Source organism: Macrosteles quadrilineatus, unplaced genomic scaffold (assembly GCF_028750875.1).
Source record: "Macrosteles quadrilineatus isolate MER2022 unplaced genomic scaffold, UCM_ALF_1.0 Scaffold_8__2_contigs__length_117827958, whole genome shotgun sequence".
In the NCBI taxonomy this organism is placed as follows: domain Eukaryota; kingdom Metazoa; phylum Arthropoda; class Insecta; order Hemiptera; family Cicadellidae; genus Macrosteles; species Macrosteles quadrilineatus.
The window spans coordinates 113520076-113628829 of NW_026542601.1; the positions used below are offsets into that span (position 1 = coordinate 113520076).

A 108754-nucleotide genomic window follows, 5' to 3' on the forward strand; every position below is an offset into this window, starting at 1 on the left:
TTGCAAATACCTCAATCTAATCGTCATAAACAGTTCCCACACTCCCGACTGCTCGCCTTGACTACTACCTTCACCACTTCCTACGTCGCGGACCTGTTTCCCTCCCTTCCCATATCATTAACTACTTCCTCACCACTTCCTACGTCGCGGGCCTTTTTCCTTCCCTTCCTATAGCATTTTAAGAATTGCAGATACTTTGATCTAATCGTCATAAACAGATCCCAGACTTCGCACTGCTACCCTTGACTACAATGTATCGAGTAATCTTCAGTATAATCTTTGCTAGATATTAACATGTGATGTGTTACCTTTTGTACTGTATTTGTAATTTGTTGTATACTGTGGGTAGTTGGCTTATTATGAACACATGCTACAATTTCAAGTGTGTTGTTTACTTTTTACTTGTTATTTAATTCAGCCAACATGGTTACCTAGCAACCCATAAGACTAATGTTAAAAAAAATTGATTTTCAGTTGCATTTTTCTACGTAATTAAATTTTTTTTGGCAGTTCTAACTGCAGTAAATTCGTTTTTATGCCAGAAATAAACTATTTACAACATTTGAAGAAAATCGTCGGAGCCGTTTTCGAGATCTTGGTGCAAGCATACATACATACATACAAGCAAACCTTGCTCGTATTAGAGTATAGGATAATAAAAAGTGTTCCAATAGTTACATGAATAACGAAACCCGGTTCTTATAAAAAAAAGTTGACCCATAAATTGAACTAGGTATATGTTGCTCGAAATCGAGCAATCGCAAAGAAGTACATAAAGGAGTTATTTAAAAACAAATAACTTGTTTAAGAACAAATATAATATAAGTTATAAATTCCGATGAGTTTAAAAGAGTCAACCCAAAGATTACGTAACTAATAATAATACTCACAATGTACTTACCAGTTCAACATAATCAACATTTCTTGTAAATATTTTATCATGTTTCAAAAGCTGATCTGGCTTTTAGCATGGTGGAAGGAAAAAACATAGGTGTGCTATTCCCGTCATATTCTGACGTCACTTGGATTGCAAACAAAAGATCACCTGATTATAACTGTCAAATTAGTATATGTATTTGTTTTGATTTGGTTGTTATTGTTTTTATAATGTGTGTTTTTATAAAAAAAACATTAACAATCAAATCAAAACAAATACATACTAATTTGACAGTTACAATCAGGTGATCTTTTGTTTGCAATACAAGGACGGGAATAGCACACCTATGTTTTTTCCTTCCACCATGGGCTTTTAGTGTGTTGTAGAAATGTTTCCCACTTATAGTCGCAATAGGTTCTCCATGTTGGTCTTTGTCAATGATAATGTAGTTTGCGTGGTACCACCCATTGTCGCCAGTACGTTTACAAATTTCAGTCTTTATTTTAATAGCACCAAATAACCATTAACTACCTGATTTTCTGCATAACCTCTCTGTCACAATTTTACAATTAACATATGTTCTTCTTCTCACTTTAAATTTCTGACAACAGCTGGAGTTTCATAACAATGTTTGTTTCCCATGTTAATCTTATGGAGAAATACAAAACTTTAAAGGGCCCCAGGTCCTCACTCTCTAATTATTTCCCTAAAAAGAAAGTTTCTTGCACAACTTCACATTATGCTCTTTCCAATGACACCAAAAACATGTCAATCGGTTCAGTAATTTCAAAAGTAATTGTCACAAAAAACCTGCTTGCGTATTTAATAAGTATAGATAACCCTTAGAGTGCCAGGCGAGAAATAAAAGTAACGCTCAAAAAATGCCGATGATTATTCCCGAAGGTCGCGCTTAAAATGCCGAGCGCGATCTGGCGATTTTTAGGTTAAAATTTCGTAAAAATCGAATTTTCGATATTTCGACCAACGAAAATCGATGTATCGCATCTAGTAACTTTCGACTCAATGTTAATATATGGGTTAAAAGAATCCGAGTATCCATTCGGTTGTTATGACAACTGTTCGATCATTACGAAACGTCCGGTCAGCCGGACGTTGGCACTTTTGGCTCGTTCTAAAAACGTCTGGTCGGCCGGACGTTGGCACTTTTGGCTCGTTTTAAAAACGTCCGGTTCCCTGGACGTTGGCACTCAAAGGGTTAAAAAAATTAGGTACATCAATCTCCTTAAAACCAAATCACAAATCCTTCAATCACTCAAAAGTCACAATAAATCATTAATAAAAACACAAACATTAGCTGTTATAAACTCTAGAATATTGTTATGCCTTTTTAATAGTGTGTCATCAAAATATATAAAAAACAACATTTCATTTCATATAATTTTATTCATTTCAGTACATCAATACAGGAATAGCGATCTATACTATATAAAGTTGGAAATGATTAATTTACCAAGTATCGAAATATAAGAAGGTTTCTACTGACTTATACAATCCCCGCCCATAGAACAGGCACCCTGCTAGTTAAATATCAAGATATCTCTTGTTACCCAAGACAAGGTAAGTTAGTGAAAGTAATCATTTTAACAAACATAATAAACAGTATTTTTTTTACCAGGCAGAAGTACAAACAAATATTAAAAATGTAAGAAAAAATCTTCATAAAAACAATAAAATTATCTTAATTTAATAATCTAAATGAGAAAAAAATGTAAATACTGATGTTCAAAATAAATGTTAAACTAATCAACATAATGGATCCAAACTGATTTGTCTCCACTTCTTCAGCCTCCTCTCCCCCAACCTCCATGCCTCCATCGCCATCCACCCTGTGATCAGGCCTGGATAGTGGATATAACAGAACAAAAATTAATAATTAAAACAGTATTCTGAACAAAGAGTCTTTTTATGCATACTTCTATCATTATTTAATGTAGGCTACTCAGTGGCGTACTGAGGGGGGGGGGGGAGGGCGGTTTGCACCAGGCCCCACACCAACATAGGCCTCCAAATCAGGGCCGTATTCCCCTAACAGTGGACACTGCGATTGCCAAGGGCTTCGGCCTGGGAAGGGGACTCACTTGGGGCCTCAAAAGAATGCTTTTTCTCTTGGAAAATAAATTTTCCCACAATCTGTTAGAATTAGGGGGTACAATAATCCAAGTTTGTCTTGTATTCTCATGATAGCCGAAAGCGTCTGCAAAGATTGCGTGATCGAAATTTACGACTACCAGCGATCGCGGGTGACGATAATCAGGCCTCGCAACCGCGAAAGATGTTCACGATTGCACCGAGGATGCCCACAATTTTAACCATTGGCAACCTTGGGAGATGAAGATGATGACCCTGCAATCACGATTTGGTCATTACCGAGGACAATATCGTTTAATTTTGCCACAATTGCAGTAACCGTTTGGATCAATACATAAGTGCCGACCCATATAACCCATTTTGTATAGGACAAAATATAACGTACAGAGTGTGGCAAAATTATCTGACAGTTTTCTTTGCTGCCCTGTCGGGCGAGTAACTGGCGGAAGGTGGTGGGGATAGGGGCGCTTCAAGGCCTACGAGCGGACATTTTTAGTTGCCATGGAGCTGGTCATCACTGAAACAGAAGAGTATTTTGAAGGCTTTTCAAGTTTGTAGGGTACTATTTATTTGGACATAATTTGAACGAGGTTGGAGAAACTTTAAGATAAGTGTATAGAGCTGAATAAAAGGAGATTATAGCAAAATAAATCAAATTTATCACAACAAATTGTGTTATTCTATATTCTTCTAAGGTCTTATTGAACCACGCTTGTACTAAATACCTTATTGATGTATGAGAATTTTTTGTTTCAACTGCTTCTGTTGACAGGGGCTTTTCCATTTGTCTTAAAATTATTGTTGTTTCAGTACTTACCAAATGTAAAAACTATGACATATTCAGAAAAATTATAGTTATGGTGTCAAAAAATATAGCCTACATTTCCTAAAAAACAAAAGCAAATTTTTGGGCACCTCTCGAGTTAAAATGCTGGTTAAATACTAGTAATTCAGGAGGGTTAAGCGACATAGGCTTGGGGGCAATGGACACGGCCCTGGTTTTATAAGTATTAAATTTAAGTAAATGGCAAAACTTACCATTAGTTAGTTCTCTTCAATCTTAGTCTTTACTTCGCCCCATCCTCGATCTCCTCTTCCTCTGGCACCTCTCCCCTGTATTCTCCAATGTCGGAGGATATTAATTACAACGCCCCCATTTTACTGGTAGGCTTCAGTTCTGTACAGAAATATTGCAAAAAATAGTGTTATACAAATAATTTTAGTCCAACAAATAATACAAGTGTGTACACTCCTTTCTATATTTGCGATATTCAAATAGGTACAGCTAATAGGAAAATGTTTGAGCAAATCTGGGTCAAGTTAGTACAAATATTAGAATTTGTAACAATAATTTGGTTTAGACAAAATAAATTGGTTTAACTTGTTCGCTACCACAATTATATGGAATTTACGTTCGCATAGACCACCGACGCATATTTGCGTCAGCTGATCACATTGAAATAGACTAACGACGCACACTTGCGTCGGTGTTCAATGTTATTAATCAGCGTATTTCTTAGCAACGGTCTATTTTAAAGCCCTGATTTTATCGTATCGGTCTAGAGGGATATCTGCCGCAAATGTGCGTCGCTTGGTCTGTGGATATGACGATTGGTTACGTCACACAACAGTTGGCAACATTGTTGTTTACATTGTGCATTCCGCGACATCTCAGAACAGATGTAAACGTTATAACCTTTGCAGTTTTGGCGAGTGGTGGAGTTTCTTTATTTGTTTGTGTAAAAGCTTGAAACAACCAAATTTACAACGACGCTTAAACGTGTGTCGCCTGGTCTATTGAAACGAAAATGTAGGTAATCTTTTTATCTAGATTTCATTAAATAAACTGACCGACGCATATATGCAGCGTTTTGAAAGTTGCTCCAAACGATAAATAAAAACAATATTTATTGCTTACTTATTCACTTAAGGTTAATATGAAGTCAATTCGTCCATTTAAACGATATTTCTCTTTTGGTCTGTTGGCAATGTTATTCCTATATCACTTGGTCTGTAAGCAACGTCATGATCATTCCTTTTGGTCTGTAGCGTAGGAGTGACCGGACCAACGCATATGTGCGTCGCTCGGTAGCGAACGTGTTAAACATTAATTATTTGTTATTTCCCAATTTGCAAAAATGCAAGCTCTAGCCTAATTAAGACATTTCCAAACAACATGTTTCAAGATGTATCCAAATACATTTTAAGTAGGGGCCTAGTTTTAATTTTTTATAAAAAAAACTATAAATTTGCATAAAGATTATAATTAATTATCCTTATGTTCCACCAAAAACTATTAATGTAGTTATTAATGTTAGTATTAATATAGTTTATTTGTGTAGGTAACTAGTGGGCGAAGTGGCACTTTGCTACACATAAGAGAAATGTTTACGCACAAGCCGTAGGCGAGTGTGGAAAGTTTCTCGAGTGCAGCAAAGGCAGTTTGCACTTGTGTTACACATTATATTTTCCCTAAAGTTACCATAAAACATATAAATAATTAGTTGTTCAAACTCTGTTCAACACTAAATGAAATGATTCAGTTTGGATCAGTTTCTATGGTTGTCGATAATATGGAACCCACCCAAATATGGACAGTAAGTTTAGGCCTAGGACATAAAAATGTTCTTTCTATTTATGATAACCCAACCTAACATAACCGCCGCAAAGCGCTGTATAGCCTATCTGTAGCCTCCGGATAATACTTACCAAAGTACCAATTTGAACATTGAATAACTTAGTTAACAAACATAGCCTAGAATCTATCACAAAGGGGAAAGAATGTTCACCTCACTTAAGTTATGGTTAGACCAAGTAACATTATCACGGCAGTATGGTAATTGCCTCCAGGGTCCACAACTCTGGTCTCTCTTTCTCTCTCATCTGCAGTGATGTCGATGGCAATGTCGTCCAGAAAGGTTAGTCCTCTTAACTTATTGGTTCAAGACAATATTTAAAATAGAGACCAATTTGGGTTCAGGTCAAATTACAGCCTTTGCTCCAGGATCATCTATAAAATTAACATTGATGTCATAGCAATGAATTATATAATCCAAGTCTAGTCTTACACCAAATACAAACAGCTCTAGAATATTTGACAGCACATAATTTTACGTCCTACACTCATTCCTATGAATATATTTCTTTAATACTTTCTTACTTATTACTTGGCGACCATACAAAGTATAGTCTGATTTTTACTGGAGTGCGGCTGGAGCTCAGCCCTACCTGTGAGGGACCCGACTCACGCACGCACACTCACCACCGTCCTAATTGCCTGAAAGCCCCGATCCCCTATTCACTAAGTAGAAATATAAGATCTGTTGTATGATACCTCAAAATTGCAATTCATTTGATTTTAGATATACAGTAAAATGGTTAGTGTTAATAAATTTGTTGTTTAATTCAATGAAAAATGAGTCCAAACACGAAATGATTATGACAAGTAGCTAGCTAATAAAAACGTGTTAAAATATTCGTAGCTTTTACACTTTGTAAGCAAAATATATATTGTTTGGTAGGTATCATTTGACTAAGCATTTTGAGCTGAAGTCAAAATCGTTACCACATTTTATAACAAACGTAAAATTAAAAAAAATTATAGTTCAATTTCCGTGAGCCAGCGATGACTCGTGCGGCAGGACAATGGTCTGTCCTAATCCCTTGCGTCTGTGTGTGTGAGGCCTGCGTGTGTGAGAGTATGGTCGACCCTTCAGCCAGCCGCTTTCCGTCAACAATCACACTATAGGTACCGTATTTTAAGCCAAGTATGAATGGAAATGAGTGTAGGATCAGGATGAGTGGCGCGATCTTGTAGTCTTGTTAGTGACTAAGGCCGACATTCCTTGGACACAGCTGTTAATTAATAGCCCATACAGCTAATGGCAACTAAGGGACCTACGGTTTATAGTGGAATCCGAACCACATTATTGCCTTGGTATATACGAATTGGTCTAATTATCAGGATAGTACTGCGGATAGTCGTAGTACTCACTCGTGCGGACGTTAATCCACACCAGGGAGTATCGCATCCACAGTGCATGCCTATAAATATCCACAATTCGTGACCTCCTAGTAGTTGGATTACAGGACGACGCCACCCGTCCCAGTCATATTGATTATTTCATTCAATAAACTTAGGCCTAATATCAATTCTGGGTAATGTTAGGGTAAAACTTAACCTAACTAACGGAATGAAATATTCAAAATATTAAATAGTCTTGTATTAATATCTTTCATTTGAATGAATGTAGGACATAAACTAAAGTGCAGCCAAATATTTTTACATAAACAAATTTATAAAGTTGACACTGGGTCAGTGGGAAAAAGAGACAATCCTAATAGCCTAGGGATAGTGCCTATTCAAACATTTGCTACAATATTGCTTGATGATCCAGAATTAGCCTACGAATAAGCTGTATCTTAGGTTCTTGTTGGTGACTTACCTAAGTTAGTGTCTGGTAGGACTACTTAATGTTATTAAGTTATGACGTTGATTACTTTTTTTACCAAATAAAAATTAACTTATTTCACATTATTCTTTAAAAACTATTGTTTGTAACACTCGAGTCATCTATTTTCTTGTAAACAAGGAAAGAAATAAAAAAGATAAATATTTACAATATAAAAGTTTTAAGTCAATAAATGGCCAGCTTGAAGATGTCCGTCGGAATTCGGAATCGGAATCAAATATTGCGACTCGTGAGTTGAGGAACTGAACGATGAATTAGAACAACTCCTTTTCAAGAGTAGCTCCGAAGAACGGGTGCTTGTCGATATACTGGGACTATTTCAGTGTCGACAAAATGAAACTATTTCATTGTCGACAATATGGGATGTCGACAATTTGTGGTGTCGATCATTTGCGACGTCGGTTATTTGGGATGTCGGTTAAGTGGGAATATTCCAGTGTCGACAAACTGGGAATAATTCAGTTTCGATCAATTTCTACGGTTGTCGATATTATGGAACCCACCCGCGCCTATGTGTGTAGCGGCCGCGGGACCGCCTACAGTTGTGACGTCACACAAGTAGCAGCACGGCCTGTATATCTAGTGCGGCCTTGCCTTAGTCCCTCCCGTGTGCCCATTCCGTTAGCGGTCCTGGTCCTGCTCCTAAGTTAGGTTAGGTCGATTGGTTGTTTGTTGATGTTCTAGTTGACTGTGTGTAGTAGGCCTACGTAGTTTTAAATTTTTACCAGTGTGTTTTATATAATCCCTTCTTATAAACAAAATGTCACCACTTACATCAATTCATTGGTTTAGGAAAGGCCTGAGAATACACGATAACCCTGCCCTGATGTCTGCTTTGGAAAAGGTAACCTAGCTTAGCTATAATTGACACTTATTTTTCATTCACCTATTTTACTAGTATTTCTTATTTAACTTATTTTTTAGCCTTGCCTAGATATAAAAATCAGAAAAAAACGTCCATGCTGATAGGTAAGTTAAAAAAAATCCCCAAATGTACCAAATGCTGTTGTTGTGTGGTATTGGATGATTAACTTGATTGTTGTTCTGTTGTATGTACCTAAGTTGTGTTAACATTAATAAGCATCATAACTTAGTAGATTTAAATTAAGTTAATACCTATTATTATTTATTATTTGAAATAATTTCTTGAGCTTAAGTGAATGAATGTTGTTTATACATTATTGTAAAATGGTAACGCCATAAATAAATACTGTAACCTACATCCCCGCTAAGTAATCCATCACCTACGGGACCGTCAGACCATGGTCGGAACAAAAGGCTGGTCTATCCGAGGTTCATATTCAATGGCTGAACCAATTACTTAATTGACATTTATTTATTGTAACTTAGTTTATTTACCATTATTTTTGTCCCAGTTTTAAAGCGTAGGCCTATCGATGCTAGTTCCGGTGTGGTAACGAAGGCAACAAGTCAAGAAATATCACATCATTGTCATAATCAGTAGTTGGACATCGTCATATTCAATCACAACTGAGACACTCACATTTGACGAAAAAGACAAATAGGTAGTTCTTGCAGATGAAATACAGGCCTGTACTCCTCTATTATTTATTTGCCTTCCCAGTTCAGTGGCAAGCCACAACAGTAAGTTAAGTGACATTTATTGATCACACGTCATCGCGGAAGACGATGATAATGCCCCTGTGACTGCGGGGGACTTTTATTTTCTTAACGATCACTGGAGACGATGATGATGTTTTCTTTACCTTATGATATAGCCTACTCAGGAGATTGCCAGGATCACAGATAAGCCTCTAACAACGATAATGTTTTTGTGATTGCTGGAGTTGATGGATGTCCCTGCGAGTAGGCCTATGGTAGATGATTCATATTTGGCTGCGATCGCGGAATTTTTTGATTTCGTCGACACATAAGTTGGTGTTAACGTTCCTATGACTGTGAGAGACGTTTTGCCATGATTGACCATATTTTTGGAGGTTAAATGTTTCCGTGATTGCAGGGGATAAACAAGATTTTTGCTGCGTTGCAGGAAACGGTGATGATCTCCTTATGACCATGGCAAATAGTCACAACATTACAGCGGATGACTTAAACTTAAATTTTCTCAGCAGGTGTTGGCTAGGTCTGGGCTACTTCAAAAATTGACTGCTACTTTCTTAACTCACTCAAATGCTTACCCTGTCCTGTCAATTATTGATAAGAAGAGATCTTATTACAGTATATAGGCCTAGTAACTGATTCTTCTTTATTTTTTTTTTTATGATAGAACGATGGAGATTTTTATCAGCTTCGTCCAGTTTTCATCTTGGACTCTTACTACTGGAAACATCGAAGAATCGGCTCAAATCGTTGGCGATTCATGCATCAATCTCTTGAAAATTTAGATGAAAATCTTCGCAAAATTGGCTCAAGGTATGATATGTTTTTATTTAGTCAAAGACTTAACTGGTGCATTGTTATTGTCTATAGGTATGAAAATGAATTTCTATAGTTTTTAAATTTTTAATTTTTACGAAGAAATATTTAAGCCTATGTCAAACGTTTACAGTTAGACCCATCCACCCATTTTGTAATAACACTATTATGTGGTAGCCTACATTAGGTTTGAAGCTTCAAAGAACACGCTTCTGTTTGGCTTCATAACAACAAATTTATAGCCTAGGCCTACCTAGTAGGCCTTTAGGGCTAACATTGTAAATACCTAAGATGCTAACTAACGTGATTACCTAACATAATATGCTAATTTATGAGTTTTGCATCTTGGTGATGAAGTGGTGTAATACACAGTAAGCCTAATGATAATTTAGTACTCTAAATTTATTGTTTTTCTTTTTTTTTTAGCTTGATTGCTTGATAAAATGTTCGATAAAAAAAAGTAATCTAGCCATTTCACTCCTATAATGTTTGGGACATTTGTTTAGAAAATAATACAGTAGCCTATTGTTAACTAAGATATGCCCTAATTGGAAACAAGCTAAAAAATAACTATATATGTATGGTTAAACCCACGGGTGGGTTTAACCATACATATATGAACTGTGGACGTGAAGGTATGTACCTTAATTTTTAGTCTATTCAACAGTTCAGGGGCTACACTATGAATTAAAAAAAAAAATAACTGTCATAAAATTATGTCATGAACTGCTCAACAAAAAATCAATATTAAATAAGTAAAAATAATGATAGGCCTAATGAAATAATAATTTTATTCTACCATAATTACATAGCACATAAAAATAAAAATAAATACTCGGAATTATGTTGCCACAGCATCCAGTTGTTGTGACAACGTCCAATAAAATAAAAACATAAAATAAATTCTATTGTTGTCTAAATTAATACTTGGTTTTGAATTAGTTTTTCTAGGGGTCTCAAGATATATATGATCAAAATAACAAAAGATTCATGTGATTTTGAAACCAGCCCACTTTATTTTCAGCATACTCACTCACTCACTCCCATGGCCATTTATACCCACGGCAGGATTTAGCCGCACCAACAACCGCTCTCTTTCTATATTCTGCCTCTTCACTTCTCTGATGTCCTTGGTGACACTATCCCACCATCTCTCCTTGGGCCTTCCTAATGGTCGTTTCCCTTCTGGCTTTCCTATGCTTGCTTCTTTTAATAGTAAACCCCCCCCCCCCATGTCCCCCCGTATTGTGTGTCCTGCCCACCTTATTCTCATTATTGCTTTCACGTGTGTTACATCATACTTTTTACAGATTATTCATCTGTTTAGTTTCATTTGTACATTATAATACACATAGGCCCTAACTTCAAACAATCTACTGGCACTGTCATTATTGTACTGAAAATTACACGATATGATCAGTTGGCGATTCCTTTAATAGTTCACTTCTTAAATTTACTAGTCCCTCTACAGTACGGTGGGTATATATTATGTTTATTGATCCAAAATAATGTATAAAATATTCTCAACTTTACAGGCTCTATGTTTTGGAAGGTGTTCCAGAAGAAGTGTTTACTGAGTTATTCAAAAAGTGGAATGTTAAAAGATTGACATTTGAAGTGGACATTGAACCTTATCCGCAAAAACGAGATGCAGCTGTTACCAAATTAGCAAAGAAACATGGCGTTGAAGTGATCACATCTACTTCTCATACTATCTATAATCCTGAGGCGTAAGTTGGGACAAGAATTTAACTAGGCCTACATATGTTTTACTATGCTCTGTTCACAACATTTAGGTGGTTTGAGGGGAAGCTATTGTATCCCCTCTACCACACTCTTGGTAACTTGGAAACAACAGTCGACAGCTGATATTTAAATACATTAACTAAAAAAAGTGGTAGCGGAACCCGGGAACATTTCCCTTTAAGCTGCCTAAATTTTTTGAGCGGACTTTAATAAGAAGAATAAGAACACAATATTGTTAGGAACCGGTTTTGTTAGTCTATAAAATGTAACTTTTTGCAATTACATTTCAAATATGACTCTTCTTAACAGCTTAACTATTTTTTTGTGTATATGAAAATGGTTTTGGAACCAGTATTAAATGTCAATGAGAAATAAAAATATTGAATCTATATACTTAAGCTAGGCATTCTATCAATAATTTATTTGTGTTGTTTTGAAGCCATATACTCAGGACTAAGCTTTTCAGTTAGATGTTTGTGTAAAGAGTAATTAATTATTCTAATACCAGTTACAAAATGGTTCTCTCAGTTTTAAAATGATTTTTATTATGTATTCAGTGGAAACTCAATAACAAAACCCTCGATAACAAGTGGCTTTTGATTACCATTTTCAAATATCCTTGATCAAATACCCTCTACTGTATTTTAATCATATAAGCAAGGTTTAACAACATTAGAATATTCATCAAATGTAACATAACGTAACACTAAAATAATGTGTTTCCAGTGTAATCGCAAAGAACTTGGGTAAAACCCCGCTAACAATGCAGAAGTGGATATCAGTCGCGGAGAGTATGCCGGCCCCACCAAGGCCTGTGGAGGCCCCCGTCTCAGTACCTACTGCTGCTCGGGCCCCGCTGGACGAGGGAAAGTACCTCCTTCCCTCTTTGGAGAAGCTGGGCGTTGACCACAGTACGATGGGCCCTTGCTTGTACCCTGGTGGTGAAACGGAGGCTCTCCGTAGAATGGAAGAACATCTGAAAAAAACGGTAGAGTAGGCTTTTAATATTTGTTGGTTAGTGTTGATTTTATTGCTAAGTGTAGCTTGCCGAGGCTTACAAGGTATGTGTTTGATGTACAGTAGACTCCCTCTTATCCGGACTCCTCGAAACCGATGCCAGTCCGGATAACGGGTATTCCGGTTGAACCGATGTCCCCAAAAACTCGTTAAAACGGACCGTTTAAATGCATACTGCATACAGTATTTGACTAAATTGAAATTTTACCTTTGTCATCCAGCTCCTGATATTATTACATATCACACATGCTTCGCAGCGCGCGTTAGGAAGGCTGAGAGGGCTGTACAGGTTTAGAAGTCTGCTGCCAGAATCTGCGAAGCTGCGCCTCATGCAGTCACTAGTCCTGTCGGTGTTTACATATTGTCTCCCTGCTTATGGAAACAGCATCTCTGGAGTAGACATGACCCGAATGCAGAAACTGCAAAATTCAGCTATTCGCTTCATATTTTGCCTCAAAAAATTTGAACATGTCTCTCCCTATAGAGCTGTAGCGGGGATGACAACAGTAGACACTGTTTGCAGGATCATGACGTGCTGCATGGTGCACAAGGCTCTTGTCTTACAGGAGCCACAGTACCTTCTTGAGAGGCTCTCTTTCCGGGAGGAGGTCTCTCAGCGCAGTACCCGCCATGGTGGTCTCCAGCTTCACTTTCCAAGAGTGAGGCTTGAGTTTGGGAGACGAAGCTTCTCGTACTTCGGTCCAAAACTGTACAACGACCTCCCCTCTGGCCTCAAAAAGTATTCTTTATCATCATTTAGAGTTAAGATCAAAGAATTGTGCACTGATGGTTAATTACTGTTACTCATATTGTCTTGTTTCTGTTTTGTTATTGCTCTATTTATTTGTTGTTAGTTTTATATTGTTTTTGACGAAAGTTGTTCTGAGAAGCAGTATTTGTACTGAGAAACGCTTAATAAATAAAGGCATTTTTATTTATTATTTATTTATTATTTATTATCAACTTGTTACGGCCGTTTCAGCATCACTGTGCCATCGTCGGACTGTTCATTTCTAGCTGACTCAGAGACTTGAGTCAGCTACTTGCTCAAGTTCGGGAATGTACTATCCTCAACAGGCCTGTTTTCAAAACCCCGTTTTGACAAATATGTGTGTGTTTCGTGTGTATGTTTTTGTGTTTTAACGACGCCTTTTGGCTGAACAGTCCGACGATGGCACAGTGATGCTGAAACGGCCGTAACAAGTTAATAATAATATCAGGAGCTGGATGACAAAGGTAAAATTTCAATTTAGTTATAGAACCAGCTCAGGGGCTAGAAAATATGGATTATAATACAGTATTTGACTTGAAATTTATGAGAGCATTGTATTTAGACACCTGATCACTGATTTCAAATCTTTCCCATGAGAACGGTTGTTTTAGTACCGCCCACTTCCTGCCGATCTAGTCCGGTTAAACCGATGTGCTGATAAAAATAGTCCTGTTAAAGAGATGAAATTTCTGCCAAGTGTAGTCTGGTTAAACCGATGTCCGGTTAAATGGTGTCCAGATAAGAAGGAGTCTACTGTATTGTGCAATTCGAAACTAATATATTTCGCTGAGGGATTTTTCTTATTAACATTTTACAATTGCTATTTGAGTTTTTAACAATATTTGTTGAAAATGTTGCAGTTTTTCGGTGCTTATGTGGGATTTTATATAAACTAGGCTATTGCATAAAATGATTTTTAACAATAAGCTACCGGTAATTATTAGCCTAATAATTAAAAATTAAATAAAAAAATTATAAACTAAATACACTCCTATTTTAAACTGTTGTTCTTGTAACTACCATCTAGGCCTACTTCTGAAGAAGCCTCTGAAAGAGGCGAAATATTAAGTATTATTATGTGTGTGATTTTATGTGTTCTTTGACTCGTCTGCAACCTTTCATCAGGTGAGTTAGCTGTGTCCTCTCCATCCTATATATTTATTTAAACTAAATACACAGTAATTTGTCTACACCAAATTCAAAGACAGCTTGAGCATAGTCAAATTGTTATTATTTTATTGCATGATCTTTTGGCACTAAAACAATTGTATTCTACTAACCTTTAACATTTCTCTTATGGATATTTATGCCTTCATTGGTACATGGTTATTCCATGGTGTTTGTAATTTATTTCATTGTTTTATAATTTTACAAACTATGGTAGAGGCTATGATTGTATTTCAGCAATTTTTAATTTAAATGTCATGTTTGATTTCAAGGAGTACATTTGTAAGTTTGAGAAGCCTAATACATCGCCGAACAGCCTGAAGCCAAGCACTACAGTTCTGAGTCCTTACTTCCGCTTTGGATGTCTCTCTTCTCGCCTGTTTTACTACAAACTCAAAGAGGTTTGGCATAAGTTATTACATTACTATCTAATAATTTCTTACAGAGCATTTCTTTTCTATATTTATTTGGTTTACAATTTTTCTTCGCCCCATCAAACCTAAATATAATTGTGTAATGTTGAATTTATTTGACTTGCTTGTTAGGTACTATTTTGTTGTTATTTTACATACAAATCCTTATATATAATACGTGAAGGCGATTTCTACGAAACACTACTCCTCCGTTAATAATGGACGGATTTTTACAAAAGATGTGTCAGTATGAAGCATTTTTTGTGTAGACGCCCCCTTTCACCAATTCCTGTGATAAAAGTCCTCGGGCTTTGCCCCGCAGGCCATCATAATCCCCATGTATTTCTTATGAAGAAAAGATTTTGTTTACTTAAACAGACGAATAACTATAATTTGTATTAACAGCTGTTCATAGTAAACACATTATACACACAAGAGCGTTCGTTTTCAGTTTCGATAACTGGAGTGGAGCGATTGATTACGTTATCTTTGAGTGACTCTTTTAAGTCATCGGAAATTATGACTGTTAATTAGTTTTAAAGTAACGCCTGTACTACTTGGTAATTGCTCGAATTCGAGCAACAAGTGCACTAGTTTTATAGTAAACTGTGTTGTGATATGATGGTTTTTTGAAATTTTGACCTGAAAAACTATTTTAAGTTCAATAAGTCTTAAAAATAAATGAAAGGACGTGTGGCTGTTTTTCGGACTGTACATGTCCAATTTTAAGATTTTAGTCACCCAGGGCCGGTTTAACCCATACGCGAACTAAGCGGCCGCATATGGCGCCACGAAAAATTGGCGCCGTGGCGCCAACGGAACAATTTTTTTTAGTGAATAACGTAATTTTGTTTATTTTTGCTCAGAGTTCAAGTATTCAAAGCACCACAATAAAGGCATTTATTCTGTTTGTATCAACAGCATATGAAAAATGTGTATATTTGTACAGCACTACAACTCAAGGACTGAATGCCATTTGTAGTTTCGATTTGTAGTGAGCTGACGCTCGGCAGTCGGCAGCGTACTACAGCGCGGCGCCTGTGGGTTTCATTTCATGACTCATGTTCTGAACCACATTCTGATGTTCTGAACCAGATTGATACCAACTCTGCAATTAAAGAATTTGCCAAGATCAAAGCTAGGAAAATTAGTTTTTAACTGCTAAAAGCTTTTGAACTGTTCAAATTGATAATTTTGTATTCTTTTGTCAAGGTAATAAATTTGGTTTTTCATGTTTTCTTCATGTTTAATGTGTTCAATTAAAAATTCCTCTCTTGTCATCTATCTACACATGTTTTTCATTGTAATAGGCTATCTTATATCGTATCCAAGTTATCCTGTAATAGTATATTACGTTACTAGTCCTGAAAATAAGTGTTTACCGGACGAGTGTGGTCGTTCCCATGCGAGACGGTCGAGTACGGGATTACCATACGAGTCCCGTTAACACATTTTGGACAAGTTACGTACGATAGTTAACGCCATACTACTAAATCTGTACAAATCCTTACATATTACCACCAACTAAAGGACTAAAAATCACTAGTCATAACCTTTAAGAGAGGTTATGTTTTTGTTTATAACCACTCATTGTCACCCAAATACAGTGTAATCAGCTGATTGGTGTCCGGTAAAACTCATTACAGTACAGTAGTACGCAATGAAACCTCATTTGATTAAGCTGGCGGCAAACAGCTGTTTTCTGGATTAAATCCTAGTGTGGGAAGTTCGTCAAAATAGTGTAGTGTGGCGTAAAAATTGTTTTCACATTTAGAAATAAATTGTTAACTTGGTCCGTGATGCTCGTCAAGCATGACGTCACGATAGAAGATGGCAATGACGTAGGTATTTATTTATTTATTTTCCAAGGAAAGATTAAAACAAGCAGCTGATCACAAAACGGCAAACATTACGTCATTGCCGTCTTCTATCGTGGCGTCATGCTTGACGAGCATTACGGCCTGTTTTTTAGTGTAGCCTTGGTTTTGCTAAAGTTTATACGATGAATAAAAGTGTAAAAATGTTAAATTCGGGGGAATAATAAACAGTTTTTTATTGCAAGTATTCTTCTAACCTAAACTTATAAAAAAGTTCTTCCCAAAATCTTTGGGAAAAAATTCACAAATACGGTTAAGTAATGTTCATGGGTTGAGGGTGGGTCGTGGGGGGGGGATTCTAAGTGGCGCTGATTCGGGTGTTCTCTTAACTCTGAAAAATTCCTAGAACCGGCCCTGTAGTCACCACTTTATTTCATACTGCTGGCTGCCCTTTTATATATTGATGTTTATTCAAACACTGGAACTGGATACATTTTAGTAGCCCAATGAAGTGACATTCAGTTATTTAATTCAATTCAAGAGATTTGAAAGTTTATGGTTAATAGCTAAACAACTAACTTAGATACCGAAAGCAACTCTTTCATTCAACATTCTTCACACTTCACCCTAATATGCACATCTTGATATGTTTGATCAATCCAATAAACGATGTTTGTTCAGGTGATCACCGGCCGACCTCACTCCAAGCCACCCGTGTCTCTTATGGGACAGATGTACTGGAGAGAGTTCTACTACACGGTGGCGGCTGCGACTCCCAAATTTGACCAGATGGTCGACAATCCTGTCTGCGCACAGGTGCCGTGGGACAACAACCCGGAGTATCTTGAAGCTTGGGCACATGTGAGTCAACATTGTATAGCCTGAATCGTTGACTGTAGGATATTTCTGTAGGCTAATGTTTTCTTTTCCTTTTTATGAGTTTTTCTACGCTAATTGGCAGTTTTTACGTTTTTGCAAGGGAACGATCCAAATTATTTTGTTAAATAGAATCAGTCGAAAGCTTAGTGACAAACAGCATTTGGACCCAAAATCACATTACGAAGTCACTAAAAAAAACCTACTCAATATGAGTTCCTTACCAAAATCCCCTACTTTTGTCTTTGCCTAAAAATAGTAGTATCAAAATCTGCAACCTTCAGATCACTAACACAATTTGGCTACCAACACCATTTTTAATTATTTTTTTACAATTTGATTACATGCATACATAATTCTCCTCCATTCTGACTATTCCCAAATCTAAGCATCAGTTAGGCCCCCTCTTCTCCTATCCCTTCAATGTTCTTCTCTCATCTATCATCGTACTCCTATCTTCTCCTGTTATTCTCTGTCTCCCCTTCATCACTATGAATTGATATTTTAACAGCGAGTTCCACACTAAGATGCAATACATATTCTAGGCTATCTAATAGAATAAAACCTCATAAACCTTTTTCAATGTCCTACTTCCTTGAAGTAATTAAACTAGCAGGGATATTTGATTTCTTCAAGGATAGCAATAGCAAAAACAAATCAATGGCCCGGTTGTTCTCGAATGCTGCCAGTGTTGATATTTTGATACTAACATAACAGCTAATAATTTCAAAGCATTAGCTGTAGAGTTTTATAAAATGATAGGTTTTACAATATATCCGTGAGTTTCATTAATTTCTCATCGCAGGGCCGGACTGGTTATCCGTTCATTGACGCCATTATGCGCCAGTTACGCCAGGAGGGCTGGATACACCACCTGGCGCGGCACGCCGTTGCTTGCTTCCTCACACGAGGCGACCTGTGGCAGTCTTGGGAGGAAGGCCAAAAAGTAAGTTTTGTTGGAGAAGTAACATTAGTTGTAACATAGGTAGTCTCTGTCCATAATGATTTTTCATTATGTAATTTTTATGTGCAGCAAAAGCGTTGTGATGTAAGATAAAAGATTAAAATTTTTGGCTTACCGTAGCTTATTTTGTTTAACATTTGAATTAGTAGGTGACGGGAGATAGGCCTATTTAACATAATGATACTCCTGAGTGTCCTTCCACTACTTTATATTGATTCAAAGTGTTCACTGGAATCTTCTTCAGCAATATCTTTGTTGGAAGATATTTTTTCAACTCTAACTCAATGACTTTTTTACTACATATACCAATCTATTAAAGATAAATTAATAACATGAATTGTTTAAAGTCAGAAGTGAGAAAAGTCAGTAGCTTTTTGATGGTTCGGAACCAGACCCAGCTGATCCTAGTCAGTAACAAAGCTACACAGATCATCACACACCATTCTACATGCATCCTTCACTCATATTTGGATTAGAATACACACTAGTGGCTTCCCCATCTCAAATAATTGAATTGATAACTAAGCACTGTAACCAAAAACCACACTTCTGTTGATGAAAATCCATATATAAATCCCAAAGTACCCATGAACTTTTGAGAAAACTACAAGTCACACCACCATAAACCATATATTTAAAATGTTCGTCATGACTAGAAACCTTGCCAAAACCATCCATTATTTCATAAATTGCCCTTTAAGATCGTAATTCCTTTCTAAAGGGAACTTTCCATACACCTAATGTTAAAAATACCTCAGCTGTACTTATTTGTATGTTATTCTTTCAATTTATTACCTTATTAAAATCAGGTGTGATTTTTTGTTTGTATTACTGTATTCTGTTTTGTTTATTTCAGCTTAACTTAACCAATCAATAGTTTTATTTATACTTGTGAGGTCAAACGGGGTGAAGCCCTTGGTTAACATCTAGTTATAAATAAAACAAAATCAATGCTAAATTTACTTTTCATAGTAGCTGTCTCTACTATTCCAACACACTGGAAAATATGGTGATAACCTTTTTTACCTTTCATCAGGTGTTCGAGGAGCTACTGCTAGACCAGGATTGGTCGCTGAACGCAGGCAACTGGATGTGGCTCTCAGCATCTGCGTTTTTCCATCAGTTCCACCGTGTTTACAGCCCAGTAGTGTTCGGCAAGAAAACTGACAAACTCGGAGATTATATCAGGTATTTTTTGTTATTTTAATATGTTTTAAATGTAATACTTGTTAATTATATTCTCTTGACTGTCTATATGGGTCAGTGATGTCTTATAATTCTCTTGTACTTTTTTCACATCTTTCTAATACAAGATTCAAAAAACACACATGCTATTATGTGATTTGGAGTATTTGTTTTTTTCTCTTTATAGCAGAAAACAAGAGTTTTTTTTTTTTTTATTAAAAGATCAAATTGACCCTTTATGCTGATCTAATTATAGAATCAATGAAATTTAATATGCATTTACTGCTCAGTTATGTTGCATTAAAACATAGTCAAAAAGAATTAAATATAGACCGTCATCCATGCTGTGGTTACCATAGATTCTGACGCTCACCACTGGGAGCGCCATGTCATTACGGCTTACACGCTACGTAACTACACAGTGCTCCTAGCGGTGTGCGCCAGAACCTATGGTAACGGCAGCACGGCTGACAGTCTATATTTAAATCTTTTTTTCTATGATTTACAGTCAGCATATAGAAAAACTGTTTGTGGATTTGTTTACCATTTGATTATCATCTTCCCTAGATTGCTAGAATAATTTTAGAACATTTTAAATAGCTACCTACCCTACAAAATAAAACAAAAGGATAATTTTAGAACATTTTAAATAGCTACCTACCCTACAAAATAAAACAAAAGGATTTTTCGCTAGCCATTGTAAAAATATTGATGTAGTCTATTCAAATACTCTTTTGATTAGAATATTTCTCTTAAGTGCTAAATCTAGATTTATTTTTTTACTGTAATTTTCCTGTGATATGTTTCGTTGCAGGAAGTACGTGCCCGAAGTCAAAAAGTTTCCCCCAGAGTATATTTACGAGCCATGGGAAGCTCCAATGTCCGTACAGAAGACAGCTGGCTGTGTCGTAGGTACGGACTACCCTCGGAGAATAGTCAAACACGAGGAGGTCTACAAGAAGAACATAGCTAGAATGTCTGCAGCATACAAGAGCACAAAGGAAATGAAAGCTTCACCAGGTAAATGTTTGAAATCTTTTTGAATAACTTTTTGTGTGTATTTGGTATATGTGAGGACGTTTTATCAAATTTCCCTATAGGGAGCTATTACCATAGGTGGTACGGTAAGACCTAGGCCTGGAACCGATTTACTTGATCATTTTGATGTCCCCAGAGGACAAAAAAGACCATTCGTTCAGATTTATATATATGTATATATACATCCATGAACGCAATAACTTGAGTAATTTTTGTCGATTTTGATGAAATTTGGTTTAAAGGTATAAGGCGGGATAAACTAGAATGAGTTCACGAAGCAGCATGATCGGACCATGGGAAAGAGGGTTTTATGAGGTAAAAAATTGTTCTCATTTTTGACTCTCAAAACACAAAATTTCCCAATGTCTCTCTAGATATTTTTAAAGAGATTAAAAAACAAATAATTTAGTAGGCCTATATCAAAGTGTTTTTGTACAATTATTAGTAACAGACAAAATACAAAAAAATTTTAAATTTAAAAATTCTCATGTTATTTTTATGGAGAATATTGTAAAATGTTGTAGTTTGCTTGTTTATGGATATATGTTGATCAAACTTGGCAAATTTATTTATTTTATACTAAGCTATTAATAATTTAATATTTTACAAAAAAATACACTTCATTACTTTCCTTGTAGCAGCAAACCTAGGTACTCAAGAAACCTAATGTTATTTAAATAGATTTAATTGAAAATCAATTCAGACCAATGGAAATTCGCTTAGTCGGCAGGTTTGCTGTCGGGTATGTTAAATCCCCAGGTTTGATTTGAAGAAGATATAATTATAAACTTTACTTTTCATATCACCTAAAGATATATTAACGTATCTTTTATTATCTTCTTTCCCTTCTTTCTTCTACTCTTAATCCCTTTGCCGAATTCATTACAGAATGTTAAAACAATATAATTGCTACAGTGTTGCTATGAATGGAGTTAAGAATATATTGCTTTATTTTTTGTGTAGGAAATAAATATACCAATACTCTTTGTTTCAGATAAAAGCCAAAAAAGGCCATCGGATGGGGGTGAGTCCTCTACGAAAAAGAAGCCAAAGTCCAAAAGTATAAAAGATTATGTAAAGAAATAAATGAGAAACACAACCAATGTAATCTGTTAAACAGTTGTTGACGGATCTCGCACAGCTCGTTGTTAAGAGCAATTTTGTTTTGCACAATAGACAAATTAACAAGTTTCTTATTTAACAAAGTTGTAAGTGGAGAACTTACAAAATACTTTTATCTTTTTAAGCACAAGTTTTTGCTCAACTTACACTTTCCCTGTTTTAATTAAATTTAAACAGGTTAAGGTTAGTTCAATGTATACCATGTTTTATAATGTAAAAATGACCAGGTTGAAGTATTATATCTATAGGGCCTGTTTGTTAATGACTTTTCATTTTCGACATCATAAAATGTATCTGTGATATAAAGATCTACATTTACATAATTTGACAATATAATTATTAACCTTTGATTTAATTTGTTTAGTTGGAAAATAAGATGGTACTAGTGTACACGTTGCTCGAAATCGAGCAATTGCAAAGAAGTACAGTAGTTATTTAAAAACAAATAAAAGTCATCATAATTTCCAGAGATTTTTAAAAGACTCAACTCATAGATACGTAGCCTACCTAACAGTTCCATATAATCAACATTTCTTGTAAATATTTTAGAATTTTTCAAAAGCTGAACTGGTTTTTTAAAATGATTCCCACTTTATAGCCGTGTTAGGTTGTCCGTGTTGATCTTCGTCAATGATAATGTAGTCTGCATGGTACCACCCATTGTCGCCAGTACGTTTACAAATTTCAGTAAATTTGTTATAGCGATAAAATTTTGTTTACATGACTAAGAACTACCTGATTTTCTGCATAACCTCTCTGTTGCAATTTTATTTGCATCAATTGGCATTCATTTGGCTAGTTACTGTTATATTGTAAATAAATGCAGAATTGAAAGGCCTAATGTCGTTCAGATGGTTTTTTTGTTCCCTTAAATGTGAATACAGTAATGTGAATCCTTCAATGAAAGTGGTTTCTTGGATGTAGTCACATTCTTTTAAAATCACTTGACTTTTATGAAAACGTATATTTAATGATTAATGTCCTTGCCGTCCAGTTTAATTCAGACTTAAAGGGGTTTCCTTTGTCAATCATCATAAAGTTAAGTCCATTTTTTCCTACAAAATAGTAGCACTTCGCCTAACATCCTTGTTCATTGTTTGTGGGAATCTTCATATTGTAGCTGTAGGTGTTCCTTCATTATATAGGTTATAACGATAGTAATTTTTTTTAAATATATATTTCTTCTACTTGGTGGCGTTCTATGGCTTTCCTATGTTTCCATGGTTAAAAAATCGCTTCTTTCAATTGCTCAAGGAATACAGTACTGTATCAATTAATTTTTCTTATTTGGTAAAATATAACAAATGTCCCAGGCTTTCTCGATTTTTTACATTGTAATATGTACGAATGTAAATTAAAGTAGTAAATATTTAATTTCAACAAAATCAGTAAATGTACCCAATGCGTTTTGTTGAATTGAAAAATAAATAACAGCAATTAAATTATACAGCTGATCAAAATGTAAACAATTATGTTCATAAGGATAACATGGGAACTTTCAAAGCCACTGGGGCAGAGCCCAAGGGACTTTTTCAAAAATGTAAGGCCAGTTTGCAAATCTACACGACAACGGGACGTCAACCAATGAGACGTCAACGGATAAAATCTATTAAGAAATGGCGGGGGAGTTCAACCGACAAAGTTTCATGTAGCGTATTAATTATATAGATTTAACTACAGTAGAACACCTCATATCCGACCATGACGGTACTAGCCATTGTCATAACGGCCAAAAGGTGAGACGTCGGGAGAAATAAGTCCATACTCATTTTTCCTTTTGATTTGTATTGTTTATTCTAACAATTGAAAATCATCAAATTACTTGGACTTACTGTTATGTGCTTGGGCTAGCTGGTCTAGTGGTTAGAGCGCGGGACTCCGGTTCCTGCGGTCCCGGGTCCAAACATTTTTACCAGTTTTCCCAGAAGAAAACAAGTAGACGGTCGGATATCGGACATTCCGAGGAGTCGGTTATGCCAAGGTTGGAGTTGAAGGTTTCTCCTGTATTTTAGGTATTACAACTTTAAGATCATCCTTTTATCAACGTAGCAAGAGGAAAAGAGGTGGGAGTTATCTTTTCATTGTTTTTTTCTGCTGAAGCGTTAGGAACTTCCTCTTGCTTCTTTGTGTTTCTTTAGAATGAAATTATATTAAATAAAACGTAGATAACCCTTTTTATCGAGCAATTAAAGATTTAATGCAAATGATAACATCACGATTGTGTTCAGGTTGCCTTTCACCAAATGTGTCTTCTCAAATCAAACTTAATACTCAAACTTGCTCCGATCTCAAATAAAACATATATTTATGTTTAACATAATCATTTTCTATTGGGACAAGGAATTGGGGAAACTCTTTCTTTTAGAAATGCTAGGTATTTTTGAAGCAGGAATAGATTGTTAGACTTACAAACAATTAATTACCAAACCCTTTTACGGTTTTACCTTTTTAATTGTTTATTTAGTTTATTTCAAAGTATTTAATATGTTTCACTAATTGTTTGGTTGTGGGATTGTCATAGATAGAATACTATTAGGTATATTTTTATTTGTAGGTTAAGCCTATTTTAGGATTCCTCCACTATGGCCAAGGATATTTATTTCAGTATTAGCATATTATTTGTTTTACCTAAAACTGTATGTGCACACTTTCAAGAACACCGGTTGTTTAATGTGCCCGTAACGTACTCCCGAACGTGAGTTTAGTCGCTCGTTAATTATAGTTATTGAGTAAATTCTCGGACAACTAGAAATGAAATGTTAACTGCAACGAAATACTCGGTTACAGCAATGCGCCGGTTTTTCTCAGAATTTACAAATGTCAATGAGTTCGTAAAGAAACAACACCGTGAAAGTTCTACAATAACTTTTGCTTAATAAATGAAATAGTGCAAGTAATATTCTGATTGGAGCACAGTACCTGATAATACTACTGCACTTTTGGTCCTTGGGAGGTTGTGGCTGCTGGTACAGGGCCTCTCAGCAACGTGGTCCAGGGATCAGCGAGGGGAGTCGACTCAGCAGGGGGGAGAAGGCGCCTTCTTTGGGAACTGAAGTGACGTTCTAGAAGGGGGGGGGGGGGGCGATGACGATGGTACAGTCAAAAAATGGCATAAGATGACACAAACACACTCTTCTCCAAAATATCAAAATAAACTTGCACTTCAAAAACCAGATTGTACGTAAAAACTAAAAGAAACCACGCTTTTTCGACAAGTCTGTGCACGATCTCGAGCACGTGTTCGAGTGAAAGGTAAAATAAAATAAAATCACTGTCCAAAAGTTTATAAAAGAACTAAAAAACAACTTTTACGAAGTATTACTGTATTTGAACGGTAAAATTATATATTTTTGCGGTTTGATAGTTTGTGACCGTGAAGCACGGGAGTTGCCGGTACGACGATACATGCGGAACTGACCAAGTGGCGTCTTTCCCTCTCCACTAACATTAAAATTGACCAATGAGAGGACAGGGATAAGAATAAGTCAGGAAAAAGTTTGCACTGTGTTCAGGTTCGTTTAAAACTTGTTGAATTATGTTTTTGTGATATTGTCCATACCGCCGCCCGTGAATCACTCAGGGATTCGCAATGTAAAACAAAACTAAAAGTTCTCTTGAAAGAAAGTTCCATTTGAAAATAAAAAAGTATGTTTGTAGAAATAGATATCATATGAAATAAACCTATTTATTTTTTTGTGTTTTTTTTGTTTTTATTTTATTTTTTTTTTTATTTTTTGTAGATTACTTAGGAAGGGGTGAGATCTTGACGACAGGTCTCGTGAGCGTTCCACTGGCTGTCTTCAGGGTGACGGTTCTAGTGACGCCATCACGTCCAGGGTGTGTTTTGATGACTCTTCCTTTTATCCAAGTTTGAGGTGGGACTGATTGGTCATGAATTAAGACTAAATCATTTTCTTCTACATTAGGGTGTGATTTGGTCCACTTCGCTCTCTGCTGTAGTGTGTGTAGGTATTCAACTTGCCATCTCTTCCAGAAATGTTGAACCATCGATTGTACAGCTTGCCAGCGTTTCAGGTGATTCATAGGTGACTCTCCGTGGTTTGATTCAGGCAGGGAAATCATGGGTCTTCCAATGATAAAATGTCCTGGAGTTAGAATGTCGAGTTCCGATGGATCAGATGACATGGGACATAGTGGACGAGAGTTTAAAATGGCTTCGACACGCAAAGATAAAGTTTGAATTTCTTCTAAAGTGAGAATTCTTTCACCAATAACTCTTTTCAATAGGGTTTTGGCACTTTTGATGCCACTCTCCCATATACCACCCTGGTGAGGGGCTGAAGGTGGTATAAAATGAAATTGAATTGCGTACTGCACGGCAAATTCATTCAATTTATCTTTTGTATCTTGACTTCTCATAAGATCTCTTATAACTCTGTTTATCTGACGTGAAGCTCCCACAAAGTTAGTGGCATTATCCATATACAAATGAGATGGGGCTCCTCTTCGTGCAACGAATCTACTCAAAGCGGCGATAAATGTTTCTGTAGTTAAATCGGATGCAATCTCAATATGAACTGCCTTTGTGGCGAAGCATACGAATAAACACAAGTAAGCTTTAACAATTTGAGCTCTTCTCAAAGTGTGCACTTTAATATCAAAAGGGCCTCCGTAGTCAAGACCAGTGGCGTTGAAGCAAGGAGAAGGATTAACACGAGGTTCTGGTAGATCGCCCATTTTAGGATACACAGTGCGAGGTTTGAAACGAAAGCATGTTATACATTTGTGAACCCTTGATCGAATTAAGCTTCTTGCAGATAAAATCCAAAAACGCTTTGAGATGTGAGATTGTAAAAACTGTGGTCCAGCGTGAAGATACATCAGATGATAATAATCAACAATCAACGTTGACACATAGTGAGATTTGGGCATTAAGACTGGATGTTTAGCGTCTAAACTGATAAGAGCATTCTTTAGCCGCCCGCCAACTCGGATTAGGCCATCCTTATCTATGAAGGGAGCGAGAGATTGTATGTTATATGAACAAGGTTTATTTTTTCTCAAATTTTGAATATCCGAGTAAAAAGCTTCACTTTGCACCATTTTACAAATTGACACGGTAGCCTGTTCAAGTTCCTTCAATGATAAATAACCTGTAAGTTTATTTGATGGGTCCTTTGTGTTGTGTACGAATCGTAATAATAAAGCTGTTATTTTTTTGAGCTTTAACCATGAAGAGAAAGTAGTCAATAATTCATTTTTCTCGGCATTAGTCGATACTAAAATGTTATCAGTTGTAATCTTAACTTCTGGAAGTTCACTGATATTGAGCTTGGAACTAGAAGTTTTAGGCCAACAATCGGGATGAGACGATAGCCACTGTGGACCAGTCCACCATAAATGATGATTTATTAATTGGTGAGGTAATATTCCTCGCGAGGCGCAGTCGGCAGGGTTTGAGGCAGAAGGGACGTGTGACCAAGTAACACCTGGTAGCCATTCTTGAATCTGTGCTACTCTGTTAGCTACAAACGTTTTTAATTTATAATGAGGTGTTGATATCCAAGCAAGTGTGATCGTTGAATCGGACCACGCGTACACTGAGTCAATATTCATTTGTTTGTTTACAATTGTCATAGAATAATGTAATAACTGTGCTAGCAGATGAGCGCTGCATAGTTCTAGGCGGGGTAATGTTGTACGCTTAAGCGGTGCAACTCTTGTTTTTGCTATTACTAAAGTTGTCTTGATAGTATCATCATCCTTATTAATCAACTTTAAATAAACGCATGCGGCATATGCCACCTCGCTTGCGTCACAAAACCCGTGAAGTTGAATGTTGTTTACGTTAGAAGTACCAAAATGGCGAGGTAGTTTGACAGTTTCTAGCATTGGTAATTCTTTATAAAAAATAAGCCATCGTTCTGCTAAGTCATGTGGAATTATACTGTCCCAATTAAGCCCTCGTGCCCAGAGTGCTTGGATAAAAGTCTTGGCAAAAATGACAATAGGAGATAAAAAACCATAAGGGTCAAATATTTTAGCTATATTGCTTAACACCTTTCGTTTGGTGAGAGGTTCGCATTTGTCCAGATTAATTTTGTAAGTAAAATTATCTGAGCTTGGAATCCATTGTAGACCTAGAATTGCAATGAGTGGCTGATCAGGAGTGTAAAAATTTACAGGTTTCTCTAGAAAATCAACAGGAAGATCTGATAAGAGCGTGTCATTGTTAGCAGTCCATTTTCTTAGCTGGAAACCTCCTTTATTCAATAAGGATATTACATCATTTTTCAGCTCGACAGCATCCTCTAAACTATCAGCACCGAGTGCAATATCGTCAATATAAATATGATCCTGTAAAGCTTTACATGCAACAGGGCAAGAATCCTTTTCATCTTCAATTAGTTGTTTGATTACTCTGTTAGCAATATAAGGACTACAAGTCATTCCGTATGTAACCGTATTCAACTGATAAACAGATAACGGCTCGGCTGGGTCCTTGCGCCAATAGATAAGCTGATATTTTCGGTCTGACTCATCAAGAATTATTGAGCGAAACATTTGTTTTACATCCGTTGTAAAAACAAAGCGGTGTTGTCTGAAGTTGATTATAATTGATGCAATTTCATTGTGAAGTTTAGGTCCAACGTGTAATATGTCATTTAGAGAGATGTTATTAGAGGTCTTACAACTGGCGTCAAAAACTACCCTAAGACGGGTGCTAGTGCTGGATTCCTTTATAACGCCATGGTGAGGGAGAAAATAATGCTTATCTTTAGGGAAATCTCCTTTCAACAAAGTCATATGCCCCAGACTTTGATATTCTTCCATAAAATCACAGTAGGGTGCTCTAAGTTCAGGCTGGGATTTTAATTTATTTTCCAGAGATAAAAAACGTCTTTTTGCTGTAAACGATGAATCGCCTAGATTTTCGGGGTTTTGTCTAAAAGGTAGTTTCACAGTAAATTTCCCAGAATCAGGCGAACGAGTGTGAGTTTTAACAAAGTGATTCTCACATGCAATTTCGTCCTCAGTAAATTTATTTGGTTCTGGTGGTTGTTCTAGGGACCAAAAGTCGGACATAAGTTTGTGTAATGGATCGTTTTGAAGGCAAACAAGTGTTGTGCAGTTCGCAGATACGTCACATGGGTCAGAGTTCAGTACAGGCGCTTTACCAATAATAACAAAGCCAAAGACTGTGTCTAAAACATTAGGCAAGTTTTCACCTAAGCTAAAATGTGCTGATTTTATTATTTGCATGAAAATATCAGCACCTAACAACATTTGAATTGGACCTCGCTTATCAAAGCTAGGATCTGCGAGGTTGACATTAGTTAACATTTCCTTAAGTTTGGATGACAGACAGACTGCAGGTAGATCTGATGTGATTTTATCTAATATCACAACAGGAAGTTGGTGTGATACCTTTTGTTCATTTAATGTGAAAATGTTAACATGAGCAATTCCTTTTGTATTTACAGGGGTTGCAGATATACCATCGACCTTTGCAATCTTAGGAGAAAACTGTCTCTTTAATTGCAATTTATTTACGACATCAGTGTTTACAAAAGAACAGGTTGATGCGCTGTCAATCAATGCTCTCACAATCATATTATTTCCATTAGAAGCGTGGATTTTCAAAAGTACAGTACCCAATACTGTAGTAAAAGTTTCGTTATTTGTATTTACTGCACAAGCAGTTTGAGGGAGAGAGAGAGCGTTATCAGCTGATTGCGATGGGACAGCCCGGGGGGGAGGTGGGGCGCTGCCGCCGATACCAGTTTTAGGGCAATGACCTTGGGACATATCCTTCGATTGATTTACATTTAAATGTAAAAATGTGTGATGTTTTTTATCACATTTCCTACACGTACTTTTACTAGGACATTCTTTGAATTTATGAGGGCCCAGGCAGTTAACACAATAACTGTTTGTTTTGATAAAATTTAATCTATCTTTGATTGCAAGTTTCGAAAATGCAGAGCACGAGTAAATGGAGTGGTTGTCATTACAGTATGTACAACTGTTTACAACATTCTGAGCGCTTAATGTAACATTTTTTGACCTTTGGAATGTTGGTTTGCTTTTGTTATTGTTGAAAAATGTTTGTGCTTGACTCCGTGAGCTAACTGCATCTGAATTTATTAAATGCGCATTTTCTAAGTACACACACTCATTTTCTAAAAACTTTATGAACTCCTCAGGAGTAGGGAGATCTTCTAAGGTCACACGTTTTTCCTCAAAACGTGTACGTAGATTAACATCAAACTTTCGTAGTAACAAAGTCATTAAGACAGGATTGTTATCGACAGTACTAACATCTAGGCTACTTAAAGCTGAACTGTGCTCTCGAAACTGTGAAATAAAATGCCTTAAGGTTTTTGCATTTACTTCGTGGCAAGTGGGCATGTCAATGAGGTGATTTATATGCAATGATTTTAACACCCTTGGATTGTGGTAACGTTTTGTGAGCGTTTCGTAAGCTATTTTGTAGTTTTCACTTGTTATAGGCAATGCCTTAATTAGATTTAAAGGCTCATTATGAAGTGAAGACAAAAGATATTGAAACTTGTCAATATCTGTTAGAGACTTATTTTTGTGTATTGTAACATCAAAAATGTTATAGAAAGCAATCCATTGAGACATTTCTCCATTAAAAGATTTGATTTGAATTTTAGGAAGTCTAATACTCGTAGACTGAGTTTCATGAGCGTGAAAACTAACACTGGAGGTGTTAAGAGAATCATCATTGTTTGTGACTGGTAATAAAGGTCTTACAGTAGAATGAATATCCAAAAATATATCAGATATTTGTGACTCGATATCCTGTAACTCTTTCTCATCGTCCTCTTCAATTGCACTAGGAGTGTTGAGAAGTTTATCCCTAATAGTATGATACTCTTTAGTTTTTTCCTTAAGTTCTTCATATAAAGATAAAGCTTGTTGTTTGTGCCTATCTAATATTTCAGGTATTTCTTCAAGAGTTTTAGCATGAATTAGAAGTTTCGCAGCTCGGGTTTGGATTAGTTTGGATTGGCGTTTGAACGTGATAAACTTCATTATGTTATGTATTTAACACTATTTATTTTAAAGTACTGTTAGAGATGTCATTTGAATGTTTGAAGTGCATTAGGCTAGCGTGTTCTTGACTAAATATAGTTTTATGAAAGTTGGTTTCCATTGATATGGGATGTTTTGTGTAGTGTGATCAATTCTGAGGTGTTTCAAGACAGGGGTTTGAGGGATCTGAGACCAAATGGATCCGGCTCGAAGGACCAATAATTAATGTGCCCGTAACGTACTCCCGAACGTGAGTTTAGTCGCTCGTTAATTATAGTTATTGAGTAAATTCTCGGACAACTAGAAATGAAATGTTAACTGCAACGAAATACTCGGTTACAGCAATGCGCCGGTTTTTCTCAGAATTTACAAATGTCAATGAGTTCGTAAAGAAACAACACCGTGAAAGTTCTACAATAACTTTTGCTTAATAAATGAAATAGTGCAAGTAATATTCTGATTGGAGCACAGTACCTGATAATACTACTGCACTTTTGGTCCTTGGGAGGTTGTGGCTGCTGGTACAGGGCCTCTCAGCAACGTGGTCCAGGGATCAGCGAGGGGAGTCGACTCAGCAGGGGGGAGAAGGCGCCTTCTTTGGGAACTGAAGTGACGTTCTAGAAGGGGGGGGGGGGGCGATGACGATGGTACAGTCAAAAAATGGCATAAGATGACACAAACACACTCTTCTCCAAAATATCAAAATAAACTTGCACTTCAAAAACCAGATTGTACGTAAAAACTAAAAGAAACCACGCTTTTTCGACAAGTCTGTGCACGATCTCGAGCACGTGTTCGAGTGAAAGGTAAAATAAAATAAAATCACTGTCCAAAAGTTTATAAAAGAACTAAAAAACAACTTTTACGAAGTATTACTGTATTTGAACGGTAAAATTATATATTTTTGCGGTTTGATAGTTTGTGACCGTGAAGCACGGGAGTTGCCGGTACGACGATACATGCGGAACTGACCAAGTGGCGTCTTTCCCTCTCCACTAACATTAAAATTGACCAATGAGAGGACAGGGATAAGAATAAGTCAGGAAAAAGTTTGCACTGTGTTCAGGTTCGTTTAAAACTTGTTGAATTATGTTTTTGTGATATTGTCCACCGGTCTTGTGTTTTACTGTTAACGTTTTTATTGTAAATATAAAAGTTTTCCTATATATGATGACAGTTTTCCCCCCATATTATTATGGCTCCATTTATAAATCGTTAAAATTATTTAACAAACCAAATTTTTTTCTTAGCTGTTCAGCATTTTCTACATTTGCTTAAAATATTTTTATATTTTTAAACACCTTGCAATAATGGTATAAGTTCAAAGCCATGTTTTGTTTTTGTGATTATGTTTTTGATGTCAGTTAGTAAATAACTTATTAATTACCATTGTACCTGTTATTGAATTTACATAAAAAATACATCTAATAACACTCGAAACATATTTTCAATATGTTAAATACGTTTACAGGAAGTGGTAATTGATTTTGATTGGACACTCCAATTGTCAGCAGTTTTTGTCAGTATAAATGACAGTATTTTGACAGTATAAATTTATTTATATACAGTATAAAATGTTTCATGTGTTATTAGACTTATTAGGCTATGTTTATTTATTTTCTGTCTGTTAATACTCAAGTTTTTTTTAATATGCCATTAATGTTTTGATATTTTGATTTTATATGTTTGTATTTATAATAAAATTAATTAAATGTTATTATTACTATGCCTTATTATATGTCCTTTTTTATTGTCTGTAATAATAATCTTGTTGGGAAAGGCCTGGCCTAGAGGATTATCACCATGTTGGTATGGGTGAGTTAAACCAGATGATGACAAAGGAGGGTGAGAGATTAAGTTGAGCGGTATTAATTACTTCTTCATCACTAGCCATAAATTTTTAATGTAAAAGTATGATTAACTGCAACTCTTGATGTTGTGGAACCTTGCTCAATTTCTGACCTCATCAGCTTCACCTCTGTGTTAAACTTTCGAAAAGAGCCACGTTATGGCATATAAATTTAAAAATACTATTTTGTAGTTACTATCGGTGGATTCCTGATTTGAAGCCTTCTAACATTACCAGCAAGTTTACAAAAGTGGCACCAGTTCTAGTAAAGTTTGTGGTTTTCTGGTTCCATATGGGTTCCTTAGACCCAATGTCCCAGAGGGAACAAGGCTGGCTTGCAATGTGTATTTAAAATAACAGTAGTAAGTGTTACACAAACTGTATGTGGTTACAATTTGGATTATGGTTTCATACACTATAAAATACTAGAACAAATAGGTTTTTGTCTTGGATAGTTTGGTACGAAAAATTGCCGGGGACAAAGCGCTCCAAAGTTGAAGTGACACCACTCCCCATTCTACAGAGCGAAAGGTGGTCGGCCATGACGTCATAGCTTTTGGAATGTCTTGCTATCGGAGTACCTTCTTTTTGCGTTCCTATACAGAACTATTAATGTATCAAGTAGACATCTGTTGGCTGTTCAGTGCTGGATTTAAGGTATCTAGTTTGTGGCCCTCGGCTAAATTATCCCAAGCAGCTCCCACCGCACCACCCGTTTAGGTGGAACTTTTCACCTAGTATGATCAAGCCAGTCTTTAGGGTTTAGTTCCTGCGACCACGGCGAACTCGTGATTATCTGCTAAACTGCTGTGGCCGAATATTTTGCTTTGCGGGATTACAGTCGGCAAATAGTTCAAATCCTGTTAAATTGGTATACTGAATCTGTTGAAGCGTGATTTGAAGAACGCCATGTTGCCATGATTGTACATTTTGGGGGGGGGGCTTAAACACACAGTGAGTAAACAAATAGAGGAACTAAGCTGGCTCGAATACAAACAAAATGATCCCCACATACCGCAATGTTTTATCTATGGCAATGTTCATTTTGGATTTAGATGTCAAATAATATTTTCATTTACATAATAAACTCTGTTATATTTCGAGACTCTATAATTTTCTATTTATTTATTATCCTTGACATTACCACTATAATTGAGCTTTAACAAAGATTTCCAAGATTTGTAATAAATTTACGTTATTTTTATATATATGACATTTATGAGATAAAAAGAAAAGTGGGATTTATAGAGTTGGTGTTCCTGTAGGCTTTACCGACGGTATTTTTCCATAAACATAAACATATGAACAACAAAAACAAAACAAAACAGCAAAACACCCGAATTCTTGGAATTGGAATTTATTTAACCTAACCTAACTCTGACTAAAGACTAAATTCAACAATCTACTACTATCTAGGGTAGGGATAGGCTAGAGTGGCTAAACACAAATAATAGGTAAACAGATCAGTGATCAGTTCAATATTCCATTCAATAAACATTCATATGAATTCGAAACTAGGGAGACAATTTGCATACTACAGGCCCTATTTTAAACGAAATATAACAAGTGCGTGTGACTATTGTCCGATCCTGTGTTTGAATAATGAGATGAAAAGGATTTTTTTATAATTTCTAATGCCTTGCCAATGTTTAAACTTAAGTTAATTAGGTTTAATTCGTTGTGTTTTATATCTATATATCGTTTCCAAGATTGAACTTACAATGTAAAAATTATATCACTGTATAGGCCTGCAATAGCCTATCATAAATTAATTATCAGGCTAAGTCTAGGCTAGGGTGTTCCTATAAGTTAATTAATCATGTTTTTGAGAAGTTCCAACCTAGTGTTAGCAAATTTTCGAACGTTTATCACAGTATTATTCATTGCAATCTTAGTATTATTTTTTCAAATGAAAATATTAAGTCTCGAAGAAAGTCAAAAACAATTGGGTAAGTTTGTGCTCTTTAATCACCTAGGCTAGTTTATTTAAGAAACTTTAATATCCAACAGTACAAATAAGTTACTGATCGATTCGATCGATAACCAAACTTAAACTACCTAATCATAACCTAAACTCTCTAGGCAATAACTTAGGTAGGTACCGGTTGTAAGTTAATTGCCTAGATCCCTAGTATGATAGAGTTGGACAAGTTTATCAAAGTTTTGCCGTTTTTTTATTGTAAAAACTAAGGATTAAGTAAGAATGTTATCAGCCTAGCTTGTTATGGTGATTGTTAAATCAACTGTTTCGTCACTCTTTGACAGTCTAAGCTTAATTCTGTGGAGGCACTGCCACAACCCAAGACTTCCTTTTAGGCTTTTTATTTCAACGACAACCACCATTTTACCAAAAATACTCCCGATAGACTACTCCAAATAAGTTAAAGCTTTTCAGGTTCATAGCATTTGCAATGATCAATGCCACCCTATCTCTGTGCAGCGAAAAAAGAGCTAATCAAGCCAATGGGTTCTGAACAGCCATTTCTCTAAAAGGCGATGTTGAAGATTTTGATAGAGGGAAGGCTGTCACACTTATCAGGAGGACCGGGACTCTAGAGCGCAGTACTTCAATATGTCATCCTGTAGCTTGAGTCAAAACCTTAAGTGATGCCTCCTTTTGGCAATCAAAATTTATTTTATTTTATTTGTATTCTCTGATAAATAGGATGCTTTTATTCACTTGGATATCTCATTGAGGAGCCTATTTTCTGTTGATCCAGCTTATTTAACTCGCGACTTGTCTGTCATATCACTGAGATTAAATTCTTCAATTTTAAAAATATTAGTAGGCTGGTGTTAATGTGCAGTAGAATCACTGTCCTCCGCCTCAAGTTAATCCAACTATAGTTTGGCCACTTATATAGCGATCTGGGCACTAATGCTAACCAATGCTAGAGGAGGTCGCTATCTAAGCGGTGGAACTATAGTCTCAAGATTGCATGCATACCTATGCCAACTCATGGATGTCTCTCTTGCTGCCGCTCAGTTGTTTATGTACCATTTACACATATTTGGGTGTTGTGTCTATCTTTGTGCATTTCTTGAGAGTTTTGTAGGTCTGTGTGTGTTTTTAACATTTTAACTAAAACATCCTAACTTAGTTGTTATTCATCAAATCAGCACTTACCGGTAGCAAATTTATTTTCATTGTGTACCTATCTCTCTTACAGTTTGCATTTAACTTAACTACTAAGCCTATAACTTAAATCATTTAAATTTACAAATGAAAAAAACCACCTTAAATGCAAACTTAGACCAACTTTGAGTATTACATTTTCAAAACAATATTTTGTAGCTATCAAAACTCAAATAGGCCTATGTAAGGAAGTGATTACTGTTTAATTATTTAAATTGTGCCTTTTTTAGAGAAAACCGTTGAGCAACTAGTCAAATCCAACAACAATGTAAGAAATAGCATATTGAGCAACTCGATAGATCAAAGGAAAACAAACTCAGACAGAGATTTAATCATCATTTACAACAGAGTTCCTAAAACAGGGTCAACAAGCTTTGTCAATGTGGCTTACGACATTTGTAAGCGGAACAGATTCAATGTTCTACACTTGAATGTGACAGCTAACCAGCATACAATGTCATTGGCTGACCAGGTAAGTAAATACTTCTAACTCTCTATCTTTCCCAGGAGAGAAAACTTAAACAGAACAATTTACAGCTTGTGACATCTAAGCTGGCACATGGCCTAGCGCAGGCAGTCTAGGCGGGAGGAGGGTGGAGGTAGGGAAAAGACCGCACTGCAAACATTTCAGCTACCTCACTCCCCTTGTATTATGTACTTGAGCGCCTTCAAATGGGTCGTGAGGACAGTTGATGCAACCCGCATGACGGAACATAATTTTTTTTATATAGGTAGGCCTACTAGTAGGGATTGGCCAAGTGCCAGCTTATATGTCACGAGATGTACCAAATCTTAATGAAATAATAATGCCAGTTAACGTAGATGTTGAAATTTTTTTTATTTTATTTGTATTAATCATAAGCATGTGCTAATAAACATAATTAGGATTAGGCCTATGATTATGATTTTAAATTATTCTTTAATGATTAACTTCATTCCAGGGAATGAGAAAACAAGCGCTCTTTTGCTCTTGGCTATCAACTTTATTTTATAGAAAAATCTGAACAGTTTTTAGCAAAATTTTCATATAGGCATTGAGTATACATATGCGTATAAGAGGGGACAAATAATGTTAATAGTAGTTACCAATTTTGGGTACCTACCTACCTAGTTTGGACCGCTGATGCTTGGGTCGCGGTAGTCGGTTGGTAGTGCAGTGTCTCTGAGCACCTTTTAATTATTTTGTAACACAAATATATTAAAACAACAAAACTACAACTGAACAAATTAATTGCATCGACAAAAACAAATTTTACTACATGTAGGCTTCACTATATTAAAAAAATAACTAAACTGCATTACCGTACTGACATGCACGAGGTGGCGTACCTCTTCAATAGGTAGCTAAGTTACTCTTCTTGTCCAGGTAACGGTAGCCCCCCGTTGAGTGTCTACTCTAGTATGTGTAGCCTACACTCAATGATATAGGGAATATAAGCTGTTACCGTCATTGCAAGACCTAGGCCCAGAACTCATATATTTTTCCTTTGGCTGTTAAACATCTTTTTTTACACTAGAATTGTAACAAGGTTATTAGGATATACATAAAGTAAATTTAATTTGTTTCAGTCTCGATTTGTTCATAATCTCACACATTGGACAGCTCGAAAACCTGGTCTCTATCACGGACATGTCAGCTTCATAGACTTTGCCAAGTGAGTTACGGTACATAAATAGGTAAACATAATTTATTCAATTTACCTACTTATAAATACAAAAATAATTGGGCTACTTTATACTAAGTACTGCCACACATAATTACCTATGAGCACAGACTTGCTTATTAAAGTTATGTATGAAGATGTCTGTGCCTGCAAACGTGAGATTTATTTGCTATTGGATTTTGAAAACTGTTAGCCTATTTATAAGAAGTCATTCAATCACATAATAATCGTGAAAAAGAACAATATTTAAGAGGGAAGACGACAGTCACTAAATATAGCTTTTATAGAATTGACCATGCTGTTAAAATAGACTCTAAACTAAATTTTCAAGACTGTCTAAACTAAGAAGAACTATTAAAATTAAGTTCCTAGATTTATTCCTAGCCATTACACCTATATTGAGTTAACAGAGTTATAACTTAAATGCCGGTACAGAGTTAACTTCAGTTAGTCTAAAGCCGGGTTTTGCTAGACGTGGAAGAGGAGAGCGGAGGGCGTTGAGCGGAAAAGCGATTCATGGCATTCCGCTCCGCTTCTAGGAAATCAGTTAAATTAAATTACCTAAGACAAGAGGAGTCCGCTCTGCGCATTCTTATCTCCGCGCTCTGCTTCCGTGCCTAGGAATAGCCAGCTTAAACAAGTACCGATGTAATTTTTCTGTTCTGTACATTATTTTTAGATTCTCTTCAATGTCCCAAAATTAAGACCATTACTTAAAATCTTGTAGGTGTTTTATTTGGTTTGTTAATTTTTCATGTTAATTTTAACAATTCAATACAGATTCGGGGTAACACAGAGACCAATTTACATAAACATCCTTCGAAAGCCACTGGATCGACTTGTCTCATATTACTACTTCCTCCGCTACGGAGACAACTACCGTCCGCACCTTCTGCGCAGCAGACATGGAGATAAGATGGTAAGATTATTAATCTGATACGCAGAAAATGCGGTAATTATTATCTCATTACTAAGAACATTAAACAAATTGCCGTCAATGACTCCATTGCCATCTCCAACTCACATAAAAGGTTCTTAAAAACATGAATAATAAATTAGGACAGATTTGAGAATTTTGACAGTAGCGCATCCTATACATGGATCCCATACATCCTATGGTTAAACTATTTTCATTTACAACGAAAAAATTGGCTACAGCTAGTTCATATAGATGGGATGTATTTTTAATATCCAAAAGACAATGATGGTATCAACCAATCATAGTAATTGTTTAAGATTCATTAAACACAGAAGTTTGAAAGAAGCAGCTTGGATGTAAAAATATATATATATATTTTTTTCCATTCACGTCTTTCCTTAGTTAGCAACTTTCTTTTACCTATTTTAAATGCTATGGAGGTTTTTACATTGTCTCTGATGGTTCACAGACATTTGACGAGTGTGTACAGCGGAGGTTAGACGATTGTAACCCAGACAACATGTGGCTGCAGATTCCATTCCTGTGTGGACACGCTGCCGAGTGCTGGTATGTTGCTGCCCTTACAACTTTACAAACAGTTTTAAGTAAGGGATGATGATCTTTTTACAAGTAAGAAAGTTGATTTATTTCACAAAAAATATCATACGTAACAATGAGAAGTGAGTAATATCGGATTAAGGTCGAATCGAGCCAAAGGCATGCTTTCGAACACACACAATCAAAAAATTTGACACAGATGTTCATGATTTGCCGTAACCTCATGAGATGATAACAATCCATCCATGACTGCATTAGACCTTCACAATTTTATGATCAATCAAGATTTTTGTTTCTTAGGGTTCACGGCAGCAACTGGGCGTTAGAGGAAGCCAAACGTAACCTATTGGCGCACTACCTGGTGGTGGGGGTGACGGAGGAACTGACTGACTTCATCGCCATCCTTGAGTCTGCTCTTCCAACCATCTTCCACGGGTCCTTGCAACACTTTCAATCCAGTAAGTTAGGACTAGGCAAAAAAGGGGAAATTAAAACAAAGCGATTTTCAAACCCCCCTCCACATTCTTCATTTCTCTTTCAATATTTTACTATCCCTCACACCTTATAACTATTTTCATACTAACTGCATAAGTTTACACTTCTCCATTTTATGGTATAAAATGTTAAATTAAATACTGACAGTGAATTATTATTACTGTATTATTACCAATTGAGATGGAGATGCCACCTAGGTGTTAACCCAAATATAAGTGAACGATGGGAGTTAATTGGGTAAGATGATTTGTGTAGCTTTGTTACTGAGATCAGCTGTTCATTAGTAAGGGTTATTAATTAGATACCTAATGATCAGGAACAGCTGGGTTCAGTTTTGAACCATTAAAAACAACTGGCTTTTCTCAAGATCAAACCAGCGACCTTTTGAATTACTTTATAACGTAATGAGAGATGACATTTTTTTTTATTTTGTGTGTTTTAGCCCTATTATCTTTATATAAGTTTATTGTTTGGAAATTATCCAAACCGTTGTCTTGTTGCTGTCTAACTTCAACCTTTTGTTAAATATAATTTGATATCCCAATGACAAAATGGTGTGCAGGTCCAAAATGATCCCTGCTATAGATCAAACAAGCAGTTTTCAAAATTGAAGGCGAACACTACAATTCAATTCAATTCAATTCAATTTGTTTATTCACAGCAGAAGCCATTGTACAATAATACCATTACATACGGGAGATAACAAGCAATAATAAATACTAAATAATACAATAGGTGAACACAAGATGCATAAGAATAGTAATACTACTAAATAGAACATACAAAATTACAAAACTACAACAATCCTACTTCCTGCAGAAAGTTCTGTCACCATTGCAATCTTAACTTGTTCCAGGCAACAAGTCACATCTGAGAAAGACTAACCAAAAAGTGGAACCTTCTGAAGAAACGGTTGCGCAGATCAAGAAGTCTCGGATTTGGAGGATGGAAAATGAACTCTACGAGTTTGCTTTGGAACAATTTTATTTTTTGAAGAAGAGAATGGGGATTGGACCAGACGGCGTGGTGTTTGACAAAGGGCAACAGTTCATGTTTGAAAAAATTAGTCCGAAATAAGAGAAACCAAATCTAATACACATTCCATTAAAATGTGAAAGCGTAAATTTTACCCTTCATGAAACGAGTAGAGAAAAGTTTCTGACTCTAAAATACTCTGAATGAATATTTGAGTTTCTAACAAATCAGTTCCAAACCGTTTTAGCACCTCCATTACACAAGCTAGTTATGGCTGGGTAAAAAATATCTCAATATTTTTGTCTTTTTGTGAATTACAGTAGTTTAAAACTGAAAAAGGCTATAGCACATTGAAATAACTTGAGGGGCTGTCAAAACAATATAACCCAGCTTACACACAACAAAATAAATCTTTCTTTTAAATTTATATAGAAGAAGGAGTAAAATGAATTGCACGACAATGACTGCTGTGATATAAAGCGAGAACTTATTTCTTAACAATTCCCTTTAAATAAATGTTAAATAAAAAAAAACCTTACTCTTTGTGCTTTTGCCAAAATTATTTTTTACTAGCTGGCCCGACAGACGTCGTCCTGTCCTAATGTGATTTTATGTCAAATGCTCGTTCATTTTCAAGATGAGCTCGTTCGCATGGCTCAATCACGTCCTGATTGAAGTTCGTTCGCTACGCTCACTCACCTTTAGGTTGGAGCTCGTTCGCTGCGCTCACTTGCCTTCAGGTCAGCTCGTTCCCTACGCTATCTCACCTCCAGGTTGAAGTTCGTTCGCTACGCTTACTCACCTTTTGGTTACAAATTAGCTGTTGTCATAAATAATAATAAAAAAAAAAATAATAGTGATGCACCCTGTTGGTAAACCTATTAACTTTTTAATGCTATTGAACATCACAGAATCAAATTGATTAGTTGAACCAGCTGTTAAGATTCTTTAATTCCATTTAAATATGAGTACTCATAAGGTTAACATGGGAAACTCCAGAGCCACTGGGGCGGAGCCCTTTTGACGGATCTGCACCAAACTTCACACAGACCATCCTTGAATAATGCTTAATAATGCCTGAAAGTTTCATTACAATCTGTCGAGCGGTTTCAGAGTCCACAAAGGACAAACAAACATACATTGGATTTTATATATATAGATTGAAAAAAGATAATAAAATAGTAGGGGATATGGCATTTTGTTGGCCATTATGAACTATATATAAACACATGATTTTTATGGCTGAAAGCAAGCGAAGTACTTTTCTCCCTTGAAATAAGTCTTTTAGAGCTGTTTGTCACTCATGTGTGAATTAATGCTAATGTTGAATATTAACACTCTTGAAAAACATCTCCTAAGCCTTTGGTTGGTTTGTGAAAGTTTATGTTCTGCCTATAGACCAAAGTAATATTTTTACTTACTAAATTAGAAATACTTTCCTATGAGTCAGTTGTAACTAGTTTTTTGACTAAAAAAAGGACGTACTTGAGTGAGCCACTCATTGATTGTGCAACAAAATTATATTTAATCTTTCAGATTACTATAGAAAAATTGATTTGGAAACAAAAGATGCTGTATCACAATAAGTTGTGATTGTCTTTAGTATATTTCTATTGTATGTTCTATCAGAAGTCAAGGACTATGTTTTAAGTTTGGAAAAGTGATTAAGTTAGTTTAGGAAGAATGGAACAGGATTTTACTTCAGATTACTAGTCAATATACTGATATACATTGTACAATCGTTGAAGATTATTAAAATTGCAAGACTTGCGCATTTGACTATTAATAGAACAGTATCGAAACGTTAATGATTGCGTTTGCAATATGCTTGGGGCATATAAACATTTGCAAAACATCTTAAAATAAAATGTAATTTATTTATACATTTATACACTTATACACTTTTTTTACTTTAAACATGATCAAAACAAAATAAACTACATTAAAGGATTGTGGATTAGATTGTAGAATTAGTTGTACATACACATTAGCAATATTTAATGCTTGTTCGGTTTGTACATTAAATTTTTAACCTCATGTAAATAAATAACATAGGTAACCTTTATAATAGTAATGTTATGAAATGTTGTAGTAAAAAAAAATGTTTATGTTATTTTCTATACACTTTTACATGGCATTTTCTGCAGGGCCAGGAAAAAAATTGTAGGTGTGTTTAAAGTTGATCAGCCATGACACCAACAATTGAATGGTATGGTTAAAAATGTGTTATACTGTCTAATATTCTTTTACTAACCTGATGGACTACATTTAAAACCTCCTGATTTGAACATGAACCCTACAAAATATTTATCACCTTTAATGTCATCCTGCATAGATATTTTTTGATATTTATGTTGTTTTATAGCTAAGTTAACCCTTTTAACCTCTTTGAATTTAATTTGGTTAAATAATGCCAGTAGTTAGAAACATTTTAATCACAGTTGCAATTCTTTATAAATACCTGTTTTGTCAACTTCCATCTGAGATGATTACAATTTATTAAGTTGGGCCTCATGCAAGTTGTTCTACATGATAACTGATAATAGAGGCGGGACTAAAACACAACTTTCATTTTTTTGACAGGAGAGATAACACTAACTGACTAAGATCAGCTGTTTTATCAGTCAGGATCATTTATTGGCCCAATGATCAGGAACAGCTGGGTCCAGTTTCGAACCATCAAAAAGATACTGACTTTTCTCAAGATCGAAGGATGACTTTTTGATTGTTGGGCGAGTTCTTTAACCACTCAGCTACCCAGCCGGGCAATGCTGATTATACAAATTCCCTAGCGTATTCATTCTAGACTTGGTGTTCAGCTGTCATTATTGAGTTTTGATTGCACATATAATTGTATGTAAATGTTTTATCTGATATCTCATACTTTGAGGTTCAAAGGGTTACTAAAGCATTGTAGATTGTAGTCAATGAATAATTAATTGTGATCATCTTGACATATTTAATCACTATTCTAGTTCAGTAATTGTTTCAGTATTAAGTTTAGTAGTTGTATAATACTTATAAAATATTTATTTTATTTTGTTGTAATCCAGATATTATTTTCACCTGTCAGTATTTTAATTGTTACATATAAAGGGTGGTCCATGATAACCGCTAACATTTTGTTTTTTGACAGCTCAGCTATTTCATGGGTTAGAGAGATGATTTTTGCGTTGAATGGTTCCTTAATTAATAGCATTTTTTGTAATTATAAGTTGTTAAAACTATTCAACTTTTCTAATGGATGTGGCATAAAAAAAAAATAATGTTTAAAATCCATGCAATGTTTTTTTTTTGCGGGTGTGAAGTAATAAATAAAAACAATACTGTGTTAAATAACAATTACCGTTTATTAAAACTAAAAAAAATATGAATAAAACTCAAATTCATGAATTTCTTTGAGTTTTAAAAACTGTAATTGTTATTTTATACAGTGTTGTTTTTATTTATTACTTCACACTTACAAAAAAAAAAAAAAACATTGCACAATTTTCACACATTATTTATTTTTTTGTGCCACCTCCATTAGAAAAGTTTAATTGTTTTAACCACTTATTTTATTTTAACAAAAAAATTCTATTAAGGAATCATTTAACACAAAAATCATCTCTTTAACCCATGAAATAGCTGAGCTGTCAAAAAACAAAATGTTAGCGGTTATTATGGACCACTAGAGTGATTTAAGCTTTGGGAATTATTTAAATATGACTACACTGGATTGTAAGTAAATACCTAATTTTGAGAGGTTATTTTAGAGTGACAAGTTACATAATTATTTTGTAGTAATTGCTTTTGTCAAAATCGTGTTTGAATTAGTGGTAGCACAATTTCGTCACAACTACACATGCCTCCAATATTGTTATGGGAATAAAATGTCAAAATTTATTATAATAGACAAAATAAATGTACAGTACTGTAGGGCCTAAGTACTATCTCTGAATGAAAAATGTAACATTTTCATGGTTTGAACGGGTTTGAACCAGTAAGCTTATATTTTAATGTCATAAAAGATATTTCTTGTGCCGTCTTAGCTTCGAGAAGTTTCTACCCAATTTGTAAATAGGACTTACAAAGGCTTTTTACTTATAAATACTAGTAAAATTTTAGTTGAGTAGACTAATATATTTTTCTAACACAACTGTATGTTAAGTTTTATTTTATAATATGTTAAGTTTTATTATTTGTTACAAAAATGTGGACAAAAATAATTTACGTTTCATCAGAAACCAACTAATAAATACAATATAAATTTTCTCTCTATACATTTTCAATTAAATTCTTTTCTCTTTTTTATGTTCAGGCTGAATACAGTAATTGTCTCTGAATCCCCAAAATTTTAGTTTAATGAAGAACAAGTGTTTTTTAACTTCATATATATTTTTATTGTTGAGACAGAATTAACAGCTTCACAGCCACTGACAATGGCTAGGGAAGTAATTGTTTCACCTTTATCTTTTCCGTCCCGATTATTCTTTTACCATTGTTACACATTATTTAGTAGATGGTTGCTGATTTTCATTATAAAACATACCACTATGTTCTAGGTGTAACTCGCCTCTGTGTTGTATGGCAAAGGTCAAATAATCGGGAAGAAAAAAGCCTTGTTTCTTGATTATAAGTTAATTTAAAATTTTTTGTAACAGTTCTGGATATCAATGTGTAAGAACTAACCCATGCAGTAAACCATTTATTTAGCTAATGGTGGGAAAACATTAAAAGTTTGTTACTGTTAAATGTATGTATATAACCTGCATTTGCTCTTTCATAAACTTCTTGGCAGCTTTAATTCAAATTCCATTAAGTTTCTTTTCTAACAACGCATTGTACGTTAAATAAAAGCCTGTTTTGAAACAAAGCCTTATGTTAAAAAGATGCAAATTAGATTTTGGATGAGAATTTACTATCGTACCTGAATATTATTTATTTGATGATTTAAATCAGATTAATATTGAAAGTTAATTGGAAAATAAATTACATTTTAATACAATATTTTTTTAAATTACTGTCCTCATTTTCAAATTCAACATTTTACACTTAAAATTTACCACTGCAACAAGGTATGAAGATATTTTGAACCAGTTGCATCATTACACTGTTGTTAAGTTAACCAACAAGAGTGTAGCCTCAGCACTCGATTTCATCTAGTGATAAAGTCAACTAAGCAAGGACTTTCTGGATACTAGGGTAGCCTAGTTAAAATACTAGTCTGGATACTAGGGCATTAGATGACATCGAGTGCTGAGGCTACACTCCTGTTCGTTAACTTAACGACAGTGTAATGGTGCAACTGGTTCAAAATATCTTCATACCACGTTGCTCCTGGTCGCAAGTTTCTTCTCAGGCATCTTTCGATGAATTTCCGCTTCAACGGAACGATGGCGATGGACTTTCTTGCACATTTTCCCATCTCGGGTCGATTAGTGATGATCCCGTTGACTGCTAGCTGTTTCACTTGATCAGTTAACGGTGTGTGAAACAATTCATCTGTGTCAAACAGATAGCCATATCTTCCATTCACATAGGTTGACTTCCCACTATGGGGAGGACTGTAGATGCAGACAGCAGCATCAATCTTGCAGAGTTCGATGCAATCAGCATCGTATTCAGAAAAAGCTCTCTTTGGTCTTATGAAGGTTGGCTTTTCATCACAATAGTCAATGTTCAGATCTTTAGAATCAATGACTTCTTTCATCTTCTTTTCTCGAAGCCACATTTCATTGAAGGATTCATCATATTTTATACTTTCAAGAGATGCTTGAATCTCATTTATCTCAGTTTCACTTATCTGAGAATTCTCAAACTCTTCATCAGTGATGTCTTCATCTTTAACCACCAATTTCGGTCCAGCTTGAATCTTTGTTGTTGAAAATTTTTGTGGATGCTCAATTTCTCCAGCCTTATTTTCATTGGCCCATGAAGTTGCTGCAGTTATCTTTTCAATTGGGCGATCTATCTTCTTATGGAGTATCTGCTGAACGGTACTCGCTAAATCAACATGAAAGGAGCATCTTGCCTTTTCTTCAAACAGTACGCCAGCGGCAATGTATTCTGGCGACTGATATTCTCCATAATGGAGTTGGTAAGCTTCTAAAATTTCTGAATCAGTTAAAGAGTCAATAAACGAATTATGATCAAAATCACAAAGTTCCTCCAAATTTAGTTCTCCATAGGTTTTGTTGTTTTTAATACAAAATAGTCTTTTATAAACGGTGACAATTGCTCTGTCAGCCAGAAAATACTGCAGATATTTCTTCTTTACTATGCCTCCAAAGTTGAAACTAGCGGAAGCCATGTAGGCGGTTATACCACCGGCAAGTACTTTGTGCTTCATAGCAGCACGATCATGTTGGTACGTCTCACACGCAGTCATGGCTGGTAAGCTAAACGAACAATGTGCTAAGGCCCATGTTAATTTTTTTCAAATTTCAAATCAATTTTTTTTAGCTTATTTTTGGGCCTATCTTAATTTATAAAGGGATTCTGCACATATAAAAGGAAAATATCTTTCTAACATTATGCGTAGATTTTCCCTGTGATGCACACGAGCTGAGAAAAAAGTTTTTAAAGAAACGTGCTTACCTATATATAGATATTATTTTAGTTAAATTTTGTTTTTGATTGGAATTTGTTTATTTATTTCATAGCAGAATAGTGTTGACTGATAGACTCAATGAATAAAGACTACATTTCTCAGAAACATTAGCGATGCTTTGGCTATGAGCAATGTTTAATCATTCATTTCACTTTATCAACTGTCAATTTTGCTTTACGATTTATTAATGAGTAATCTCATCAGAATGATTGCATCAAATAGGAAGCTACACATAAATTTATCAGCTCATTGAAATGTATAAAACCACCATTCACTCTGTTCACATTTATCACTATGTTTGTAAGATAAATATTCTCAGTATTGTACATGTTGATAAAATGCTGTTGACTTTATATTTGTATTGTCTTGTGATAAAGTATATTTATATATGTGTTTCTTTCAATCAACCTATACTTGTCTCCACAAATGGAAAAGGTTTAGTTTGATAACCTCCAATTTATAAGAATCATAAGAATTATAAGAATCATTCAATTAGGTACATTGAATTTGAAAAGATTCCCTCAATTGTGTTCCAAAAAATGGGTGATTATTTCTATGTTATAAAACAAGTTTGCGTATTTAAAAGGCACATTTATGTGTCTTAATTGCAGAAAACTAAAGTCATTAAATGGTATTTAATGTCAAAAATAAATGAAAGAACTATAGTTTCCTCCACGGTGATTTTTATTTATTTTTTTGAATATTTTAAAAATAAATTTGATCAAAACTATGTGAATTAACATACTGTACAAGATTTTTCTAAATCTGTATTTTTGTAGTTTAACAGCAACACAAATTATACTTGCTTTACCCAAAGATTAATATAATATTAGAAACTCAAGGAATTTGACAATTTATTAAACAGGGTAAAGTACTTCTCTTAAAACCCAAAATATTTTTGTAAAATTGATCAGTATACAAATTTTCACTGAGATAAAAAAGTATGGTTAATTTAAGATTCACATTTAAATACACCTCAAAATATTTAACAACACTTTTTTATAAAAAAATATTGGTCGGAAATATAAATCCCAGCGACATTGACATAATTGTAGGTAACTGTTAAGTATAGTTGAGCCACAGATAAAATTTTTGTACGGTACCATTGACTATATAATATAGTCAATGACGGTACTAAATATACTACAAACATAGTAGGCCCTATAGTAGAATGATACTAAAAAAATAATAATAGTAGTACTTTGGAATATTATGGTTGTTTGTATTGTATGGAGTGTGGGTGCCTCGAGAGAAAAACCGGAAATGGTCCCATGACCTTCAGGAACTATTGCTTGTAACTTTCCTGGTTATATAAACAAGGACGTCTGCTTGCACCTTAGCTCTTCTGTCTTGTCAAAAGGTCAAAATGTTGTCTTCAGTATTTTAGAGGATATAAACATCTGTTGTGCCTCGATAGTCGATGATATTAAAATTGAGTAATGTTTACCGAAGAATTTGTTGTGTTAAACAGGATTTGAATATTTAAATACCCCCGCCGCAGCAAACCTGCAGACTAAGCGAATTTCCATTTGCCTGATTGGATTTACACTAAAATATCTCCTTAAAAATATCACATTTATTCCCTATTTAAATAGAATCAGTTTAACACATAGTTAGGTTTGCTGCAACAGGGAGGGTGAAAGTGTTTTTTTATGTAAAATGTTAATAGTTAGTAAGAAATAAAAACATTTTCCAAATTTGGGCAAAACATGTTAATAAACAAGCAAACTACAACAGTTTACTTATTCTCCATAAGAATAACATGAGAATTTTAAATTTACAATTTTTTGGAATTTTCTCCGTAACCATTAGGCGCATTATAACGCTTCAATATACTAAATTATTTGTTTTTTTAAGCTCTACAAAATTGTTTGGAAAGAAATTGCAAAATTTTATGTTTTTTGGGTCAAAAATGGGAAAAACCCATTTTTACCCCATAAACCCCCGTTCCCATGGTCCAATCATGCTGGTTCGCGAACTCGTTCGAATAAACGTAGGTTTACAGGTTTGTACCAAATTTCATTAAAATCGGATCATTTTTGCTCGAGTTATCGCGCTAACGGACACATATATATATATATATATAAATATATATATATATATATGAATTTGAACGGATGGTGTTTTTGGCCTCTAGGGACCTCAAAACGAAAAAAAAAATCGGTCCCGGGTCCAGGTCTTACCATGAGTACTACGGTAATAGCTTATTCCCTATATGGGAAATTCGCTAAAATATTCCCTATATGGGAAATTCGCTAAAATAAAATATTATCTGAATACTGTAGATCTTAATGGATGCAAAATTACAGATAAAAAATACATTTTATTTTTCAAGACATTTTGGGTACAATTTTAACCATAGGATAAGGACGTGTTTTTCACATTTGAATTTATTAAATTAACTTTTAATAAATTCAAATTCTTATACAAAACTGAAAAAAATAAAGATCTTATACATATGTGGGCTAAAAATTTGTGTTTTTTAAACAACATCGTATTACAGATTTTTGGTAAAAAGTTGTTCTGGAAATTGAACTGACAATTTATATAGCAGGAGACAAATTTTGTTGTCATACTTTTTAGTAAAACACCTTGTTTGTTAACTAGTTATTGGGTTTTACCATAGATAAAACATAGTCCCTTAGGTTTTACCAAACAATTTTTTTTAGGCTGGAATAAAATTAATTATTTAGTATCCTCAATCTATGACTGTGCCAACATTTAAAATATTATTTTTTTTAAATAAATGACTCGATTCTTTATAAAAATGTAATGATATAAATTTTTCTGCCAGCTCAAAACCCATCTTGAATTCTCGTGCAAGTGTTTTGCAACAAAAATTTTAGGGCTCGTCCGGGATTTGAACCCGGGACCTCTCGCACCCTAAGCGAGAATCATACCCCTAGACCAACGAGCCATGTTCGAGCGCATCGATATTAGCGCAGATGGCAGCACATGGCCATCCAGCTGTGATTTCGAACTGATGTTTTTTGTTTTCATGCATGACGTCACGCTGTCAGTTCAGTTCAGTCAGATCAGAAATCAGAAATGCAGAGATTCATGGCCGATGATAGTCCTTCTGGAGTAAATGCGAAATGGAGATTTAAAATTTTTGTTTGCTGATTAAGTAAACATAAAGTGTGATGATATTATAGAACAATTTGTGTTATTGGAACCATCAAACTTCTTTCAGGTAAATTTAAGTGTAGTTGTTTCCATCTACTTAAATCAATCAAGTGTCACGTTGGATGAATGTTTTTATGGGCAAGGTAATTAATTTACTCTTTTAGATTATTTTTTTTACGTTAACATTAGGTGGGGTATACAAACAAACGGTTTTATTCCCAATAAATTTGTGTCGAATATGAGTAATTTAGTATTGATCGAATTCCAGAGTCATCTCTCCCTCTGATAATTATTTAGGCTACAGTGGAAAACCTAACCTTATTGTTTTGGTTCTGTCAAACTAGTAATTTATTTGACTTCTTAGAGAAAACTTCTTAATCTATGGCAAATTTTAAAATGGTACTTATTTATGACACAAACATAAGGCTATTCTAGAACTAGTTTCAAATAAAGGCTAATTGAAATCCTTTCTGACTCCACGGTCTAAGTAGGCCCTAAGTTAGGCCAAAGTTAATTGTCGATGGTATTATCGATCACAAAATATCGATCCGATAAGTTAGATAACCAAACATAGGTTAGCGGTAATTATTTAATATGTCTACACCGGGATATGATGTAGCTAAATTTTTTATGTCTAAGTTTAAGTTAACTTAGGCCTACTTAAAATTTTTTTCGCCCTGAATCCGAAAATGCAATCAGTTTTTGTCGGAGAAATTCCTAAGTGGCCGTACATTTAAATAATTAATATCAAGCTTCAGTTTCGTTGAGTTACCTAGGCCTATACAGATATTTGTGGTTTGGACGCGTCCAAGTTCTAGCAGCGACTAACACAGAAAGGGGAGGAAGGTTTGTGGAGTGAAAACAGCTGTTAGCGGTTTACATTCGATGCTAAATAAACAAAATCACACATGACGACATTATAGCAAAATCAGAAAACAGTATGCAATAATTAGATTTGTAAAAGCAAATTAATGGACTTTGATGCCGTTTAGAAAATACAGTAACTCAACTACGATAACTTACATAAACTATTAACTTTATCACATTAACTTAATTATTAAAAAATGGAATTTATTCTCGTAAAATACAAGTAATAGAAGCTATGCCACTGCCACTTCAATAGCGACATGATCGTCCTCATTTCAACCCTCAACGTCTGTTAACAAGCCATAACTTAGTGCATAGGCCTCTTTTTTGAGGTTTGATTGGACGCAAAAGTTCAATTCCCTAATTCAATAAGTTGGAAAATTATTGCACAATCTTCCAGACATTGAACAGTGTAACTTAGTATTGCGCAATATCCTGTCAGTCTACCAATTCATCTGCTCGAGGTAACTTAGGTCGTTTTTGTGTAAAAATTTTGTTTTAAACAATTCAATAGCAATGTTTCAACTAGCGCAACTTGTGAATTTGAGATCTTCAAAAGAATTTCCTGTAGCAAGATGGCATAAAGCTATAGGCCTAAACAAATGATGACTAACGTAAATGGCATCCCTCGCATCGACTTTCTTACTATGAGGCTCAACCAATGGTTGTGAAACTTAATTGTCAGGTAATCGATCCTGCGTCTAATCTGAGCATGTCACTTGGTTCACGTATTCAAAGCTCATTCAGCAGTCTTTCGTGAGTAAATTTCCTCCTTTTTTCAACCACTCCTTCATCCAACCTTTTTTTCCTCTTCTTTGGCTTCCTCAGCAATGGGATTATCACAAACGCTGCAGCAAAATCACACCACATGATAACTAAACTAAAACATGTTACTGCCCTGAAACTAAACCAGGATTGACAACTTTAACTCAACTGTGGGTTCCACAAATTTAGTGAACTGAGTATGGTCGCTCTTTAACAAGATAGCGCAATATATTGTACGATTAATATTGACCGTGCATGGGCCCCTAACTCATCCACACAATATTTTCATTTAGGCTCAAGTTGAAGCATGCCGTGATGGAGCAATGGCCTCTGCTGGTGTTGGTGCTTGTTGTGGGGCCGCTGGGACGAGCGGTGATGCACAGCGGAAGCTCAGGACCTTGTGATAGGACAAGAAAAGTTCACACGGATACCTGGGGTGTCATCACCGATGGACCTCCAGGCTCCAACTATACTCAGAACTCTCACTGCGAGTGGCTCATAAAAGGTAAACATGTTTGAAAACTACGACGATTGTCGAGTATAGGCCTATCTCTATTTTACAATTAAAAGTTACTGGTACCGGTACTGAATTTAAGTAACACAAACACATGCTTTGCACTTCAAGAATCGAGGGCTAAGTGGGGAATGAACGCTTTGCCAAATTCTAGATCATTTTAAAAACTAAGATATATTCTGCAAGGTCCTGCTATAAAAATAATTTTTTTTGAGCTTTGGTAGCTAACTTGGGAATTTTGGTAATCTATTATTATCTATGTCACTACATTTTCAAAAGCGTTTAGCTGAATTTGGGGTGGACCTATTTTTTACCAATGCAGTTTTGTCTTAAATAATTATAATATTATAAAAACTGCCTTGTAGAGACTCAGGAACATGAAGAATGTTTACCAGCATTACATTATTTATGATTGTGTTGCAAATTTAAGATTGATAATCAACACCTTGTAGGTTGCGTTATGAAGTTTTTATTCAAAGTTTATTTTCCAATAACCAGTGTTAAAACTTTCAGCCAACAGCAGTGAGCAGTTTATATCACTCAATTTTACTCTGATGGGAACGGAGTGTTCGTATGATTATGTGTACGTTTACGACGGAGACTCATTCAACTCCCCTGTTCTCGGAAGTTTTAGCGGTAGAACTCGCCCCCAAACTGTTGTTGCCACTTCTGGATTTGTAAGTTACCCTACTTCATATTTTAAATGTAACAGTAACAATGTAACAATGTGCAGTAAGTTAGGATGTTTTGTTAATCGACAGAGCAAACTATGATGAACCGAGACCTTGAACTTTTTATGATCATTGTCTTCACAACAAACTACCGTACTTATATAACTATGGTACCTTTACTCTACAGGAGTAGTAACGTAAAACTCAGATTAAGTTACTCAAATGAAACTAATAAAAATGCAACCAACAAAACTGCAGTCAACTTTGATTAATGCTAACATTTTTATACAAAGCATATCCTGATGTCATAAAGATGTAACTGTTTTATGACATGCTGTGATCCTAGGACTAAGATGTGAACAAATCTTAGTGTTGTTTTCAGGTTATCTTCACAGTTTAATTTATCTCAATCCCACTCAAAAATTTTTAAAACTGATCTTAAAATGTTGTGATGGAAGTTTGATAGTATAGCACCTCAGGGGAGTCAATTGGTAAAATTAACTCAACATCTGCCAATTATCCTCGTATAAAAGCCTCCAATGTAAAATAATATTTGTTCTAGATGTTGATACTGCTATACAGCGACACAAACTACGTATTGGATGGATTCCGAGCCGAGTATTACATCACAGAGTGCCCAGCAAACTGTTCGAGTCACGGGACATGCTTGGCTCACTCATGTATCTGTGAGAGTGGGTGGGGAGGAGTGGACTGCTCTCAGCCTCTCTGTCCCGACCACTGCGGCGTCTCCAAGGGCCGAGGACGATGTCTCTTGGGTCGGTGTCATTGTTTTACCGGATACTCTGGCCAAGCATGCAGTTTGTACAAGGGCGACCCGGTGGGCAACTCGTGGCATCATCTGCACAGAGAAGGTGTGAACGCTCGAACTGCACACTCGGCCATTTACATCTCCGACACCGACGCTCTTTACGTGTTCGGAGGTTACAACCTGAACACCATTCTTGGAGACTTGGTGATTTTCCGCTTCAACCACAGCCAGTGGGAGGATGAAGACGGGAAAATAATAAGTAGTGTTGTTGGTGCGAACGATAAATTAGACGCCAAAAGACTAGCAGCCGTTGGAAGATGGGCTTCTGTCGGTGGTGGGGAGGAGTGGGGGTTGCATCACCGTCAAAATTTTTTCTCAACCTTGTTGTTCACCTCGACCAATGTCAATAACAACTCGAGGACACAAAAACAGCCTGAAGGTCAAAGTGCGAGATTCCTTAGACATGTTGGTGTCGAAGAGTTCACCCTGGGAAAGCCGACACCAAGGTACTCCCATGCAGCTAGTAACTACCCCGGAGGCTTCGTGCTGCACGGAGGCGTTCTGGAGGACGGCAGCTTAGGCTCGGACTTGTGGCTGTACCAGGTGGTGGGGGGTAGATGGACGCGGAGAGCTGTGAACTCTGCACTGCAGCCTCCACCACTGGCCCGCCACACTCTCACTCTAGCAGACGACGGCTGGTTGTACATGGTCGGAGGATCTACTGAACAGGGGATGTTCTCCCCTAAGATATTCAGGATAAAACTGTCCACAGGTTAGTGTAAATATTAGTCTTAGTATTAGGATAGTGTAAATATTAGTCTTTTTATCAGGCAAAGCAAAGTTTTAATCAAGTTTGTTTGCAAATTTAACACCTTTCAATTTTGAATGCAAATTAACTTCTTTAATTTATTATTTTCAAGCAATCACAGTCACAGTTCAACATTAACTGTAAATGGTAAACTATACTTTTCTGACTTAATTCATAGTATGGATTAAATGATTACTATAAGTAATGTAACAACTGATAATAATGAGATGAGTTAAAGACATTGTCAAATTCAGCCAACATTGCTCTCCTCCATTATTGTTTTAGCTATTTTTATTGAGCGGAGCGAAGCAAAGCTCTCATACTACACTCCTGCTTTTGTTTTACAAATACTCCTCCTGAACGGCTAAAGCGATAGATCTGCATGAAATTTAGCACAGTGATATTAGCCAACCATGGGAAGGTATAAATCTGAAATGGTACAAATCGGACCACAGGGCTTTTCCCTTCGTTAATTTAAACTTTTAGAAATTTAACATGGGCCATATGAGTTCATTGGTCCCCATGATATTGTTGTATCCGCTAGTGGGTGGGGTGTCCAGAATAAATACTCGGGCGTGATGTTAATTGGGTTCATTTATTAAGCGGATAAGCAAATAAATACAAATTATAATATCTTACTAATACATGACTACGCTAATATCACAGAGAAATCCCCATTATTAAAAAGGTATAATTTAGAGGGAGGGCTACCTACTACTGAACCAAGGGTCGGGCAATGTAAATCTCCTATTAGCCTATCACCACATACCTGCTAATATCAGCGGGAGAATCATGACCAGCTAGTTGTTGGCTGGACTGCGCCTAGGCTGACTCTAACTGTAAGTTGGTGGTTCACAAGGACCGACCATATCTAACCTCAAGGTGGTGGGGCTGGTGACGCAAATGCTGGTTTCCAGAATTACCTCAAACCACATTTGGTACTGGATATAATGTTACAAAATCTCAAAGTTAAAAACTACTTTTGGCTGAGCTCCCTGCTCCAGATATAAACGAAATCAAACTGTAAACTAATAAATTAACCCATGTGGATACACAACAATATTATTTGCGAGATAACAAAAAAAGTAAACAAGAGTGGCAACATATGTTAGTCAACGAATCATCTAAAATAGCACATTACAAATACTGTTCAGAGAAAAAGGGAAGAACAATCGGATTAATATCATTAAGAGCATAATTTACTACAAAATGAATAACCAATAATTAGGGTCGTCACCAGAATTAGGCTGATGCACCTTTTATTTTAAATACTCCAAATAGCCATTCCATAGGCCTACCATTGAGTTTGGATACTACAAGTAGACTTTCCTTCTTGTGTATTTTTTTACCATCGTGGTGGAAAATGTCCGCAATAAACCTTTGAACAACATTAACTCACCATCACCAACAATGAATTTCAAACAAATAACTGATAATGTTAACTTACCTATAAAACTTAAACTTTTTGTATTGAAACCTCTTTAAATTTGGTTATACCACTAGGTTAATATACTCATAAAAATTAACTATTATTCATGTGTAAGACATAGTATAAACATTTAATACTATAGGCTTTATGTATTTACGAATGTCTTTTTACAGTGGGAGGAACAGAGGAGTGGGAGGAAGTAGTTCCGAGAGGAGGCAAGGAGCTTGATGTCCGAATGGTGGCTCACTCTACAGTGTATAATCCTCAGGTAAGTCCAAGAATAAATCAGGAGTAAAAGAAGAATCACACAAAATTTCTCTCTTACTCAATTTGAGATTCTTATCTCTTTTTGACGTTTTACCTTCTTCTATCTTTTTCACGAAATCAGTGTCCTTGCAAATGATTAACAATAAAAAAAATATATTTCAGCATTACCAAAAGATCTTTGAATCTCAATAAATGTAATAAATGTTTGTTGGAATGTGTTTCTTTTGGCATTTTATCGTTAAATAATATTGAACTGATAGCTCAATCACAAATAAAAATTGAGCCAATAATCTGACCTAGGCAATTATAGATTTTGATGCAGGCGTTGTAACCGCACGCCTCATTCAACAATGATACGGTATAACTACTTTAAGGCAATCTATTCCTGTGAAAACAGATCATAAGGTCATTCACAAGCCTGGATTAGAAATCAAGCTATTGTTATTTGAGCCTACACCAGGATTAATTTTAATTGGAGGAGTGTGTTACATTCTAGTCATGCATCTGTTCGAGAATAGGATAGAGGTCGGAAAATAATCTTCTGCTTCTTCTGCTTAGCTAAGTATCGTGGACAAGATATAATGTCAATTTCTTTAATCTACTCTCTATTTAGTTGTAATCCGAATTCTAGGCTAACACACTACTGGTGTACGCTGGGATTGTGACCAACGTTGCTCGCTTCAGCAAGCTGAGTGACCGTATGTTCTCCTTTCACCTGGAGAGCCGCCATTGGGCAGAGATTCATTACCCTCGCTCGGAATTGCGAGACAACTACCTACCTAGAGAGCGAGCCTTCCACAGCGCCACTGTTATAGGTACGCCTCGGATTTTGCTTTGTGCCTTATTTTGTATGGTAGAGAGTAAGATTTAAAACAAACAATGCTGATTTAAAACCTATCTATGACTATGACTGCCTGCTTTATATGACTGAAAATGCACTTAAAATGCAACAGGTTAATTTTAGTCAAATACGTGGATGAGTGGTTTTAGTTTTATGTTCTGTTTCGTTTCCCTGTTTTGAATCTGGGAGATGTAGGTCTTTAATGTATTATTGAAATAGGTTTGTTGACCTAAAGCTTAAATTCCAACCTGTAAGACCAGAGTTGTATTCAGAGTTCAGTTATCCTTGTCTAAGTTAGCCGCTTCTTCTTCAGCCTTAAGATTCTAACCTAACACAGTCTACATCAGAGTTCATTCTCCTAGCCTTTGAGTGTCCATGATACAAGTGACTTTTTACAAACCCCTACTTAGTCAAGAGTAACCATACCTCCATCTCCCAGGTGTTGCGGTTTGCATACAATATGCCGATTTACACTCCCTTTCCTATTCCTTTTGCCTAAAATCTCTTGCACTCCTCGGCCCATTTACTTGAGTGGCTCTGCACTCTACCCCACCTTCTAGATGCTGCTGTCTTGGTCTGCTACTGCTTATACAGGGTTCCCCTATTAGTAACTGTCCACATTGTTTGGTAATGAATTTCTTCTGCCACCTGCAAATCCTTAAAATTGGGTGGATTAGTGTACAGTTTTCTAGATTCAAAAGTGAGCAGTAGTGATTCTTTACGTGACAGAAACATTTCTAATCCTTTTTCATAATGTGTTTAGGTAACTACATGGTCGTGTTTGGAGGTTACACGCATCGTCACAACCGAGAGGAGATTTGTTACGACAAGCATCTCTACTTGTACCACCTCGGCTGTCACACATGGGTGACTCACGACATTCTGGACAACACCGTCAACTGTGAGTGTTTAACTATGTATATTAGGCGACATAACTGGTGTGGTTGTTAAATAAATTATCTCAAAAGTTTCATATGAGATAACCTTAGTCCACACAACTGAGTGAGCTCTATGTTTTCCAACAATTAATGTAACTAAATTGTAAAATGAAAATTATGGGAAAAATAATTTATACTATATATCGGTGTTGGCACTATAGACTACTGAGTCGTTTGTCATTGGGGGTTTCAGAAAATTTATCCCTTTGGCATTACAGTGAATATTGTTGATACTTAAGCCGTGACACAATGCCAGTAAGCAGACAGGTTACAGTTTGGCCAAAGTTTCAGTGCGCACCACCAGATTCGGTCTGGGCGAGGGGGTTGGTGGGGGTACTTTTGTGAAAACATTTTTGGCTTGCTACTCACTCACCCCTACCACCAGCATTGCCAATAACCGGTACCCCTATGTTTTAGTTTGGCTAGTAGCGACCCGTCCCCGTACACAGAAGTTTTGGCCGAACTGTACATGCCTCTTGTGTATTTCAATTTACCTGAGGCAGGTAACCTGCTTGCCAACTGACTTTGTGTTAAACAATTTCCTAAACAATTTCATACAACAAACCTTTTTAGACAAAAAATTCCTAATAGCTATGATTCTCTAGCTCCCTCTAAAATCATGACGTTTATTTATTTATATCGAATAAAGACAATTCCTACACTACAAGTCAGAAATAACTTCAATTTAAATTACTCAATGTCTCTTTCTTTTTGCATTGTGCTACAATGATTAAATGAATTCCTTCTTGCCACCTAAAAGTGACTCGGATCACATCCTAAAAAAAGTAGCCTACGGTACTTGATAACACAGTTTTTATTAACAACCCAACAATGCTGTTGATTGCAAAGTCTGGATCAATCTCGCAAGATAACCAATTACCTTTACATTTTAAGGATATTTTTGGTTTATGTTTGTAAAACTATGTTTGTAAGTCTATTCCCATACTGTAAGAACTGATGGGATGATATGAATGAGTAGATAAATAACCATACTGTACCCCTGCTGCAGCCTCCCACTACCCCAAGGTGCAGGGTATCTTTGGTCATGCGGCAGCTCTGCGTAACGGCAACACACTGCTGCTGTTTGGTGGTTACCACGGCAACGTCAATGCAGACCTGCTGGCCTACGTCATGCCACCTACAGTAGCTGTGCGACATGGTGAAAATTACGACTCGGAGCAGCTTTGTAGCAGGTAGGAAAAATGTTCTCATAGCAATATCATGACGATTGTCTCATAATTTGGACAAAACAGCTTTAGGCCTATAGCTTTACCCTTATCTTATGTGATGCATAATTTCACAAGATTCCTGTCCAAAAATACTTGAAATCAATTGGATTAGGCCTATATTCCTGATCTTTTTTTCTTTAAGTTCTTGCTAATTTTTTATTGAAGTAGAACATAGGTAAAATGAATGAGCTACTGTCAAAATTCTAATTTTCTTTCTTATTTTTTAACTTAGATAGTTGACGTGGCAAAAAGATGCTTAAGTTAACGAGATCTTATTTTGGTTTGGCTTGGTTGAAAAGTTTATGAATTACAGAAATTTGTTTTCAACATCAGCACTCTCTGTCAGTGGTTTAATTCAAATTGATTCATTTTTACTCTAAAACTGACTGGAAGTTAACCATGTCTACCTCTGTCAATAGTTGAAGGTTATCCCAGTGTAATTAACCAATCCTGTGATGGTAACGTTACAGACATCACAGCCTGGCTGCCTGTAGTGGAGACCCAGAGTGCGGTTGGTGCTCGGCTGATGAAGTTTGTTACGGTAGAATGTTAGGTAAGATTGTGAAGTATACTATACAAATATTAAGTAGAGCCATAGAATAAATTGGTCAAACAACTGAAGTAGAATCGCAGAAAATTTTTTGGATCTTATCATATAAATTATTTAGCCCAGCTGATCCTACCAAATTGTTAACCCAAAGTCTTTGCACGATTGTTCTGGCTGATTTTGTTATACTTGAATAGATTGTTGGAAGGAATTTGGTAATGTTGACCCATATTGGTTTTTCATTGTGGAAGAAGGATTGTCCATACACCAACCTTATGGTTGTAGTGTTCCAACCTAATACTCAAGAAATGTTTTCCAAGCAGGTGATCACACCTAAAACGTTTGCAACGCAGTATCTGATATCTTGTCCCTAAGCCTAGAAGGGTTACTCTTTAGAGCGAAGTGGTAGATCGGTTTCTACAACACAGGCAAGCTTCCACAAAATTACTCAGCTATCACAACTGCCTGGAACTCTTTTCTTGGGCAAGTTATTTGTGCATCCAGAAGTGCTCTCCCTTCAAAGACCAATCTTAACGACCTTTAGGGCTCAAAGAGTTTGCAGTTTGTAACTTTCGGTTGACCTTGGCAGGTATAAACTGCACCACCAACCTGCAGACCACCAGATGTCCTGGGGTGTGTCCTGCGCTGGGAGACTGTCACAGCTGTCTACTCCACGGCAACCCTCACGGACTGACGTCAGTGGCCCTCAAACTGCATCTGGGACACTGTACGTGGTGTGTGCAGAACGCTAGGTGCCACCATAAAGATGGTCAGTACAAAATGTGTTTAGATAGTTGTTATAAGTGGATTTTAAGTTTTAAAAATTGCTTGAAAATATTTATGAGTATGTACATACAGAAGTTACCAGCCTAACTTTGTTAAGAGATTGACCACCTTTTTCACATTGTATTTGACGTGCACAACCTTAGACCTCTGTGTGAAACATGTCAAATAAAGCAAATGGTGAGCCAATACAGCTCTAGAATGAACTGTATAAATAAACTTATAGTAGTGGCACCACAGGGACGCAGACCCACAACATCATTGACTTGGATTCATCTAATTTAATTTACTAACTGATCACGTTGTGGCTGTACAGACAACTTTGGCGTGTGTGGTCTGAAGGACGACACCCCGTCGCAGGAGGCCGGGTGGTGGGGAGACAAGGGACAGGAGGTGATGAGTGCCGACGTGTGTAGAGAGCTGGACCGTAGACCCGGCCTCACCTTCCTCAAGTACAAGTACCCGGCCAACTGGACCCAACCTGACCATGTGAGTAGACCAGCCAATGAGAAAACACCTCGTCACTCAATTTCTGTATTTGAAATGCGACAGAGTTAGCTTACCACAGAAAATTAGAGGCTTGACTCTAAAAGATTCACAACAAACGTAACAAAACATAAAATTCATATATTTCATCCTAATATATATATATAAGACTTTTAAGGGAGTAAATCTAAAAGGTAGTATATTTTTCTCAGGTACTCCAACCTTTCCAAAACAATTTTCAGTAGGTACATATTTTAGTATTTTTTTAATTCCCTTGCATTGTTTCTGATTGTAGAATATTGGTGCACCATTCAAATAAATTTGATTTTAAGGCACATTTTCATTGTTATAAATATTTTTTCATATTGGTAAAGCAAGTACTTAACAACAAGTACATATTGATAACTCTTAAGTTCCTTTTTGATTTACAGGTCAGCATTATCAACGCAACCACAGCAGACTTCAACGCTCTGAGTGCATCAGTGTCTAGAACCGAGCAGAACCTTGGGGGTAAATATTACATAATTTAATTACCTAAAATTTACCAATTGCATGAGTTGTGTGGTATGATGCAGTATACAGAAAATGCAAAATATGCCCCAATATATAGAAATAGAAAAGTTTTACTTGTTGTGACCATTTAAAAAAAATTACCAGCGTAATATCAGACAAACACAACTTGATTAACTCTTTTTTTGGTAATAATGCAATTTTTGACTGAAATAGCATCTTTTCCCACAGACACCCATTCAAAATTGACATTTTTAATTTTGACATAATCATTATTATTTGTATGAGCAGGGCCGTGTTAAGGGTCAATGGAGCCCTGGGCAAACTCAAAAGCAGCGCCTCCCTTTTTTCCTAGTGCGGGCGGTAGATGGACGTGCAGTGCCTTCCAGGCGCCCCTCAACCATGGGCGCCCCTTGGCATATGCCCAGTCTGCCTGTTTATAATAGCGGGCTTGTGTATGAGTAATTTGTTGATACACCTTTAAAATTCTTCCTTAGGTACCTATTCTATTCTGAGGTAACCCAAACCTTGAACAATGGTCTAACAATAGGTTGTCTATTCAATACAAGCATGTATAGTTCTATTTGGTTAACCAGCACTTAGTTTTTCTATTTTTCCTACCTGTTCAAAATGGGATATTTTGGACACAGACTCAAACGTTTGAATATATATACTAACGTTAAGGGGTACTTTATTTTGTAAACCTTTATAAAAGAAGGTCAGCAAAAACTATAGGTATCTACCTTAAAGCTTAACAAAGTGCAAATAATTTTATGCATTGTGCAGGTGAAGTGACAGCTCGACTTCTGGGGTTTCTCCGGCCGCCTCAGACGTGGGAAAACTCCCAGGAACAGTTGAGAATCTGCGTCAGTCACTCCAACGCAACGTTGCGGCTTGCAAGTCTTACCAGCCATTTGGTCAGTACTTTGGGAAAGTTCTGTTTTTTAACTTGTTTGTATAAAATAAATATGACCGATGCCTGGTAATTTTGGAAAATATTTGTATGTATTTTGAAAGAGCAAAATTTGTCAATGCTGTTATAGTCCGTTCACAGAATTTAGGCAGTTTGAGGGGAAGTTCCCCCACTGCTTATTTGCTTAATATATATGTTTCAGCTGACTGACGTTTTGGCAAACCTCAGCTGTTAAACTATTATTTAAAGAAGCTTGAGGATGCTTGAATACTTTTGTATCATACAGGACTACCAACATGTTCAAGATAAATTATAAATTAGCTTTGTTAGTGCAATTGTTATGCTGTTGTAATTTAATTTGATTAAATCTTGTTACAAGAGATTAACTATTATGATTAAAAACTTGTCAAATCATTTTTGCCTACACCATAAATTCGTCAATTTGGCATTGGAATTTAAATCAAATTGTGCCTAGCATTTCACTAATCACTTGAAACTTTGAATACATACATATTTTAAACTTCCATTTCGGTTATTCCTGGGTCTATGCGTCAACTTAGTCTACATCTTCTATCCATTTACAGTTCCTCCCCTCCATCATCTGCCAATTCATGCTTCTCTCCTTTACATTACTCATAACCTCATATATTTCCTCTTCTAGATCTTTCTGTGAATCTCCTTTCCTGTATCAACTCCATTTTACTAGGAGATTCCTCTGGAGGCAAAAATATCAAAGTATTCTGACCTTTTCTGCGCTCTAAGTTGTCTTAACTACCTCTCCTTTTAGCTCTTCATTTGTTACTCCATTTCATATACTTCTCTTCTATGCTATATTGAATATTAATTCCGCAACTGATTTTTTTCTGCAGGAAGTAGTGGCCAACCTGAGTGCAGAACAGACACACTGTGTGGCTGCTCTCTGGCCCACTGGTACCCCTGCAGTGCTGCTACCTGGCAGGTACCTCGTAGACTACGAGTCTCGCAAGAACATATCCATCAGTCAGTACCCACCTATACACTCTCACTCTAAAATGGAGTTGCTCCATAACAAAACCCACGAAACACCAAAGGTTTGTTCATGTTTTATTAGTATTAAATATTTGGTTTGAAGCAGTGTTGGACTTAATAATGTATCAAGGCAGAAGGAATGGCTAACTAAATAATGCAATAAAAAGAGTTCCAAGTAGACAGCACTTTAAAAGTTCATAAAAATCTTAGTTTTATATTTTCCCTTGCAAGGGAAATTCTTCAGAAGGACAGTAGTAAAAGTAGCAGATTCTAAGCTGAATGCGGTTAAAAGCTCAAAAATAGTATTGTTCTTATTAACTCTAGTTCCCGATAACCTATTTCACAAACTCGGCACCCTTCCAGTCCACATTACGCCTAGTTTGCGGGACTCTACTGTATTTCTTACTATAATGACGTCTTCTTTTTACTTCTTTTTCTTATGAAATCTAAGGATATGGTTTAAAGGAGTGATTCTGTCTAAAACATTATTACTTACTAATAGGATTTATCTAACAGATAATTGCAGACATTTTTCATCACACATGTTGTGATGGAAAATGTGGAGGGTCCGCGTTAATCGAAAAGATAATGTTAACTCACCAATGTCAAAAATTAACTTTGAAACAAAGAATTAACTTCTTAAGTAAAATAGGCTAAACCTTTTTAACTATTTGAAAGTCAATATTCATATGTTATTTACTTGCAGGTGTTTACGTTCGAGTACCTAGAACCCTTTGAGGGCAACGGCAGCTGCAGTCAGTACACCAACTGTCTGCACTGCCTCAGCGACTCACTATGTGGCTGGTGTGAGCCGACCAACGAGTGCCAACCTCGCAGCAGCGACGAGCGAGTTACCTGTCGCTCACCGTCCTCGTCACAGTGGCACTACCTGACCATCGTACCGTCTCACTGCGCCAACTGCTCTAACTACGTGGACTGCGAGGCCTGTGTAGACACGGGCATCTGTGAGTGGTGGCCTGACGACGCTAGGTGCTCACGCAGAGGAAGGTGCGTTAGTTGTATGCTAGTCTACTAGTTACATTAATGAATGGAAGCTGTTCGATCAGTATAATGTACCTGGGGACATTGTTTGGCAGAATAGAGTGGATATGAAGGATAGGCTAGGCGCTAGGTTGTGCTTTGTCATGTCGTGCAAGTAGTGTTTCGCACGATCTAAACAAATATCTCACTTATTGGGTCTAGAAAATCCTCGTTTATCTTACCTGAAATTTGTAAATAATCCTGTTCTATCCCAAGTGATCTTTTTGAAGTTTTATGTTAAAATTGCTTCATTTCTGAGGTGTTATAGCTCTTTAATCCTTGCTATAATACTATGTAAAGAAATTAATTTTACAGTGGGTATTTTTGAATAGGATATCAGTTTTAAATACAAAATTGGACGTCTAGTCGTCAGAGCCAAAGATTCTGTTTTATTCTACATCTTGTTTTAATCCCACACAGTACCTAATAATTATTCTGCATGAAAACACTGCTTGCAAGCTAGGAAGCGTGCTGGAGGGGTTTATGATAACATCAAGTGCTTTCAGTAGTAATGTCAGTTGAACAATTTTCTTCTGTGGTTGGGAAAGGTGCTTTCAGTAGTAATGTCAGTTGAACAATTTTCTTCTGTGGTTGGGAAGGGGTCATTAAGCCATGGCAGGGTGCTCAGAGGACCAGAGAACGATTGGGTGAGTACTGGTGGCTCTGACAACCATCAAATGAACACATTGCTTTGACAATTAATTTGTAGGACTGATGGTTCAACCTAAGATTATAAACTAGTTGCCACCACAGCAACCAAGGACTACTTTATAAGTATTTAAACCATTTTAGTCTATTGTTAGAGTATATTCTACAATCTGCACACTTCTTTACATTGTTTTTTATCTGTTTAGTTACATGAATTAGCCTAAAACTTGTTACAATATCCACAACTATGAGATATATAAACCATGACGTGTGTTTGCTGCTCAGGTCTCCAGCAGGAGTGGTGGAAGCAGGCAAGTGCCCTCCTCCGTGTTACAGTAGAGCCAACTGTACAGATTGTTTGGACGGCAACGGACGCTGTGTGTGGTGTCAGGCCACTCAGGTAATGGACGTTTGACAATATTCTCCATGGTCAGTTATACCAATTTCAGGTTTTAATAGCTGCACTTGGGTTTTATCACCACGTCTGAACTTTTGCTTTAATAGGTTTATAGTGCCTGGGAACCGAGCTTTGCTCGGGGAACTTTATTAGTATACTCTGAGAGTATTCTTTGGTCAATTTCATTAGTCCCAAAAATATTGTTTTGCAGTCTATTTAATTTCCGTTAAAATACAGTAGAACCTTGATAACAAGACCTATAGGGATTATAAAATTAGACTTGTTATCAATGCTGACTTCTTATCGAGGTTGCAATAACATGTGATTAGGGGTAAAATAGTTTCAAGTAGATTTGATTTGTTATCAAGGGTCTTGTTATCGAAGTTCTACTGTAGTAAGGTAATACCCAGTATTTTCCTTGCTCCAAAACTACAACCGGAACCTTTCATCTAACCTTAATTTTCTTGCAATAACATGGGGGATTCCCAGATCGAAGTAACAAATATTCAAACTTAACTCATATTATATATAGGATTTTGAAACAAAAACCTACAGTCTTTGCAGCCATTGTAAAAATTAATCATATAATTTTAATGACGTTTTTGGAAAGATATATTATAGTTTAGCAAGCTTGCCCTAGAAAATTAGAGAGAAGAAAAATAGTATCTAAAAGCCTTGGACACTATTTTTATCAAGTCTAGATTAACTCAGTCCCCTTCAAAAAATATTTCTTAACCAGCCGAAGGACTTCCTCTTATGACATTCAAATGCAACCCTCTTAATCATTATATTACACTGTTTCAGGAGTGTTTTGCATTCGCCGTGTACACATCACAATACCAGTTTGGTCTCTGCAGAGAGTGGCTGGACCAGACGTACCACTCGCCTCACTCACTGGCGCCACGCAACCACGCCAGTGCAGCCTGCGACGTGTGCGGACGACACGCAAACTGCTCATCCTGTCTGCGCACGCTGGGCTGCGGCTGGTGCTACGACCTGGACAATCCCATACAGGGTGTCTGCGTACCAGGCGACTTTAGCAACCCTCATGTTGGTAAGTCGTTAATCTGTTGTGTGTAAATTGTCTTAAAGAATTGAAATAAAAGTATCGTTATTGTTAGTGATTTTCCGTCTAAAAATATTGCTGGATTGAAAACCATCCTTGAAACTACTCTTCTCAATATATTATCTCTTTAAAGAATTTAAATAAAAGTATAGTTAGGCCTATTGTTAGTAATTTTCCGTCAAAAAATATTACTGGATTGGAAACCATCCTTAAAACTACTCTTCTCTACCTCCCTTTTTCAAACTGTCTTTAGGCTCTGAGAGTGCAACAGTTAGGAAAAGAGATTCATATAGTAAAAGGTACTTGAGTTCCTAGTGATTATGCTGATGCTTAAAACATAAACAGTTTATGTCATGTTTGTTTACAACTTTGGGTTTCCACTCGAACATTAGGATTTTAGTCCATGGGAACAAATGTTTGCCCACAATCAAATCACTGTACATATTAACAATGAATTAATATTCAGTTGTATTTATAACTTAAAATATGATTTAAATTATTCCATAAAAAATGCCTGTTTCATGTGAAATAAAATTAAAATACCATACGTATAACTAAATGTTTTATAATGTAACAGAGTCGTGCGCCGGTGTGGTGAATCGAAAGCACAACATGTCACTGTACAGTGATGAGGTGAGCTGGTCATACGCCCAGTGTCCAGATGTAGACGAGTGCGGACTGGGACTCCACGATTGCCACCCCGAGGCCAAGTGTACCAACACGCACGGATCGTACAGTTGTCAGTGTCGACGCGGCTTCATCGGTGACGGCAAACACTCCTGCACCAAGACGTAAGCTAATTTGGATTTGAATATGAAGTTGTGAAGCTATTGGTTTTGATGACGGATTGTGTAAAACAGTGGAGTTATTAGTGTTAATTTTTCAACACAATAATCGTTTGCCTTTATATATTCGTATTCAGGCTTTGCTCAGTTTGGTTGGTGCTATACACACCCTTTGCAATTGACGAAATGTGGCTTTCTTGTTTAAGACACACATACAGCAGTTGTGTGTTGTAGGTGTTACAACAAGTGTATCAACGGCTACTGTGTCGGGGCACCGCAGTACTCCTGCAAGTGTGACCTTGGCTGGACAGGACCTGACTGTGGTACCAACTGTGGATGCAACAATCACTCGACTTGTACACAGGTGGAGAAATATTTATTCAACACACATATTTCAACCGGAGCATCAAATTCCGTGGATTATTATTGTGCATCTGAGCAAGGAGTGTGGGCATTGCCAATATATTCTCCCAGCCATTTTTGCACTGATCATAACTCACCAATAAGCCTCCTGCGCTAATTTTTTTCCCTTTGTTTTTTACATTTCCGCACTTATTTTCAATCAGATAACTTGAATTGAAATCGTAACATAATACAGTATGAAATGTACGAGACAGATGAGGTCGTTTACATGTCAAAATAAGTTGGCAAAACTGGGTAAGAATAATAGTATAGATTAGCTTTTGTATTGTAGTTTTTAAGACCCATATTGATGTTTAAAAAAACTTAGTAAACAATTTTGGACAAACATAGCATAGATTGGAAGAGTATTGTAAACATGATTAGACCTAAGAGTTTTGCTATGATTGTTCATCTACAATTGTTTAACACTTAAACAGATACACAAACCTAAACTACATCTACTTTACTTTGTGGTATTATACATAACCAGTGGTTTTTAACACCCCAAAGATGGTATAATTACAAGGAGTGTTCAGGCATTGAGTTTCAAAGTTTAATATTATGATTTCAGGGTGTTGGAATCTGTGACAGTTGCCACGACTGGACTACGGGAGACCACTGTCAATACTGCAAGTAAGTTCTGAGAGCATGTTGCATGCAAGTTAGTGCAAGTTGATAAATCTAAAGAATAATACGTGAATTCTTGATTGTACTTATTTGCACAAGTTAGACATTATTAATTCAAATGATTCGTTAAATACACCTTTATGTTTTTAGTATTTTTTGTGTATGGGACTATTTTTTTGTGTACGGGACTATTTTTTTGTGTTAATAACTTTCCCCTCCAATTGCAGAGCTGGAAGTTATGGCAACGCCACGTCACCAGGCGGTTGCCGAGGCTGCAATTGTAACGACCACGGCAACGGAGCGTTGGGATTCTGTGACTCGATCACTGGAGTGTGCTTCTGTCAAGACAATACTGAGGGCCCAACTTGCAACAAGTGCAAAAAAGGCTACTACGGAGACCCAAGGTTAGTTGGATGCTCTGATCTCCAATCACGTTAATGTTGCCTATTGTACGACAACTTCAGCCAGCTGCCAAATATAATAAAAGTAGCCTATAGCAAAAACTATAGTCCAAAGTACTTTCATAAAGGAGTCTTATAATAAAATCTAAACTAAAACGTAAAGATCTCTTATTAGAAATGCTTAATAAAAAATGCTAACTCATTCCAGTTTCTTTCATTTTGGGTAATCCACCAATGAGAGCCATCCAGGGGAATGATTCATAGACTGACACTCTGAATTCTGTTGATGTCACTGAAAATGTTTCCATCGTCTCCTGCAATCATGGCGTAATCTTGAATATGTACCACACTCTTGTAGAAATAATTACCGTCTTTTGCTATCTCAGTAAAATTAAGATGTACTGCAGTGTCGTAGACCTTGTCTTCCATGATTGCAGCAATGTCATAATATGCACATACATCATTGTCTTCCCCATTCATGGGAACATGGTGAATATTTATTGGAGTCTTCTAGTAATCATCATTGTTTCCCACAAACACGGCAAAATCTTGTGCTTTCTCTGCAATCATAAAGACCGCACAGTAAGGATTGTATGGCCAAATGATTTACTGTGCAACAACTGATGCACTGAAACCGACATTTTCCCCCAATTCTTGCTTTAGATTATTTTGCTGCAACCCACATACAACTAAAGAACCAAAAAATCCCTACCACTAATATAAGCAAAGAGAAACAAATTATGGAGATAATTTATATCATTTCTAAGTATCAAATACAATTAGTTCACAACTAATCCGATGATTGTGTGTATAGGAGGGGAGGCACTTGCTACTACCAGTGCGTGGCCCGAGGGATGCTGACCAGCACAGAGAAGCAAGGTCTAGGGTCTCGGCTGGCAGAGATGAGTGCGTGGGAGTCTCGTCAGGGGCCGCCATCTCGTGAATGTCTGTGGATCATCAGTCCTCACGAATTGCACAACAAGACTGACGCGTGAGTGACTTAAACTGATTACTGTGGGATTTCTCTTTTGAGATGTCCAGATAGATTACCTGGGGAAATTGTAGTAAAGGAGCTATACAGATTATTTTGTGAATTTTTCAGTACTCATAACTCTTTATTTTGGCAGAAAATATTTACTCAAAGAAATTGGCACGTCAGCACATCAACATTGAAAAAGTTTCTTGATTATGGTACAGTGTAAACAAAGCTACAAGTCAAGATAAGAGTTTTTGTAAAAAAATTCATTTGACAAATTTGCCATGTAGATTATGTACCATTTTTTAATATGTTAATGCAGCCTATTTCTGGGTACTTTTAAAGAGATGTTTGAATTGAGTCTCATGTGTTCAGGTGATTCACCTTCCCAAACCCACGACCCCTTCCAGGGTGTCTAGTAGTCGGGAAAATCGGGAAAGTCGGGAAATAGTATTGAATTTCAAAATGGTCTTGAAAGTCGGGATTAAGTCTTAAATTTGATTTCAAAGTCGGGAATTTTCATGATTTTGCCGCGATCGTCGTCTTGCGTTTACGTAACCGCAAAAGCCAATGATGATGTCTACACGGCCTCGGGAAATTTTCACGATTTTGCCGCGATAGTGGACGACGACGATGGCGTTTCTGAAACCACGAGAGACGACGATGACGTTTCGTGACAGCGGGAGACTACGATGACGTTTCCGTGACCGCGGGAGACGACGATGACGTTTCCGTGACAGCGGGAGATGACGATGACGTTTCCGTGACAGCGGGAGACTACAATGACGTTTCCGTGACAGTGGGAGACGACGATGACGTTTCCGTGACAGCGGGAGACGACGATGACGTTTCGTGACAGCGGGAGACTACGATGACGTTTCCGTGACCGCGGGAGACGACGATGACGTTTCCGTCACCGCGGGAGACGACGATGATGTCTACACGGCCGCGGGAAATGTTCATGATTTTGCCTCGATCGCGGACGATGACGATAACGTTTCTGAGACAGCGGGAGACGACGATAATGTCATTGATGTCTACAAGTCCGCGGGAAATGTTCATGATTTTGCCGTGATCGCGGACGACGACAATCACGTTTCTGTAACCGCTGCAGTCAATGATGATGTCTAAACGTACGGTACGTGGAAGATTTCATGATAAAAAAACAAATTTGCTAGTTAGAATTTTTTATTGCTGCATTATTTCTTTACTTGAAAACACCACATTATCATAATACTACTTTATGACAAAGACAGAGGTTGGTGTAGTATTATTCAGAAAATTTGGTTAAGCTATACAAATTGGTATCGGTATCAAGAATCGAGAATCGATACATTTTGGTATCAACACGCACTAATTGTTGAGAAAACTAGTCTTGAAAAATCTGGAATTAGTCTTTAAAAGTCTGGAATTAGTCTTGAATTTTATAATGGAAATAAACTAGACACCCCTGCCCTTCTTAGATGAATACTTTCATACATTAAATTAGGGTGTTGACTTTAGATTTGATAGAACTGTGTGAACATGTACATTCTATCCTGATGTGTAAGTTTTAGCAAGTTTTACAATACATTTGGAGAGAGAAACAAAAGAAAAACTCAAACCTTGCTTTTTTGGAAAATTCTTTCAGTGGTTGTAAAATAGTTTAGGTTTTTTTTAGTATGTAATGTAAAGGAGTTTCTTGTGCATGTGTGGGCTGTTTCCTATTCGGGTAGTCTGTTTCCCTATCTGCCATATATGACTGTATTTTGGCACCAACTCCTCACACAGGTCAGGAGTTACATTTGTATGGTATGTTTGACAGGTCCAGTGTGATACAGTTGACCATAGACTCGGACATCGCAGTTACCTGTGGAGACAACAGTGTGTACGTGTACGACGGACTGCCAGATTTTGTGTCCATGGACAACCACCAGAGTCATGTGCTGGGAGTGTTCTGCTCACAGGATACGTCGTACCCAGTCACCGTGGAGGCCCGTAGTGGTCAGTCAAGTAGTCTTGTCTAATCTAATAAACTTCCTTACTCATGAATATAAAGAGATTTTAAGCTATATAGCCAATTAAGATGTTTTAAGTTAGATTTATTTTAATGGGTTAAGGAATAATATCTGTAGATACAGGGATAAAAGTTTGGAAATACTAAAACCTAGAGATTCCATCCCCATGTTAAATTTGTGGCCAGATTTTTTTATCAAAATCATCGTAGTTGATGTCAGCCACCTACAAATTGCACTGAACTAAATGACTAAATTCTGCCAAATACTCAACATAGGGGATGACATATGATTAGTTATAGCAGCTGTTATGACCCCTCAACCTGGCCAGCAAAAAAAAAAAAGGTATAAAATAGAATTTTAGACACTAGCGCAATCTGTGACTGTCTCACACAATTAGGTTCTTTTAAAATAAAAAATTGGCTACAAGTGTCCCATATAGATGAGAAGTCTAATGCTAAAACGTAACATTTTATTTCAACCAAACATTTTAAGAATTGTTACAATATTGTGAAATATTAATATTGGTGTTGTAAAGTATTGTGAAAAACTTATTGTAAATAAATAAATAATCTCTTTAAGCCAGGGTTTTTAAGGATTTTGTAATGGACATTTAACAGCAGGCTTACCTTACTGACGAAAATTAAAATGCACAAAAACACCATTTTCTGGGCTACCGGCTACGTTTTCAATAGTAGAGTCTTGGTTCTTGACTTTGTATTGTGAAAAGTTGAATCTCAGAGTTCTTCATCCCAATTTTTTTTTATCCTTGCTGAACGTTATATCTTTCCTAATGACTCCTTAAGTAAGAGTATGTTAATTCATATTTTCTTATTTTTATTAATACTTGTTACAGGGGTGATGACAGTTCACTACAAGCAGGGTGATCCTCTGGAAGGTTTCAACGCCACCGTGGAGGTGCTGGGCTGTCCAGAGAAGTGTCCTCGCAACAGAGTGTGTCGCGCAGGAGTCTGCGTGTGTCCGGACGGCTCCACAGGTCCTGAGTGCAACGACCTTCTGTGCCCCAACAACTGCACAGCCGACTTGAAACAGGGCGTTTGTGACAAGGTTGGTCGATGAGCGTTATAAATATTTAAACATTGTTGTCCATTTTGTTAGTTTTCGTTTGTCGAAGGTTTTAGCAACTGGACAATAGTTAGCCTAGTATTGTCTGGGACGAGGGCTGTAATCCAGCTATGAGGTCACGAATTGTGGATATTTATATACATGCACTGTGGATGCGATACTCTCTGGTGTGGGTTAACGGCCGCACTAGTAAGTACTACAACTATCCGCAGTACTATCCTGATAATTAGACAAATTTGTCAATACCAAGGCAAAAATATGGTTTGGATTCCACTATAAACTGTAGGTCCCTTAGTCGCCATTAGCTGTATGGGCTATTGGGCTGTATGAAATAATTGTCTTCTCTTCACAGTCGCTAGACTTCACAGTATTTAGAAAGTTAATATGACAGTGTAACCGTTACAGGTTTTAACATATAAATTTTAACATATTTGAATGCTGTATGTGTTCTGTTCCAGGGGTACGGACGATGCCTGTGTGTAGATGGATGGGGCGGACCTCAATGTGCGACCAGACTTACACCCAACCATCTGGTGTTCACCGAACTGTTCAACTCAGCCCACCTGGCTGATAGTCTCGACCACCTGCGGAAGATGCTGCCTCGGTGAGTCACGTGGAGTGATAATCCTTTCTATTATGTCACATCAATATTCAAAGTTTCAAATCTAAGGGAGAAAATATCATTTGCTTATAGTATATTTTGTGAACAGTGTATTCAACTATGATCTATTAGAATAACACCAGCTATTAGCTGGTTTATATGAATTGGATCTGTACTTTAGTATCCAAAAGTCTATGATTTAAGAAATTTTGCCTTTGGGAAGGTCTTAAACTATAAGAAAATCTCTATACTGATTACAAATTTGCTCCCTAAGGGTTAATTGCAGTAAGTTTTCTATAAGTATTGAATGTAGGTAGTGTTATTTCCACCTGTTAATGATGTTGTCCGTTGTGTAGGTTTGGTCACTCTCTACTCACGGACAGACGAGGGTCACTGTGGTTGTTTGGAGGTTATTCTCTATCTCACGGTCCTCTCAACGACATACGCTTGTTCGACACAAAGAACAACACTTGGATGCAGGTAATGTTGTGAAACATTTTAATTTAAATATATTACAAACTAGGGATGGACGAGATTGGATTTTTAGTTCGAGACGAGCCGAGATTTTTTATTTCTCATAAAATTTCGAGACGAGATCGAGACGGGATTTGCCTTCTCATACACAACGGGAAATGCACGTTCAAAATCTTTACCTGATTTTGTAACATTGTTAGATGACTGTTTAAATACAAAAATAATGATAATAGGCAAGAATATTTACAAAATTTTATTAAAAAACAGCATAAAATTTTTTTTTATTAATCACGCCTAACATATTATAAATGCCTACGATTAGGAAACATAGTCATATCAGTTAGGATAGAGTTCAACTTATCCTAAAATAAAATAAAAGTAATATTAATTTTTATAAAATAGTTACTTGTTTTGACTTTTTTTACAGTAATAAAACATTCCTTACACTGCTTACACTTAACAAAACTTCTCTAATGTTATTAAAGTAATATTATTAAAATAATTAAAGTAATATTTACATTTAAAGAATTAATTAAACAAGAACGCCTTCGCAAAGGAAACGCAACTACAACGCGCTCCTGTATTGAGGGTATTGCATAGACTTTCTGCAGGCGTTTTTAATTTTTTTTTTTTTTTTTTTTTTTTTTTTTAATTGTCTTGAACAAAATCTTGGCCAAAAAGAAATCTCGTCTCGTGTAACGAGATTTAAAATTTCCCGAAAATTTCCCGAAATTTTGAGACTTGACCATCCCTATTACAAACATAAGTGATGGACTGATTTAAAAAATTGGATGCTGATACTGAAATTTTGACTTTGATTCTCGATTGTGAAAGCAGCTTTGATTTCAGATCAAATTTGCTGATGCTGAAATTTTGACTTTGATTCTCGATTGTGAAAGCAGCTTTGATTTCAGATCAAATTTAGAAATACAAGCAGTTTAAATTAACTTAAAAGTTTGTGTGGGCTAATTAGTTGTAGGTCTTTAAAAAAAAGTAGGATTTAATAAAAAAATGCATATTAATTAGTTTAATTATTTATGCAATAAAAATTTCAAACTAACTCCTTATAGATGGGGCTTTTCGAAACCTGAAAAAATGTTTACTTGGTTTGCTGTTGGAATTTGATTGATTTCACGTCACTCTTAATAAAAACGTGATCTCAAAAGAAGTAGACCATAAAAAATTTACATGTTTCTGCACTTGCGGAAGATGACCATGCCCTAATTGCTGTAAATTCTGGAATTGGTATTGAGTACTTAAGTCACAAAGTATTGACGATTGGCCATTCATAAATACCACTGGTTTTTAACACTGAGGGATCACAAATGATAATCACTCCATCCCTATGTTCAAATGTTCAAATACAAAACTGTTAACAGTTTAGCAAAGTCTCATCTACAACAATATTGTACATGTTCTAGTGTTCCAACCTTAAAAATATCTAAAAATACATTTTCCCATATCAAAGTACAAGTTTGCTTGTTATGCCTCACAAGATCAAATAACGGAATAAGCTAATAAATAAACACATTGTTTTGTTTCTGTTTGCAGGTGACCATCGATTCTACCAATGACGCCAACATGCCGCAGGGCCGATACTTCCACGCAGCCGAGATAGTTCACTCCAAGCGGGAGATCTTTGTCTACGGAGGGCTGACTCAGAAACTGACCATGGCTGCCGGAGCTAACAGCACGCTCAACGACTTCTGGAAGTTCAGCCTGAAGAACCAACGATGGATAGATATACAGGTGACTCTTTACATGTGTGTGGTTCATCTCTACATGTGTAAAAAAATCTACCATTGTTTTATTAACTGCATCAATAAATTCTGAATATGTGTAATTACTAATTAATTTTATTGAATAACATAAATCGTCAGGTTCTTCCTAGAAGATCTTATAAATCCCTTTTAATCCTCATGAGCAATAAATGTACATTTAAAAAACATAGAGCTCTCGAGACAGATGTTTGCTAAAAGAACAAATCGATTTCACAAACAACTGAAATATGTTTTTGTTAGGAGTTTAAATAAGTGCTGTGTGATTTTTAGGACAATTTTTTTGGAGGAAATAGCAATTGGCTTTGGAATACATTAAGTAAGTATTTAATGGGCATATCGGTTGACTCGGTTGTTATTATAAAACAACGATGATTTGAATTGATTTCTCATACGATCGAGGCACGATATATCATTCCATGGCACTTTTAGGATGAAAATTTATACTCTAACCGATTTTTATTCTTGCGCACTATGCTTCGCCCCCACGGAAAGCCTGGCACTTTTCAGACATACCTAGTAAAAAAACTCTAGCACTTTTCGGAAAGTACCAAAATAAATGTTGGCACCCAAAGGGTTAACATAACATGAACTACTAACATAGATTTGTGTACAGTAAGTTACACAACTGCCTGTTTAGTGAAAGTGAATGCTTTGTTACAGACATCACAGACGTCACTGTCCCCCCCACCCTTGGCGGGGCATACACTGACACTGCGGCGAGGCACCGAGACAGAGAGTCTGCTGCTGATCGGCGGCTTCAGTCCGGACCATGGCTTCTTACACCATGTGTGGGAGTTTGACCTGACTACTGAAACCTGGACTGAGCTGGAAACCTTCGGCTACGGACCTCTTGGTTAGTGTTCACTCATATCTTCTTACCTTCCTCATACCTGTACATCCAAGTTAATTCTGTATCTGGATGCTGACTAGACTCCTCCATCTTTTCCTGTCACACTACGGTTACTATTTCTCTACCATCTCTTGTTTATCTCATTCTCTACCGTCTGACTGCTCTCTTCTCCTATCCCTCTTCACATATTCAATCCACTTTCTTGGTCTACCTCTCAAATCCCCTTCATTTCGTCATTGTCTACTCCATTTTCCTTGGTATTCTCTCCTCTCACATGCCCAAATCATATTGTTTTTTATTCTCCCTTTAAAAACTTTCTTCAACTACAGCTCTTCTGGTGTCTTCATTTCTAAATCCATTCCACAATGATTTACTGTACCTATACTAAGTTACTTATTATATTTGTAATATTTAGTCTAGTATCATTTATCTGGTGAAATGAACAAAATGCAGAATATTTTAGTGTTCGTCATTCTTAAATTATTTAACAGCTATTCATTAAGTTTATTATTTATTCAATGCTGATTGAATTTTTATATTTATTTTTTCAACGTGGTCAAAAATGGCTAATAATATTAAATTACTAACATTTTAAAATAAGCAATTATTTTCTTGCTGAATAACTGGTGACATACTCAAGTTCAATCTGAACAGTCAATTTAACTTTTGGCTTTAGTCACTTAATTATTAAAGGAACAATATTAAACATAAAACTATTTATTTTTAAATCCTATTTTGTGGCATTTCAATGTTATGTTTGTAAAGTTGTGTATAATTAAACCATTGATTTTAATTTTCTCAGATAAGCCAGTTAGGCCTTAATTCATTTACAGACATCATAAAAGTATTTAGGAAAGTACAGATAATGAAAGAAATAAAATAATTCACAATTTGTGTTGAGGTTATGATTTTCTCTTACCTAAAACAACATCTGTGAATAATTCCTACAGGTGTGTACGGCCACAGTACAGTGTACCATGCCCCTACGTCCAGTTTTTACGTGTTTGGGGGTTACATGTATTCCGTCAATCGAACGTTCATTTCCAACAAGCTGTACACCTTCCACTACCCATCGCAGACCTGGTCAGTCCTACCAACCTTCGAGGAGTACAACCCTCCCAGGATGCAACTGGTGAGTTGAAACTCACTTCTTTTGGTTTGTCAACTTTAAGGATCAGCTGTAAACAATTTTGAAGAATGTTACTGTTAAGTATATTGCTATATTAAAGTGCGTTTTGATTTTTACTACGGTATTTGTTTCTCGTTTCATACTTGAATTTATTTTAATGTTATGGAAAGATTTTTTTGTATACTACTTTTTGTCCTGTACTGTTTTTACAGACTTAAGATTTAAAATTCCAGTTAAGTGACATAAGAGTTAGAATTCTCCAGTGTTTTCACTAAAATAAGAGTAAAGAATGTAGTCAACATCAGCGCACATAACTACAAAATAGATTTAGTTAGAAAGTTTGCAGTATCCAAAATCCATGGTGAAGTTCAGAAATAGTAAACTAATTACATTTAATCTTGAGTTATTGTATCAAAATGTATTTGAACAATGTACATTAACATGTTCATTGCGGGTTATATCAATTGATAGTACGTCACAAGCGCTTCTACCGGCCTACATCAACAGATGTAGTCGCCCCACCCCCACTAAATTAGTTCAGTATGAGCTCAGCCATTGCCAGAGAACATTATAATATAATCGTTGCTAGCTTGTAGCTTAGAATGTGAGCTTTATTTTGGTGTAGGTATGGTATTAAAATTTTCCGTAAAATCCCGTCTGACAATGCTTTAGTCCTGGTTTCAGGGATTTTCTCTCTTCAAGCCACATTACAAAGACACTGACTATGATCCAGGCAGTGACCTTTGGGTGTTTCAGTGAACTACGTCCACTCTCGGGGTAACACAGTACAATCACCGCTGCTCTTTTGTTATTCATCAGATTAAAATTAAAATATTTGAATGCCACTTGCGTTCGCTGTTTCAGTGCCATGCCAAGCTTTGCCCGGGCCTCGCCGCCATTGGCGAGCGCCTGTTTGAATGTATGCAGCTCTCAACAAGTTAACTGGACAAGTCCCTTATATTTTATCTGGGAGCGAGCTAGTTAAGCTGGTTTCTATTATTATCTCACTCATTTGAGTGTCACTGTTTGTTGCCAGCCCCAGCCCAGACTACTACACACAGCAGTGTCTACAGATGAGTACATGTTGGTGTTCGGAGGTCGCAGCATCACTCCCACCACCCACGACTCTCTCATCGCCTACTCCTACGCCTGCAACCAGTGGATCAGGCTGCTCTCCAAAGGTCTGTTAATTGAAATTGTCAAGTGTTAGACTAGCATATTGCAAATGTGACAATACTTGGTAATAAAGCCAGTAGTATAAACCACCTCAACATTATGCTGTAATTGTGTATGTGAATTGATTATCAAATTTTGTATTTTCTTTCATGTGGGAATAGTTTAGTTAGTCCATTCCCTTTTAGTTTACACTTACTCTTTAACATTTTTAACCTTAGTTTAATCAGTTGTAATAGGGGTTTTACTAGTGATAGGTTGGTTTTAAAATTATAGGTTCTGATTCCACGACTATTGCATATGTCCTGTACTGTACTAAGTCAATACCAAATAAATACTTAAATGTTGACATCCATTCTGGATTAAGGATGTGATTCAAATTACAGGCCAAACTAACTACACAATGAATAGAAACAGTTTAAATTGTAATAGAATGATTTTTATAATTTCTTCTAAACAGACACAGAATTTCTATTTACCGAAAATTCAATTTAAACCTAAAAATAATTGGTGTTTAAAATAAAACAATTTAATTAATTGTTCTTGTATGAAACAAGAAAATATCTATTCCTGCTTTCCTAAAGGGCTTTGAATGGTTTCAGCTTTTTTGGGGACGGGAGAATCATGGGGATATTATCTTAATTGCAGAGTCTTTTAAAATTCACCAATTGCACCATCGAAAGTTTGCAAATTTACTGTGGCCACAATAATAATTTTCTCATGATCAAAGTTGATTCTGGAATCAGTACCGAATCCAAAATCATAAAGTTGAATCGATTACCCTTTACCATGGGTGCTGAAGATTTTGAGTAGTTAAAAATCAGAATCAGCCCCTCTACAGCTTCTCATTGTCCGCAGATGTGCTGAGTGTAGGCAGTCCGCCTCCGTCTACATACGCCCATGCCATGACACTAGACCCTGAGTCGTCCAACACCACAGTGGTGTACGTGATGGGAGGGTTCACGGGGGGTGTGCAGAGTCACGTCACCAGGATAAACCTTCCGGCCGACCTCTGTAGACTGTGGACCAACAAGGACAAATGCAGGTGGGTTTTGATAGTTTTGTACCTGTGGAAACATTTAATTTGCTGGTGAGTGTATAAACTCTCTTGTTAAAATTGTGGGCAGTTTAAGAATTTAATTGAAGATGGGTGAGTTGAGCATTTAAAGAGTCCGCTGTTGTGAATAAAATTACTGATCATTTGTTGAGTACGCCAAATGTTTAACTAAACCTAATTCAAAGAGTGAGCTGTAGTGTCTTTTATGTCATAACATTAAGTATACACGTATAACTTATACGTGTATAAGTTTACGTGTTATACGTGTATACGTGTAAGTATACACGTATAAGAGGGGACACCTAATGCTAATGCTAATAGTTTACCGATTTTGGCAAAGTAGTTTGGGCTGCTTGAGTCAACAAAAACTACATTCTACAACCTACAATAAAGAAAAATAAAAAACAAAACTGACTTACCGACATGCCCGAATCGGTGTAGTTCGGGCCGCTGACACTACTCTGCAACAGTGCTGTTCAGGTAACGGTAGCCTCCATTAAATGTCTTTTCTAGTACGTGTATGACAATGGTCATAACTATCACAGTAACATCTGAGAGGGAACATATAACTTTTTGTCATACTGCAGCAAAAACAGCCGTTTTTAATGCATGCGTCGCGGGTCTAAAGTAGCATTTTTACTCTCTAGGGAGTAAAAATCACTTTTAGTCTCAAGGGAGTAAAAATCAGCTGTTGTAAACAGTTGTAAATTTCGATTGTGGCAGTCGTATCAAACAAAAAGGTGGATCGATTGGTATATTAGGTAAGGTTTTAGCCTATTGTTGTAGATCGCTCAACATATTGATGGTATAATGTACTGTGTAACACAATAATTGTAATGGACGAAAGGATTGAATCACTTACTTAACAGCTGCTTATTTACATTAGCAGAATTGAAAACAAGCCGTTTTGAGAGGTTATCTTAAAAAAAAATATTTTGTTTTCTAGCTTTGTTTGTTAATTAATGGTGCAATATGACAAAAAATATAGTTCACCACACGGGCAAAAAGTGACTCGTTAATCATTTTTCCTAACTTGTCTAGCCTACATTTTCCCAACTTGTAAAACTTGACCTCGGGTCAAATAGAGTCACTTTAGACCCTATAATATACTATTAGGTTGTAGGAAACTCTGTGAGATGGTAACTGTGTTCTTCTGTGGCAAACATTTAGTTTCAAATGTTAAATATAAATTGGATGAAACGTGTTTATCACATGTCGTATCTGTTCAAGGTCGTTTCTCGGATGCTCGTACTGTGCGGTGATCAGTGAGGCCGGCAACTCTACGAGTTACTGCTACAGCAACTCACGTGGTGCGCTCAACGACCCCTGCCGCGGCCTGCAGGGCACTCACAAGACCAACAACGGTGTCATGTGCAGTCGAGAGTTCCTGGCGCAGCGCACATGTGAGCAGTACACCTCGTGTAGTGACTGCCTGGCGAGGTGGCCCAGCCACTGGGAAGAACCTCCGGTGAGTGACAAAGAGAACTTAGAGATTTTTGTTGCAGTTTTATTCAACATCTTGTCCACCAAATCTCACAAATTACTGAACTCTCATACACACATATTGTTTTGAAAAAGATTGTGATTTTAGATAAATGGATAGCAGCTAGCTTTTCTTAGAAAGAGTCCAAGTAGTAGGCACTATAGTGTACTCAGAAGACACTAAAAACAATAGCTAGTCTATCTGCATTTTTTCTGAGTCTTACGTCTAACATTGAGCCACTGACAGTTCACTGATGTGAATACGAGAAAAATACGGCATGTTTCAACCAAACCACACTGAAAGGACAACTTATTTCAAGCTATAACATCTTTTGTGAAGCATCAACTAACGTAGGCCTGGTAAAAAGTATAAGAGAGATAGTAGTAAATCGTGACTGTAGTACGATCATTCAACTAGGTTTTTTTAAGAAAAAAAAAATGCTACAACTATTCCTTGTAGATGGGACTTCTACGCCAGTTTCAAAAGTCAATTGTTCCACTTTGTTTGAACTAGTGTACATGTTGCTTGAAATCGAGCAATTGCAAAGTATTACAGGATTTGCTTCAAAACGAATGACGGTCATAATTTCCGATGCTTTTAAGAGTCAACTCAAACTACTCAATGATTATTTATTATTTAACTAATGGAAATACTCACGATGTTCATAACAGGTTAATGTAATCAACATTTATTGTAAATATCTTATCTTTTTTAAAAAGCAGATCTTATTTTTAGTGTTTTAAAAAATTGTTTCCCACTTATAGCCAGCCACATTAGGTTGTCCATGTTAATCTTCTAGATAATTTACACATTGAATGTTTACAATTAACGAATTAACATATGTTCTTCCTCTTACTTTTAATTTCTGGAGTTTCATAACAATGTTTATTTCCCATGTTAATCTTATGGAGAAATAGGAAACTTTTAAGGACCCCAGGGGCTCACTCCTTAATTATTTCCCTAAAAAGAAAGTTTCCTGCACAACTTCACATTACGCTCTTTCCAATGACACCAAAAACATGTCAATCGGTTCAGAATTTTCGTAGGAGTAATTGTCACAAAAAACCTGCTTGCGAATTAAATAAGTATAGATGTAGGAATTCATTTTTGATTTCTAAGTAGGCCATTTTAAGAAAAACATGGTAAATGTCAAAAATTTAAAAAACAAGACTTGAATTTTCACTTGTTTCTAGGTGTGCAAATGGTGCAGCAAATGTTCGCGGGCGCGCTGCATCTCCGCCACAGCCGAGTGTGACAGAGACAACAAGTGTCGCAGTGTTACCAACGTGACACAATGTACAGAGACACAGTGTGCGGCCAGCGACTGTAACAAGTGTCTGGGTCTGGGCAACTGTCTTTGGACCAGGTATAGTGGAACAAGCTTAATTTTAATTACCTTCATTTGGAAAATTGTTCAGTTTATTTTTGTTTTTTTTTACTCTAGAACTAAGAGGATCAATGAAAACCCAGCTTTGAAACACTGCACAGTTTTGGATCTAGGCTTTAACTACATAACCCAATCAAGGTCATTGCCTTCTCCTCCCCTATGGCCAATTAACCTTAAGAAGGCTCTAGTGCCCAGTGCGGGGCGATAGAGGAAAGGCTTGATTATGGCAGAACTTAATGCCTTTCCAAAAACATTGGTTTTGCTACCAACTTTCTAGCTACCTGAGACTTAACCTCCTCACACCCCTGACAGTAACTTTCTGTGGGGTGTTGAGGGAGTACAGTCAAACAACCCTAAGAAGGCATATCACAGGTGGGGTGATGGCCAAATAAATCTTAGTTTCTTTTTCAAAAACTAATGTTAAACGCAAAACCGTTCTAGATCCGTCGTTAGATCCACTTGCTAACCCTATAATTTTCCCAACCGGAGACTTTGGTTGGGGTCCCTGATTTAAACAAGACAAAAACAGATCCTATCGTAGAAATAACTTAACAATGCTATAGTACGTTATGTACTGGTTGGCGACAAGAGAGGAATTTAGCTTGCTACATTAGGTTTGAAAAATTCACTTTAAAGTGTGTTGTTGACATCTACGTTCTCATAGAGGGCACCCGCCTATACAGTACATAAGAGATACCCAAAGCAGTATGAGAGGGGATCTACTTAAATATTGTAGGTTACTTTTATAATTTTTTACAACATTATATTTTTTATATTTCTATAATCAGGCATAGACTTTAGAATGACTCTTTGATTGAGGCCTTGCTGTTTATGTTTTTGTTGTTTATTTTTTGTTTGTTTATTTTTTTGTTACAATTAAACACAGTTTTGCTCGAGCAACAGGTTATCTAGTGTAACATAAATTAAACAGGAGATTATCATACCATCCTCTTATTACCAGTCGTTTACTTAATCCCTCCCATGCCTATTACACAACTGTGTGTTTGATGGATTTTTAATTTTAAAATTCATCTTAATTGATCAATAATCCGCTTTATTGCAGACAAGTATTGCTGACACCGGAACAGGGAGTGAAGGTAGCAGAAGATCCGGTGTTTGACTGGAACTGCGTCGCGCAGGACTTTGCAGACAGAATCAGCATCAAAATGAAGAGCAGCGGCGCAACGTGTCCTGCACGTTGTAGTCATCACAAAGACTGTGACACCTGTCTTACGTCTCAGGTTAGGATGAATTAACAAAGTTGAGACTTCTAGATAAAAAAATAATTTTACAAAAAATTTGAGTTTAATTTTTTAAACTAGCATATAATATTTTATTTAGTTAGTTTAAATTAGTTACTTAGTAAGTAGACCTACAAACAACAAATTTTATCCAAACATTTATTTTCTTATCCAAGCTTCTATCCTTGTATGGTATGTAATGTACTGTGTTTAGTCGTTAAATATCTCAGTAAACAATTGCCGTAGAAAAATAGTGTACTAAATTATTTTAGTTTTTAAGCTATAAACTGAATTGGAAATTTGTTATCATTTTAGGGTTAACATTTGAAAAAAATTAAAACCATCATATTTAACAACATCATGTTCTTATTTCCCAATCATGTTTATGAATGGAAAGTTCTAGCCCGTGACATTCTGTTCTTGCCAAATTTTATTAAAAACGCACCACTATTGCTCAAGTAACTTTGTACACGGACACATTTTTGCATTTGAAAACTTTAACGAACAATGTTTTTCGCCTCTGGAGCCATCCAAACAAACAAACATACTATCTGTTCTGGGTCTAGGTGTTGCCGTACCTCCTACAACAGTAAATACTAAATAGCTCCTTTCTTATAAGGGAAATTCGTTAAAAATACATGGATAAGAAAATAGGCCTATCTCTTCTATTCTGGCTATTTCTGATTGAAAAAAACTCATTTGGTTTCCTCATTAAACACCATATAATAACACAAGTCCTTTACCCTTAAATTTATCTCAAACTAGGTAGATACACTGAATATTGACTTTTGACAGTTTAATTCACTATCTTACAATACCTAAGCGATATTGTACCTAACACTGCACATTGCAGGGTGCCGAGGGAGGGTGGCACGAGTGTCATTGGTCGACTGGCCTCAATGAGTGTATCACTCCGAGCTACCAACCCTTGTACTGTGCCGGAGGAGTGTGTGGACTGGTCTTATCAGGTTGGTAAACATTCTTTTATTGTGACTAATTTATTTGGTTTAAACAACATATAAGTTGAAAGACTGGTTTGTTGTGTAGCCAAACCAGGGAAGCTTCAAAGTACGAAACAGGGAAGAAAAATGCTCACAATGAGGCTGATGCACCCTTTCACAACCAATTTACCAATGAATGTGGAGGAAAAATGCTCACAATGAGGCTGATGCACCCTTTCACAACCAATTAACCAATGAATGTGGAGGGAAAATGTTCACAATGAGGCTGATGCACCCTTTCACAACCAATTAACCAATGAATGTGGAGGAAAATGCTCACAATGAGGCTGATGCACCCTTTCACAACCAATTAATGTGGAGGGAAATGCTCACAATGAGGCTGATGCACCCTTTCACAACCAATTAACCAATGAATGTGGAGGGAAATGCTCACAATGAGGCAGATGCACCCTTTCACAACCAATTAACCAATGAATGTATGGTAAACTATATTGTTTTTGTCTTTTTGGTTTCATGTTTGTTTTTAAATCCTAATGATTTCACAGCAAATCTGTTCTCAAGCAACTTACATTTTAAATATAAACCAACGTAACCTAACTTATCCAAATGAGTTAGAGTAAGCAAAGATTGGATTATTGTTGAATGTTTCAGCAAATGGTGGTAATGCTAAAGTTGTACATGGTTTAACAAATGCAAAGTGTCACATATAAACAAAGCTTAGGTTAGTCAGCTTTATTTTGATGGACCAGAGTTTTTTACCAGAATTTAAAACATTGTGTATGGTCTACCAGCTTGAGGTATCAGAATCTTACTACATATGTACCCATAATCAAGCATAGTAACTTTTGGTGCTAACATTTTGACAAAGTAAAACAATCACCCTTACTTTAACACTAATTTTGTGAAAAATCTTAATGTTTTTTAGGAGGAAACAACGAGCATTGTCCCCAGGCGTGCTCCAGCTACAAGCAGTGCTCTACATGTCTGCGTCATGCCCATTGTGGCTGGTGTTCTCTGGACGGAACTAACTCAACTGGACAGGTAAGTGAATGTTAGCTAAGCCTTCATAATCGTATTACAAGAGATATAAATAAATTATTTCTTTATTTAGCCTGAGTACATCAAACACAAAATTCTGTTAAGTTTTACATGACAATTTTTTTCATACAATACATAATTTTCTCTAGACACCTGGTTCTCTCCCTGGAGCCTAGAATTTTTATAAAAAACCTTTCAACAATTGTTTAACAATTTCTTTTGTTTGATTTCTAATAGGTTCTTAAACCATAGTTTTTCTCATTTTTCATCCTTACCACTGCTAGAAGTACACTAATGCTGGTTGTAAATATTAATTGTTGTGGTATACTTGTGGGTGGAATCCAGAGGGTTTTTATCCAAACTCACTCTCAACCTCATTGCAAAAACTTAATTTTACCGAATGTTTCTCATCTTACAGGGAGTGTGCTACGAAGGCTCATTAGATCGGCCATCGTCAGGACCAGAACGTACTACTTGCGAGCGGCTCTTCGAACATGAACATCCTACAGTCACTCTTATCGTGGAGGCCTCATTCTCCTGGCATTACGTCCGATGTCCGCCCGAGAACGAGTGTGAGAACGGCCATCACAGCTGTGACCACGTGAGCGAGCAGTGTGTCGACCTGCCGCAGGGCTACAAGTGTGTGTGTGGTGTCGGCTACCGAGCGGAGAACAACGATTGTGTTCCGGTTGGCTTTATTTTTTTGTAAATTCTTTTAGCCGTAACACATTTTTGTATAGTTACATTCTCTATGTTGGGATGCTTATAGTGAGTCAGAACTGTTGCTTTTGATTCATTAGGGATTGCATATTTCCCTAATAATCATCATTCAAATAACTTTAGAGTGGTGTCAAAACATTTGCCTCATTATCTGTGTTTTGGGTTTACAGTTTGAAATTATTTAAGCACCTTCACAATTGATGTACACAGTTTAGCCTAAGAGTGTTTCATAATGACTTTGATCAAAACAATTTTAAAACACTGTATAACTGTTATTTTCAAAGCACTAACAACTTAGTACTGTAAATCCGATCAAATCTCAAATTAGAGGATCTATTGTTTTTTATTTAGTATATCCTAAACTTGTTGTAGACATCAATATTAAAAACATTATCCTTGAGTTAGAGTTTTGCAAGGTAACCTCACTACCAACCATCGCCAATTGAGTTAACATCAGAACTAACTTTCCATCCAGTTTATCAACCTATCAAACCTGTCTTACACGATGAATGTTATAACTAAACATTGTGTGTTTTGCAGGTGTGTCCTAAGGGGTGTGTGCGAGGTACTTGTATCGCTCCGGACCACTGCCGTTGTGACTTTGGCTACGTCGGAGCCAACTGTTCCATCCAGTGTCAATGTAACGGTCACTCGGAGTGTGAAGGACCTGACAAGCTGGACCACTGTCTCATGTGCCATAATAACACTCAGGTAAACAACTTTATAAAAAGAAAGAATTCAATTTCAATTTTCAATTTATTTATTCAATAACAACACAATGACAAAAGGGCATTATAACACTAAGCTACATAAGCCTCATAAAAGGCTTGTCCGTAGCATTTCTTGATTTAACTTAATGTCTTTTAGATGCATCTCGTTGAGTCAGCCATAATTTAATAGTTTTCCCTTCCTAAACAGTATCAAAGCCTGAACCAACAAACTTAACAACTACATACATGAGTATAAACATATAAAATTGAAACACAAAAAAAAATAGTTGAGCGAAGAAAAACTGTAACAAGATCGATACAAGTAATACTGTAATTAGTCATCTTTATTTTCTTTATATTGGAAGTTTATGTTGTGTGACAAATTATTGCCGACATTATCCATCACAGAATGGAGCTTGAAGAAAATTTTAATTGGTGTCCATCTCTTGTCCATCAATTTGGTAATTTTCCGAACGGACGCAAGACCTAAGCCTTGAGACGTCTTGTGAGGATCTGTCCATTGTGTTCTTTTAACCTCAATTTTTCTAATTTTTTTTTTTTAGGATATTTTGTTTCTTTTTTTAACCGCTTACATTCCTTTGTATCATTTTCTTTCATGATTTTTCTAGCTTTTTGTACTAATCTTGTTATGTTTTAGCAGGATCTGATTCAAAATCCCCAAAACTAGTTTTTTACGAATAATGATGAAATATAATCCCACAATAATCCAAATTTTAACCATCGTTGTCCTATTGTGAGACAAGCCCTTATATGTAGTGTCTACGCCAGTGGTATTTTTAATGAATGTATTATAAACTTTATTAAGGAAAACCTATGAAAATCCATCTAGTTTTTTTTTTTATATATTGTCCTCAATTCAATCAAATGTTTTTGATCCCTGGTATGTATTAGCACTTATCATGGGTATGTGTTATGTTGTTATCTGTGATTTAAATACATGCTTAAATTTTTTAGATAAGAAAAATCTTCAATGGTAAAATAAATGAAAATTGATCAACTAAAGGTACACTTTTTCTATCGGGTCATAATTTCATAAGACAGGAACCACTGGCTTTTTCCTACTCTTAATATGCTACATTCCATCTCTATGAATTTTGGTTCATGTTATCTATACTATAAAAATTGTCATTACTTAAGACAGACACAATGTTGTGTTGCAGGGATCGCAGTGTCAACACTGTAGGCCGCTGTACGTCGGAGACCCGACAGAGGGGGGAGAGTGTGTCCCTTGTGTAGACTATTGTAACGGCCACACTCACGTCTGTGTCAACGAGAGTCTTAAAGACTTCCCCTTCTCCCCCTCCACCCCAATACAGGAGCTGGTGGAGTATTTGCAAGACGGACCTACCACCAGAGCCAAGTGAGCTACTGTGTTGTTATTTTAGGATTGTTGTGTTAGGATCACAGAAGTGATCTTTGTTTTTGTGTATAATAAAACTCACTCTGTCCAGACTCCTTGGGATCTAGGCTTATTACTGGGAACTGCTAACATAGAATAAGCTTAAAGACTTCGGCCACACAAATACCTGGTTCTCCTATTAGATTTCTACCTCTGAATCCACGTTCTGAAGCAACAGGTAGCCTATGAAAAACTCCTTTACCAACCAACCCTCTCTTGAGTCTGAACTTACAAATGTCTCATACTTGCAGATAGGCCTAATTCAAGTTTCCTAACTCAAATTTTCCTTGGTTGAAAAAAGCTCTCAGTGACAGTGGAATATTCTAATTACTGTGTAAAGTTTATTGTGTTAAGTCTATGTGTCCCTTTTACCAGGAATCTCCCATTCAGTTAAGCCTGTAATCTCAAGAAAAATTGTTAACACTTAAGCTATAGTTTATTCAAGCCATTAAATGAAGTCACGGAAGTGAGTGGAAGGTATCAAATCACTATAATTCCAGGTGTGTGTGGTGCGGCAACCACACGATGGGCGACAAGTGCCAAGACTGTGTGGAGGGATACTTCCGAGGCACAGAGGACCACCGCGCCAGCTGTCGGCCGTGCGAGTGCCACGGTCACGGAGACACGTGTGACCCGGTCACTGGGGAGAAGTGCAACTGTGCAAACAACACAGAGAGTGACCCCACGTGTCAGTCCAACAAGAACAGGTATGTAGTTAACTGTCCTGTAGAAGGGGACTTGTGGGCGAGTGAAGCTGCAAGTGCCTCGTTAGATTTGTATTTCTTTCGGGAAAAATTTGATATCTTTTGTCTTTGTCGTTTTGCAGAAAAATCTATGTTTTTTTGTTCATTACGTGGGTTGCCGGAGTAAAGTACTGTAGCTCTTTTTATATCTCGCATGAAAAATAATCAGTTAGACTTGTGAAGACGAGCTGCATATTTTACTACTTGTTAGCTTCACTGACATCCATTCATTCAGATGAGGTAAGAAATAGTTCAGATTAAAAAAATTTTGTTAAATATACCTGGGGATTTGTTTATGACTAGTTAGGTTGGAAGCAATTTCGGGCTAACTTGTATAACGATTTACAACATTTTCGTTCAGTGAATTATTTGGGTTTTAATGGTGCAGTATGACAAAAAATAGTTCAATTGTGTCCAATGTTTATTTCCGACACTCACTCATTTTCTAACCTCAGCTTCCCTTCGGTCGTTAAACTTTCATCTGGAAAAGAGTCATTTTTGTTTAGGTATTGAAGAAGCATGCTAATTTCATGAAATTATTCGTCCTCAATGTGTATGAGGCTAATAAGAACTCAAACGCTGTCACATCACTAGTTATCATTAATTATAACATAGCACAAATCAGTATTATCATAGATTCTTGAGCTATCATCTGAAATAAATTGAGAACAAGTTAGAAAACTTTACGATTGTACTTGTGTAGCTGTAATCTTTATTCAAACAGGTCATTGACCCCTGCATCTATGTCTTGCTGTTAGCTCAGATCTATGATCCACTTAGTTACCGTGTGTGTTTCACCATGGACTGTTTGTGTTTCAGTCATCACTGCTGGGCGCTGCAGTGCTCCAAGTGTAGAGAGTCGTACTCCGGCACACCCACGGAGGGCCATCAGTGCTACAAACAGATGAGTGTTGACTACAAGTTCTGTCTGGACGCTAAGCTGATAGAGGAGTGCAAGATGAAGCCTAAGTCCCTAAATGTTGCTCAGACTGTGAGTTTCTCAGAGACGTGCCTATATTATCGCAATTGATGAACTGTAGACGATTTTACTGGCATGTTAAAGAGAGACTTTGGTTATGTTCAGAAAATCTATTGTGTCTGCAGTTAGTAACGCTGAAGGTTACTCCAGTATTGATCTTTGATTGACATTTATTTTATCTTCTCTCTGATATTAGGACAAAATATTAGTTAGGACCTTTTATTGTGTGTCTATTAGCCCTTAGACTCAAAATTTCTCCGATAAGTTAGCTCTGAACTCTATCCATTAAAAGATCCTAATCATCCATTTGGCTGGATCCACTTTATGGGGTGCCATTTTTCATTCTGTGTAGTATTCATGTTTATTTCACCAGCCAGAAACTATTTTAAAACTCGACAAAATCTTCACTATTTTCTTGTACAATTTGTTACGCTTTTCCATAGCCCTAGGAGATGCTGCTTGTCATATCTGTTTTAGCATGGTTTCCTCTTAGTTACATCAAATCTTCTCCGATACTTTTAGAACATTTGTTACAGTGTTAACCATCGTATAAGGACCAACCAATTGTTTATTGTTGCAGGTATTTTTCATGGTTCAGCCGAGGTTTATGAACGTAGACATTCGCCTGACAGTAGATGTGACGCAGGGAGGGCTGGACTTGTTCCTTAGTCCAAGGGATGACACTTTTGTGGTGGATGTTAACATGTCTACTGGAGCTCACACTATAAACATGGACCCCAGGTAAGACAGGAAATATCTTGCTATGCACTATTTGGATTGGTTTTCACTGCTAAATTATTACTATATGATAGTTCTTGTAGTAGGGGGTTTTGGGAAAAAGGATCCTGTCGGGGGAGTTGGAACATAGTTTGGGTGAAGGAAGGATGTTGTTAAGTTTTTTCAATTTAATTACATTTTTTACTATTTAATTTTTTTTTCATTGAATGGTCTAGAAGTACTTTACAATTTCCAATTAACTCTCTATCTAGGGTCTTCATTATTGTTCTTTGTATTCTTAATAAATTTTACAGTAATAATAAGTGGACTTAATAATATAATGAGTTGCCAAGGAGTAGCCCGTTTTGGATGGAGATGACAGTGTAAAGTTGGAGAGTGAAAACGGGTCATCCAACGTGTGGCAATCTGGTCAACAGTTCCATGTAGTGAGACACAATGTCAAGGGTCTCATCACACTGATGTATTACATATGAGTGTTACATTGCAGATACACGTGGCACCATGGAGATGACAGCGTACAGTTGGAGAGTGAGAACGGGTCATCCAACGTGTGGCACTCTGGTCAACAGTTCCATGTAGTGAGACACAACGCCAAGGGTCTCATCACACTGATGTATTACATATGAGTGTTACATTGCAGATACACGTGGCACCATGGAGATGACAGCGTACAGTTGGAGAGTGAGAACGGGTCATCCAACGTGTGGCACTCAGGTCAACAGTTCCATGTAGTGAGCACAACGCCAAGGGTCTCATCACACTGATGTATTACATATGAGTGTTACATTGCAGATACACGTGGCACCATGGAGATGACAGCGTACAGTTGGAGAGTGAGAACGGGTCATCCAACGTGTGGCACTCAGGTCAACAGTTCCATGTAGTGAGCACAACGCCAAGGGTCTCATCACACTGATGTATTACATATGAGTGTTACATTGCAGATACACGTGGCACCATGGAGATGACAGCGTACAGTTGGAGAGTGAGAACGGGTCATCCAACGTGTGGCACTCAGGTCAACAGTTCCATGTAGTGAGCACAACGCCAAGGGTCTCATCACACTGATGTATTACATATGAGTGTTACATTGCAGATACACGTGGCACCATGGAGATGACAGCGTACAGTTGGAGAGTGAGAACGGGTCATCCAACGTGTGGCACTCAGGTCAACAGTTCCATGTAGTGAGCACAATGCCAAGGGTCTCATCACACTGATGTATTACATATGAGTGTTACATTGCAGATACACGTGGCACCATGGAGATGACAGCATACAGTTGGAGAGTGAGAAGGGGTCATCCAACGTGTGGCACTCTGGTCAACAGTTCCATGTAGTGAGACACAACGCCAAGGGTCTCATCATACTTATGTATTACATATGAGTGTTACATTGCAGATACACGTGGCACCATGGAGATGACAGTGTACAGTTGGAGAGTGAGAACGGGTCATCCAACGTGTGGCACTCAGGTCAACAGTTCCATGTAGTAAGCACAATGCCAAGGGTCTCATCACACTGATGTATTACATATGAGTGTTACATTGCAGATGCACGTGGCACCATGGAGATGACAGCGTACAGTTGGAGAGTGAGAACGGGTCATCCAACGTGTGGCACTCAGGTCAACAGTTCCATGTAGTGAGCACAATGCCAAGGGTCTCATCACACTGATGTATTACATATGAGTGTTACATTGCAGATACACGTGGCACCATGGAGATGACAGCGTACAGTTGGAGGTTGGAGAGTGAGAACGGGTCATCCAACGTGTGGCACTCTGGTCAACAGTTCCATGTAGTGAGACACAACGCCAAGGGTCTCATCACACTGATGTATTACATATGAGTGTTACATTGCAGATACACGTGGCACCATGGAGATGACAGCGTACAGTTGGAGAGTGAGAACGGGTCATCCAACGTGTGGCACTCAGGTCAACAGTTCCATGTAGTGAGCACAACGCCAAGGGTCTCATCACACTGATGTATTACATATGAGTGTTACATTGCAGATACACGTGGCACCATGGAGATGACAGCGTACAGTTGGAGAGTGAGAATGGGTCATCCAACGTGTGGCACTCTGTCCAACAGTTCCATGTAGTGAGACACAACGCCAAGGGTCTCATCACACTGATGTATTACATATGAGTGTTACATTGCAGATACACGTGGCACCATGGAGATGACAGCGTACAGTTGGAGAGTGAGAATGGGTCATCCAACGTGTGGCACTCAGGTCAACAGTTCCATGTAGTGAGCACAACGCCAAGGGTCTCATCACACTGATGTATTACATATGAGTGTTACATTGCAGATACACGTGGCACCATGGAGATGACAGCGTACAGTTGGAGAGTGAGAAGGGGTCATCCAACGTGTGGCACTCTGGTCAACAGTTCCATGTAGTGAGACACAACGCCAAGGGTCTCATCACACTGATGTATTACATATGAGTGTTACATTGCAGATACACGTGGCATCATGGAGATGACAGTGTACAGTTGGTGAATGAGAACGGGTCATCCAACGTGTGGCACTCTGGTCAACAGTTCCATGTAGTGAGACACAACGCCAAGGGTCTCATCACACTGATGTATTACATATGAGTGTTACATTGCAGATACACGTGGCACCATGGAGATGACAGTGTACAGTTGGAGAGTGAGAACGGGTCATCCAACGTGTGGCACTCTGGTCAACAGTTCCATGTAGTGAGACACAACGCCAAGGGTCTCATCACACTGATGTATTACATATAAGTGTTACATTGCAGATACACGTGGCACCATGGAGATGACAGTGTACAGTTGGAGAGTGAGAACGGTTCATCCAACGTGTGGCACTCTGGTCAACAGTTCCATGTAGTGAGACACAACGCCAAGGGTCTCATCACACTGATGTATTACATATAAGTGTTACATTGCAGATACACGTGGCACCATGGAGATGACAGCGTACAGTTGGAGAGTGAGAACGGTTCATCCAACGTGTGGCACTCTGGTCAACAGTTCCATGTAGTGAGACACAACGCCAAGGGTCTCATCACACTGATGTATTACATATGAGTGTTACATTGCAGATACACGTGGCATCATGGAGATGACAGTGTACAGTTGGTGAATGAGAACGGGTCATCCAACGTGTGGCACTCTGGTCAACAGTTCCATGTAGTGAGACACAACGCCAAGGGTCTCATCACACTGATGTATTACATATGAGTGTTACATTGCAGATACACGTGGCACCATGGAGATGACAGTGTACAGTTGGAGAGTGAGAACGGGTCATCCAACGTGTGGCACTCTGGTCAACAGTTCCATGTAGTGAGACACAACGCCAAGGGTCTCATCACACTGATGTATTACATATAAGTGTTACATTGCAGATACACGTGGCACCATGGAGATGACAGTGTCAGAATCAGAATCAGAATCAGAATCAGAAAAGCTTTATTCAAGATTTATACATTATATACCTACATGAAATATATGCATAAATACAGAATGGCGTCAAAACAGCTTATTACTAATTAAAAATACTTTGTTAAACTAAATAAAACAGGAAAATTTAATTAATGTAATTACATGTTGTAAAACTCTTCAAATGAGTAAAATGCTCTATCAATTAGTAACAATTTAAGTTTTTTTTTAAAAGACCTAATGTTTTTTATATCAAATATTTCTTTTGGTAGATGGTACAAAAACCTAATACCTGCAGCTGTTGGTTTCTTGTTATAAAACTCCAGTTTGTGTTGTGTTACGGATGGATAATTTTTATGCCTAGTATTATACCTATGATTATCCCCCAGCAGTGGCACCTTGTCTTCAGAAGCCCTCACATGCATAATAGTGTGCAATATATATGAGCTGTAAACGGTTAGAATTTTTAATTTAGGAAAATATTTTTTGGCCGATTCTTCATCATCCAGATTTAACATGATTCTTATTGCCCTTTTTTGAAGGATTAGAATACTTTGTAAATTTTGATTACTTGTAGCTCCATATAACTCAATACCAAATGTAATGTGTGAGTTGATATGTGCATGGTAAACCTTAAGCAATATCTCAAGGGAACAAAATTTTGACAGATTTCTTAAGGCAAATAAACCCGAGGAAATTTTATGTAACAATTTATCCGTATGGAGTGACCATGATAAATTTTCATCAAGCAATAAACCCAAAAATTTTGTTACCTTTACCTGAGTAATTTGGAGATCATTTACTTTAATACAGAATTCTGGATTTTTCTTTTGTGCTGTACTGAATGACATAAAATTGGTTTTATTAAAATTGAGAAATAATTTATTGAAGTTTAAGTAGTTTTTTATAGATAACAGATTGTTTTGGGCCGACTCTTGTATTTTATTAAAACATTTACCAGAAACCAACAAATTTGCATCATCAGCATATAGACACAATTTTGCCATATTATCTGTTAATGCTGTTGGCAGACCTTTAATATAACAAAGAAATAAAATGGGACCAAGAATCGAACCTTGAGGTACACCATATTTGATACACCTCAAAGAGGATTTTACATTTCTTAATTGGTTGAAATTATTTATATGATTAATTTCCACATATTGTAATCTGTTTTCAAGGTAAGATTGAAACCAATTTAAAGCATTGTTAGCAAAACCAAAATTTTTTAAAATTGAAATTAATGTTGAATGGCAGACACTATCAAAGGCTTTACTAATATCCATAAACACCCCGACAGTGCTCTCACCCTTATCAATAGCATCAATTATAGTTTCTATCAAATCAATTGTTGCAGTGACAACAGATTTACCGGGCCTGAATCCATGTTGCTCAGTATCAAATAAGCTATTATTTTCTAAGAAATTCATTAATCGTGAATGCATGGCACGCTCATAGATTTTTGATAAGCATGGCAAAATAGATAATGGTCTGTAATTAGAAGGGTCCTTATTGCTACCAGATTTATGTAATGTTTTAATTTTAGAGATTTTTAATTTACTTGGAAATATTCCTGAAATGAAAGAAGAGTTGATTAAATGAGCCAATGGTTTAGCTAAAACATCTTTAGCACTTTTTAAAACAGGCATAGGAATTTCATCAAAACCACAGGTAAACTTGTTTTCAAAAGAAGAAAGAATCTTGTCTACTTCAGCTTCATCAACAGGCTTTAAATAAAATTTTACTGAATTTGCAGGATTTGAGATTGCACCAAGAGCTCCCGAAGACAAGTCCCCAATCCTATCTACCAAACTTACAAAATGATCATTAAATATTTCACATATATCATCAGGTTCAGTGTATTCAAAGTTACCAATTTTTAATTGGATTTCATTTTCACGAACTCGGTTTCTGTTTAGTTCCCTATTAATAATATTCCAAGTAGTTTTTGAGACATTACTGGCATTTCTTATATTGCTTTCGATATAATGTCGTTTAGTACTATTTAATTGGGCTGCGTAGCTTCTTTTCAGGTCTTTTAGCTTTTTTATTAAAAACTTATCCTTATTTACCCTAATTTCTCGGCTTAATAGTATTATTTCATCTTTAGCTAACTTAAGTTCCGGAGTAATCCAATTTTTTGATTTTGAACAGGCACGAGACTTTAACTTAGGAAAGCAACTATCAAAATAAAACATAAGGATATTAAAAAATACATCATATTTTTCCTCTACAGTCGCTAAATATAAATCAGTCCACGTTTCCTGTGCAAGATAATTTTTGAATTTGGTTAAATTTTCAGGAAGGAATTTTCTACTAGATTTAATAGTAGGTTTGTTAAACTTTTGTTTAGAAGAGATGTCCCGAATTTCTAAGAGTTGAGCGTCATGATCAGAGAGCTCAGTGATTAGGCCTGATACTAAAAGATTGTTTTTAGGAATTGTAGTAAATATATTATCAATACCACTTTCACCCTCTAATGTTATTCTAGTAGGAAAGTCTACCAAATAATGCATATTATATTCATTTAAAATATTATTGAATATCTGATAGCCCTTGGAAAACTTAAGAACGTTAATATTAATGTCTCCAGCCACAATTACTCTTTCATATTTTTCAAAAATAAGGCCTAACAAACTATCTAATTTTTCAAGAAAAATATTTTCGTATACAGATCCTGGAGTTCTATACAAACCAACCAATAAAAATATGAAATCATTAACTCTCGCCTCAATCATACAACATTCAAAATACTTATCCTTAACCAAATTTTCAACTGCAGGAATTATAATTTTTTTTACTTTAATATGGTTACAGTCACGAGAAAGAATCATAACACCTCCACCTAAGTAGGTTTTCCTACAGTAATAGCTTACAATATTATAGTTAGAAATGTGTGCAAAACTAATTTCATCATTATTGAGCTTGTGTTCACTAAGAATAACAAAATGGGGCTTTAGTTCGTCTAAAATAATTTCAAGGGATAAAGTACGAGATGAAAAATGCTGGATATTTTGATGGAGAATTAATACGTTAGAGGAATGTTTGTTTGTTACAATAGGAGAGGAGGTGTTATTTTTGAACATTTTTACATTATTTACAGTAGTATCTTTACACCTCAAACAACCATTTGGCAAAAAAGATACATTTTCAGAGATGTCTAGTGGGTTTTCAAAATCCAAATTCATAAAAGTTTGACTTTCCAGTCGTTTTTTGTTAGTTAAATGAACATCATCCATGTTATTTTGACTATTATTTATGTGTATTTCATTATCAATTGAATGTATCTTTTTTGACAATAATAATTTCCTATCTATAAAAAATCATTCTCATTGCCGCCAGAAATGGGAGTCTTTGGCAGATCAATATTACCCTGGGTATCACTTGTACTCTGCTTTTCACTACCACTTTTGCACTTGATATTTTCACTATGCTGTAACTGGTAGTGTGATGGGGTGAGTGGAGGGAAGGTGTTGAGGCTGGCCAGGGTAGGCACATCATCGTCTGGCCTCTGAGATGTTGGATGGTCATGGTGGGGTGATGGACCTGGAGTCGCCACAGCTTCAGACATAGCAGCATCCTGCTCAGTAGCTGACAACTTTGTATGCCTCTGTATTTCCTTTCTAAGTCTTGACAGAAAAGCTGAATGAGACAGTCCATTTCTCAATACTCGATCAGAGTCCTGGTCATGGGAGATGATGATGATCCTAGCTCCGGTCTGTACATGAAAATATAGGGCATTTGAGACAAACTGGTGAAGCTTAATATGATCTCGCACGCAGCCCATCGGCGAACAAATCAAGGTTTTTAGTTTTTGGATTTTAAAATGTTTTGTGAGCTGTGAAAAAGATTCCTTGTAATCATCATATTTTGGCTTTTGAAAATATTCAGGCTTTGTCACCAAACTAAAAATACTGGCACCCTCATTTATCACCTGACAAGTTAATTTAGTATCAATGAAATCTTCTTTTTTTGGCCTTCCGAATGTTTGTCTAAATGTAACTGCCACTCCGGCGCTCATGTTTCTATTACAGTTTATGTCGGCAGAAATAGTATGAGCAAACGCAACTGTGGAGTCAGCTTTATACTTTTCAAAAGTTTGTCTCATATTTTCGTCCCTAACATCAACCATGTTTTCTTCAAATGTTAACTCATTGTAAGATGGGTCTTGGGGTTGTGGATAAAAAATATCTCGCAACATGCAAGCAATTTTATTTTTGCCCAATCTGTTGAAGTGAAGGCCGTATTTTGTGTACAGCGTACGGGAGAGGTCACCTAGTGGTAACAGAACTGCATGCTTAGCATTATTTACCAACTGCTCTATCTCCATATTCAAGCAAGTAACTCTATTATTTAGTTGGGCTGCATGATACTTGTATGGTAATTCTGCTACAATCAAATTAGTGTGCGCTGTCATATCAATGATCTTCTTAAAAGCATCAAGTAGAGGTCCAGCAGAGTTGTCTTCACTGAGATCATCATTAGTTCCAGCTATAATAATAACGTAGTCCTCCGATCCGAATGACTTTGTAAGTGCTACAAGGTTCTCTGTAACCCCATTGAGCTTGGCGTTAGGCTTGTATATGCTGCATATATTATCTACTCTGTTAGGCCAAATCTTCGTTAAGTACGAGTAAATATCCCTTCCATGACTATCTGCCAAGATTAGGATGTTGCGCTTTCCCTCTCCAGCATTACTAACTAGATGATTGTCACTATGTTGTATGTTTGTTATCAGGGGTTGCTTCTTTGACTTATGGTTTGCTATAGTTTTAATACATGATTGTGGATTATATTGCAAAACTATGTCTACTGTATCATTGGTCTCAGAAGATGATAATACTTCAAAGCTGTTTCGTAATGCAATTGTTGGTGAAGATTGTTCCTGTACAGGTGCATGTTTTGTCTTTTGTGTCTTATCCTTCTTTTTCTTTTTGTTTCCTTCATTACAATGGGCTCTGGTGTTATGAATCCACTGTTTATTATTGCCATTGCCTTTGCTGCTAGGAAGTTGGGGGCTTACAATGCCGTCACACAGCTGACAGAGTAGCAGTCGCGCAGTGACAATGACGTGTAAGCCGCACTCAAAGTTGCTTACTTGCTGTGCAACCACAGCATCGCCTAGAACCACGCCATTAAGCCCAATCTGCTGTAGAAGTGTCTCCGCGTGCCGCTTATTAATGCCCCGAGCTGAGTCATAATGTAAAGCCGAATTAGCTTGGCTGTCGAAAAGAACCAAACTCCAGTGCGTTCCTCCTTTTACAGTATTTTCCTCCCAGTTCACAGTGTTGCTGTTATTAATACAGAAGAAAACAAATTTCATATCACTAAAAGACAAGTTGTTTAAGGTTTTCTCAACGTCTGTTTTAGTTTGGAGCTTCAATAGCTGCGACACCGCAGGCCCAATAAACAATATGTCATTTCTCAGTTTTTGAGATTCTGACTGAAGCATTGCAAAGTAGGAAGAGATTGTGTCATCTGATAACCAATTATCATTTGAACGTAGTTTTGGTTGAAACGTTACATTAGACAGCAAATTAGAACTTGATAATACTGTACTGATCGTGGAATTACTCGATGCGTTTTGTTCAGTTTGGGTCCCAGCAGTCATAGTAGATTTACTTTCTTTGTTTGTATGCATTTGTGTTAGTTCCTCATTTAGTTTGTTAATCAGGCATTCCTTATTTTTTAACTGCCCTTTTAGATGAGAGATATCTACCTTGAGATTTTCTATTTCAGTTCTAAATTTAGAGCATAACTCATCAGACTCTTCTTCAGCTAACCTCAGAGACGTTTCCATTTTCCTTTTTTCAAACATAAGTTGATTGTTGATTTCGCTCAGTTCTAAAACACTAGTTCCATCCTCGGATTCATTTTGTTTATCAGGATCATAAATAAACTCATCTGCTGTATTGTTGCAAAAAGAATTAGCTTCATCAATTGCTAGTTGTAGCGGGTTTGATAATTTCTTGGACGGTAAAATATTTTCTACATACATAGAGAAATCAAATATATCCATTTGTTTGCAGGTGCCAGTTTGACCAGTTCCAAAAAATTTTAACTTATATTTGTCTTTTTCAATTGTAGTTATTAAAGCAGGCCATGGCTTATGACCTTTTATCTTAGCAAAAACCACATCATTAATTGAAAACATTATTCACATTTGCAGAAAATTTATTTACTATCCAGTGATGTAGTTCATAAAAAAATGGTTCAAATTCAAAATAAACATACAGCTGATTAGGTACTATGAGCAGTCCTTGATTGATAAAGTGTACAGTTGGAGAGTGAGAACGGTTCATCCAACGTGTGGCACTCTGGTCAACAGTTCCATGTAGTGAGACACAACGCCAAGGGTCTCATCACACTGATGTATTACATATGAGTGTTACATTGCAGATACACGTGGCACCATGGAGATGACAGCGTACAGTTGGAGAGTGAGAAGGGGTCATCCAACGTTTGGCACTCTGGTCAACAGTTCCATGTAGTGAGACACAACGCCAAGGGTCTCATCACACTGATGTATTACATATGAGTGTTACATTGCAGATACACGTGGCATCATGGAGATGACAGTGTACAGTTGGTGAATGAGAACGGGTCATCCAACGTGTGGCACTCTGGTCAACAGTTCCATGTAGTGAGACACAACGCCAAGGGTCTCATCACACTGATGTATTACATATGAGTGTTACATTGCAGATACACGTGGCACCATGGAGATGACAGTGTACAGTTGGAGAGTGAGAACGGGTCATCCAACGTGTGGCACTCTGGTCAACAGTTCCATGTAGTGAGACACAACGCCAAGGGTCTCATCACACTGATGTATTACATATAAGTGTTACATTGCAGATACACGTGGCACCATGGAGATGACAGTGTACAGTTGGAGAGTGAGAACGGTTCATCCAACGTGTGGCACTCTGGTCAACAGTTCCATGTAGTGAGACACAACGCCAAGGGTCTCATCACACTGATGTATTACATATAAGTGTTACATTGCAGATACACGTGGCACCATGGAGATGACAGCGTACAGTTGGAGAGTGAGAACGGTTCATCCAACGTGTGGCACTCTGGTCAACAGTTCCATGTAGTGAGACACAACGCCAAGGGTCTCACCACGTTCATCACACTGATGCAGCGCAACACTCTGCTGTTCGTACACAACCTGACAGATCGGTTGATTCTCACATTGCCTGAGAAGGTGCACGACCTTGGCTCAACCAGGTTTTACATCGCGCTCACAGCGGTGAGTATACGTCGATGGAAATATCAGCGGAAATAGATGCAACATAAGTTTCGAGTAGGCTTTGAATTATTTCTTCCTGGATGATTTTAAACGGCTTTGTTTTTAATTATTCTGCATTTTTCTGTATCTTAATTTGGCATGGAATTTAAATTTAACCTTAATTTTTACAATCTGAACATTTTGGAATTGGTCCATCATTCGTTCTATTTGTTTAACTTGGTGACTTTGATTGTGAAAATTGTGAGGGCAACAAAACTCTACAGGAACGGTCTATTGAAATTTTGTAGGAAATCTCTTTATTTAATTTTTCTATATTTTACTTGATGACTTGATCAGTGGTTATGTTTTAGGCTATGAGTTATTTTTTTTTATTAAAAGGGAATCATTTACATAATTCACTAATATAAATTATAATTTCTTTGGTTTATTTATTAATGTGTTGTAGTTGCAAAGCTTAAAATGTTTTTTAAACTGTGAAGACTAAGCTCATTAACACTTAAATTTGGTGTTGAAACCTTGAGTTGAATTTAATAGTAATCATAGAACCACTATCAATGTTGAGTTTTTATTTTATGCCCGCAGGTCGGACAACCCGCATATGGCACTGTGTTCTTCCGTCAGGACCAGTTGCACATCGACCTGTTTGTCTTCTTCTCCGTGTTCTTCTCTTGCTTCTTCTTGTTCTTGGCAGCGTGTGTTGTCGCGTGGAAGGCAAAGCAAGCGGCTGATGTGCGTCGGGCTAGACGCAGGCATGTTGTTGAGATGCTACACATGGCGAAACGACCTTTTGCGTCGGTCACGGTTAGTAGTATAAATTGTTTACATGACTAGATGTTAATTTAAAAAAAAACTATATTGTTAACTGGTACTCATTTGAAGTATTTTATATGTGGTCTATGTATTTCCATAACACAATTATACCTTAACTCCCATATTAGTAGTTTTATGAATTTAAAATGATCATGTTTTTAGTAAAATATATTTATTCACCTTCCAATATCCTAGCAAGTTCTATACAATAGTGTTCAACTCTAGTCTCTGTCTGTTGGACCAATTATAATTGATCAGACGTGTTTTAATAATGACGTGACCAATTATAATTGAGTAGGACCTAATTATAATACATGGTGGTACTCCAACAAAAGTAAGTTAAGGTAAGTAAAAAGTAGTTTTTTTTATTTTACTTTAACAATTTTCTGTAATGTAGCCATTACAGCCTACCCGTTACTAAATTATTTTTAGCTAAGTAATAATTTGACTATTTCCCCCACTCTACAGGTTATGCTGGATCCCAGCCGCAGTTCGCCTCAGAGAGCGCGCCGAGGTCGCAGTCGCCCACACGGAGAGATCCGTCCTGTGGCTATTGAGCCTACGGACGACGGAGTAGCAGCAGTGGCCACCGTGATTGTCAAACTGCCTGGCAACAACATTCCTGTCAAGATGGCTTTGGCCTCGACGCTCATCCTGCTCTCCAGAGTCTACCCGACAAACAACCGAGCGTTTCTGCGGAGACGGAGCAGCCACAACTCGTAGTCACGTGCGGTGAGCTAGCGGAGAAGTTGTTTGTAGGCAACTTGCTTATTAAGTTTACCTGATTTGGCACGGTAAGAGGATACTGAATTCTCAGATTAAGAGGTAGGTGACCTGCAATAGTGATAAGGTTGGTTTGATTTGCTGACCTTTTTATTCTGATTCTCAATTATGGAGGATTTGTTGGATTTGAGATGCATTTTAAAGCAAGTTTTTAAACATTTTAGTCAACTCCGTTTTATATAAATCGATAGCAGATTTCTAAATGCTTTAAATGGATTCTCTATTTGCTTTGGTCTAGATCAATTATAAAAACATTGTAATTGTTTAGTATCAAAACTTTTAATATGTTAATTAAAATTCACCACTTTTTAATTAATAACAAATTTTTACGAGATCGTAAAAGTGTAAAAAGGTGCAAATAAATCTTGAGACTTGCGTGTCAGCAGGAGTACAATACTTGTGTTTAGTTGTAGAATCTAGTCGTAGAACAATTTAACGTCCAATCGTCAGTGTTTCGTCGTAAATACGAGACTGTCCGTTACTGTGCTTTCATTTTACGCTGTCCAACGGCGGTTATGTCTTTTATAAGATGGTGGTTTGTAATAGTAGTTGTTGAATCTATTTTTTGTATAAGTGGTGCTGTTGTATACATTTTACAAAGGTTGTAGCAGAAAGGTGGGTAGTCTGTAAAATGCTATTGATCTACTCAATAACTGGTACTGTCCTGGAAATCTGTACACGTTGTTTACAGCATATTTGATTTTTATACACATAAACAATGTTGTGTCTTGTAAAAACAAACTTATACTATGTTGTTTAAATTATTTACATCAAAGTCTAATCGCAACTTCAAGAGTGTTGTGAAAGCTATTCATCCTCAATATTTTGTAGTCTATAACCATAAATACAACAATATAATATGAACAATCAAATCTCAATTTACACATAATTTTGTTTATATACACGTTAGTGTTTAATTTCAGCCGTTGAGCGTTTAAATCATATGAAAAGGATAGGTATATTTACCATGAACAAAATATTTGTCAAATGCCAAACTACTATAGTATTATTACAGTTTTTAAATCTTTCAAAATAGTTAACTCAAAATAATATTATAACCATGCAATACAACTTTAGTTTTAGTTTTTATTCCATTAGGATATATGATTAATAAATCTTTCTAATTTGCTAGAAAATTATTTTAAAGACTGGTTTACCCAACTTGAGTGCAAATCATCTGGTGATTATATCTTTCAGTGTAAATAATGCTCATAATACTCATTTTTAAAGGGTTTTAAACAAATTTAAATCATTTAAGGGACTTAAAATGTGTTGGAGTCTTTTGAATTCTGCTTAGTTTTAAAATATCTCTGTGCGTATGCAGTGTGATCAAAAATGACTTTCCATCACAATAACGGTTCTTGAGACTGACGTTTCCTGATAAAAGTTAACTAATTTAGATATTGAATAAACCTTTCTAAAGAGGAAGCAGAAAAGACAAAACATTAGTCAGTATTAAGTTAAAACAATAACTCATTTAGTTAAGTTAGTATTTATCATTGAATTTTATGGTTGTGATTGTTTTTAAATCAGGCATACCAGTTCAGGTGCTAGATTACGTTTTGTTACAATTACAGTATTTTTTTACAATTCGATTTTTTCTGTTGTACAAAATATTGTTGGGCCTACCTACAAAATTTTTGCTAACAAGAGGGATGAGTAAGGTTTTGGTTGGACATTTCATAAATGTATACCACCACCTCTTGACTTCACAATACCCCTGAGAGGGAAAGTCATGAGCTTTTCAAAATCACTACGTGGCAAAGCGGGTTTTTTATGTAACAAAACTTTTTTAAGAGTTTTTTGTTGGCTACGCCTTGCTACTTTGACCATTTTAATCAAATGATAATTTTAAGTAGGCTTGGATAATTTATTTTGTTGTTGTATTGTTATAAAAGTGCTGTTGCTATTTTTTATTTTATTTTAGATTGTCCTCAATAAAATTGAAAAACATTTTTTTGTAGCCCTGTAAACAACTTATTTATGTCCTCAAAACATGTTGATATATAAACTAGAAACTTATCAACCATGTTAATTGTAAGAACTGTAACTTTAAACAATTTATTTTAAACCATTGTCATGAAAATAATTTCAAATTAGTTCATTTTATAACGTAATATGGATGTGGTCACAATTTTATTGTGTTTAGAGTTTTATGGTTATAGTCTCTGTGGGAAAAATTGATACGCAATTCTCTCTAACTTCTTCAATACAGAACGTAATCTAGCAGCTAAACATTTCAATAATAGATATATTAAGATGAGAGTTTCAATAATGTATATATCGCTGTAATCTTATTGGATGCCATGTTTACTAACTGTAAATACAAGAACTTAATACTAAGATATTTGTCTTCCAGATCTGGTTTGTTATTGTATTACTTTTAATTAAGAGAAGATGATTGGTTCTACTTTTTTCTTGAAAGTAGTTTATACAACTTTCAACCTAATATTTGTGCTCAGTTAAGTTTCTCACTTATATTGGCTCAAATAATTGATGAATTGCTAATTTCAAACGTAAAGCTCTTTATTTTTATTTGTCCCCATCATTGGTTAAAATAAAACCAACAAAAGTTGTATGAACATGAAACTGAAAGGTTATTTAAATACCTGTTTCCTGTTTTCTCTCATTAGCTAGCCTGGAAATTAACTATTCTGATGTATTAATAAAAACCTACTACTAAAGAGGTTGTCCACAAAACAAGCAACTATACTCATTGCTAACTATTGTATCATTAAGTAAGGCTGCATAGCCTAATTTGCCATACTTCAAGTGCAATATTCATAAAATGATATTACTCATTTCCAATACGTAATACACTGTGTTTTGAGATACTTTATTCGATATACCCAAATAGTATTGTCGCTAAATGAAAGCAATCAAATATGATTATTTTGTGTAACTTTAATACTGTTTAATAAATATCAACAATGTGTAAATATTTTTAGTTTTTATTTTTAAAGACTGGTCCTTGTACTTAAACTCTGTACTTATTATGTTAATTTTTATTGTAATATTCCTTAAAAGTAAAATTAAAATATACAACTAAAAAATGTTTTACAGAAATTTATTTTTGTAATTTTTGCAACTTTATTTTGTTAAAGTAAAATATTAAGGTAATATATCCGTAAGAATCTAAATAATTTCCATTCCATCTAACAACAAAAATTAATGTTGCGTGACATGAAAACCCTTAGCAATAAACAAAAACTTGTATGATTCTTGGAAGTGTATTTTATGTAGTCAAAGATAACAGCTTTGAGTAGAATTATATCAATTACTCCACATTAAATTTAATTGTGTCATAAACTAAGTATAAAAGTGCTAACACTGAAATGTTAAGGAATTTAGTTTATGTACTTTTTGCAAGAATATTCATTCATAATTTTTATTATGAGATCTGAACAGTCAAATTTAATAACAAAACATCAACAGTATTTTTTAAGACTAGTTGGTAATATTTGTAATGTATAAGAATGAAAACTATTGTAAATCAATAAATATTGTATACAATGTTTTTTTTTTTACCTAACGTCAGTTGTAAAGAAAATTAATGTCAAGTTTTAAACATATTTTAATTTAAGGTACCTATGTAATAAAATTATTTTATTTAAAAATTGTTAAACCTTTTATGTTTTTTTGATAATTTTAAATTTCTTTTAACCTTATTATTTCTCTAGTTATCTGATTCAGCGTAAAATTAATTTTTCATCATGAAACTATTGAACAGTTTTTTGTACCAGTAGTAATAAGATTGCAATTCTTGCCTGATGACAAATAAATCATGCATTAAAACTTCTAATATGTTTTTAACATACAGTATTACTCTCATTGTTTTAATGACTTAGGTGTCATTGAGATTTACAAAGCTCAACGTTTACTCCTTATAAATAATTTTATTTTTATATTTTGAAATATTCTGACATTTAATCAAAAGACAAAACATTTGTATATGTGATATTTTTACTTGTGGTCCATCCCACATAAGTGTTTGTTTTTATATTTGTTCATATTTTTTATTGGAGATTAAATAAACAACAAATATGTCTCAATATTGTCTCAATATTAAAATGTGACTATATAATTTTTAAATTGATAAACTATTATTATAACTAAATTATTTTTAAGTTTGTAAAATTAAAAATATCAAATATTTTGATGAGGCAGCTAGCAGTCCTCATTAAGACCAATTTTATCTTTATGATAGTAAATTAATTCTATTTAATCTTTAATAATGATTTTTTCACATTTCTTTTGTAAATGTGATGTGGAAATTAAAAAGGGACCTCTTGTTGGGAATTTTTGATTTTTAGCTATATATATATACAGGGTTAATAAAAAGTCTGGATACCCCCTGTCAATCTCTTAACAGCCCATACTAGAAATCTAAACGTTGCACACCTTTATGGCATGTTATGAAGTACTTTTTGGGCATAACCGCCACTTCGTCTTACCGTTTGAAATCTTTGAGTTTCCCCGAAAAATCCCCCATTCTGAAGTAGCAGTTATGCTTAAAAAGTACTTCATAACATGCCATAAAGGTTGTGAGCCGTAAAAAAATTGACAGGGGTCTCCAGACTTTTTATTAACCCTGTGTATTAGAATTCCTTATTAAATTCCAAATCACTTCCTGCAAAATCCAAATCATCCCATGCATCTATGAAATTTTGTTGTTAAAGTTATAGGACTTCAAAATTTTGTTAGGAAAAGGGGTAATTTTGAGAAAAGAATATTTGAAAATTTCAAAAACGCATAAAGACAGTTATTTTTTGTATTTAAGAAACGATTTCGGTATTAAAAGAAAGCTTACAATGTCCTCTTTGGAGGCAATACCAATTTTTGTCTTAACTCACTGTAGTTTTCATTTAAATAATTGTTTTATCGAAGAATGTCCTAAAAATCACATTTCAGA

At 36.2% G+C, this 108754-nt stretch overlaps 3 protein-coding genes, 1 long non-coding RNA gene and 1 other non-coding gene across 5 annotated transcripts; 3 read left to right on the forward strand and 2 right to left on the reverse strand.

Annotated features, from left to right (window-relative positions):
• Positions 1-2261: 2261 nt before the first annotated feature.
• LOC129001773 (uncharacterized) lies at positions 2262-7562 on the reverse strand. The gene is made up of 4 exons (XR_008491490.1): positions 7432-7562; positions 5776-5996; positions 4025-4163; positions 2262-2736 (listed from the first exon to the last, which is right to left on the reverse strand). It is a non-coding gene; the product is annotated as an uncharacterized LOC129001773 (long non-coding RNA).
• Positions 7563-8209: 647 nt separating this feature from the next.
• On the forward strand, positions 8210-22295 carry LOC128999663 (cryptochrome-2). The gene is made up of 10 exons (XM_054426281.1): positions 8210-8302; positions 9707-9852; positions 11391-11585; positions 12328-12589; positions 14830-14958; positions 17469-17648; positions 18469-18609; positions 19664-19815; positions 20627-20832; positions 21845-22295. The coding sequence occupies exons 1-10, from the start codon at positions 8219-8221 to the stop codon at positions 21934-21936; spliced, it is 1587 nt and encodes a 528-aa protein (XP_054282256.1). The 5' UTR covers positions 8210-8218; the 3' UTR covers positions 21937-22295.
• Positions 22296-34307: 12012 nt separating this feature from the next.
• Positions 34308-40865, forward strand: LOC129000895 (heparan sulfate 2-O-sulfotransferase 1-like). Its single transcript, XM_054427969.1, has 7 exons — positions 34308-34794; positions 36212-36453; positions 37551-37636; positions 38426-38564; positions 39034-39131; positions 39423-39580; positions 40474-40865. The coding sequence occupies exons 1-7, from the start codon at positions 34665-34667 to the stop codon at positions 40692-40694; spliced, it is 1074 nt and encodes a 357-aa protein (XP_054283944.1). The 5' UTR covers positions 34308-34664; the 3' UTR covers positions 40695-40865.
• Positions 40866-50029: 9164 nt separating this feature from the next.
• On the reverse strand, positions 50030-50101 carry Trnap-agg (transfer RNA proline (anticodon AGG)). The gene has a single exon. It is a non-coding gene; the product is annotated as a tRNA-Pro (tRNA).
• A 180-nt stretch (positions 50102-50281) lies between these two features.
• LOC128999693 (multiple epidermal growth factor-like domains protein 8) lies at positions 50282-104629 on the forward strand. Its single transcript, XM_054426320.1, has 45 exons — positions 50282-50377; positions 52236-52447; positions 52970-53133; positions 53690-54668; positions 56307-56401; positions 57032-57215; positions 58005-58142; positions 59189-59372; positions 59879-59961; positions 60545-60724; positions 61055-61227; positions 61656-61734; positions 62521-62651; positions 63517-63717; positions 64362-64663; positions 65630-65744; positions 66546-66795; positions 67385-67598; positions 67827-67956; positions 68566-68627; positions 68849-69025; positions 69837-70013; positions 71803-71981; positions 72849-73060; positions 73537-73682; positions 74036-74159; positions 75705-75902; positions 76595-76787; positions 77735-77916; positions 78950-79094; positions 79945-80131; positions 81374-81611; positions 82820-82992; positions 84077-84254; positions 85108-85222; positions 86142-86257; positions 86673-86942; positions 87515-87685; positions 88866-89065; positions 89605-89811; positions 90667-90838; positions 91407-91567; positions 102003-102249; positions 102832-103050; positions 103528-104629. Exons 2-45 carry the CDS (start codon positions 52258-52260, stop codon positions 103780-103782), a joined length of 8496 nt encoding a protein of 2831 aa, XP_054282295.1. The 5' UTR covers positions 50282-50377; positions 52236-52257; the 3' UTR covers positions 103783-104629.
• The last annotated feature ends 4125 nt before the right edge of the window (positions 104630-108754 follow it).

Bases quoted from the DNA above. Each gene is read 5' to 3' on its own strand.
- LOC128999693 (XM_054426320.1), top strand. From the start codon at position 52,258: ATGGAGCAATGGCCTCTGCTGGTGTTGGTGCTTGTTGTGGGGCCGCTG. The intron at 76,788-77,734 runs GTTAGTGTTCAC...TAATTCCTACAG, and splicing joins CTTCGGCTACGGACCTCTTG to GTGTGTACGGCCACAGTACA. The intron at 81,612-82,819 runs GTGAGTGACAAA...ACTTGTTTCTAG, and splicing joins GCCACTGGGAAGAACCTCCG to GTGTGCAAATGGTGCAGCAA.
- LOC128999663 (XM_054426281.1), top strand. From the start codon at position 8,219: ATGTCACCACTTACATCAATTCATTGGTTTAGGAAAGGCCTGAGAATA. The intron at 18,610-19,663 runs GTAAGTTTTGTT...ACCTTTCATCAG, and splicing joins CTTGGGAGGAAGGCCAAAAA to GTGTTCGAGGAGCTACTGCT. The intron at 19,816-20,626 runs GTATTTTTTGTT...GTTTCGTTGCAG, and splicing joins AAACTCGGAGATTATATCAG to GAAGTACGTGCCCGAAGTCA.
- LOC129000895 (XM_054427969.1), top strand. From the start codon at position 34,665: ATGTTTTTGAGAAGTTCCAACCTAGTGTTAGCAAATTTTCGAACGTTT. The intron at 34,795-36,211 runs GTAAGTTTGTGC...TGCCTTTTTTAG, and splicing joins AGAAAGTCAAAAACAATTGG to AGAAAACCGTTGAGCAACTA. The intron at 38,565-39,033 runs GTAAGATTATTA...GATGGTTCACAG, and splicing joins GCAGACATGGAGATAAGATG to ACATTTGACGAGTGTGTACA.